The sequence below is a fragment of the Sorex fumeus genome, unplaced genomic scaffold (genome assembly GCF_029834395.1).
Source record: "Sorex fumeus unplaced genomic scaffold, SorFum_2.1 ptg000021l, whole genome shotgun sequence".
Taxonomy (NCBI): domain Eukaryota; kingdom Metazoa; phylum Chordata; class Mammalia; order Eulipotyphla; family Soricidae; genus Sorex; species Sorex fumeus.
The window spans coordinates 10,650,509-10,790,062 of NW_026606078.1; the positions used below are offsets into that span (position 1 = coordinate 10,650,509).

Consider the following 139,554-nt stretch of genomic DNA (forward strand, 5'->3'; position numbering starts at 1 on the left):
GGCGACAATTCCTCCCATGTGGCAGAGCCCATCTTTGGCACAGAGGGCCCAAACCCTGCCGGGTCCGTCCTGCTTCAGGGGTGAGCTGCACCTGCCAGGGCCCCGTGAGTGACGAGTCGCGCCCCGGGCTGGGGTGCAGGTGAGTGAGCGGCCAGGGGGCGTGCAGGAAATCAGAACCCAGGTGTTCGAGCCCGGAGCGCGGAACTCGCGAAGTGCCCCTCGCCTCGTCGATCGAATGGGCCGCGGCCCAGGCCTCAGTTTCCCCGCGCGTGGGTGGGGGGAAGGGCAGGGGCTCGAGGGGGCGGGGCTTCGGGCGCCCCCGCCCGGCGCCCGAGGAAGCGGCCCCTTTAAGAGGCCCGCCCGGCTCCGTCAGCCGCCGCGGCCGCCGCCCCCCGGCCCTCCCCTTCCTGCGGCGCCGGTGCGGGCCGGGCTCCGAGTGAGTGCGGCGGGCGCGAGGCCGGGCGGAGCGCGGAGCCCGAGGAGGCGGCGACTGCGACTGCGACGCGGGGCGGCGCGGGAGCCGGAGGGAAAGGCGCGCGCGGGCCGGGCCGGGCGGAGGGGGCAGCGGCAGCGCCCCGCGCCGCCGCGCAGCCCCGCACACAATAGCGGCGCGCGCAGCCCGCGCCCTTCCCCCCGCCCTCGCGCGCGCCCCGCGCCCCGCGCCCCCGCGGAGCCCGGCCCCGCCGCCTCACCTGCCGCCTGGGAGGGGGCGGGCATTGTTCGCCGGCGCCGCCGCCGCCGCCGCCGCGGGGCCATGGGGGTCGTGGGCCGGCGTCCCGGGCCGCGCGTCGCCAGCCGCCCGCGCCGGCGCTGAGTCCGGGCCCCGTTCGCAGCCGCGCGGCGCAGGTGAGCGAGGAAGCGGCCGCGCCATGGTGGACCCGGTGGGCTTCGCCGAGGCGTGGAAGGCGCAGTTCCCGGACTCGGAGCCGCCGCGCATGGAGCTGCGCTCGGTGGGCGACATCGAGCAGGAGCTGGAGCGCTGCAAGGCCTCCATCCGGCGCCTGGAGCAGGAGGTGAACCAGGAGCGCTTCCGGATGATCTACCTGCAGACGCTGCTGGCCAAGGAGAAGAAGAGCTACGACCGCCAGCGCTGGGGCTTCAGGCGCGCCGCGCCGCCGCCCCCCGACGGCAGCGCCGAGCCCCGCGCGCCCGCGCCGCGCCCGCCGCCCTCGCCCGCCGACGCCGCGGCCGCCGCCGCCGCGGAGCCGCCGGCCGCCGCCGAGGAGCCGGACGCGCGGCCCGACGGAGAGGGCTCCCCGGGCAGGAGCAGGCCCGCGGCCGCCCGCCGCTCGGCGTCCGCGGCGCCCGCCGACCGGGACCGGGACCGGGAGCGGGACGAGCGGGGCGCCCCCACCAGCGTCGCGGCGCTCAGGTCCAACTTCGAGAGGATCCGCAAGGGCCACGGGCAGCCCGCCGCCGGGGCGGCCGAGGGCGAGAAGCCCTTCTACGTGAACGTCGAGTTTCACCACGAACGCGGCCTGGTGAAGGTCAACGACAAAGAGGTGTCGGACCGAATTAGCTCCCTGGGCAGCCAGGCCATGCAGATGGAGCGCAAGAAAGCCCAGCTCGGCGCCGGCTCCGGCCCGGCCGACGCGCCCCGGCCCGCTTACCGGGGCGCGCGGACCTCGGAGAGCGGCGGCGGCGGCGTCGACGGCGACTACGAGGACGCCGAGCTGAACCCTCGCTTCCTGAAGGACAACCTGATCAGCGCCAACGGCGGCGGCAAGCCCCCGTGGCCCCCGCTGGAGTACCATCCCTACCAGAGCATCTACGTGGGGGGCCTGATGGGGGACGGGGAGGGCAAGGGGCCCCCGCTCCTGCGCAGCCAGAGCACGTCGGAGCAGGAGCGGCGCCTCACGTGGCCCCGCAGGTCCTACTCGCCGCGCAGCTTCGAGGACAGCGGAGGGGGCTACACCCCCGATTGCAGCTCCAATGAGAACCTCACGTCCAGCGAGGAGGACTTCTCCTCGGGCCAGTCCAGCCGCGTGTCCCCGAGCCCCACCACCTACCGCATGTTCCGCGACAAGAGTCGCTCCCCCTCGCAGAACTCGCAGCAGTCCTTCGACAGCAGCAGCCCCCCGACGCCCCAGTGCCAGAAGCGGCACCGGCAGGGACAGGTCGTGGTGTCGGAGGCCACCATCGTGGGGGTGCGCAAGACGGGGCAGATCTGGCCGAGCGATGGGGACAGCTTGTCGGGGAGGCAGGACGGCACCTTTCATGGAGATGCAGGTGGGTACCACCACCCCGAGCCCTCCACGCCCCTCCTCGTCCCTCCCCCCGTGGATGGGTAGAAAGTCAGAAAAGGGCTTTTGGAGAGGGAAGACTGTCTGGAGGTAATTTAGAAATGCTGTGGTCCACCGAAGGGTTTTGCTCGGGTTCTGCGCTCCGTCCCTCTCTTCTTCCCGGGTGCAGAACCCTTCCTCGCTCCTGTTTTGGCATGGGATTGCGGTGGTCAGTGACTTGCTTGTTCTGTTGGTTCTAGAACTGTAAGCTTCTGCTGAAAGTACTCTGAGTTGGGAGCAGGGTTCCCTGAGTACCTCAGTGTCACTGTGATCCATGCAGGGGAGGCAGTGATGGTGGCGTTAGCGGGGAATGGGGGCGGCGAATGACCACTTTTGCCAAAAACTCTGTGTAGGAATCGATCTTTCCCATCGCCCCACAGTGCCTGTTCTGGAAGGGTTATGTGACACGTTTGGGGAATCCAGGAGGTGTGAGCTGCTCTCCAGCCATGGAAGTGTCAGGTTTGCTTGCAAGTCAGAGCAGGTGAAAATATGCCTCAGGAGGAAGTTAGGCGGCAGTCAGTTGTGACTCAGTGGACCTCTGAAAATTGATGAGGTGAAGATTGTATCCTGGACTGAAGCAGAGCCACACCCGTTCTCATCTGCCTGGCTCTGATGAGCGACTTCATCGCTCGTTACTCACCCACAGCCTCTGCTGGGCATCCCCCAGCTCCGTTTTTCTGCTCCCAAGGTGCCCATCTGTCGTCTCTTCATCCCAGGCATGATGAGCACCTATTGGTGTTATTTGGGATTTCACGTCTGTACTAGAAATTTGATTCCTGGCTCTCTGGCTATGCCATTGGAGTTACGTCCATAACTGGTGGGGTGAGCTCAGATGTCTTCACATGATGGAATGAAGGGTCTGGGCGCGGAGGACTCTGCACAGTTTGCAGCCGCGGGAAGGACAGGGCGGATGTGAGTCTGCTGAGAATCTCTAGGAGGCCTTTCCTTGCTGGAGGGATCTGATTCCTCGCTCCATTGATTTTTCTTTTTCTGCTGATGGAGCTGTATGTGCTTTGTTGGTCAGAGCCCAGTGGAAACTGTGGAAACACTGGAAACCCAGTGGCTGTTGGTTCCTGGCTTTGTCGAGACTTTTTTTTTTTTTTGTGGTGGGCCCTCCTCATTTGCAGCTGGGGCTGGCTGTGGATGGCTACTGGGACCTGCTGCCTGGCCCAACTGTGTAGGGAAGTACCCGAGGCTGGAAAGTCGTAGCATTCAGAAGCCTGCTTAGCAGGCACATCACTTTGTCCAGGGTATGGAACTATGCCCTGTGGTCACTGGGCACCAGCAGTGGGCTGAGAGTGCCAGCTGGAGTGCCAGGGTCCCCCAAAATGTTATTAATAAAGAAGAAAATGAGAGGGTTCCATGGAAACCTGCAGTCTGAAGCAGTCTCTTGTTTGAGTGGGGGAAGTGGGGCCTGGTTGGAGGGAGTGTTTCAGTGACCCTCTCTGGGGGTCCTCCCACCTCTGCCAGCTCCTCAAGCTTGTCTATTCAGTGGCCCCTGTAGACAGGGCTGTTTGGCCAACCCCATCCTTAGATGGGGACTCTGGCTAGCACAGTGGAGGTGCTCAGCAAAAGACTTGAGTGTTACACACACACACACACACACACACACACACACACACACTATATTTTAAAGAAGGAAATACTAGGGCCTCTTTACATGTGAGGCTTCTCTACCCTCTCCCCCAAGGAGTTAATTTTCCAACTTGGACCTAACTCTTAGGACTTTCTGGAACCTTTTTTCTGAATGTCCTCGAGATCTCAAGTTCTCGTTTCTGTTAGGTATTTAAACTCCGGGGTCTGAGCTCTGGGAGGCTTTGCACTCTGTCCCCAGCGTGGTCCTCTGAGACTTGTGGCTGTCGGCGAAGGAGGGATCCCACACCGACTCAGCCATCTGTCTCTGTCCTGACCGGTTACTAATGTTGTTTAGATGGCTGCCCGGGGCCTGCACGGGAACAATGACGAAAACGACAGTGTGGGAGGGGGTGGAAGTCACCCTCTGCAGCATCGGCGCAGTCCTGGGGCCCTGGATCGCGCAGTTTCAGGACCCCCTTGGAGGAGTGCACAGCATATTTTCTAAATTGTCATACCGCTGTGTGCCAGCCCAGTGATCGTGGGCTTCCGGCGAGGGCTCTGTTGGACTGGGGGTGGCTGCAGTCACCCTGCACTGGGGGGCTGTTCACTTGAGGGATGAACATATTCAGGTTGTGGCAGAGCTGGATTCTGGGCCCCTGTGGGGCTGCAGAGCTATCCTGAGGAAAGAGCACCTTCATCTTAGGGGTTTTTCCCCCAACAGACCATGTGCCTGAAGAAGATAATTGGGTCAGGCCAGGGGGTCCTTCCAGCTGTGCGCTCCCAAGGCCCCCTGGTTGGTTTACTAACTGTGACACCCCACCCCCCAGGCACAGGCCAACCCTTCCCTCTGGACAGACTGCTTAGAAAGACAGTAATCTTTGCCATTTGGAACTTAGAAGTTAGTGGGAGAGAAGAATCCACCTCATTCAGAGATCACGGATGCTTCTGGAGGCGCTAGTAGTGCAGAGAGACCTTGACAAGTCTGCCGTCAGTGCGGGGTGATGGAAGGGGGAGCTGGCTGCCTGAGAAGTTGTGGAGCAAAAGCCTAGGGGCACCCATGTCAGTCCACTCCTTTTTTTTTTTTTTTTTAATTGTGGTAAATCTACCTAACATGAAATGGACCACCCTGACCCATTTTAGCTACAGGTAAAGATATAGTTCAGGAACTTTAGGTACCTTTGCGCCGTTCAGCTGTCACCATCCATCTCTAGCACTCTTCGGAACTTCCCAAACTGAACCGATTCCATTTGACGAGTAGTAACTACCCATTTCCCCTCCTCCGCCCCTGTGAACCATCATTTTCTGATTTCTGTCCCTTTGAATTTTCTACTCTGTGTCTTATGCCAGTGGTAATCATGCAGTATCTGTGTGGCTATTTGTCTGCCTCGTTTCTTCTAGTGTAACTTCCCTAAGATGTACCCATATGGTAACACAGATTGTGTATTGAAGGCAGGTTTTCCTCGTTCATTTTCGGTCTCCTGTGGAGCTTGGCTCAGAGAGATACACATAACATGTACAGCAGGTCCTTGAGTAATGCTGTTTGTTCAGTGTTGTTTCATTGCTATGTTGATGAAAGAAAAAGGGAAAAAATCCTGGGACCATGGTCAGGAATTTGCGAGTTTCTGCCCAGTTCTCCATGGTTTTTCCACCACTGCCCCCCCTCCCTGCCTGAATTCCCTCCCATATCTGAAATATGTGCACTTTTTTTGGGGGGGAGGGGCTTTTTGGGTCACACCTGGTGTTGCACAGGAATTACTCCTGACTCTGCACTTAGGAATCACTCCTGGCGGTACGCAGGGGACCATGTAGGATGCTGGGGATTGAACCTGGGTCGGCCGCATGCAAAGCAAACACCTTCCCTGCTGTACTAAGGCTGCAGCCCCAGAAATATGTGCACTTTAAGGCCGTTGGAGCACATATCTGATGGTCCCACTCTGAGGGCAAGTCCAGGGGGATGTGGCTGAGTGTGCCCTGTGCTGGGAGGATGCCTTGTCCCGGGTTTGGTCAGCCTGCTTTGTACCCTGAGTTGTTGGGACTTTCTGGCCACCCTTAGCTGGTCTGGAATAAACTGACTGGAGAATGATTGAAGATTATTTTTTTAATATTAGCAGTCTTTTGGATCTTTGCTGAAAAGTTCTGTGGTGTTTTTGTGACCAGAAATAAGCTGCAGGAACTTAATTCTTCTGTATATCAATTAGTCCGTGGTGAAATTAGTTACTTGGTAGAAGTCCTTTTGCTTCCAGTCTTAAGTTTCCAGTGAGGAATTCCTCTTAGATTTGAGTTATTGTGTTTGCTTTTTGTTTTGGAGCCACATCCGGCAGTTTTGAGGCTTTACGGTAGCACAGTGGGGAGGGCGTTTGTTTGCCTTGCACACGGCCTACCCGGGTTCAATTTCTCTGCCCCTCTCCAAGAGCCCGGCAAGCTACCAAGAGTATCCCGCCCGCTAGGCAAGCTCCCTGTGGCGTATTCGATATGCCAAAAGCAGTAACAACAAGTCTCACAATGGAGACGTTACTGGTGCCCACAGGAAGCAAATCAATGAACAGCAGGAGGACAATGTGACAGTGCTACCCTGGATTTGTGCTAAGGGATCACTCCTAGCAGTGCCCTGGGAGCCGAGTGTGGTGCTGGGAACTGAACCCGGATTGGTTGTGTGGGAGGCCTTGTTCTATTCACTGTCCTCTCTGTCCAGCCCTTCGATTGGAGAAGCAGTTCAGACCTGAACTTCCAGCCTGTGTTCCTCAGCCCTAGTCCATGGGTCACGTGTGAGATGTGACCCGAGGCTTATGCTTCTTTGTGCATGCTCACTGGAGTTTTCACATTCCCTTAAGCTGCTTAATTTTGCCCTTTGGACTCTGGTGACCTGTTGTTGCCAGAATGATCTCTGCTTTGTTGTTCCCTTGAATGGACCAGTTATGACAGTGTGAGTGAGTAATCAGGGCTCTGCGTGTGGGGGTGCGGCAACGGGTCCCCCAGGCCTCAGGTCGGCTGCATGGCTGGTCTCTTGCCTGGAGACACTATGGGTTCCTTGTCCATCAGCAGACACGCAGTGTACAGATCCCAGGCCGCAGTCAGCAACAGGATGGAAGCAGGGTCTAGATCAAATTTTACAAGGGTTCTCTGGCTTGGAAAGGGTGACTATCTTATTTTGGGAATGGACCAAGACGTTCTGGACCCTGTCATTAAGGAGGGAGCTGGGGCTGCTGCTTTGAGCGGCTCCAGAGGAACATGCCTTCCCCATGACTCTTTTTTTGCCTCATTTGTTGCTTCTGGCTTCAGTAGCCACCTCCTGTCCTGGTCTGAGAGTCTGTGGCCTACAGGGCCTACATGTGTGACTTCTCACCCGGCAGAGAACATGCCAGGGGTCATCCTGGAGGGGCCTCAGGTTGCCAGATAGTAGACCTGCATTTTGGTTGAAGTTGCTTTTCTTAGGTCAGGGTTCAGGGGGTGGTGGTAGATTAACTGTGAACCCCGTGTCGGTTCTTGACCCTCACAATTCCTGTGACTCACGTAGGATTTTTTCCTTTGGGGGAAAAAAAAAGAAGTGATTTTAATTAAAACACTTATGTAACATGTTACAGCTTTATTTTTGTGTAGAAATAAGTACATTGCATACATGAACACAGGGCACCATTTTCAGTACCCATTTTAAGTACCCACTTCACAGAATTAAGTATATTCACATGGTTGCACAATCTCTGGAACTTTTTTTCTTATCACCGCAACTCCTGGACCCATTAAGCAATCACTTCTCTCCTCCCCCAACTTCTGGCAAGGACCAGTCTCTCCTTTCTGTTTTGGAGATTTTGCTTATCACTGCAGGTGTCTCATGTAAATGGAATCATCTGCTCTGCTCTTTGTCTGGCTTCTTTCACTCCAGTAGAATTTTGAAGTTGCCCGGAGCAGCATTCTCATCCTTAACCCTCCCAACCCTGAGAGGTGTGTTCTTTTGAGGAGCAAATCACCTGTAAGTGATGGTGATAGTCCTTTAGCTGGCACAGCCCTGGTTTTGAAGTGGCCCAGTGTTAAGACAACCGTAGCGCAGTTCACGGCTGGATGACTTAAACAGCAGAACTTTGTTCTGGCAGTGGGACGTCCAAATCCAGGGGCCCGCTGGGCTGACTTCCTCAGAGTCTTTTATTCCTTGGCTAGCAGTGGCCGCCTCTTCCTGCCTTTTCACATAGCCATCTCTCTGTGTGCCCATATCCCTGGTGTCTGCTTGTATATCCAAACTTTTCCTCCTTTTATACCGGGTCAACTCACTAGGGCCCGCATTCATTACTGAGTTTTATTCTCGCTTCTTTGTTGTTGTTTTGGGGCTAAACACTGGTCTGCTCAGGGCTTACTCCTGGCTCTGCGCTCAGGGATCACTCCTGGCCAGGCTCAGGAAAATATATGGGGTGCTGAGGATTGAAACCAGACAAGCACCTTACACACTGCACTGTCTTTCCAGCTATCAACAACTCAGTTTTCGCTTAATCACCTCATTTAAGATGCTAACTTCGAATAGTCCTTTTAAGGTAGTGGGGGTTAGGACTTTAGTATATGGATTTGGTAGGGGTGGACAAAGTTCAGCCTACAGTGCTCAGTGAGTCTCCAATTGGGCTGCGTAGAAAAGGGCTGTCACAGCAGAGAGAAATGGCTTGTACTGGCTCCCCCAGGCATATTTTAGGAATAGTTTAAAGCTTGTATGGTGTTTGGCAGCATGGCATAGGAGAGCTGTGATCTAGTAGTTCATATATGGCCTTTATTTCTTCTCATCTATAAAGTTAGGGCCTTAGGCCCTGCCACCGCTAAAATCCTTTCCTATGTGATTTCATTACTTTTTAAATTTTATTTTAACTTCTTTATTTTTATTTTGTTCTTACCTTTATACCAATCTATAGCTACCTTTTCTTAACCAGGACACCCACCTCTACGTCATTCAATCATGCATAGGTGTTCATTGAACGTGTCAGGTGTGGGAATTCTCTTGCCTTTTTCCCCCTTTTTTCTTTTTTTTAGTTTTTGGCTGTACATGGTGATGCTCAGGGGTTACCCCTGGCCCTGCACATAGGAGTAATTACTCCTGGTGATGCTCAGGGGACTATATGGGATGTCAGGAATTGAATTCGGGTTGGCCGCATGCGAGGCAAATGCCCTACCCTACCATTGTACTATTGCTCCAGTCCCCAATTACCTTTATTTCTTATTGGAATTTCCCTCCCATGGTCTTGTCCTTTGAAAATCAAAACACATATACACATACTTACACTTTCATTATATTAGGATGTCTTCCTTAACTTTGTATCTTTAAATGCATATTTGAAATGACTTCCTATTAGTTTTGTGTCTGTCTGGCCTCCTTCTTGGTGGCAAGATCCTTGGGACGAGGAAGGTGTGCCCTTCGTCTCTATTCCATAGCATAGGCCTCACCTTGGGTCCTCAATGGCGTTTGACGTCATGGTAATGATCTCAGCCCACCTGGGTCTGGCTCTGTCTTGGGTGCTGTGGGAATTTGTGGGTTAAAGATGAAATAAAACTCATCTCTGAAGCTTGTTTGTTTGTTTGCTTGTTCTTGTGGCCACAGCCCAGCAGTGCTCATGGCTTACTCCTGGCTCTGTACTTGGGGATCAGTCCTGGGGGTGCTGGGGAGCCATGTGGAGTTCAAGGGACAGAAACCAGGGTCAAGCGCCCCACCTGCTGTCCTCTCTCTCCAGCTCTGGTTTCTCTTTATTTATCTGCCTCCCTGTTCTGATTCAGCCTCCTTGAAAAAGTAGCACTGGACTCAGGGGCTGCAGCAAGGAAAGTGTTTGGCTTTGGATGTGACCTGGTGGGTTATTTTTCCTTCTCTGCTGAGTCCTGCTCGGTTTCCCCCCTCAACCTTGAGAGCTCCCTGAATCCTCACACTGAGGCCTGCTAATTAGCTGTCTAGGATTCTTGTCCTCACCACGGTGACCTTGCAAAATGGCTGTGGACAAGGTGGTGGCTGGGGCTCAAGGGAGACTTGACCGGTGGGTTTCCTAGACACGCCTGCTGAGGGCTGAGCCCCAAAGGCTGTGATGCCTCACTCGCGTGTAAATATGACTTTGGTGAAGGTTGTTTCATGTGTCCTTCAAGCCTTCCTGTGAAGTGGCTGCAGGGTTATTATCATAATTATATGCCCTCAACTGATAGGGTCTGAGGGGGTGGGGCAAATACAAACCTAAAATAACCTGCCCAAGGTCAGGCTGTTGGGGGCTGGGGAGCAGGGCTGGCACTGACCTCCCTCTCTCAGACTATAGCGATGCCAATCATAGGAGAGGAGACATGGGCTGGATTTCCTCACCCCCAGGTGGAGGCCCTCTTGATCAGTCAGGCAGGTTTGGGGACTTGCTGTGCTAGGCACTGAAGGGTGCTGAGTATCACCAGACAGGTCGTTGTCACCCCACACTGGGTCATTTTCAGTCTGGTGGGGACATGGCCACATAAACCTAAGTGCCAAGATAGGAATCGTCTGGTGCCAGCTTACAGACTGGTGGTCTGTGAAGGTACGACCTTCCAAGGGTGTTCTTTCTTCTCTTATTTTGCAACTCACCCAGAGAAAGGAGAGATAGCACAGTAGCTAGGGCATTTGTCTTGCATGTTGATCCACGGCACCCCATATCGTACCCCCCTGCCCCCCCCCCCCCCACACCCACACCCTCCAGGAATGATCCCTGAGTGCAGAGTCAGGTGTTAGCCCTGAGCGCCACCAGGTGTGACTTCAGAACAAAACAAAGCACATCACCCGGGAAAGAGATGCATCTCTCTCCAGTCCCTGGGGGCCCCTTCACGGTGCCTCCTCCTTCAGGTGAGTGTGTCCAAAAAGACAGAGATGTCAGAGAAATGTTGTTCGACCATCCACCTTCTCCCTTCAGTAGTGGCTGGGAGGAGGAGGACATGGTGTCTACTATGAGCAGGTGCCCAAGGACAAGCGCACCTCGGATGGGAAGGTGTGACAGGTGGCTGGCCACTAGAAAGAAGCTGTCTCTGGCCGGGGACAGTGAGGCGACACTGGAAGGAGAGGAGACCAACTGCAGCAGCCGTGGTGGGAACAGCTCGACAGAGCCGAGGGCAGCGAAGCCCCAGGGGATGGATCTTCTACTCCTCAAGCTTGTCGTTTATAACTCGGTTTGGGATTGGGAGATAGCCCAGGGGTCAGTGTTGAGGGACCCTGGTTGGATCCCTGCACTGCCAGGTGTACCCTTCAGAAGTGCCCTTTCCGCAGCACAGCCAGGGTGGCTGTTCTTGTGGCCCTTGGCACCACAAGGCCTGAGCAGTGCTGGTAAGCGGAGTGTTGCTGGGCATGACCTCCAGGCCCCCTGAGTACTACTTGGGAGCAGCGGTCCCCCCCACTACACACACACAAACACAAAATAAATGATTAGCTTTTGAGGATTCACTTCCCTGTAAAGGCCTGATATGATATCTTTCAAAAAAGAAAATGCTGGTGTGCAGGAAGTGTTTTTCTGCATATGACATGTATGGTTGTATCCTTGTAGTGAACATTCTAGAAAAGGCAACATATGTCGATCAAGTCCCGGGAAAGAACACACCACTTTGGGACTTTGGGAGAGACGGTACAGGAGTTTAGGTGCTTGCCTTGCATGTGACCGAATTCCAGTTTGATCCCTGGCACTGCATATGGCCCCCCCCAGCACTGACAGGACTAATCCCTGAGCACAGAGCAAGGAGTAAACACTGAGCATAGCTGAGCGTTTCCAAAAGAACTCAGACTTTGAAAGTAAAAGAGCTGGACTCGAAGTGGCCTGGTGCAGGAACGTGATGCTGTTGTTGCCAGGAGCTGACTGCCTCCTTGGGAGACCATGTGGCCACAGGGGTGAGGTCTGGGCCCCTGGCTTGTCTTGCAGAGTCGCCTCCTTGGGCATCCAGTGTGAGTTGATTGCACACCACTTAGAGGTTTTAAAGGAGAAATGCATAATTCAATAGGTGCCGGCCATTTCACCCACTCAGAGAAAGCATGGCCAGTAAGCTCTGCAGTGCCCAAGGGTCAGACTTGACCTTTGTTCCCCTCCTGTTCATTGTTGCAGGGTGTTCTGCTGGGCCTTTTGGAGTTCTTAAAGGTGCAGTGTGTATTTTTCTGTATCATGTCTTCAAATAAAAGCCAGCTACGTGTGTTTGTCCTGAGTTCCATCAGCCCCAGGTAACACCAGTGTCATGTGAACCCTCCACGTTGGGACCACAGCCACCCCTTGTGGGATAGAATGGAATCTGCTTGGCATCATTTCTGTGCCGCTTAGCCATGTGGCTTGAAAGCAAGGAGCTAGTGTAAGAAAGAGACCTCTTGATTTTTCTCATAGTGTCCCCCAGGTTTGTAGACACAAGACTTGGAACCATTTTGCTTGTGTTTTCAGGGATGTAAAGCCTTAGAAGAAGGAGGAACCACAGGCTTTGGGAAACGCAGGAGGAAGATGGGAAGGTCTGAACATTTACTAGTGCTCTGGCATGTCTAGACTCTGTGTAGAATCTAGGGATGTTGCCCTATAATTGGCATGTAGAGGACAGAAGTTGGGCATAGCTCTGGTCAGATGCCCTTGGGATGCTGCGGTATCTGTAGGATATGGGGCAGACTCTGAATTGTGAAAGGATGTGGGCTTCCTCTGTGAGCTGCCTCCTTGGGCATTCAGTGTGAGTTGATTGCTCACTACTTAGTTTTAAAGGAGAAATGCATAGGTGAGGAATGTGGCATCCCCAGGATGAACCAGTGACTGTGAGGGCTGGAGGGCATTTTGGTTGCCGCCCAAAGCCACCTCTGCCATTGACTGCACCAATGCCATTGGCCGGTGATCCCTGGCCCAATCCTACCCCCTACTTCCTGAGGAGCTGCAACAGCAAACTGCAGCTAGCCTGCATGGGGGTGGATAGGTGGAGTGGGAACTTTATTTTTTCTTCCCTATTCTCTTTGAGAGCTCCAGAAAGCTTACTTGGGAACATACAGGGGGAAGGGTGGTTTCCATCCTTCCTAGTGACCAGGATGCTGAGGACAGGTGAGTCTCTGGTTTTCCTGATAATACACACACAGACATACGTACACACACACACACACACACACAGACACACACATAGACACACACACACACACACACACACCCTTAGTAAGGAACTGTGGTCCTGGGAGTGGTGGTAGTGGTTTTTAAACAGTTCTGTAATTCATACCACAGAAGTCACTCATTTAGAGCATCTAGTTGCAGTGGGTTTTTTTTTGTTGTTTCATTTTTTGGTTTGTTTTTGTATATTTATAATTATATAAAATGTCTCTAATTTTAGAACAGTTTATCATCCCAAAAGGCAACTCTGCTCCTTGAGCCCTGATCCTCTCTCTGCCCCCAACTCCTGACTGGCACCTCTTGTCAAGGTGTTGTTTCTGGGCATTTCACCTGAAGAGCTTCGTGTAACAAGTGACCCTTTGTATCTCGCTTCTTTCACTTAAAATAAGGTTTTGAGGCTAACCCATCCAGGTGGTAGTATATATTAGTGCTTTGTTCTTTCCTGCTTTTTTTGAGGGTATGTTTATTTCATGTGTGGTGTGGTTTTCGCCTGGACACTCTGCCTGCCCACCATGAGTGCTGGTCAGACCTGTCTGTGGGTCTTGGGAACTAAGAGGACCTCTTGTCAGAGAGCTGCTCTGGCCATTGCATGTTGGAGGCCCAAAGGTAACTGGGAGTGTGTGGGACTCACAGGATGAGATGGTAAGGTGGTTGAGCATGTGTTTTTGTTTGGTTGGTTTTTGTGCCACACCTGGCTGTGCTCAGGGCTGGCTTCTGGTTCTGAGTTCAGGGATCACTCCTGGCAGTGCTCAGGGGACTGTATAGGATGCCAGGGATTGAACCCTGGTCAGCCATATACAGGGCAAGTACCCTACCCTCTGTACTATCTTTCTGGCCCCAAGGTTGAGTTAGTCATCAACTTTGGTGGTTCCCACCTTGTGGGCTGATCCCACTTTCGGATCTTGTTTGTTAAGAACTTTCCCATCAGAGTGTACCAGGGATTAAACCTAGGGCCTCATGCATGCAAGCATGAGTTTTATCACTGGGCCACAACCCTAGCCCATCTGACCTTGTAAAATTGTGATGAAATCAACAAAGGCTAGAGATCAGATTAAGAGGGTGCCGGCTAGCAAATCCCCAAGAGACTGAGTTGACCAAGGCCTCTGCTGTAGGACGGATGGCCGACAAGAGCTTTAGGGAAGTCAGCTGCATTCAGCACAGTGCCTACCCTCAGAAGGGTCCTCGTGGAGGAGGGGACCCTGCTCCCCCTTAGCTGGAGTGTTGTTGGAGGCTTCAGGGGAGGCGCTCACAGAGCTGGTCTGGACACTCACAGTTGAATAGGGAGGGTGGTCTTTGTCCCGTGGCGACTGACTGACAAGTGATGTGAGGGGGTGAGCTAGGCTGAAGACCACCTTTCCTCTTTGTTCCAATGGGGGCCATTGTGCTGGGATTGTGCTGGGTGCAGTTACGGTCCCATCTTTTTTTTTTTCATTTTGGGTTACACCCAGCAATGCTCAGGGTTTACTCCTGGCTTTGTATACTCAGTAATCACTCCTGGTGGTGCTCAGGGTCCATATGGGATGCTGGGAATTGATCCCGGGTTTGCCGTGTGCAAGGCAAATGCCCTAACCGCTGTGCTATCGCTCCAGCCCCCTGTCCTATTATCCCGAGTTCCTCCTGACATGGCTTCATGAAGGAGTTGGATGTTCAGCACCTCGTCTCCATCCCCTGGCTGTGTTTGTGTGTGAGCTAGTGTGTGCGAGCACACTTTGGGGGCTGGTGAGGCAGGACAGCAGTGCTTGCCCTGACGCAGCGGCCCTGGCTTTGCTTTTTGCTCCCTGGCACCACATGGGCTTGATCCTCCATCCCCTGAGCAGTTCTGGGTGTGGAACCAACAAACAAAGGGCATTTTAATTTTTTGCCCATAACTTAGCTCTGAGACCAGAAAGTGTGACTCCTGTAGGGATGTTGACCTTTTTCGCCTTCTTTTCCATAAGAACCTGGGTGAAAAGGGTCTGTATTTGTGCTTGTAATTCAGTTTTCTGTTTGAAGGGGCAGGATTCTTTCCTGGACTGGACACTGAGCAGTTAGTTGCTCTCTGTATTGGAAGAGTTGCCTTTTTCCAGCACACGTGAGTCACAGGAACAGAACCATGAGACCGCACGAACTGACGTCTGTTCCAGGATTGGGCTGAGCCCGCTTCACTAGTCCCTCTTCTCTCCTTCTTTCTTTCTTTCTTGTAGAATATGGGGGAAATTGCACATAATATGAAATGTACTGTTGCCATCATTCTAAGTGTAGAGTTGGGAAGTGTGAAATATTCAGCGTTTTTTAAGAGGCAGAGTTGAAAGGAAAACACGGACCTGTTCTTTGGGAGGCTTTCTTCCACTTTGATGTCCTGGCAAGCAGGAAGCTGGCTCAGTATCAGCCCTTAACTGGGGTGCAAGGGGCCCGCGGTCAAGGATGGGCGCTGGGATGAGTGGGTACCTGAAAGAACCCTAATGTGGAGCAGAGCACGAGTCTCCAGGGAGGGGCAGATGGCATCCCCGTCTCTGGGGAAGAGGGCGTGGGGTGGGGGAAGGTGTGCCAAGCGCAATTGAGAGTGGACAGAGCCCAGAGGCTGGAATGTATTTAGCACACTCAGGAAATGGCAGGACTTGTTTTGTTGGAACATTGGTGAAAAAAAATGTGGGCAGCGGGGGAGGGACCGCTTGGTGGTCAGACTGAGGACATAGCGCTTTCTCTGAGGGTGTGAGGGAGCCGCTGAAGGTCGGTTGGTGAGCAGCGGGAATGGTGCCCCTAGAGCTTTGCCTCTGGAAGGTGCATTTGGCTTTCAGTCTGTGCGCTGGTCTTGTGGGGGTGGAGTGGGAGGGCACTGGCCGATGCTGCCTTGAGGAGAGGTGGGGAAGGGGAGACTGGAAAGGGGCTGACAGGAAGGGGTGAGACCGGGGAGGAAGGAGGCCAGGCCCTGTGCACCCCGGGGTGGGAGGACGGTGAGCACCAGTGCCCAAGCCCAGGGCAGGCGGCATGATGCGGGCCTGGCAGATAAGGAAGTGGGCAGAGAGGAAGCGAAAGACCAGAGCAGGTCGGGGGCCCTTGTGGGGGCCACATGGAGGAGGGGAGAGAGAAGGAGCCCAGGACAGGTTTCCCCTCGCGTGGTAATGAGAGAGATCTCAAGAGTGTGTGGGAGGGGCACGAAGGAGAGAGGAGAGGGGGAGAGAGGGAGAGAGCAGCACATGGGAAAGTGAGGGGGAGGGACAGAGAAAGAATGAGGGGAAGGAAGGGAGGGGGAGGGGGAGGGGAGAGAGAATGAGGAGGGAGGGGTGAGAGCCAGAGAGAGAGTTGGAGGCTGGTCCAGCAGGTCTTTGTCATCTCCAGTCGCCTTTGCTTATTTATTTCCTTCCCTCTAAGACTTCAGCTTCAGGTTCCCGAAACTTAAGGAAGTCAGGAGGGTTAATGGGCCGAGACCTGGCCAGTGGCTAGTCTGGGAGAAGCACTTTGTTCTGGTAGAAATGCCCACGGCTGGACCGGGCAGTGAGGTCTTCGGCGTGCCAGCCCAGGGCCGCGGCCCACTTTCTGTGCTGTGAATCTGTCACAGTGGACTGTGGGGTGTGGCAGGCAGGGGCACGGCCTCCAGAATGGAGTGTCCGATCCAGTCACCCTGTGATCGCGGGGAGACTTCTAGGAGGAGAACAGAATGTGGGTGTATCATTTCTCTTTCCTGTCTCCTTTCCCCTGCACCCAGCATCCTGAGGTCCCTCGAGTATGTCACTGAGTTCTTCTTAGGTGAAGAGGCCACTCTGTAAGTTCAGTGGATTCTCAGAGGCGGCATGGCTGATAAGACCCGGGCTTCCTCACAGAGCTTACCCTAGTTCTGCAGGCACAGGATGGGGCCTTCAGCACCCAGACCAGTCCTGCCCTCATCTGGAGCAGGAGGTCTGGACCGCGAACTGTCTTTAGTTGGCCGTCCATTTCAGGGCTGTGTTGTTTTCAGGCTTTTGGGTAGGGGGTGGGATAGCAGAGGAGATGAGAGGAAAGAAGCAGTGGATTAAAGTCTGGGCTGTGGGTTTACTTGGGAACGCTCTGAGGGTTTTCATTTGACTGGGACCTCATAGCGGTCAACAGGAGTCCATGCTTTTGCCATATCGGAGTCCAAATCTTTGTTTTGGGACACAGCTGGTGGTGCTCAGGGCTTACTTCTGTGTCTGTGCTGAGGTGTCACTCCTGATGGAGCTCAGGAGACAATATGGGGCACTGAGGATCTAACCCAGGTCAACTGCATGCAAAGCAAGTCCTGGCTGTACTATCTTTCTGGCTCCATTATTATTATTTGTGTGTGTGTGTGTGTGTGTGTGTGTGTGTGTGTGTGTGGGACTTCGCTGAAACATTCCTTCAGGTGTAAAAATGGAAGACTCGATCAGGTCTCACCTCCTAAAATATGAAACTATGACTCAGGGTTTTCCCCCCAGAGAAGCAGGATATGAGGTTCAGGTTTGCTTGAGGATGGGTTGACCTTATCCTAGGTCCTGCCGTAATCCCCAGTTCCTTGATGTTCCTTGCAAATGGTAGTGCCCTGAGCTGGGGCTTGCAAGTTCAGACTCTAGGAAAATCCCGGAGGCTACTGGTTATGTGATTTCATCAGCACTTTTGCTTTTGTTAGAGAAATAACTTCTGTGTCTCTTCTCTCTCTCTCTCTCTCTCTCTCTCTCTCTCTCTCTCTCTCTTTCACACATACACATAAACACACACACAGATACAGAAACACACACACACCACTTGCTATTTTATTGCTCTTCTGGACTGCGTGTAACTAAATTTGAAAAGCGATAGCGCAGTCGGTAGTTGTTTGTGTTGCATGCCCCGACTCTGGTTCAATTCCCAGCATCCCATATGTTCCACTGAGCCAGGAGTAAGCCCTGAGCACTGCCTCTAGAGGCCCCAAAACAAACAGATAAGCGAACACAAAAGAAAAGAAAGAGAAGAAAAAGCACTTTGGCTTCTCTTCTGTTCCTCCTAGCCATGAATTAGATTAGCTCGATAACATGGGCCAGTTAGTTCTGGCTCTAGTAGACGCTCCGAGCAAACTGAAGGCAGAGGCGCTTGCCTGGCTGAGTACAGCTGCTCTCAGCCACTGGAAGCTGGCAGGAGCTGGGCCAGGGCAGCAGGATGCTTCTGGTTTTGTGAGGCCTGAGTTTTGTGGCTTGTGTGGTTGTGTAGAGCTTTGGTGGGAGGTGTGAAGATACAGCAAGACCATATTTGGAGCGAGGGCAGTGTACCTGATGGGCTTGGAGAGGAAAAGTGAGCAATGGCCAAGAGCCTGGGTCTAACTTCAGTCTTGCTGCAGCTGAGTGTCAGCAGCCGGGCGTTGGGCTGTTGTGGCTCGTAGACTATAAAGCAGGGAGTAGCTGCACACTTGCTCCTCCTGTTCTCAGTTACCCATCTTATCTGTGCAGTCAGCTGCTGCTTCGGAAATATCTCTCTCTCTCTCTCTCTCTCTCTCTCTCTCTCTCTCTCTCTCTCTGTGTCTCTCTCACTGGTGTGAGGATTGAATTAGGGGCTTCACGTATGTGGAGCATGACTTCTCATCTCATGCTCTAGTGTTCTCTCTTCACTCGCCCCCGCCCCCATCAAACCTCTGTCTGTGGAAGACATTTTCTCTACTCCGGAGCCTCTCCTCAGCTCCCTTGTGCCCCCCTGGTGCTGGGTAAATTATTGTCACTCTCTTTGGCCTCTGTAAGTGAGGAAGCCACACAGTAGTGTTTTGATGACTCTTTTAGTTCTCCCATATTACACAGAGTGAAACGACGAAGTCATGTCACTCTGAATTCCCGACTCAGAAAACCTCTTTGGCAGATGGCCCAGTAGTTCTTCTGTGGAACTCCGATGGCATCTGGCAGCCTGAGGTGAATGGGGTCCCGGGGTTGGTTTAAGGGCTCATGGGAGCCAGGATGGATGATCCTGGGCTGCTTGGTTTGCTCTGTTCCCTCACTACCTAGAGCTGGCTTCTTGGGTGCCCAGAGGCAGTACACGTGTCCCCTGGGCAGTGGGTAGCTTAGCAGCAGGGAGAGCTGCAGGCAGGGTGGAGCTGATGATGTCCAGGCAAATGTTTGCCAGTGGGGGACCTGGTGATGCCTTGCCAGCTGGTATCTTTCCAGCTCGAGGGCAGCCCGGTGTGTCAGCAACATTGCCAAGGCCAGCACCAAGATGAGCAGGTTTGGATATGTGTTTTTTTTCTTTTTTCTTTTTGGGTCACATCTGGCAATGCACAGGGGTTACTCCTGGCTCTGCACTCAGGAATTACTCCTGGCAGTGCTCAGGGGATGATATGGGATGCAGGCAATTGAACCTGGGTTGGCCGTGTGCAAGGCAAACACCCTGCCCGCTGTGCTATTGCTCCAGACCCAGGTTTGGATATGTGACTCTCATCTCTAGGCTGTGTTACTGGGGGATGTCTGGGGCCTGAGAACCCTCCTTCACCTTCCTCCAAGAACGCATAGCCTCTGGTGGCCTGCCTGGTGGCCCCAGCTGGGGTCTGAGTCTGAGACTCGTTTCCTGCAAGGAATATACTTTCCTGAGGATTCTCAGGGCCACTTGGATCGGGAGCTGTCTTGTGTCTGAGCTGGCCAGTCTTGGGGAGTGGTTGGTCCGTCTGGGAGGCCTAAGGGCAGGAAGGAGACTGTTGACGGTTCTGTGGGCTACTCATGCCGCAGTGGTAACTCACATTTTCCTTCAGAGTTTTCTGTCTGGTGGACTCCACTTACAGTGCACCTGGCTCCTACTTCCATAGTTCCCTCCTTGGTGGCCTTGCAGAGAAGTCAGAGACCACCTTCCTTTCCTTGGAATTTTTCTCTTGAGTTTGGCTTTGCACTTTTGTAATGGGATCTGAACCGACTCCACCCTGCTGGGAGCTAGGTGTTCCCTGCCATGCGGATTCTCAGACTGGAAGAGCTTAGAAATGGTAAGCTTGGACGTGAACCAACAGAGGTTATTTGAGTCTCTTTGCTTTGCTCTGCAGTTCAGTGGTTGTCAGGCTTTTTTTTTTTTTTTTTAGGCCATCTGCTAACTAATTTAGACAGTGGCTCAGAGGTAAAACCAGTGCTATTAAGTAGGTACTTAATCATTTTAAATCATTAAAAAAATGTTCAGATCCTAAGTGACACAAAAATGTGAGTTAGTTTGCTGACCCTGGTTCTACAGTGATCTGCCTCTTAATTGCTGGTGATTATGAAATATGGTGACAGAACTGTGTGTGGGTGGCATGTTCATGTTCAGGAAGTTGCTGGAGCTTTTCTCTGGAACCTGTGAGGCAGGTAGGATCAGTTTCCCTTTCCCCAAGAAGGCTCTTTCCTCTAGGAAGTTTCTGGAGGTGGCAGAGCTGGGCTGGGAGGTAGTTAGCTTATTAATACATCCCTGTTCCCTTCTGGCAACCTGCCACTTCTTGGGGCTGAATGTTCATCCCTTGAAACACAGTTTGCCACAGTTACTAATTGTTGAAGCTATGTGATGGGACACGCACAGTCACGTTACTGTGATGTTTTTTAAAACGTGTTTGAAGGCCAGAGCTGTATTACAGCTGATAAGATACTTATTTTACACATATCTGACCCAGGTTCAATCCCAGGTTCGATTCCCGGCATCCCATACGGTCCCTTGAGCACTGCCAGGAGTAATTCCTGAGTACAGTCAGGAGTAACCCCTGAGCATTGCGTCCCCACCCCTAACCCCCCAAAAAAAAGAGAAAATGTGTTAAATTTACTTTATAACAAAACATTTTAAAAAGTTAATTTTTGAGATATGTGGATAAACTCCCACCTTAAGAAAACTGGTATTGAACTCGCTCGGGATGTGATACGCGTGCTGAAAGTAAACTATAGACCGAACACGATGGCCACTCAAATTTCTATTGCAAACTACAATACCTTAAAGGAAAGAGTGAGCAAAAGGGAATGCCCTACCACAGAGGCAAGGTGGGGTGGGGAGGATGGGAGGTGGGGGTGGGAGGGCTACTGGGATCATTGGTGGTGAAGAATGGACACTGGTGGAGGGATGGGTACTTGATCATTGTATGACTGAAACCCAAGCATGAAAGTTTGTAAGTCTACAGCTGTACCTCATGGTGTTTCACTAATTTAAAAAAAAGAAAAGAAAACTGGTGTTGAAATCCTGAGTCCACAAGCCCAGAGGTATTGAATAGAATCTTGCTTCCTGGTAGCAGATATTCCTGAGAAAGCACTTGTCGTGCCTGAGCTGTTTACTCTATCCATTTGTCAATCAATGCATTTGGCCATCCATCATCTATCAATGCAGTCATCCATCATCCAGCCATATGCCTTAGCCCATTCAACTGCTGTATGCATCAGGGGAAGACACAGTAATTTGTGCATAAATAACAGACATTTATTCCTCACAGTTCTGAGGGCTTGCATCCCAAGATCATGATGCCAGCAGATTAAAAGTTGAGTTACAGCCCGTATCCTGGTTTATTGAGGGTTTTCTTCTCACTGTGTTCTAACATGGCAAAAGGGACAAGGAAGTTCTATGGTGTTTTGTCTGCTTTTTTTTTTTTTTTGCAGTTGCAGAAACTTAGGTCTCCTGCATGTAGGGCTTGTGCTTTACTACTGAGCTACATCTCTATCCCACTCCGTGATTTCTTTTATATGAAAGTATTATAGTGCTCACCCACAAAGGCCCCACGCTCATTAATTAGCCAGTCACCTCCCCAAGTTCCTTCCTCCTAAAACCAACCCATTAGGATATAGGTTTCAACATACATACTTGAAGGGCATTCTGACATCGGTTTGATAGCATCAGCCATCATCCCTTTACCATTTAAACATTCATGCAGCCCTCTGTCATTCAGCCTTCTGTCCATCTGTCTGTTCACATGGCTTCTGCTGGTGCCCAAGCCCAGTGACTTGGCCTTTACACAGTTCTTGAGCCCCAGGATCCCATAGCCACCTAGTATCTGATCAGCAGGACATCAGAACTAGGTGAGCACCAAGGAAGGACTAATTGTTGGCTTAGTTAGCTCAAACATGGGTCATCGAGAGTGGTTCCTTAGTTGGTCTTGCATGAACCCACCTGAAAAGAAGAGCCTGATCATTGTGGTAATGGAGATAGGGCGGAGTCATCCAGACAGAGGCACAACCTGTCCGCAGAAGCTGGAGAGGCAGGACAACAGGCTTGCTGCAGTGTTCCGTGAAACTTGGGTCAGGGGCTGGTTGGAAGTGAGGTGAGGCAACCAGGTGAGCACCCATGGTCCCCTTGTGGTATCTCTATGTGGTAAGTGTGGGGTGTGAAATCCCACACTGGCATTCATGGGCCTGACTCAGTGCCCCACCCTAGTGCTCAGGCCTTTGTGGCCTTCTGGGTCTTTTTGAACACAGTGGCAGGTGGCAGCCGACAGCTTTGCTCTTGCTGCAGCAGGTGCCACCAACCTTTGTGTATTACCTATATTTTTGCCATGTTGGCTGACTGCTGCCAGGTGGTAGGTCACACAGTGCTCCATTTTGAATCTGCATGCGGAATAGATTCGCCGGAAATTCAGTGTCTGACACATTACCCTTGGACGTGGTGCCTGACAAGGCTGGTGTGGAAGAGTTGTCAGAAAACCTCCCTCAGGCCTCTGTCATTGAGCGAACCTCAGAATGGAACCTCAAAGAGAAGCCACAGTTGCTCGTCCGGCATCCATCCGAGCCCGTCTGCATGACATCGCAGGCTGTGGCCAGGGTGGCATCATTTGAATTAGGGCCCCGTCATGTTAAGGCCAAGGTGCAGTCACTAAGGGCTGCTGCAAGGAGTCAGCCAGGTTTGCACACTGTTAGGGAACTCTGGAGAAGTGCTCAAGTGACCTGGGCACCATTGTTGGCAGTGCTCGGCCTGGCTGCACAGACCAGATGGCTCAGTGCTGGGTGAGGCTGCCCTGCTCAGTCCCAGTGGTTCTGGGGCCACCACGGCCATTCCTCGCCCGTCCCACCTGCCACAGAACCGGGGCACCACTAGGACCACACATAGGGGGACCGTGTAGTAGCAGTGATCAAACTCAGGACGTCTTGCGTGTTACAAAGGCATTCTAGGCCACCCTGCGTTTTTGAATTCTAAAAGTCACATAATCCAGATAACAAAATTTACCATCATATTCTACCCTGTCCCTCTTATTTTATCTATTTACTTATTTTTGGGTGCCACGTCTTGACCCGTAGATATAAAGTAGGTTCTCTGTCGCTGCATTACATTCCTAACTCTCATTTCCGGAACATTTTCATCTTACAGAGCTGAAACTCTACCTATTAAGCAACGCCCCCTCCCTCATTCTCCCCTCAGCTCCCATCACCATTTTACTTTCTGTCTCTACGAATTTGGCTATTCTAGGAATCTCGTACTTGGTTGAATCATACAATGTTTGACCCCCCCCCCTTTGTTTTTGTCTCATTTGGGGACCATACCTACTGGTGCTCAGGGCACAGGGGTCACTCATGAAGAGCTCAGGAGGCCATATTGGGTGTGTGGAATTCAACTTGGGTTGGCCGCCTGCAAAGCAAACTAAACTTCTCACCATACTATGGCTTCTTTCATTGATTCTCAAGGTTCTTTCACTGATTCTCAGGGTCTTCAAGGTTCATTCACATTGTAGCATGTTAGACCATTCCCCCTTTTAAGGTTATACTATTCTTATCTGGTCTTCTGACAATAAATACTGTGCTTCTACCATGGCTTTCATGAATAGTGCCTCTGTGGACCTGTCATAGACTAGTTTCAGTGATCAAGTTTTTATATTAATGTGCCTCTGAGTAGTTTGATCTATTTATTTACCTTTATTGCAGTATAATTGACAGGTAACATTATATTTGGTTTAGGTATACAACATAATGATTATATAGTATATACATAATACATTGTATATATTGCAAGCAGGATTTCCCCCTGAGTTAACATCTATCACTACAAATAGTTACACGTTTTCTTATTGTTATCATTATTATTGTTGGGGTGGGGGCTATGGGGGTTCCAGGTCCATATGATGCCTGATATTCAATGCAGGCCTCCCAGTACATATCACAGGCTTGTGCGCTGCCACTGGAGCCTCATACCTGGCCCCATGGTTGCGTTTCTCCCTCCGCGTTCCCCACCAGTTATTTTTCAATTAGAAAAATTTTTGGTCCATGTTAGGAAAAAGTAGTTTTGAGTTGAGGGTTGAAAAATATCATGAGGCCAGAGAGATAGTATATTGGTCGGTTTCTTGCCTTGCACATGGCTGACTCCAGTTCAATCCCTGGCACCCCAGGTGGTCCCTGAGCCCCTCCGGAAGTGATCCCTGAACACAGAGCCAGTTGTAAGCCCTGAGCACCACTAAGTGTGCCCTGAAAAGCTTGAAAATTTCCTGCCTTAAAAAAATAGTAGAGATTCAAAAGATACTATGATGACCTTTGAGGTAGACTCTGTGTGTGTGTGTGTGTTCACCCAAACATTAGGATGTCCTTTACACACAGTATAATTCATTGCTTTGGTGCTTTGGGTCTTACGACAGTGTGGAACTAGTCCACATGTAAAATATACAAGTCTGTCCTCCCAAACAGTCTATCACTCGGGTCCCCTATAGATTGCTCTCATATATATATATATAGATATATATATATCTATATATATATATATATATATCTCACTGCAGCTCTTGTGCTTTGAGACAAAGCTGGCCTTTTTGTTACTGGGGTGCTTCATCCCTGGGTGGGTCCACACTGCCCTTTCCTGCCTGTTCCATTCAGGCAGCTTTATTGAGACAAAACTTACCTGCCACATATTTCACCACTTCCAGGTGTGCAGTCAGTGAATTTCATGGGATTCAGAGTTGAGTGGTGCCATCACCGTTGTCTGGTCCTTAAACATTTTCACCCCCCCCCCCCCCCCCCACAACCACCCAAAAACCCTGTACCCATCAGCAGTCTCGCCATGCCCTGCTGATGTCATCCCCGTTCTGTGTGAATTTACCTTTTCTGGACATTTTATACAACTGATGTTAGATGGTATGTAGCTTGGGATATTCAGTTCTTTATTCCATACTTCTTCCTTTCTTTGGTTAATTTTTTAGGGTTGTGGTGCCACACCCTGCAATGCTCAGGACCTACTCCCAGCTCTACTTAAAGGGGATTGAACCAGGGTGGGCCGCATGCATGGCAAGTGCCTTAACACCTGCACTGTCCCTCCTACTCTTCTTTTTTCACAGCACAGAGTACTAATCACTATACTACCACAGCATGCCAACTAGGAGACACTTCCCCCTTTTTTTTTTTTCAAAAATGTTTTGGGCCATCCCTGATGGTGCTGAGGGTCACTCCTGGTAGTATTACTTAGGGGTCTACAATGAGCCAGAGGTCAGTCCCAGGACTCCAGCATGCAGAGCCTGTGCTCTGGCCCTTTGAGCCAGCTCTCCTGCCCCCTTGTAATTTCTTACAAAAGGCCTCCCTCTGCCACAACTCTGCATCGGGGCACTTGGGAGATTTGGCGCTGCTCCTACCTCTGTTGGCCCCCCGAGTCAGGCCTTTCACCCCATGTTTGGGATAGTTCCTCTCAGGATCCCAGGCAACAAATCCTTGCTTCTTAGGTCCTTGACTGGGGTCCTGTCCGTTCCCCTGGGCTTCCCCCAAAGGCTTGGATATGCGTGGCCTTGGGGTGCATCTCTTCTGCCCCCCATAGAGGGCCCTGTGGTCTTCCCGTGTGCCTGTCCTCGCCCGTGAGCCCAGCAGCCGAGTTCCCTCTGTTGTTTTTACTGCTGGTTTGGCGAGGCCCTGGGAGCTGCCGTGGCAGCAGGCCAGGAGGGTGCTGCAGCCTGGAATTCCATCTGTGGCTTATCAGACTCGCTGCAGTCAGGGCCGGCAGGGGCTCTTGCTCCGCAGGAAGAAGAACCTGCAGGATGGCTTGTGAGCACAGTCGGGTCCCTCTGCTGCCTGCAGTTCCCTGGTGCCAGGTCCCTTAAGGGCCATTGTGGGATTTTGGAGTCTACTGGGACACACCTCGCCCGGGCTTCAGCAGGGAGTACACTGGCTTCCTAAGCTGGGAGGTGTAGCATGCAGGTCTGCACTCCAGGTCCTGAGGACGGCCAGGGCTTTGAACAGGCCCTTTGGGGCTCTATGGCGCCAGCTTTGTCGGGTGGGAGCCCATCCTCAGGGGGAGTGGAGAGACTTTGAGAACAGGGTAGTTAGTGGTAGTAGTCTTGGTGCACGGTGCCCACCCGTGCATGCTTTTCCACACAGGACAGGTCCCTCCGGTCGCCCACTTGGATCCTGATGTTAGGGCGTTTATAACTCAGCGTTGTGGTTTATTTCCTTCTTTGAAGAGGAAATAGATGTACCTGCTGTCTGGCAAGTAATAAAGGAATATATTGTTCAGCTATTTAAAACATCAGAATTCAGATGAATTTGTTTCCGGGGTGGTAGTTGTGGCGGTGGAGAAAGGGTGTCAGGGATGGACCCAGCCAGCCTCATTCACTGGGTAGACTCTTTGGCTCCCTGGATAAATCGTAAAGATCTTCCTGGCTTTATTCACTGATTCATGAGCCAAGCATCCTGCAGGTAGAAAGGCATCCTGTGGAACTGGACAAAAAAAATTAAAGAGGTTTTTACAGCCACAAGGGAGTGGTGACAAAGAAGTTATGCTATCAGAGGTGCCCTGATTATGGTCAGATCTCCTTTGAGCATGATGGGGTCTGTCTGTCGCATCACTTCCCTAGTGCTGATAAGGTGATTCCTGATCTGCCAATTGCAGGTTTCATTTCAGGGAAAGGCTGAGACAACTGAAGTCTCGGTTTGGTGACGGGGGGGTGGAGAGGGGATGCAGGGGAAAGGGGGGATGAAGTATAAGTGACTCTACTCGGGGCTTACAGTTTCGTTTTTAATATCCATAAGCTAGTGCAGAGGCTGTGAGGGATGATCACTTCTGCTGTCATTGAGCGACGAGAGTGGGCAGTCGGATGAGTACAGGCATTCTGTTTTGCTCTTTATTGTGTAACGACACTTGTGAGTAGGCACCATAGAACCTCCATTGTCCCCCCTGCCTGGCTGCCCCTTACTCATCCGGGTCCCAGACAGACGGACAGACCACATACTCTCTGCACGCATATGCCTCTGGCTAAGCTGAAGTTCCACGGTGGTGTCCAGGACTCGGCCTGGCAGCCTGGCTATGGGCTGGCAGGTTGACTGAGGGTGCGGGGACTCCATGTGCAAGTCAGAGCTGCCAGAGAGGTGTGGCAGGATAGGCAGACTCGTCTCCCGAGGGCCATGTTGCTGAGCCCAGCCTGATTCCTGGTGGACACGGGGTTGCTGCTTTCGCTCTCCTCCCTCTGCCCGTGCCCTCAATGTATGCAGAGAAAAGAGACTCCCATGCCAGGGGTCACTGTACGAGGCAGAGATGATTGTACAGGCTTACCTCCAGTTATTTTCACTTTTCAATTTTGGGGTTTTTTTTTGGTTTGGGGCGACACGTACCGGTGCTCACGGCTTACTTTTGTCTCTGCGCTCAGGGATCACTCCTGTTGGTACTTGGGGGACCTTATGGGGTGTCAGAAATTGAACCCGGATCGGCTTCAGTAAGGCAATTGTTCTACCGGCTATCATAATCCCTCTGGCCCCCTAACTGTTATTTTGAAATTAAGGCATGTCTCTACTGGGATCCGTGGTGGTGGGAAATGGGCACTGGTGGAGGGATGGGTATTTGATCATTGTATAATTGAAACCCAAGCACAAAAATTTATAAGTCTACAACTGTACCTCATGGTATCTCACTAATAAAAATTAAAAAAATAAAAAAATAATAAAAAAAAGAAAAGGCATGTCTGAAGGACAGCTAAGTTTCCTCATCTGTGAAAACCAAAATCAGAGTAGAAAAAAAAAGAGTCAATGAAATGATGCAAAAAGAAAAAAAAATACTTACTAGGTTCCTGCCACACCTCCCATGCTTACTAAACACTTGTTATTCTCCTTCTATTGTTATCGGCATGCCTGTTATGACAGACGGCCAGAGAGGATGTTGGCTGCCCCGTCAGCTGACTGGACGTGGGGTTTGTTTTGATTGAAGGGGTCAGGGTGGAAGAGCCGAAGCTGCCTTTTTCCATCGGGGCTGGAAAAGCCCAGCGTGTCCATTTCCAAGCAGCGATTTTTTCAGATGTTTGGTTTTAGGAACAGAGCCATTTTTCTCAAATGACGTTGTAGGTGACACTTGAGGACACGGAACAGACAGGAATGGAGCCATGATTGCCAGACCCAACGGGGTTCAGCCAAGGCACTACACCCCAGCCTGCCCAGCAGCCTCTACCTGACCTCAGGGACCCCGCCAATAGGTGTGCCTTCCCACGGAGTCTTGGGGCTCGCCCTTGCTGCGTCCCAGGGCCTGTGGGGATGCTGTATGTGGGGGTTGTCTTTTTTTAGGGTGGAGATGGAGATGGCCAGATGGGGATTTGGAACGACACTCTTCTCCAGCAAAAGAACCAAATCAGTCCCAGAACAACGAGCTGTTTGGGGGCAGTGGGTGTCCGGTGAGGTGGGGGGATTCCATAGTTGGAGCCAGCGCTTCAGTGTGTATTGTCCAGACCTGAATGAAAGGCAAAGTTTGGGGCTATTACATTCTTTGCTGTTTCCCGCCACCCCCTTTCTCTCTCGATGGTGATAAAATATACACAAAAGATACTATTTCAGCCTTAAGCACTTAAGCAGCCACTTAGTTCGGGGGTGTTAAGTGTTAACTGAAATTGTGTTGCTGCGCAACCACCATCTCTTGCCAGGACGTTCCCACCTTTTTTGAACTGAAATTCTCTTTCCATTAAAGAGCGACTCTTTGTTTCCCTTCCCACAGCCTCTGCTAACCACTGTTCTACTGTGTTCTGTGAACTTGACTACTCTCCCTTCGTCATTTTGGGGGAATCATACAGTATTTGTTCTTTTTGTGTCTGACTTTTTTCATTTAGATAATGTCTTCCGTGTTCATTCACATTGAAGCATGTCAGAGTTTCCTTTTAAGGACAGTATTTTCTCATCTTATGTTAATGGGCTCTTGGAGATTACAACTCAGAGCGAAATGCTGAAGGCAAGTACCAAACATCATTTTGTTCAGTGTATCTGGATTCCGTGGGATTCCCCCTCCACCCCCCGCCCCCCCGCATTGTGACAATGAAATGGCATGGAATAATACAACATTATTTGAGGATCTGCTGTGCATGCTGTATGATTTACCTGTTCTTCTGGGTTGTTGCCACCTTCTCTGCTAGGAGTGTGGGCTTGCATGCTTTTGCTCTTGACATCTTGGAAGCAGGTCCTTTCTGCATGAGAGCCCGGGCACCACTTAGCCCCATTGATAGGAGAGGGCAGGCGTCCCCTGGCATTAATGGTGGTGAGCAGTGAGCACAGTCTTCCGGAATGTAGCAGGTGGCTGATAAAGAGGACTGTCATTATTGGAAAGGGGTATTTCTGGCAATGAGTGCCACCTCCCCTGCCAGGGGAATGTGAGTTAACTGCTGCAGGGAGGTGGTGAGTCTCCTGTGAGGCATAGTGGAAGTGGGGGAGTGTCACTGTGTGATTCTCAGGGCTCCCACGCAAGATAGTATCAAAATAAGAATCGAGGTAGGACTTGCTTTTGACACGTTGCTTCTCATGTAGGACACGGTGGACAGGTGGGCATCTTCCTTCAGGTCATTGTCACATGGTATCAGGCTGGGTTCTAGGATGGGACCGTGATTCTGCACCTGGTTTGCGAGTCAGGAATTTCAGATTGGAGCCTGACAGAGATAAGGATGAGGAACACAGGGCCAGTGTGGAGCACGGAGTTGGTGACTGAGACTCCAGGAGTTGCCTATTTCTGGAAACCTGGGTCATTTTCCACAAGAGCCAGATTCCCTTTAATTGTGGCCTGTTCAGGAAATCTAGCTGGTCTGGTAATTACGAAATCTAACCGAGAAACATCCGTCCACAACCTTCTTCCGTGTCACATGAGTGGGAGGAAGCGGTGGGTGTGTTCCATGGACAGGTGCTCCTGGCATCTTCCTCTGGCTGGGCTGGGGGAAGCGTTGGCAGAACAGTTTCTATCTGCGTGGGACCCAGCTCTAGAACACCCATGCCTGTGTTTCTGCAAGGCTGAGTTTACTCCTAGACCCTTTCTCTCATCATACGTCAAGGCTGTCTTTCTCTTTGAATTCTCAGTGTCTACATTGTTCAAGAGTTGGTCACCTGTTTATAAGCTCAACTCCAGTAATTCCACCCTGGGGTATTTTCCTAAGGAAATAGACCTCCCCCACCCCCTTTCCTTTGTGGTATTATTATATGAAGCTTTTCTTTGTATTCATAACAGTGGAAAACTAGAAACAAAGGGGTCACCTTCACTGGCTGGACTGTCATGAAATCATCAAAAAGGATGGTGAAAATTATGCAGAAGCACAAAACCTTCTTATGAGGGAAAATGTCCTCTTACAGAGTTGCATGTGTTAGGATTTGTATCTGTCAGCTCCTGCTGTGTAACAAACCATTCCCAGCCTTAGTGACTTGATCTTTTGGCTGAATTTCTTGTGACTCTGTGGATTAGTGGGTGGGTTCTTTATTGCTGTCACTTGGTGGGGACACTAGGAGGTGGGGACCTAGGTGCTTTCCCTGTGATTTATCAACTTTCCTTTGTCTAACCTGCGTGTCTTTACATGGAAGCTGGATTCCAAGCTCAGAGGTGGAAACTGCAAAATCTTTTCAAATTGGCTTGCAAAAGCCACCTTCCGGTTGCTGTTCGCCAGACTGGGAGAGTGGGTTCTGAGGCCAGCCCATTTTCAGTACGGAGAACATAAAATTTCGGGCTTTGCTTCTTGGTGATTTCTGAGTCAAAAGAAATGACCCAGCTTAGATAAATGGAGAAATTGTTCATTACTTGTGACAAGTAATGCAGTTTGGTTTGGGAAGCCCATGTTTCAAAATGCTGCCTCCCCCAGTCTTTGTTAGGGTAATGGCATTTATAGGGGTTTTGGGTACATGCACATGAGAATGCATACAAGTGATTGATGCAGTCCAGGTTTAAAATCCACGTATTGAAAGGGTGCGTTTTGCCTGTGTCACATGACAGACATGCTAAGACATGTGTTACCTGTTTGGAAATGCCAGGTGATTCCTCCCTGAGGAAGGTCCTGCTTGCTAGTGAGGTTGAATTGACTTGCTGGTCACTCTGAGGGCTTGTTTAGTGGTTCGATGCAGCTCTTACATACTCTGGATCTGAGGACAAATCCATCTCTCGAGAAGCCTGACCTCTGATGGACATACATGAAGTGATAAGGGAGGAATGGGGGTCAACCCTGATGATCAGTGGGGTGACAGATGTCACAGCCAAACTGTCCTCACATCTACTCACTGGTCATCTTAAAGGCTCAACCTCAGGTGCTGGTGTTTTCAGGTTGCTCGTGATGCCTGGTTGGCATCATTGCAAAAGTTCCTGGAAAAGGGGGAAAGCCACACAATAGATTGTGTCATACATTTAAAAATTCTTTACTGGTATCGTCATGGATCGGGTTAATCGGTAACTTTAAAATGTGAATGGTTAGTTGTTAGCTGCCCCCACTCTCTCCCAGGACCCTGGGATGCTCTTACGCTAGCACGCAACTCTGACTTTGGGTGTGAAGAACGGCTGCATCACATTATCATTGGATGTGGACATATACTGGTATAATGCTGGGGTCCTGGTTATTCAGGTCTCATAGGGTTTCAGTTATGTAGTTTCAGGGCAGTGAGTGGAAGGAATTATGTGGGAGAGCCCTTAGATAATTGCACATGGAGGTGAGGTTGTGACTGATCTCTTCCTTTAGGTTTTGGATTTTCCTATTAATGTAGTAGGTTTGCAGGCTCTTGGGTACTTAGCTCAAGGCCAGTGGACTAGGCAGCCAGCTCTTCCGTCCTATAGACCTGCAGCTTTTGGGTAAGATGATGCCCAGAGAATGACAGACAGACAGGATAGCCAGAGTATGCTATCCTGCTCCATGGGAAAAAGCATCCCTCTGACCTCTGTCAGGAGTGCTGCTCAAGGAGGGTATCCTCAGGCCACTGGAGATACTGGTCGCCCACCTCTATAAGGCAGGGCCGGGTCTGTTCTGTACAAGCTGATGGTGTTTCTGTAGGATTAAAGGGTATCCTGGAACCCTCATGTCCAACAACGTGCTCTCTGGTTAATTTGAGTAGGGATTGAAAGGTTTATCTATTTCCCCAACTTCCTTTTTTTTTTTTTTTTTGTCATTTGCTGGTATCCTCAGAAAATGGTTCTTTGTTCTCTTAAGTTTTCTTTAAGTTTGAGAGTATGTCAGAAAAACAAGTTAGTAGCTGGGAATTCCTGTCTCATGCCTCATGTGGAGGTAGTGAGACCTGAGAGCAGTCCTTCCCACACAGACTGAGGTCAGGGCCGTGTGGGTGGTCTCGAGTTACAGCTCAGTCCCGGGTGGGGGCTATCTGCTGGGCAGGAGAGAGTGATGGGCGAGTCTCTGAACCTACCTAGCGCAGAAAAGTCAGGTCTTCCATGACTGTAACTGGGAGAACAGGGAAGAGGTTTGAACCTGCCCTGAGTAAACGGATCTTGTTCTCGGGTGGTGGAGTAACCTGCCTCTCCTCCTTCGCGCGACACCTGCCCTCGCTGGGCATTGCTCCTCTTTTCCTCTCCCTGGAAGCCCAAGCCTTTGGGACCCTGTGTAGGGAACCCCCCGTGCTGTGGGTTCAGGGCAGTGGGGAGCTAGGAAGCCTCAGAGTTTCCATCCCCGTGATCACCTCCTGCCATTTCCTGAGGCCATAGAAGGATTCTGGGAAGTGACCCAAGACAGTGCCCAGTGCCCAGGGCAACCAGAAATTGAGTTTCCTTTCCTGGCCTGCTGGCTTCCAACTTTTCCCTTAACAGTTACAGAGCTGTTGTCTCTGAAAGGAAGAGGGTTATGTTGAGTTTTTAAGAATGATTTTTTTTTTAACTTTTGAAAAATTTTTTTCTCCTTTATTATTGTTGCCGATGATGCAGTTGTTACTGCAGTGACGAAGGACTGCACCCATACTTGATGTACTCCTTGCACATTTGTAGCTGTTGTGCTTCAGGGAAACTAGGCTCAGTGCCCGCACATTTGGCTGCTCTCTGAGGCTCGCACTCCTTTCATTATGGTGCTTGCGCATGTGCTCTCTGTGGGATGAGCTCTGGGCTGAGTGCACACATGCATGGATGTGGTGCTCACACAGGCTCACTGGGGTTGCAGTGCTTGGCTGTGGCTCTCACCGAGGAGACTGCATTTCTTTTAAGCTGTTTATAGACACCTGGTTGTAGTATGATAGTATGACCAGAAACCACTTGTGGTGCCAGGATTGCAGATCGCAGAGCCACCAGGCTCCAGCATCAGAGCTGCCGGGATAATGTACAGCTCATATGAATACCTGGGATTTGGACTGGCAAGGCAGGTACTCTGAGCCACTGTGCTTGTCCTTCAGGCCCTGGGGAGGGGAAGTGATAGCCCTCTGTGGGTTCTGGCTATGTGTGTGGGTGGGGGACTGACTTCCCTGGAGCAGTGGGTTACAGATGATACTAGATGGGGATGGCTTTGCTGTTCCCATTAGCCTGGTCACCATTAGCCTGGTCACCTTCCCCCCCCCCCCCCCCCCCAGCCCCACACAAGGTATTTAACTCCAACTGTCTTTGGGGCAGTGCTTGTTTTGGGAGTCAGTTCAGGTGTGAAGTGATGTGGACAAGGGAATCCCTGGGTCTAAGGCCCCCAAGATTGCCAGAGGGAGGTGCTTGAGCTCTACCCATTGGACAGCTCAGCCCACATCCAGTCACTCTCTGCTCAGTGCCTTATTCATACACTTTGTGATGGGAGTAGTGTCCCACACTCGCTGCTCCTAGGTTTGCGCTTGGAGGAGAGGACCAGGCTTGTGCTGTGCGCTTCCAGTGAGCTTAATTTCATACTGTGTCTCTGCATCACTTTGGATAGGGGGGAGATTTGCTGTTTACCAGAATCCTAGCCTCTTCTCCCCCCTCCCCCCAACATTTGGATCTTGTCTAATCAAACCATGCACCGATCGTGGGGCAGAATCTGCACAGACGTGGTTTCCTTGGGTTGAGCGTATCACTGTTAATAGCCTCATGGCCAGATAATTCTCCCGGTTCCAGTGTCCTTGACATTGAAGTAGAATTGAAGTGTGGACTCATGGCCAGCTAATGAGTAACTCATATCCATAATGTGTTTCCTCTTTGGCAAATTGGAGATTCGTGATAAGATGGAAAATGGCCCTTCTTTGCTGTTGATCCGGGCTCCATTTGGCAGCTGCTCCCATCTGAGGACAGCCCCTCCACAGGAAGATCACAGGCACCGTCACTGTGCAGGGCAAGTGTGGGCCGCTGTCTCCTGGTCACTCCGCAACCCTGAGGGTCCTCATCCTGCCCCATCCTACAGCAGCACGTTGCTTCCGGTTCTTCTGTGTCTGCGCTTCCCTAGAACCAGGCTGTGGGTGGGGAGTATATGTGTTGGGAGAGGGGGTCCGGATGATGGGTTAGGCCAAGGGACTGGGGGGTTCTATAGGATCTGGAGGGAAAGAAACCCCTCTCCCCTCTTCTCAGGGAAAGCTTCTGGCTCTGATTGGGTCTTTGGGGGCTGGTTTCCATCCATGGTGAAGGGAACTCTATTTCCCAGGACTCTGACCAATTGGCAACAGATGTAATTTTGATTTCCTCCCTTAGGTTCACTTCTTTTTCTTCTTCTTTCTTCAGCAGGCAGCTCTGGGGGTAGGAGAGGTTTTCTTTGTTACTAAAAAAAAGGTAAAAGTAAGTCCTTTGTCCTCTGCTGCTCATCAAGAGTGCCCATCCCCCCTCCTACCTGTTGGTCACCCTGCAGACTCTGTTCATGATCAGGCCCTCAGCACCCAGAACAGCGCCGGGCCTGCCGATTAATATTTCTAGAGTGAAGGTTGGTACTTGTTTAAGCTCCTTGTGGGCCCCCTCCCGGGTGCCATAAGCTCGAGTTTCCAGTGTGAAAGAGCGAATTGGAACATCAATATATGAAACTTAAAACAAGAAGTGATAGCTCACAGCATGTTGGTGAAGTCACTATGCTTGGTAAATTGATTATAACTAGTGGTGAGTGCTGTGAAAGTTCAGTAGGAGACATTGTTTCAGAGCAGGGATGCGGGTACGTGAAGGGCAAAGGGCAGGCCGCCCGTGGCACATTGCCCAAGATGTGTTCTGGAATCCAAAAGCAGAGAGGCCCAGCAAGTGTGGGGGCTGCTGCTGCCTGGCGTCCCTATTAACAAACCAGAAAGGCCAAAGCCATGTGGCCAGAGCTGGGCCACCGAATTCAAGAGTGAGCCGTCGTCCCCCTAGGCAGCTGGGACCCCAGTGGGACAGCAGCTGGATTCTTGTCCCTATGTTGGGCCCTGGGTGTTACCTCGGCTAGGAGACAGGGTGGCACTCTGCAGGGGCTACTGTCACAGGGTCAGCTCAGGGAGCCCAGTGTGTGCCCAGAGGCACGTGGATGGATGGATGTGCGCTGCATCTTTGAGCGCGTGGAGCATGTGAGTGTGCATGCATGGGCCTGTGCCTGCGCAGGGCACCGGGCTCTGAGACGTGGTGGTGGTGTGCGCTCTGTCATGCACTCTGTCATGTCTGTGTCTTCACGGCCGGGGAAGGAGCCGCCCTTTGAGCCGGCCCCCGAGGGCAGAGCGAGAGCACGTGCCAAGACCTGCCCTTGGCCATGGGCCCATGACAGGCCTGGACTCACGTGCGTGTGGCTGCAGAAGATCCTCTCCCTGCCTCCTGCCTTCCCCCCTCAGAGCATCAGCCCTCCTGGGTTGCGGGATCCTCAGACTGGAGCTGGCAGGAGGGGGAGGCCCCCGCAGGAAAGTCTCACCCTTTCTAATGCGCCTGGGAGCTGCGGCAACTTCGGGTTTGGTAGCTGGGCCCAATGGTTAATTTTCCTAGGGGCCCCATGGGGTGGGGGTGAGGGGGGACTGTGCTCACTCCTGGCTGTGCTCTGCAGGTGACGCGGGCCGTAGGATGGTTCGGAGCTTGGGGACCGTGCGACTGTCGGGGATGGAACCCTGCTAGGCGTGCGTTCTATTGCTGTACCCTGGCACGCTCTGCCCCGTCCGGCGGCCTCCCCGCACAGATGGCCTGGAGCTCGGACCCCCTTCCTCCCTGGAGCCTGGCTGGGGCTCGCCTCCCCAGAGGAAGCGCCTCTTCCTGCCTTTGCCTCGGTCAGAGGCTCTGGGGCCTGGGACCCCATTGCGACTCAGGGAGTGACAGGAGTGCTCTTATCTCAGCTGACAGCCCGAAGAGCCTGTTTTATCTCTTCTTTCCACATGGTCTAAAGGAAGTTGGTGCCAAAATGGCAAACGCGGGGCCTGACTCCACAACAGGAAGGTGGATGTGGGCGCAGGCCCTAGCTCAGCTGTGGCCACCGCACGGTCCCCGGTCCCCGTTCCGCTGCTGCCACTGCTCTTGTCCCCAGGGCCCTCCTGCCCTGAGTGGCAGAGGGAGCTTCTCAGGCTGGCATTTGTATTTCCGATTGGGTTTAGCCATTCTTACAGCCTTTGGTCGACTGCGCCAGGAAGTTGGGGGTGACCTGCCCGAGGCACCCTGGTTAAGGGGAGTGCCGGCCCGAGGCGGTGCACGGGGTGGAGGCTCTTCCTTCTCTAGCTCAGGTCCTGCCTCTGAGGGGGCTCAGGTGTCGCCTCTCTCAGGCCTGTTAGTGAGGGAGCTGCATTTTCCCTGTGCGGGGCGGAGGCACGAGGAGAACCCACCCGCGGCCACCCTGCTGCTTGCTCTGCTGCCTTCAGAGACCCTTTGCTTGCGAGAGGGAGTCTCCCTCTAACACCTGGGCAGAGCTGCCTCAGGGAGCCGGAGCTTGTGCAGGCTGGAGTTGTGTGGCTCATTTCATTTCTGGTCAGCTTGGCCACATAGTGTGGGGATGGTGTTTGTGCTTTGCGAACAGAGACTGGGCCCGTTGGGGGGATGGGGATGGGGTGGGCATGGCGGGGACAGTTGGCAAAGGCTGCTCCCTGAGGACGTGCCCCGAGGAGGTGGCCATGCCTGCTTGAGTAGTTCTGAATCCCTCGGCACCCCTCTTAGGTATGTGAGTGTTTAAGGAAAGGATGGTGTGCCTTGCTCAGTCCCAGTCTCCTCTTCCATTTAAATGCCCCCTGGCCCGAGCAGCCCGGCCTGCAGATGTCACTTGAGTCCACAGCAGCTCAGGTGTGGTTATTGGTGGGCTTCCCCTGGGAACACCAGGCCCTCTCACTCTGTGTGTCTCAAGCATCTTTGCACACACTCCACTGAAGGCTGGCGCAGGGCACCAGGAGGCTGTGGGCTCTGCGACAGTCACCCCAGGAGCCTCCTGCCTGGCGATGCTCACTGCCACTCCAAACAGGCTCCCAGGGCCTGGCTGAGCTGCTTCTGGCATAGTCAGTGCTGGCCACTGTCAGGAGACCAGTGCTGCCTTTTCGCTTTCCGTCCTGTTGATGCCATGGCAGTCACTCTGCGGTGCTCTCCAGCAAGTAGAATTACAGCTCTAGAGAATCCACGGAAAGGCCACATTCCCTTCCCCCTTCTATTCCAGGCATCACCTGCCAAGACTAAAACCCCTCTTCTGGGCACTTCGGGGGGCCAAATTCAGGGTTCATTGGGTATGGTAAAGAGGCCTCAAATGGTCTTTCAGTTCTGTTTCCTTCCTGAGGGTTTCTCTTTCACACTGTTTAGTTTCTTAAGGCTGCCTCGAGTCCTTTTGGAAATGGGCCGACAAAAACCTACACAAACAGTCTCCCCACCCAGCCTGGCCTGCGCCCTTGCCCACATCCCGCTTTCCTTCCTTGGGACCCTGCTGAAGCCTAGGTCCCTCCTTGGGCAGGGCGGGGAGGGGTGGTGTTGCCTGAGAAACGATGCCAACCTCCTCCGTGGGCTTCGTGGATGATTCATTTCCTTCAAGTGTCCTGTGCCGTTTCCAGCAGCAGAATCTGTTATATATGAATCAAAATCCTGGCTCATATTTTTTTTCTCTCATGACTGACATGAGCCTTCCTTTGAAAAATTATTCTTCCCACAGGGCCCAGAGTCACGCTTTTTATACTTGTGTGTGTTTATCAGCTGTTGTACACGAAGAGAGACATTTTTTGTCCCAAGCAACCCACTGTGCTGGTGGGTTCTTGGCAGCGTTTAAATGCCTGGGCAGGGATGGAGAGAGGTTCCTAAGCCGCGGAACAGATTTTGTGCTCTAAGGTGACAATAAGAAACAGCTAAGTTCGGAAACTGGGGGTGCATGGGGATTGGGTTCTCTCAGTGTCATTAGGCCCAGGGCTGGCAAACTGTTCCATCTATCTTGTCACCTAACTTTTCTCCATAAAGTGTGATTGGAACACGGCACATGCATTGAGGCTGGAGACGTGATCAGTGGTCAAAGCTCATGCCTTGCATGCGTGCCACCGTGTGTGTATTCAATTCCCAGTACTGCAAAAGTAATAATTTTCTTTCAACTTGTTCCACTTTTTATAGCTCAGTCGTGGAGCACTTGCTTTGCACGTGTGAGGCCCTGCAGGTGATCGCCAGCACTCCAAAACAAACAAACAAGCAAAAACTTCAGAAAGAAATGACACACACTCATTGGTCTGTGTATGATACATGGCTGCTCTCTTGCATTAATGGCATGGTAGAGTGGTTGTAACAGGTACCACATGGCTTGCACAGCTTAAAAACATTGATGAGCTGGCTCAGTGGAAAACTGGGAGAGAGACCCCAGTTAGCCATTCCAGGTAAGTGTTGCCTCTTCTCCTGCAGTTTGTCTTCCGGCTAGATTGAATAGGTTGATGGCAGGCCCCCTCCATTCCTGCTGGAAGGAGGCACAAGGGCCAGGACCTTGGGATTTAGGCTGGGGCTCAGACTCAAGTTAGATCTTGGCTAGATACCAGGTTCAGGGGGGGCGTCGGGGTGACCTGTGGGTGGCTGTGTATCTGCATTGTGTCGGGATCCTTTTAAACAGGTGACATGCCTGCTGTGAACACAGCCTCACTTTATGCCTGAAACTCAACTATGAATAGCTGTGTAAATCACAGTGCCTTAAAAACCACGGAGAGCCGCCTAAATAAGTTGATCTTATGAAAAAGTAGAAAAGGGCCCTTTCAGAAAATATCAAAATATATGGATTCTTTTTTTAGCCTGGAGGAAGCAGGTTTATAGGTGCCACTTGCCGTTGGCAGCCACCTGTGACATGTCAGGCACTGCTGAGGGGCTGTCATCATGAACAGCCTCCAGACAACCCTGTAGGGTAGCTCCCGGCTCCCCGCCCCCCATTGCCAGAGGAGGTCCCCAGGGTGTGTCTGTTGAATGACCTCAAGCAGCTCAGAAGTAGGCAGGGATTGCTCAGGCGCCAGCTACTGCTGTGGTCCAGCTCTCCCGGAGAGCAGGAATCAGTAGCATCGCGGCTGCCCGGCGGGACAGAAGGAAGAACATCTTGACAGTAAGCATGGTTAAACACTGGGGTAAGCTGTCAGGGAAGTGTGAGAAATTTCCATCTGGGGAGAGCTTTGGAAAGGACAAACCATTTGCAAGTCTCTTCTCAGTGCCTGGGGTTTCTTTTCTTTCATTTTTTTTAGCTCTTGGTGTTAGGCCCTGCCTTCCACACCCCCTGGAAGACCACTTTGTGACCTTTGTCATTCAGCCGTTCTTTCCTCTGTCACTGCTGACTTGTTGCTGGTCACCTCACAACAGTACTGAACCCCTTTAGAACTTCTGCATTACTGGACTTGTGCTTCCTGGGCCAGCGTCCCTGAAGGGAGAAGCTCAAGCAAGCTGCATCCTCTCTTGGGGTCCTTTAGCCTGTTGTAGTATTGAAATTCTGTCACTCTCAGTGTTCATTTCTCTGCAGCCTTTGTCAACCCTGCAGGCACTTAATTGATACCAGAGTGGGAGCCCAGTAGGTTCCATTGAGAGCAGACAGGACAGAAGTCACAGGAAGTTTCCAGGCCAGAGTGAATGGGTTGGACAGATCCCATTTCCCATCCCGATGGGCAGAACAGTGTCACCGGGCTGGATCTGAGGTACCCCTTGGAGCACTGGGCATGGAGCAGGTGGGGAGGGTGGCAGGGCAGTTGGCCTGGTGAGTGAGGGGCCGACTCCTCGAGGCCCCTGTTGACCCAGCCAGAGCCCTCCACACGGGTGGGGCGTGCCGAGGAGATCCCCCTCACCCCCAACTCAGTGTGGTGCACAGGAATTCCCTCCTGGCATGAATTCAGAAAGGTTCTTCCCGAGAAACAGGCCGATACCTGGGTGAGTGTCATGTGTATTGTGTCTTCTGCCTTGATCGCGGAGGAAATCATCCTAGGAAAGCTGTGGCAGTGGCTACGATGGCTCTGGTGGTCACCTTCAGGTCAAGTGCCGCTTCTCCCTCTGCTGAGAGGATCATGTGCTTTTGCTTCTTAAGTCTGCTAGGAAGCTTGAGTACTTTCAAGTGTTGAACCAGTCTTCGGTTCCAGGGGATAAACTCCTGCTAGGTTGTGATATTTTACTCATCTCATGCGTGGCTGCATTTTATTTTTATTTTGAGGGAAGGGCAGTGTAGCAGTTTATTTACTAGTATTTTGTTTCGCATTTTTGCATCTAAGGATCATAGTTGATGCTTTCCTATATATGTATGTACATATTTTTTTCATCTTGGTGTCAGTGTGAGAGTAATAATTGTCTCATAAAGTGAGTATGCAAGTATTTCCTTACCTTCGTTTCCTGGGAGAGATTGTGATAAATGGGTAGCAATTCTTTTTTAAACATTTGGTAGTGAAGTTGGGCCCCAAGTTTTGTTTTTATATTATTGTTGTCTTAAGTAGATATGGAGTAGTTCAGGTTATAGTATTTTTCTTGAGTGAATTTTGGTCTTTTGTACCTGTCAAGGAATTGACCTGCTTCAGCTCTTGTTGTTAGGTTTATGTGTATTGGGTTGTTTGTAATAGCTCCTTCTATGTTCTTCTGGCTGAGGTTGGCGCGTGTGAGATGTGGTGCCCATACATGTTTTCTTTGCTCCAAGGGTTCACGTACTTGGTAGTGCTTTACCAGAGATTCTGCCCTTCATTATGGCTCTAGGATGACACCCGGGCATCTGGGGCTGTTCTAGAAATCAAACGAGAGGCATCACACACCTCATGCTAGCAGGGTAGGCCTTTAACTGCTGAGCTATCTTCAGAGGTAACAAAACAGTTGTTTTCAGTGATAATTCTCTGACTTTGTGTTTTATTTTCCCCTGCCCGTTAGTATTTCCTTTTTCCAAGTTTATTTTTCTCTTTTTCATTCATTCTTTAAGATGAAAACTTAAATTGTTGACTTGAAATTTTTCTTACAGGAACATTTGCTGCCATGAATGTACCTCTAAGCAATGCTTTACTGTATACTACACATTTTTTAGGCCTTTTATTTTTATTTCAGTTCAGATAGTTTTCTAATTTTTAAAGATTCCCTGTTTGGCCTTATATATCATTTAGTAGTATTACTTATTCCAGTCGTCGCATGATGTTCTCGAGGGTGGCACTGAAGAGTTTCGGTGAAATGGTATCACCCTGCCGCACCCCTCTCTTGACATCAACGATCACTTCTTTGTAGAATGGTGAGATCCTGGTAGTGAATCCACAATACAGCTCACGGAGGATCCTGATGTATTGGGCTTGAATGCCCTGATTGGCTAGGGCTTCAATGACCGCTTCCGTCTCAACAGAATCAAAGGCCTTCTTTAAATCAATGAACGTTAAGCAGAGCGGCATCTTGAACTCCCGAGAAACCTCAATGAGCTTGGTTACCGTGTGGATATGGTCGATGGTGCTGAATCCTTTGCGGAACCCTGCTTGCTCGCATGGTTGTCCTTCATCTAGTGTTCTGCCAATCCTATTCAGGATGACTCGAGTGAACAGCTTGTAGATGACAGACAATAGGCAGATCGGGCGATAGTTGCCAATGTCATGGATGTCTCCCTTCTTGAACAGTAGTACGGTCAAACATCTAAAACATCTTTCCATCTGTCATTATTGTTGTTAGTTTGATTCAGTTATTTTGCTGCTGTAAAAAATTACAAATTCGGTATCTTAATACAAATGAGCTTCCCACCTCAGCATCATGACGGCAACCCTCCTGGGTCATCACTAGCAGGCTTACCCACTGCACTCATCGCACTGGCGGAGGATCAGCTGGAGTGCTCTTGAACCTCCTGAGATGGATGAGGGCAGCTTTACACCGTCACTACCTCCACCCCTTCATCCTCCTCACCCCCATCCCCTTTCTTCTTATGACTCTCCTCCCTCATACCCTCCCTCGTCTGCCCCCAACCCCAGCCCCAACCCGAGTCTCTTAGAACCAAGGCTCAGTTTTCCTTCTGAGATGGTTTGTATTTTGCCTTCATTGCTAAAAGATATTTTCCCTGGGTAGACTTGCGTTCTGGATTGACAGTTCTTTCGTAGAGCTTGAAAGTATTTCTGATCCTTTTCTGGCCTCTGCAGTGCCTTACAAGAAATCTTTAGTCATTTGGATGTTTACTCTCCAGTATGTGAAATGTTCTTTTTGTTTGGTTTCTTACAAGATTTTTTCTTTATCTTTGATTTTCAGCACATTGGTTTTGAGGTATCTGACCGAGGTTTTCCTATTTCACTGCATTTCTCAGATCTGTAAATTTATGTCCTTCACCAAGTTTGGCAAGTTGGTTAGTTATTATTTCTTCAAATATATTTTTCTGTTCTAGTCTCTTTCCTCTCTCTGGGATTCCTGTGACATGTATACAAGTCCTTTTGCTGTACCACAAATCCTTGAGGTTCAGATTCAATTTTCCCTGCTCCTCTTTGGATTGCTAGATTGGTTAATATCTATTGATCTGTTTTTAAGTTTTATTGTTTCCACTGCCCTCTATACTGCTATTGAACTATTTCAAATAAAATTTTATATTTATTTTTTGGTTCTAAATTTTCTGTTTGTTTCTATATATATGTTTCATTGGTGGGAATACTTTTCTTTGATTTATTTTTAGTGTCCCCCCCCCAGGAACGTAGTTACGAATAGTTGCTTTTAAGCTCCTTATTTTTTTTAATATTTGGACCTTCTGGGGTTGATGGTTTTTACTTGCCTTTTCCCTTGACAGTTGTTTAGATTTTCTTGTTTTTTGTCAAGAGATTTTGTATAATCTTCGGGATTTGGAATATCATATTGAGACTAAATTCTGATTAAGTTCTTGGGAATCTTGATCAAGTTGTTGAAGGAGACAGCCAGTCCAGATTCAGACTTGATATGCTGGCCCATTTACACACACACACACACACACACACACACACACACACACACACACACACTGTCCACCACCCAGTGGTCAGTATGAAAGTGGGATGGAGTCTCAGTTATTCCTGATAGTTTCCAAAGCTTTCTGTGCTGCTTTCAAAGTGGTTCAGCCTTGGGGTTTGCGAGTGCTCTCAGGGCTTCACGCCATTGAAGAAGCCTCTCTCCAGCTCCGTTCTCTCTGTAGTCTTTCCCATATTCTCTGAATTCCTCCTTCCAAGTGTTCTGCCCCAGTGGGCCTCTGTCACGGCTGTGATACGGTAGGTCTCCCCATTTTGGTCTTACTCTCCTAGAGTAGAAAGGGGACACCCCATGGCTCCACTCCAAGTAGCCTACTGCTTCCACATCCATTGGAGGGAATCTGGAGCACTGTCCTCCCATTGTTCGTCGATTTGCTCTAGTGGGCCCAGTAACATCTCCATTGTGAGACTTTTTGTTACTGTGTTTGGCATACTGCATACGTCACGGGGAGCTTGCCAGGCTCTGCCGTGCGGGCAAGATACTCTCGGTAGCTTGCCCGGCTCTCTGTGAGGGACGGAGGAATCGAACTCGGGCCGGCCTGCCTCGTGCAAGGCAAATGCCCTACCGCTGTGCTCTAGGCCCGCACATTCACTAGGGTATACTTGGAATAGGTCAGTAAGTTCAAGAGTTTAGTTCTCAGTCTTCCTCCTTCCCGGTCTGTTTTCTGGAGAGAGCAGACTTCTCTGTTTTTCTTTCTTTCTGCCCCTTTTTTGGGTTGATGGTTTCCCACTACTTTAATGTCCAGTAGGGACAGATACTGGAGGCAAACATCCCACACTACTCAGTGCAAACTCTTATGGTGACCATGCATGTCTTGATATGCATGTCTTGATATTCTCGGTCAGGCCCATAAACTGTACACCAAGAATGGATCCTCGTGCACGTTACGGTCTTAGGGTGATGACAGTGTGTTAATGTAGGTTATTGGTCATAACAAATGCCAGATTCTGGTGAGAGATGTTGGGAGCAGGCGGGATGGGAAATAAAGGAAACCTTTATTTCTTTTCAGTTTTGCTGTGACTTAAAGCCAGTCTAAAGACAGTAAACAAACAATACACACTCACATACATAGTCTGGGAAACTAAAGACGCCACTTCCAGGGCATCCCACATGTCCTGAGGTCTCTGCTCAGGCATGCCTCTCAGAGACCCGGCTCTGAGTTTGTGTGTTTTGGCAAGTGTTTGGTTGTTCCAAGCAGAAAGGCATAGAGCATATTTCTCCATTTTACCTACAACTCCAGGTTCATGCTTCTTTCTACCTTTGGGTTTCCTTACTTCTGTGTATGGTGCTCCCTGGGATTGCCAGCTGTCCTCAGGCATTATTTCGGGGGTTGTGGTCCATCCAGGTCACCTGTATCTTCCCTGACTTTAGAAATGTGGGCCTGGCTTTTGGAGGCTGTCGCTGATTATTAGTCCGAGTGACTTCTGGATTGTGAAACAAAAGCATCTCTCTCTGCCTTCCCTGCTGTTTAGTTAGCGGTACACCCTGGTTTGCCCAATCCCTGCTCTTGGCCCTGCCACTGATTTCCGTCACTGGACTTAGAGGTTCTTACCAGAAAGGAATAGCTCTCTGCACTTCCAGTCGTGTGTCTGGGGATAGAAAGACTTCAAATCCTGAACACGTGGAGGCAATTTCACAGGGTTCCCCAGCTGGAGGACCTGCTAACTTGCTTAATATCTGCTTGTCTAGCATGCCACACTTGTCTTCCCAGCAGCCCATCCCCCAGGCCCACATCCAGCTGTTACTCCGTGGAGCACCATCCGTGCATTTGTTGTCGACACATAGCGATCCTTGGTGGAATGTTTCCCAATGTGGTGTGAGGTTCCAGCCTCTTTCTGGTGGGAGCCACAGGCAAAGTGGGGGAACATTCCACATCGGGAACCATCTGGCTGAGCAGATGGTGTCAGGTGAATAATGTTTTGTTTTTTTTTCTGTATCTATCTTTCCATTTGTCAAATGGGAATGGTTCTAGGAACTTAATGGACTTGTATTGGAATTAGCCTTCACGTCCATAGCAGCTGGCCTGCTGTTGGTACACAGGATTGGGGGAGAAAGGAGAGATTTTGTTGCCGAGATGGCATCCCTGTGGTGCCTCTGCATAGGGGTGAGCAACAAGTGCTTGGAGGAGTTGTGGCCAAGAGGCCCCCGGCTGCTGGACGCCTAGTGAGGCGCAGCTGGCCAGGCTCCTGGCCCCTTTTCCACTCTGGTGCAGGGCAGGCATGGAATCCAGCAGGAATGCACAGTGCATTTTCCCATGGATACTGGGGGGCCACCTGCACCTTCTGGCTGGGCTCATGGAACACATGGGCCTGTCAGCTATGTCCCCACCCATGCCCCCTCCCACAGATATGCTTCATTTTCAGAGGGACAGTCTGGCTGCCGGCTGGTGGCAGGGGAGGAATTCCCAGTGGAGGGAGTAAGTCTTTTGGGTCTTCCAGTTTCTTCCTCAGCCCTTCTGCACTTCCTGGTCGTCCCCCCCCTAGCCCCCCAGTCTCTTTCCCTGTTGCCCTGCTTTGCCTGCCTGCTTCCTGGAGAGTCTTGGCCTGTCCTTAAGGTAACTGATCTCTTAGACCTGCTGTGTAAATATGTTCTTCTATCTCCTACCCCAGAACTTCTTATATATTTTTTCCCACTTGTGATCTCGTTCACCCTGGAAATTTTTTCATGATCCTCGGTGTAGGTAGAACATAGGTAAGCAAATCAAACATTTACTGATACCGAGTCATGTATTTGTTTCAAAACAAATTTTTTTTCTTTTTGGGTCACACCCGGCGATGCACAGGAGTTACTCCTGGTTCATGCACTCAGGAATTACTCCTGGCAGTGCTCGGGGGACCATATGGGATGCTGGGAATTGAACCTAGGTTGGCTGCGTGCAAGGCAAACGCCTTACCCGCTGTGTTATTGCTCCAGCCCCCCCAAAACAAATTTTTGAAATGTCATGTGATATCATACAGGTCAGAACCTAGTTTAAGAAGATCAGTTCTCTTAAGCTTATTTGAATTCTCTTGTTGACCCAGGCTAAATGACTGCTCTTCAGTCCAGTTTCTTGGCCTCGACCCCTGTTATGTCCCCCGTATGCCCAAATCTGCAGTCTCTCTGAGGTCCTATGAGGTAGTCAACTCCACGGTTATTCTTAGCTGTGGCTTCCTCAATTCTTTTTCATCAGTCAGTGCTCATTAATCTATTTTTTCTGGAAATTGTTGAAATTTCTTGCCTATTAAATACCCCTCCCCCCCCACACACTCCTTATATTGTATTATTTTTGTATTTTTATTTCTGAGTGTGTACTTTAAGCCACCTTGAATCAAAATTCTTTAAACAATTTATTGATTTCAAATACTCATGGGAAGCAATTTTGTATATTTGAAGATAGTTCAGCTTTACAATATTCTGTATAGTTATAAGCATTCTTAAATCACTGCAGCACATTGAATTCTCACCCCTTGATAATTTTTGTCATACAAATGATTTAAGCCAAGTTAAATTACTTGATGATTTCATGTCCATTGTCTTCTATAACTTTACTGTCTAGGTTTAGACTTGCTAAGACCAAACCCGGAATTTTCGTTTCCCTATACTTTACTATACTTTAGTAGATCTCACAAGAATAGGGTGACCAACATGTCATCAGTTACCTCTCCCTTCTCCCACTGAGAGCAGATTGCTTTAGCTATCTGCTCCAACTGGACGCTCATTCATTGACCAGAGACCTTTGATTGATGTAATTTAACTAGAACAGGTGGGCTGGACCAAACATATTTACTTCATTGGAATTCAAACTATAAAACACAGAGATGTGACTACATGTAGAATGAGAACTGTCAATGCCCATGTCAGCTCCATGGTTGAAGTGGCCATTAGCAAGTGAAGCAGATGAGTAAGCAAATGAAATTGATCTTCAGAAAGATAAAAATGATGTCATTATGGAAAAGAAGCTGAACTTGTGAGAGAGAAATAGAGAACTTACTATGGCTATCAACTGCTTTCTAGTTTGTGTGAGGCCCAGTGGTACAGAAATCTGTGACAGATCTGTAACACTAAAATCTGTCTTCCTTTCTAACATACACACTCACACAGTACCATGGCAGCTTGGTCCTAACGGACGACTTATTAACTCAGAGACTAATTAACATATAAACTCAGACCTCCACATTTTTTTTCCTGAACTTTCTGCTGCTTTCTAGGCCCTCTCCTCCCCCAGTAGTTGAATTCCTTGAGATCCAGGGAGTTTGCCAAGGACAAGGCCTGCTGATAAGAAGCCCAGGACCAAATGGAATAATGAAACCCAGGACCCTGGAGTGCCTCTGGCCAGGTGCCATCCTGAGTGCCACGCTGTACCAGGCTTAGTGCCTAGCACCTCTTCCTCAGGCAGGGCATGCCAGCTGGCTGGCTGGCGGGTGGACTCTCCCTTTTTGGATTAAACCTGGTACCTAAAGAAGTGAGGTAACTCACCAAGGTTACCCAGCTGGGCAGTGGTGGGGCTAGTCTGAACCAGGGTCTGCCCTGGCCAGAATGTGAGTCTTTCGGGACCCAGTAGTTACAGCTCGCGTGGGGTGGCCAGAGGCCTGGCAGAGGGAGGGAGTGCCCAGCCCAGCATCTGGAAAGGCAGGTGCCTGGGGCCGACTGCAATGGAGGTGCCAGCCCAGCTCAGCCCTCCCCAGGTCTGTGCTCCCGTGGCTCATTGTGAGCACACCTGCTGCACCTGTGGGCCCTGTGGTCTCACTCCGCCATGGCCAGGGCACCGTGGCCAGTTAGAAGGGCAGTAAGTGTGACAGCATCACACAGGCACAGTGGGGAAGGCTGGACAGCCTCTGTTTGGAGTTCGGTAAAGATGTGCCTGAGAAGCAGGGAGCTTCCCTTCCATGGATGGCCACACGTGCCAACCCCCACATGCCAACACACAGACCATCTACGCTCTCATCACTCACCTTACACGTGCTAATACGTGTGTATATGTGCTGTCTCCCCCAGAGGTTCCTGTTGGCTGAGAGAAAAATGATAAGGACAGAAAGCCACTCAGGTGGTTTCAGCGTGGATTTGGGTCCAGAACCCTATAATTCTTTCCTTTTTTCTTTTTTTGGCACATGGGGCCAACACCTGACCAAAACTGACTCTGCATTCAGGATTCACTACTCGCTGGGCTCTGGGGACTATGTAGGGTGCCAGGCATTGAACCCAGGTTGGCCGAGTGCCAGACAAACGCCCTCCCTGCTGGTATTATCATCCGCCCCCAAGAAGAATCTTTAGACTATTCGGAATCTTGGGGCAGTCTTCCTGTGGGCCGCTGCTGGGACCTTTGGTGTCTTCAGGTGGAGTCGGGCCTGGAGCAGAGCCGCTGTGACCTCTGGTGGGCTCAGCGCCTGCATCTGCCTCCAGCTCTGTCTCCTCACTTGGATCCCCAGTTCCGGGAGTGTGCTGCTGAGCAGCCTGTGTGGGCTCCAGGCTCTGGCAGCCTCTCTCTGTGGCTCCCACCGGCCTTTCCCTTGGCGGCGGCGCCTGTGGCAGTTTTTCACCCAGCGCTAACAGACTGTTTCTGTTTGCAAACAGAGGGCTCCAGCACTTGCTTCCCCCAGCCCTTTCCCAGCACATGAAGCTCAAGTTCACCGCTGTGTATAAACGTTCCAGCTCTGTGTGTGCGCATCACAGGTGCCTAGCTCCACTCCCCTCTCTGTCCTGTGTCCTTCCCGTCCTCAGAGGAGCATGGTGGCGTCACCTGCTGCAGGCAGTGCACACGCCAGGGCCTTGGCTATGTGGAGTCATCAGGCAGGCCCTGGTGGTGATTTCTTGGTTGTTACACGGTAGAGCCTGGCAAGCTCCCCGTGACATATTCGACATGCCAAACACAGTAACAACAAGTTTCACAATGGAGACGTTACTGGATCTGCTCGAGCAAATCGATGAACAACAGGAGGATAGTGCTACAGTGCAGTGCTACTGAACCGAAAAAATCACTTTCAGTTTTTGTGACTCAGAAAAGAGCTCTGCCCGTACACACCCTTCAGATGTGCTGAAAGGCCGGCCAGATCCCCTGGATGGCTGTCAGCTGGGGAGTGACTGAGTGATTTTGCAGAGACCCATACACAGCTGGCCTCTTGATGGGGAGTGGATATTGCATGATGTCCAGCTAAAGAAGGAAGAGGAGTTGCCTTTGGTCTCATGTTTCTTGGTTTCACTCATTATCAGTGGTTATGTGCCTGTGTGGTTGTTCATTTTGTTTTTGTTTCACATTTTGCTTTGTTTTGTTTTGTTTTGTTTTGTTTGGCGGGGGGAGTAGGCATCAGGCATCACTCCTGACTACTGGTCAGGGGATCATATGCAGTGCTGGGGATTGAACCCAGGTAGGCCACATACAAGGCATGCACCTTAACTCCTATGCTATCTTTCTGGGCCCTGGCTGTCCACTTTCAACTGGGACTGTGCCACGCATTAAATAAGTAGGTGGGAGGAGGACTGGGATTCAGGGCTGTGAACTTCGGAATAGTTTGGGCCTCTGAATGTGGTTGGTGAAGCAGGTGGGAAGTGGACGAGGCTCCCCCAGATGGCAAGCAGGAGAAAGATCAGCGGGGATCAGGGATAGCAGTGAGAGAAGGAGCTCAGATGGATTATTTTGGAGAAGTGGTGGTTGCAGTGACTGAAGGTCTAGGGGAGTTATCTGGGTAGAGAAGGTATGAAGCAGGGCCCAGAATGGAGTATAGAGGGGTCCATTGTGGTCAGACAGCACGGTTCGCTAGGAGAGTGGGGGAGCTCATTCTGCAAAGGTGGCAGGAGGCTGATGACTGCAGGTGAGATTCCTGGGCCCCCTGTGAGCAGAGCAGGGGACCAGGTCTGTGCCTGAGTGCTGGAAGGGCTGGAGAGACCAGGAACACAGAGCAGCCCGAAGCCTGCACCAGGAGTACAGGACATAACCCTGTGATGCAGCCTGACCTCAGCTCAGGGCGGCTTGACAAAGTTCATTTGCACCTTTCCTGTTCTGTAGCATGTTACACCCAGTGCTTTGGATTTCTCAGCCAAGTGAGTGTGATAACCAGAGAGCTCTTGAGAATAGAAGCTTGAGAATAAAGGTCCAGGACCCATTTTTGTCACCTGCCTCCTCTGCTCTGGATTCCCTGAAATTCTGCTGCTCTGGGAAGGAGGTCTAGGTGTAAGTTGCAGGTAGAAGTTTCTCTGCTCCGACTGGAGATAGAGTACAGCGGGTAGGGCTGTACATGGGCCGATTCAGGTCAATCTCCAGCATCCCAGGTGGTACCCCAAGCACCACCAGGACTGATCCCTGATCTCAGAGCCAGGAGAAAGGCCTGAGTACTGGCTCGGTGTGGTCCATAAACAAAAAAGTTTATTTGCCTGATGGAGGGAGCCTTTCCCGAGAGCAGTTAAGATTTAAATATTCAGACCCTCTTGTTCTAAGGCACACCTGGGGCTGCAGGAAACAAGGAAGGCATGTGCTATGTCGCTGGTGAGTCTGGAAATGTCAGAATAATGGTATGTGGGGCAGCATTTTCAAAACAGTAGATCTTGTCTTAGGGTACCTGGCAGGGAAGGGTAGGGGCTGACTTCCAGACTAGGTGGGATGGTGGCAGGAGACCTGGGCTACCCCAACTGTCCTCCCATCCCTTGGCCTCTGTGTTCGTCCATTCTGGGTTCCAGTGAAGCGAAGTTCTGCCGGGTGCTCCCAGGGCCTGCAGGGAAGCCTCGCCTCTCCAGGCAGGTTCCTTGTGCTCCTGCCATCCCACTCCATGTGACTCCAGGCTCCCTGGGCTCTGTCCTCTTTTCTATGCTCTGTAGCACCAGGGCACCCTGTGTCTGAGCGGCAGGGTGCTGGGGGGAACGTTTGTGTTCCTGCCGCTCTGTGGCTCTTTCCTTTTAGGAAAGCCTGGGAGAGAGCCAGTGGGGCTCAGATGGTCCACAGCGGGAGCAGAGCAGCCCGGCCCTCGAATCACCCCAGCTTCCTCGAGGTCTTCCCCACCCTCCAGCCACCAGCCCATCCCAGCTCAGACGGGGGAACTGGGAGACACTCGCACAGCCGGGTCAGATTTTAAGAAGAAAGGAAGCGCTTGGTGCAGGGGGAGGATTCCCCCATAGAGCTGGGAGCACCGAGTGTCAATGCTCAGGGCTGCATTTTCTAGGATCGAAGTCTTGGTCCTGAGGGGGGAGCTGCAGGGTCTTCACTGCCCTCTGCGGCATGGCCTCAGGGCCTTGCCTTTGTGGAGAGAAAGACATGTCAGGACAAGACTTGGACAGCCGACTCCGGTCAAGGTTGTGAGGAGCAGGAATTGATTTTCTGCTCTCCTGGCCCGCCTGGGAAGTCTGAGCTCAGAGTCGGCGCCTTTAATAGTACCCAAGTGAGGTGCCAGCCGGGTGGCGGGAGAGCCGGGCAGGGTGACCCAGTTGAGTCAAGCTGTTGTTGGACTATGTGGGTTATTTCTGGGAGAAACGCCAGGCCCCGTGCCAGTCTCAGATAACGCTGGGGGCCTTTCTGGATGCTTCGTCTCCCCTGGGACCACAGGCTTCTTCAGCACTAAGGGCCTGCGCCTCTAAGTCTGCACCACGGGGAGCCGCTGTGCGGGGTGGGCCCACGCAGCTCCAGTCCTGGGCTCAGCCCCTCTCTGGAGGACCTGCTCTCCCTCCCAGGAGCTCTCAGAGCAGAGAACGTTCTGTCCCTCACCAGCAGCCACTGCCTTACCTGGGCCTTCAGCTGGAGCCCGAGGTGGGGGGGTCTGGCTGCTGGGTTGGTTGGTGCTGGCGGGCAGCTGGGCTGTACGAATCTCTCGCCCCCCATGGGTCTGGCAGCACATGGACATCTGGGCCTGGTTTCCAAGCCCAGGAGAAGTCTTGGTCCTGAGAGTCTTTCACCAGGAGAGAGCCCTGGGGCCTGGCGGGACTGTCATTCCACCACTGGGATTATCACCCTAGGTGGTAATTCCCCTGTGCTGGTTTCGGATTTCAGGTCTAGGGTTGAGGCCAGTCTTTGCATCTGGATGGAACTCCTTGCCAGTTTGTTTTCTGGCTGTTTCCTCAGCTGTGTTAGAGACTCTGCTGCACAGAAACAAAGCACCCCGCCCCCTGCCCCTTGCCCTGGCCCACAGACTGTGGGGAAAGTTCTGTTCCTGCTGATCCTTCGCTTCCTGTCTGGGATGATGCGGGGCTGTGATGTTCCCAGTGGACCAGCTCTGTGCTGCAGAGGACAGCGGCACCGGTATTCAGGGCCCCAGTGGGCCTTACACAGGCTAAGTGAGTTGGATCACCATGCCAGGGTGGCCCACGTGCCAATCTGACCCCACAGCATCTCTCAAGCAGGTGCCACGGGGCCCGCCGACACTCACTCACTCCTGGCCCCGCGGGCCTCTCCCAGAGCCCCCAGCCTGAGAACCCCACCACTTTTCCCAGAACTGAACCCGTGACCTCACGGCACACGCGGAGAGCAATGGCGAGTCCACCTGACGCCAGGCAGAGGAAATCAGGTGGTTTTCTGGAAAGGAGCACAGAGCGCTGATAAGTATCACAGGCTAAGGCTTCCGATAATTACGATAAATGATGCCTGTGCTTCTGGACGCTTCCAGCCTCCAGTGGGGGAATGGTGGCCTGCCCGTCACCCCCTCAGGGTGTGTGGGTGGAGTGTCATTATCCCCGTTTCACTGGTGGGAACTTGGAGAGATGAAACGAGTCTCCTCCGCCGGCCTCCGTCCTGCAGGCCTGTTTGTTGTCTCTCTTTTTGGCCCTGACGTAGATTGAGAGAGGCCCGGAGTGGGGGTGGGTGGAACCTGGGAACAGATCATGGTTATTTTCTTTCCCAAATCTGTAATGCGGGCATGGGGGAGACTGCAGCCTCTTCATTTGTGTGCACACGTGGTCTTCCAGGAGAATTTTGGCCTGGACAGCAGCATCCTGTTGCCTCCTGGTCTGTTCTTTGGCTTTGGCCCTGCGCTCGCATCCTGGGGCAAAATCATTGATCATAATCACCTCCCACCCACAGCCCGCACAGTTCTGCCCCCTGTTCAGCTCTGGGATGTTTGAAGTTGTGAATCCGGATCTGGGAGAACTGAGCCTTCTGGGACGCTGGAGGTGGCCCTGCCTCGGGGGTGCTGGGTGGATCCCGGCTTTGCTTCCGGACCCGACCAGCAGACCTGCAAGTGGTGCCCCAAGCATGTTTCTTCCCCTCCAAACTTTTAGCTTTTATCTATAAAAGAAGCCCCCTGTGGCTCCCTGGATGGGGGGGCACATGGAGGGAGAGGGGGCAAAGAGAGAGATGGAGAGATTAGGGTGAGCAGGGAGGGGGATGGGGAGTCTTCATGCTGTTACCCATCCCTTTTTATATTCATCTGAGTGAAACCGGCTATTAGTGTCAGTCCAGAACTGAACAGCCAGTGCCGAACTGCCAGTGACAGTCTCCCAGGCTGCAGGGTGACGTGCCTGAGAGCACTGATTTGGTCCTGCTCAGGACCTTTGTCTTTGCCCGTCTCTGCCTTCTCCCTGTCCTTACCTTAGCAGAGGAGGAGAAGGAAGCAGAGCTCTGGTGTTTCTTCTCCTCTGCTTGGTTTTTGGGCTCTGTGGCTGTGCCCATGGGACCCTGTGGTACCCGGCAGGCCTCCAGCAGGCACACTAGCCCTCTGTGTTATTTCCCTGGCCCCTTTCTTCATTTAAACATTATCACCTACCAAGAACCCACCTGCAAACACCAGCACACTGGCATACAGGAGATTAACATGTGAATAGGGGCACACTCTATCCATAATTCTTCATTTGTTTATTCATTATTCATTCCAAACATAGCAAATCTTGTGTGTGTGTGTGGGGGGGGGGGTAAGGGGGTGTGTATGTTGAAATGTCCAAAATATTAAATTTACCTTTCTTTGTTTTACGACAGCTCAGGGCATATTCTCAGCTCAGTGCTAGGGGTTTGCTTGTGGTGCCAGGGATCAGACCTGGACATCTAGCCTGCAGAGGATACATACTTGCCCTTGGAGTCAGCTGCCCAGACCCTTCCTCTCTTATTTTTTTAAATGTAACAGTACTGCTATTTATTCAGCCATTGATTAAGCTGATTGAAGTGGGCATGAACTCCACATTACTTAAAAAAATTTTTTTAATTGAATATCCGTGAGATAGAACATTACAAAACTGTTCATAATTGAGTTTCGGTCATACAATGATCCAGCACCCATCCCTCCACCAGTGTACATGTTCCACCATCTCTGTGCCCTGTTTCCCTTCCACCATCCCCCAAATACTCTAATCCCCACTTCCAGCCTCCCTCTATGGGAGGCACTTTCCTTGCTCTCTCTCTCTCCTTTTCCTTTTGTGCATTATGGTTTGCAATACAAATACTAAAAGGTCATGGTGTTTGTTCAGGGCATTCAGTATTTTTATCGGGATGATAAGGCTAGAGTAGCTTTTTAACTGGGTGGCAGCTTTGGGGTGTAGATGTGACTGCCGAGGCTTCTGGAAGTACAGGGAGGTGGGGGGGAGGTAGCGATCCCAACCCCAAGAAAGCTGGAGATTTCAGTCACAAACCCCTTGGCTGTCACCATTCTGCCCTTCTCTCTGCATTTGCCCAGCTGGGGAATTCCTATGTCTTGGGCCCAAATTCCTATGTTGAAACCCTAATACACAATGTGATATTTGTACATGGCACCTTTGCGAGATAACTAGGGTTAGGTTAGGCTAGGCTATAAAAGTGAGACCTAGTTGATGGAATTAGTGCCTTTCTAATAAGCGGCACCAGCGAAATTGCTTGCATTCCCTCTGTAGCCAAGTGACACACACAGAAGACTTTAGTCTCAAATTAGGGCCCTTTCACCAGAACTGTACCAGGTTCCCCTTCTTCCTGAACTGTGAGAGAACTGTTATTATTGCTTTTTAAGTCTGGTTTTGAATCATTTTACGCCTGGAGGTGTAGACCAGTCTACTTCTCTGCAGTGGAAAAACCACTAGTTTAGGCTACTCAGTCTATGATATTTTGTTAAAGCAAACTAATATGCTCATATGCATCATGTCGCATTCTAGTTGTCTTTTATAACTGGCATGTTGCACTTGGCCTCATTAGATTTCCAAATTAGATCCCATCAGGATTTATCCATGTCATTACAAAATTTCCTTTTTTTCCCCCCATTAATTCTTGGGTGGGCGGGGTTGGGATACACTGGAGGTACTTGGGGGGATGCTCTGTGCTCAGGGTTGAGGGTTGTGCCCAGGTGTCCCCGGGATGGAACCTGGTCCTCACACTTGTGAAGCCTGCATGCCAGCCCAGAACTTACTTCTTTTAAAGTCAGAGTGCCATGCCATTTCTGTAGGTCCCACAATTTGTTTATCTGCCAGTACTCTTTTCATATGTTCCCTCCTGCTAAATCTCCATCTTGGGTGCAGGAACCACACCATCCTTTGTTTTTCCTCCTCTGCCCGTGTTCCTCTTAGTCTTTTCTGCCTCACTGTGTCCCAGGTCATGATGTTCACTCCCAGCATCCCCGCCAGGCCTTCCTGCAGTCATCTGCAGTGATCCTTGGAAACTGCTCACACCTGCAGCACCGCCCCTGGGTAGAACAGTGTCTCCTGCGCCCCCACCCCCTTCTTGTTTTAGGCCTCTGTGGCTCCTCACGTCTTCCAAACCAACTGTGAGTCTTGGCATAGCATTCCAGCTTTCTCCCTCCCATCTTTATTCCCAGCGAACCACCTTCCTCTGTAACGCTGGAGATCCTACAGCTGCGTTGAATCCAACCACCTGTGGGGGCGAGAGAACTCTGCAGCCCCTCTGAGGACAAAGAGGAAGGCTCAGTCTTCCTCCTTGGGTCACACAGACCTCACTCCACAAAGCCCTTTCTGCCCTTCTGGGCTGTCCCTCTTCCAACTCCACGGCCCCGCTTGCTGGCCATGGGCTACATCTGTCTGAGGCTCCTGTGGCTGCTAGCACCAGTGACCATAAAAACTACCTGCAAAGGAAAGCAACACCTCTGTATTCTCGAGGACAGAAGTCCAAGTCAAGGTCTGGTTAGGAACAAGCTCTCTGTGGAGTCTCCAGGGAAGAATCTGCCACGTTAGCCTCTGGCGGCCGCAAATACTCCTTGACTGCATCATCCATTCTCAGCCCCATTTACACAGCTGTGCCACCTTCTTGCAGTGTGGATACTTGGATTATGGACCAGTCATGGGTTATTTGATAAACCAGGTTGGTCTTGTCTTAAGAGTCTGAATTATGTATATCTGCAGCATTGCTTTTTCCAAATTAGATCCTATTCACAGGTTTTCCCCAGTTAGGATATAGATAGATCTTTGGACTCCCTGCAGCGCCCTCTCCCCTCTGCCGTGTGCTGTTCTGGAAGGGGCCTGCCTCCTTCCTGCACCCAGTAGGTCTCAGCTCTGTGCTCACATCCTTGGGGGGAGGAGGATTTCACACTCACCCTCCTTGGTGACCTGCTGTGTACCCGTGCCTCGTAACTCCCGGAATCTGCGTGCAGGGACTTGGTCTGTGGCACTTGCACTCATAGTACTAGGCCCTCCTCCATAGTACCTGGCATGAGTTAGGGGCCTCCTGCAACCGGATTAAATCTCAGGTACTCAGTAAACACCTCCGATTGTTGTCAGGGACTCTTAAGAAGTGTTTCTGAACCGCATTGTTCTAGAGTCAGGATGGAGCTGAAGCCTAACGATGACGTCACCCTGTGGCCTAGGGCTGCACCTCTTCCCTGCTGCAGTCCCAGCCTTTGCTTGCCCCACCCTGGCACCAGGCTGTCCCAGCCCCAGGCTCGGAGTGTAAATTATCTTTCCCTCTGAGGATCCTAGAACCTGTAGGCATAGGTGGGTCCTTGGAGATACTGGAAGATCCTTCTGGAATTTCAACAGCCTTCTGCAAGGGTCCTTTTTCGCTCACACTGGTACTCTGTCTTTAGTGCTCAAAGCCACAGGAGGGTTGGCTCCTAGTGAGTCACTGCCCACCCAGGTAGAATTCGAAGCCCAGGCGGATTGTGGTTGATGCAGTTTAACCCGTCTCCTGGGGAGCTTGGCCTCTTGTTTGACATAAGTACATCCAGCCAGGGGGGCAGAGATGGCAGGTCATGAGTCAGGCAGACTCAGACCTTTCCTGGCGTGCATGGTGGGGCAGGGACTGGTGTGGGGGATGCGCGTACCCTCAAAGCTCCCATTGTGGAATGTGCTGGTAGAGACTGTTGTGTCCCCTCCACCTGACCCACCGGGGCTTTCCCCTCAGAGGGCCTGGGGCCTGGTGATGTCATTGGAGGGCTGCAGCCTGAGGACTGTGAAGTCCGGGAACCTGGCGTGTTCTCTGGGCTCCTTCTACCCTACATCCCCGGCTTCTGACCAGGACCAAGGTGCAGTGACTAGCTGGATGGCAGTGGGGGTATCTTGTTTATAATAATGGGAAGGAAAAAAACAAAAACACCCAAACCTATGAAATCTCTCAGAAGTACAGAGCTGAGTTATGGACAATACTGATTGGAATGGTGGGGTTTTCTGTGTTTTTTGTTTTGTTTTGTTTTGTTTTGCCAGTAGACTTAGAGCTTACACCTAGCTCTTTGCTCAGGCATCACTGCTGGTGGGGCTCAGGAGACCATATATATTGTTAGGAATCAAACTCAGGTCAGCTCTGGTTAGGGCAAAAACGCCCTATCCACTGTCCTTTTCTCTAGCCCCAGTGGAAACCTCTGAATCATGCTCCACAATCCCTGTTACCCTGTTTTAAAAGAAGGGCTAGAGACCTTTTTCTTGTTGTTTAATGTACGTACATTCCTGAAATAAACACTAAGAGAGAACAGTTCAGTGGCATTTTGTATATTCACGAAGCCATGCAACTGCCAAATCTATTTGCAGTACATTTTATCCACCCAAGAAAGAAATCCCACAGCCTGGGGAAGCTTGGTGGCAGAGCACCCACCTAACAGCCTGGGGAGGCCGTGAATCAGTCCCTGGCACTGCTCCACCTGCCATTCGGGGCTGTCTGGGACACAGAGGTTTGTGGTCCCTGATGCTACTGTGACATGTGCCATCTCTGTGAACCGTAACTGAGTGTGACCCTCCATCATGACAACAATCACAAAAGGGAAGAAAAGGTGAAAGAAAATGCAAAACCAACAGGAAACAGTATGCTCTGTCTGTTTTCTGTGCAGGTTTGCCCATCTGGATGTTAGATACAGAGGGAATCACACAGTCTGTGGCCTTCTGTGCTTCCTTCCACTTCGTATAATGTTTTGAAGTTCGTCCCTGTTGTGACATGTGCCAGCGCTTCATTCCTTTTTTGTGACCAGATAATATTCCACAGTGTAGATAGGCATCCCTGTTTGTTTATTCACTCAAAAGCCAGTGGGGTCGTTTCCTTTTGGACTGCATTTACCTTTTGTCAATAATACTGCTTGTACATTCCAGTACAAGTTATGGCTTGAATAGCTTTTGGATAATACCTAGGTGGGGAATTGTTAGGTTATATGGTGGGTAACTCACCCTTCTAGAAAGGCCTTTTTGTGGGGCAGGAGAGACAATACAGCGGGTATGGTGTTTGCCTTGCACACGGCCCACCTGGGTTCAATCCCTGGCATCCCATATGGTCCCCTAAGTTCTCCAGGAGTGATCCCTGAGTCCCCTCGCGCCACTCCCCCCCCCCCCCCCCCCCCCCCCGAGTGTCCTCTTTCAGTGGATAGGGCGGTGGAGGGGAAGGCTTGAGGCCATGGATAAGCTTGGGACCCAGAAATACTCAGACATATGGAGTCTGAATCTTTTGGTCAGGCCTGGACCTCTACATTCCAGCTAGTATTCTGAGTCTCTTTTTGGAGGGGAGGGCCTGAGAGAGGAAGGCAGGAGCTGGGGGAGTGGGGCTTCTGCTGATGGAACGGGGAGCTCCTGGTGTCCACCTGCAGAGACCTCCCCGGGCAGCTGGCCAAGGCGCAGGAAGAGGGTGTTTGATCTGCTTCTGTCTTTGTAAATGAGTCCAGATCTAGCATTTGCTGACGTGTAAACAGGGAGGGGAGGCCTGGACAGGATCTTTCTGCATGATTTGAGTTCCTGCCACCCCCACCGTCATTCCTGGTGTCCCCTCTCCCTCTCTCGAGCCTGGTGTGTGTTTATGAGGTATCCCTCCCCGTTCCCCCCCCCCCCCCCCGCCACACCCTTTCCAGCTGTTCTCCTGTTTGTTTTGTGGAGGGGAAGGCAGAGAGCGTAACCTTTATTCTTCCTGAGATCTTTGCTCCGGGCTCCGCCCCTCTGCCTGGTGCCCAGCTCCTCTCCTGGCAAAGGCAGAATCAGCCTCATGTGTGGATCTTCCCAGGAGACGTTGTGGCAGGCAGGCAGTCTGAGCTGTGTCCTTCCATACACCGGCAGTGGCCGTCACAGCTGGACCTGCAGAAACCCCATGGGAGAGAGATGCGCCTTCCCTGACTCGTAGAAGTGATCATGGGGGAGAGGGGGGCGTTGAAGTTCATGGGGACCCCCCTGAGGGACTGGACTGGAACTGAGGCTGTTCTGAGGAGCGCCGGTACTCTTCGAAGGTGGATGCAGCCTGTCTCTCTTGAGAAATAGGGTCGGCCCGGCTGGCCACACAGCTGCAGGCCCATTTTGCCGTTCTCACTGAGGGGTCTGCAGAATGGTGCTGGGGGATGGGTGATGGTCCCGATTGTCCGCGGACCCCAGGAGTCACATCCAGCCTGCACCGGGGAAAGTGCCAGTGGACAGGGAAGCGACCCAGAGGTCGCAGCACAGGGATGGCCCCGGGCCCACAGCGGCTGTGCCAGTTTGACTGGTCTGGTTGTGTGTTGCCCGTGGCTCCTTGTTCAGCTTTTTATGTCGCCTTCCTTGTGTATCATTAAATACACAGGTAGGAGAAGATGATAAAGCTGTGCTGCCCATCCCCCAGCCTCTCCTCGGCACACAGCTTAGAAATTAGGACTCCAGGCATAGATATTTTTCTTCTTTAAAAATTTCAGATGTGGTTGCAAGGGGGGCTGTTTGCGATTAGTGGGTGCTGTCCTTGCCCCCCGCCCAGCCGCTCTCCAGCACTTGCTACTGACTAGGAGAGGCCCTTCCGAGTGTGTGTGTGTGTGTGTGTGTGTGTGTGTGTGTGTGTGTGTGTGTGCTCACATCTGTGGTTAAATTTACATACCACGAAGTGAGCCGTTTTAACTATTTTTAAGTGTGTGCTCGAGTGGCTTTGAGAGCAGCCACATTGTTTGTTCTGCACCATCCCCCCCACCCTCAGTCTCAGAGCGTGTTTGTTTCTGCAGACAGTGGCTCTGTCTCTATCAAACAAGGCTCTCCACCTTCCCTCCTCTTAACTAACCCTCGGAACTGCCATTTGCTTTCTGTGTCCCTGGATTTGACGGTTCTGGGGACTGCATGTAAGTGGACCGTCCAGTGAGTTAGCCTTCTGTTCACTGGGGGGGTGACACTGACCACAGTGCCTTCAAGGTTCGTCTAGCGTGTAGCCTGGCTCATAATTTTTTTCTTCTGCTTTTTTTTTTTTTTTGTCCTCAGGAGTGACCCCTGGCGTGCTTGGGGGACCATATATAGTGTGTATCAGGGATTTGAGCTAGAGTCAACAGCATGCAAGGAAAGAGCCTTAACCTCTGTCCTGTCTCCCCAGCCCCTGTGGAAGTCTTTAAAATATATATATATGTATATATATACGCACACACACATATATGTGTGTGTTCTATATATATGTGTGAGTGTTAGATATGTATATAACATCTATACATATGCCATATATGTATAGACATACACATATATGTGTATGTGTTTTTAAGCCATTATATGCCCGTTGGTACTTGGATTGCTTCTACCATTTATGAATAATGTTGCTATGAACACGGATTTGCTAGTATCTTATCTAAGTCTATATACTTTCAGGGTTTGTTCTTGTTGAGAGGGGATGGGAGCCCCAAGAAATGCTTGGGGCCCAGGTTCTACTACTGGCAGTACTCAGCCAACTAGCCTGGGTAGCAGAGATGTCCCTTATCTCTTTTGCATTCGAGTGCCCTAGTGGAATCAGCAGTAAGAAGTGCCCAGTCTGGGTTAGTTGGGGTAGTGGGCTGAGTCCCCTGGAGTGGAAGGCTTGCAGATGGGGTGCCTTGCTGTTGATTTCGGGAGATGTGTGCAGAGTAGGAAAATAGCTGATTTTCAGTTACCCGGATCCTCACCACTTCTCAGCAGAGCCTGGCTGTGCCATCTCGTCCCCTACCATGTTACCTGGTGAAGGTGAAGTGTTTACATCACAGACCTTCCTTAGCTTTTCTCAATAACCTTGGCAAGTCTTTATCGTAACTGGGAACCCTTGCCACACACTTGAATCTTGAGCCCAGTTTTAACAGGAAATTGCTCAAATTGCAGGTTGTTACTCAAAGGTAAAATCTCTCTATAGTTCCTCTGTAATGAGTCCTGGGGCCTCTGGAGTGACCCGGAAGTTCTTACCGATAGTCACTCTGTATTTCTTAGGCTTTGGATGTGAGCTCAGTGTAGACACTGGCCTGGCAGGTAGTGGTGGTGCCCTATAATGCCTATTTTTCCACATTCGGTTTTTAAAAGATCATAAAAAGCAACAGTTAATTCGAAGATTCATGTAGTATATAGATACTACAAGTTTGAGCTAATGTCAAGTCAGGGCCAGAGGAGGTATGCGGTAGGGAGCTGAGTAAGGGGTGCTTGAAGGAGGTGATGGCAGGAGATAGGGAGGACTTGTTCAGCCCCCTGGAGGAGTGATAGGAATGTTCTAGAGCTGAGTGGGCCTGTATTGACTTTCTAGTTGTAGTCTGATTTTAAAGTCAAGAAAACTGAGACTTGGGCAGTTCAAGGGACCTGCTCTGACTCGTGGTTATGTTCCAATCTGGGCAGACCCAAGCCATCTCTCTGAAAAATAACACTTTGAAACTCCTGAGTATTGACCCACCTGCCCCTGCTGGAGGGTTCATCGCCTGGGTGCTGGACGAGAGAGAGCGCAAGTCCTTTGGGATCCTGCTTCCTTTCAGTGGGGTGGGCTTGGGGTGGGCACAGCTTTCCAGCAGGGGCTGCTGTGTCCCAGAATTCATTTTTATCATGGATGTTGAGTAGACAAAAAAAGCTTCTGTGTTTATTTTTTAAAGTTAATGATTCCCTAAAGGAAGTAGAAGCTGAAGTCTGACATGACACATTCTTTAGGCTGGGGGGCAGAGTTAGAGTTCAGCATTAACAGGGCTTTGTTTCTTTGTTTCTCTCTTTTTTAAAAAAAAAAACAAAATTCACATTTTATTTAGGTTGAAATAAGCTGTACAAAATTGATTTTCTTCACCAAAAATAGCAGTAATATTTTCATATTATTCCTGGGAAACCCATAAAACAATAATTCCTGTGGGTTTTCTAAGTTTTGCTTATAAATCAAGACGAGGCAGTAGATGCAGCCATGGAGAAAAGACAGGAAAGTAACAAATCAGTTGTCGGTATCATGGCCTCTGACCCTATGTTGGCCATGAAACAGAGTGTTCAGGATATACTTGTTAAAAGCTTAGTCCTTTGCTGGGCTTGGTTTCTTAAAACACATTTGCATCCTCCCTCCTCAAGGTTGCTGGGCTATAGCTGGTTGGTGCCTTTTCAGAATCTTGGGAGGGAGAGATAGAGCCATTGACCTCTGGTTGTCCGTGCTAGGCAAGAGCCAACCCAGAGTCCAGCAAGTCTGCGTGCTGGTAACCAGCGTAGTGATCCTGAGTGCTTTCAAGCCCTTCTCTGCTCCCTGCATGAATGAGTCCGAGGGGCTTCTCTATAGCTTGTTTGGGCTGGGGTGGATGACTTATAGGAAACCTAGCTCTAGGGGACACGCCAACCCAGAACTAGTCTCTGCTGGGATCCTCCTGTGGACACACACTGGCAGAACCCGGCCTGGCCTTTGTGATTGGTGCCCTGGTACAGACACTGGGATCATGGCATGCGTCCATGGACCAGTCCAGCGCCGGCGGATGCTCGGTTGGGTCACATGTGTGGGCCCCAGCCCTGCCTGCCTGCGAGGGTTCTCTTAAGAGTCTTTATAGCCAGCAGGCCCCAGGCTTCCCGGGTCAGCCTGATTCCCTTGGTCTGTGTTGGGTTGGCTGTAGTTCAGACCCTCTCCACAGGAAGCTGATGGTTAGCGTAGCAGGGACCAAGGTTCCTGGTTAGCCGGTGTGCATCGTGCCGGAACATGGAATGGAGAGCCTGGGTGTGGCAGGGGTGTGCTTGGAGGTTAGGACTTTGGCCTTCGAGGGTGCTACTGCTTGGAGGAGGAGCTTCTGTAGAGGATCTGGAGCCGATGTATCTGTCACCTGTCACCGCAGCTTCAGCTCCTCCCACTGCCACTGGGAACGAAAGTCACTTCCCCTGGAGATCGTCGAGTCAGTTGCTCTGGCTACCCAGGGTTGATCCTGTACCAAGCACTGTGCCTGCCTGGAGACCCCAAGGAGCTAGAGACCCCGTATCAGGGGATAGAGGTCATAAGCGGGGCACGGAATGTTCCAGATGGCATCTGTGGTGGTAATTTTCAGTCAGGATTGCTTGCAGGTGAACCGTGGTGCAAGTGACGTCACCCAGTCAGGGTGACACTCAGAATAGTGTACACCAAGGAGATGCCCTTGGGCGGAGTTGGAAGTGACTCTAGAGGCTTGCACAGGGCAGGGCTCTTGCGTCCAGGGCAGAGGCTCCTTCCAGTCCAGCAGTTTGGGGCAAAGATATACAGATATGCTGTAGCACGGGGCGTGAGGGTCTGTCTTTCAGGATTGTCAGAGGGAGTAGGTTGGAGGTGTAACTCACTCAGGAGCCTGTGGCGTGTAGGATGAACCATTCTGTTCTCACAGGGACATTGAGGCAGGGGTGAAGGCGCTCTGGGGTTCTTCCAGTCCAGCTGGAGGTGCGCTCCCTGCTGAGGACAGAGTAGGATTAGGGGAGAGGGGTGCAGTGGTCCCCTTTTCCGGGCACCTGCTCAGGGTGGCAGGGGTTGGTGGGCTGGTCCGCCCATCCTTGTGACATCCCCGTCGCTGGTGTGTGACGACCATTCCCGACAGCGAGACTCTCACTTGGGTTTGGCACTCTCGCACAGAGGCACTCGCTCTGCTGAACAAGTACAGGTCTGTCCCGGCATCTGGGGGCTTGGTCTCCCCGAGCCAGTGAGCAAGTTCCTCTTTTATCACCTCGCCCTGTGGTCTTTGCCCAGCCGGTCAGGGTGCCCGAGGTCCCTGTCGACACACCTGCGGGTGCCTGCCAGTGCCAGCCAGATGCCTGCTGGGCCAGGTGGGGTGTGGGCATTCCCGGGCGGGTGGCCCTGGGCTGGGGAGGCCCTTCTTGCCGCTAACACTGGCTGTTCTCCTGCCTCCACAGATGTGTCGTTCGGGACGCCGCCTGGGTACGGCTGTGCCGCGGACCGGGCTGAGGAGCAGCGCCGGCATCAGGACGGGCTCCCCTACATCGATGACTCACCCTCTTCCTCGCCGCACCTCGGCACCAAGGGCAGGGCCAGCCGGGACGCTCTGGCCTCGGGAGCCCTGGAGTCCACAAAAGGGGTGAGTGCCAGGGCCTGGGGCCGGGGGTGGGGGCAGGTACGGGTGACAGAAGAGTTCATGGAAACTCCTCTCTGGGTCCTCCGTTGGAGCCCAGAGACCGCCTGCTGCCTGGAGCAGGGTGGTGGTGACGGTGTTGAGTGTGGCAGCCCTGGAGCCGAGCCCTGAAGAGGCGGAGGCTGATCCGGCAGCGGTGCTGAGCCTGGCGTGTCCTGGCCTTTCCTTTCCTCTCTCTACCCTCACGGTGGCACTGCGGATGACCTCTCGTCCCATTCAACTAGGATTTCTCTGGAAGTCTTACCTGATCCATCATTAATAACCCCTCTGTCGTCTCTAGCTTTTATTTGGTTTGTTTCTTGGGTATTGGGGTAACACGCAGCGGTGCTCAGGGCTTATTCTTGACTCGGTGCTCAGGGATCACTCCTGGTGGGATCAGGGGACAACAATATGGGGTGCCAGGACTCGAACCTGGGTCAGCCTCTTGTAAGGCAAAATGCCTCACCCGCTGTACTTCCACTCTGGCCCCATCTCCAGCTGCCCTCCCCACCCCCGCAGTGCTACAGGACTCCAAGGCCCCTTCCTGTCACTGCTGTCCAGTCATGCAGCGTTTCTCAGGCCCTAAGGTCCAGGGGTCCCCCAAGCCACTCCCGGCACCACTGGGCGGGAATGAGGTCCTGGGCCTTGAACTCTGGACAGGCAAGTCATGTCCTCTAATTCTGTGAGCTGTCTCCCTTCTCCCCGCTCCCCACTCCCCTCCCCCCCAGATGCCTCCACTCTAAAGGCCCGGGTTTGAGGGTGCTTGGCGGGTGCTGAGCTTGCACCTCTCTGGCTATGGGACTATCCTGAGACATTCCTGGAAGTGTCACGGCAGTGAGGAACTCAGTCAACTCTCCTGGACTCCTGAGTGCCGACTGCTCGGGGGCGGGCAGGGCAGTGGGCAGAGCCCAGGTCATTATCGACCCTCCCCTTACCCCCACCTCGATCTCAGCGCAGGGTTCTGTGGGAATATCTGACACTAGGCTGGACCCTTGGGCTCCCAGCAAGTCCTGAGGGTTCCTGACAGACTCCGTGGTGTCAGGGTTGCCTGCTAGTGCGTTTTCTCCTTGCACAGCGTCTGCAATCCCCGACCAGGACAGAAGCCCAGGCAAGGACCAGCTGGCACATAACCCTCCATCCCTGAGGCGGGATGAGGATGTGCAGTAAAAAGGCCTTAGAGGGCTGGGGAGGTAGAGCTGTGGGAAAGGCACTTGCCTTGCAGGCGGCTGAGTGAGGTTTGATCTCTAGGATGCCCCAAGCCCCACCAGGAATGATCCCTGAGCACCACCAGATGTGCACCTCCTTGGCGGAAGGACTTTGGAGACACTACGAAGAGGAGCAGGCTGTGTTTAGAGCTGCAGTGGATGCTGCCCGGCCTCCCTGGCACCACGGGCCCACAGAGAGGGAGGCCCTGCTGTTGGGAAGCTGGGGCAGGGCTGTAAGCTAAAACACAATTCTTTTTTATCAGTGTCTGAGGAAAGGGGCAAGGGTCTGGGTACCACCTCCACCTGGCATCCTGTGGAGAGCGGAAGCAGAGTGGTCAGTCCAAACGGAGGCCCTGAGTGAACTTCCTGCCAGTGACCTGCCCCTTCAGGTATAGTTGGCGAGCAGGAAGCTGACAGAGCTGAGCAGACCCTCGAGTTCTGTATCTGCAATGCGCAGTATGACCTGGACTGATCCCACAGTTACCCTCGCCTGCTGGGCCCACCCCCCACCATGCCAGCGTGGGGCAGGTGTGGGCCTAGTGTGACCCGAAGGGGGAACTCGCCATGCTGTTGTTGTTCCACCATTAGAGAGCGAGACAGCCCTGTGCCAGGAGTCGCCTGCGGGCATGTCGGGGGCCTGGACACAGCTGCTGGGGTGTGACCTTGTCAGTGCACCCAGGAGTGCTCCCATCACTCCCCCAGTGAAGGTCAGCAGGGTGATTGTTGCCTATGACTCAGCTCAGCCAAGGGACATGGTGCTGGGCTTCTGTCCACGCAAGAAGGATTGTGGCTGCCCTCATCGCTCCTTGTGAAGTCAAAAGAACCAGGTGTTTGGGGGCAGACAGGAAGTTCGTGCCCTGCGTGCTGGAGTCTCGTGCTGGCCCCCAGCACCTGGCGCTGGGTAGAATCTAGCTGGCCCCATCCTCTGCTCTCTGGGCTGCAGGGTGGTGCCCAGTCGCGTTGCTGATGGAGTGTAGTCTCTGCCTGAGAGGAGGGAAGCATTCCTTGGTCCCCCACCTGGCTGGCCACTCCCAATCAGGAGTCCTCCGGTCCCCGACTTCATGAGCAGGGGTTTCTGCTCTGGTCCCTGGTGCAAACGGTATCATTCCCCCTACTATTCTCGGCCCCAGGAGGGCACAGGTGTGCCTGCTGCTCACTCTCATGCTAGAGACTCAGTTCTTGCTCCTTTCTGCCTGGCTGACGGCTGGCAGTTCCCTTCCGCTAGGTCCCTCCATCAGCACTTTCTGCCCCGTTCCACCGTATACTCATTGTCACTGAATAATCATCACATCTTGCTTTTGCCAGTATCCTGGCCCGGTTGTTTCTTTAAAAAGTGCCTCATGGCTGAGTCCAGGTTTGCATGTGCGGCTCGGGTTCAGTCTCAGCACCACATGGTCCCCTGAGCACTGAGCTGGGAGAAGCCCCTGAACACCGCCCAGGTTTCCAGAACCCAACCCCAAAAAATCACCCACCCACCCCCAATTCTTTCGATAATGGTTGCATCCACTTGGCGGGGGCAGGGGGAGGGGAAATTTGCCATCGCGAAAAATACCTGTGAAAATTATGCAGTGAAATATCGTTCCCACTTGTTTTTAATCAGCTCTTTCAGCCTCAGCATTTGTGTTGCTTGGCCCCTCCCTGCCCTTCCCTCAAAATGAGTCCCGCTCTGGCCCTCCCTGGCCTGCCTCTCTTCCCGCCTGCCCGGCCCTCACCACCCCGCCCCTCCACGGCCCCCTCCAGGAGCAGCCTGAGGAAGGATAGAGAGAGGCCTTCCTTCCAGATTGCTGCTGCCCTTTTCCAGCTGCCCTTTGCTTCTGGACACCGCCCCCTCCCCCCTTCCCCCCCACCCCACAGGCTCCCGGCCCTCGCAGCTCTGACTGGCTTCACGTGTTCTCTCCAGAACTGGCATTTGCACGAGGCCGGGTTATAAATAGCCCTTCCCTGCCTTGCCCCGTGCCTCCCTCTGCTCTCTCCCCTCCGACGTGGGGCTGGCCAGTGTCTGCGCCTTCCCTGTCGGATGCAGGGACACCACCACCGGCAGTGTCCAGGGCTCGGGAGAATAAGCTTAGTCCAAGTTGCAGTGTCTGCACACCCTCCCCCCCAGTCTTTGCCCTAGCCGGCCCACCGGAGCAGGGAGAGCTGGACTGGGCGCCATCCTGCCGACCTTCCAGCTCGTGGGTGGGATGGAGACACAGTACCACTGCTGCCACTGCCTCTCCGCCCCAGCACGCACAGCAGCGGGATTGTTCTCCAGGCGCGAGCAGGGCTGGGTGGGTGGCTGTCGCGGACACCTCGTCCCTGGCTCGGGGTGGGAGGCTCATGCTGTGTCAGCGGTGAGCCACTTCCGCGTGTCGTCGGAGAGCTGCGCGGAGAGAGGGCAGCTCACTGTGTGCCAAGGGCTACAGCCCAGCTGACCGAAACCTCAGCCTTCCCCCACAGGCCTGCTCATCTCTCAGAGACGGGATCCCCAGCGATGCTGTCAGAACAGGGACCCGGCCGGGACTTCTGCCCCCTCGGCACTTAGTGTCTCTTTGGAGGCCACCCGTGTGTGGGGGATGGGCCGTCTCACAATCAGGCTTCTGCCTGTGACCTTCCCTCCCAGCATGTCTCGGGTCAGGGGTGCCCTCTGGGGTGGGACCCAGCTGTCCTGGGGATGGTTCTCAGCTAAGATCTTGATGACTATGCCCACATGTACATGTGTGTCCATGTGTGTCCACGCCTATAGACACACAGGCCTGCCCCTTGTCAGCAAGACTCATGGCAGGGGGCAGTTGCCTAGGACCAGGGCAAACCTGACTCTAGAACCAGGTAACCCCCCACACAGTGTGTCCTTCCTGCTGGCCTGGGGCCAGCAAGGTTGGAGCCGTAATGGGGTGTCCAGACCGCAGAAATACCGTGAGGCCTGGGCGTTTCTCAGCTCCTCCCTGACCCTCATGGTTCTTACCTGGTTGTGATTTGTCTCCATCTGCAGACATGTGACTGTCACTGCTGGGGGCTGGGGCGTTGACATTGGCATCTGGTGGATGGAGACCCAGAGTGCCACTTGACACCCTCCAAGCAGGGGCTTCCCCATCAACATCCAGCCCTAGAGGTCGCAGTGACGGGGGCCCAGCACATGCTTCCCCTCAGTACTCTCACCAGAGGGCTCCAGTCCCACCACCAGGGGGCCAGGGGCCATGTCACATAAGCCCGTGGGCTGGTGAACATTGTTGGAATGAGCAGGACTGTTCCCTCCACTGCCAGGGACCTGGGGCTTACGGCGCCCGCTGCCTTCCAACCACGATAGTTGGTCCTTTGGTGCAGGGCTCGGCAGAGGAGCACAGCCTGGGTCCTGTGAAGAATTTGGGCCAGGAGTACACTGTGGGGCTAGCCAAGCCCTCATACACGATTGCTGTCCTGTGGCCAGTGGTCCTGGAATGAGGCAGCACACGCCCAAAAGTCACACAGCAGATGGCCTTGGCGATTTCCTGGGTGGCTGTAATATAGTCACTGACTCAGTAGCTTAAACTGCAGCCGTGGAACTCTCACAGTTCCAGAGACTGGACCTCCCTAATCAAGGTGCCAGCAGGGTTGGTTTTTCCGGAGGTTTCTCTGTGACTCAGAGCAGTGTTTCCACAAGTGAGGGACCCCCTGGGAGGTGCTGAAATGATGGGGTGGCAAGAGGGGCAGTTGGAAATGGTAGTAACCTTGGGTGCAAACGAAGGTGCTTTCTGTGTGTTTGTCTTGTTTTCTTTTGGGGGTACACCTATCAGTGTTCAGGACTTGTCTGTGCTCAGGGGTCACTCCTGGTGGGCTGAGGGGATCAACTGGTCTGAGGGGAAGGAACCCCACCCAGGTCAGCTGTGTGCAAGACAAGTGTCCTACCACTGTCCTCCCTCTCCAGCCGCATCCATTTGTTCTTTTAAAGAAGGTAGATTTCCAGAGTGGGAGGGATATGGCTGCACTGAATGATTTTTTGTTTTTCTGAAAAGGGAGAACTAGGCCAGGTAAGTTTGAACCTCTGGCCTAGAGGTGTGCATCTTCTTTTTGAAGCTGTTGAAATAGGCTTGCTCTTCAAGCCATGCTCTCCCTTGAACACAGATTCTGCGTGCTTGTCTCTGTTCCTTTGCTCACTTACTTCCATACACGAGAAGTCTGTGTTCTCTCTTGAACACCTATTTCCCTCTTTCTCTCCTCTTCCAAGCAAATTTCGTTTAATAAAAACTACCTTGAAATAAAAATATTGACATACATTATATTTTAAGTATGTAGCATGGTGGCACTATGCCTACACACACACACACGCACACACACATACACACATATATATTGCAAAATGAATACTATGATAAGTCTAGCTAATACCCATTGCCACGTGGATGCAAATATTTTCTTTTTGTCAGGAGAACTTTTTAGATCTATTCTCTTGGCAACTGTCAGATCTGCAACACAGTGTTATTAATTTTAGCCCAGGTTCTCAAGTTAATGACTTGAAGAAAGAACCCAGCTGACATGGAGTGAAATGAGTCTTTTGAGGGTGTGCTTTTGTTAGATGTAATTTCCCAATTTCCCGGAACTTCTGCGTTAGCAGACTCACCGTGTATCAGAAGGGTCCCCATTACATCTTCAGGACTAAGTTTGTAACTAGTGTGCTCAGGCTTCTAATCTCTACTTACTAAGGACACTGGTCCTATTGGTTTAAGGCCTGCCCTAATGAGGACTTCTTTTTATGTTTTGTATTGTTCTGTGTTTGGGTTTTGGACCATACCTGGTATTGTTCAGGGCTTACTCGTGGCTCTGTGCTCAGGGATCACCCCTGGTAGGACTCAGAGACTGTATAGGGAGTTGGCTGCCTGCAAGGTGCACATTTGACCCTCTACCATCTGCCCTAGGACATTTTAACTTCGTTATCCCTTAGAAGACCCTCTATCCCAGAGGGACTGGAAGGCGGGCACCAGCCATGGAGACTTGACCCCGACCCGTCTCCAGGAGGCTCTGAAAGGACATGGTATCCTAGGATAACATAGTGGTTTGTCCTTTCAAGGCTCCCCCTTCGTCTTTTGGAGGCAGAGGCAATGGTGTCTCACTCAACTTTTAGTGGGGGAATGGATGGGAAGGACCGCTTGCCCACCCAGGAGAGGGTCATCTTTGGCAGGGGTAGGGGCCCTGAGCTTGGGGGCCGGGTTCCCCTGGAACAGGTGGCCGTAGTCCCTATGGCCAGGAACAGGTGTGCAGAGGAAGGCAGTGCCACCTGGCCTGTGCTCTGAAAGTCAGTGGCAGCAGCAGAGGCTGCGGGCAAGGAGTGGGGTGCCATGGAAAGAGTCAGGGTGGTCCCATGGGGGTCCCTGACAGTCCGTCTCCTCCTTTCTGGGAAGCCTCTTCGTGGTTACGGCTTTTCTGGGCAGCATTTCAGATCAGCAGACTGGTGACTGCTGGGTCTTCGGTGCATCCCACACAGGCCTTCTTGGGAGGCCTGTCCTCAGGCTGCCCGGCCAGCCCTCCCCGCCCAACCGACCATCTGTAGCCCCCTTCTCTTCTCCTCCTTTCTCCCGCAGAGTGAGCTGGACTTGGAGAAGGGCCTGGAGATGAGGAAGTGGGTCCTGTCCGGAATCCTGGCCAGTGAGGAGACCTACTTGAGCCACCTAGAGGCGCTGCTGCTGGTGAGGAGGGGGCCAGGGTGGTTGGGGGCGGGAGGCCTGGGGGCACACTTTCCCCTCAGGTTCTGGCTCCTGGGTTAGCTTTTGGATCCCAGTGCCATTGACACGCTTGCAGGAATGTCAGAACACCCCCACCTCTGTAGTAGGGGACCCCTGCAAGAGGCAGTGGACAGCAGCCCAAGCTTTGGGTGCTCTACCAAGGCTGGCTTTACATTGTCTGCGGTTTTTAATTTACTGTTTTTGGTTTTGGTGGTGGCTGGGGAGTGTCACTCCTGGTGGTGCTCAGAGCTTTCTGGGGCTGGGTCTCACGCCCAGAGCTCCTGCATGCATAGCATCACTGCAGCCCTCGCCAGCCCTAAATTTGGGGCGTTTTTTTTTTTTTTTTGGTTTGTTTGTTTTTTTGGTCATATCCAGCGATGCTCACGGGTTACACCTGCGTTGCACTCAGGAATCATTCCTGGAGGTGCTCGGGGGACCTTATGGGGTGCTGGGGATCGAACCTAAGTCAGCTGCATGCCAGACAAACGTTCTACCCATTGTACTATTGCTCTGGCCCCTAAATTTGCATCTTTCATGGAACTTAAACATGAAAGCACTTTGTCCGTATGTCCATGCCTTCCTGCCACGCATCTGGGAAGTGGCGAGCCTCTCGCTCGTGCCCTCTTGCAGCCCATGAAACCTTTGAAGGCCGCCGCCACCACCTCTCAGCCAGTGTTGACCAGCCAGCAGATCGAGACCATCTTCTTCAAAGTGCCTGAGCTCTACGAGATCCACAAGGAGTTCTACGACGGGCTCTTTCCCCGGGTGCAGCAGTGGGGTCACCAGCAGCGCGTGGGTGACCTCTTCCAGAAGCTGGTGAGTAACTCGGGCTGGGAGCTCACCTCCTGGGTGACAGCAGCGCCTGCGGGGACCCTGGGTAGGTCTCAGTGCATCCCACGCCGCAGGGCGGCCCCCTGGCTAGAGGGGACCCCTTCACAGCGCCCTTGCTGGACCCAACACAGTAGTGGTAACACTGACTTCCTTTTCTCCGCCTACTTTTCTGACATGGCTCCATTTTATTCAAGGTTTCCAGTGTTCAGACTGGCCCCTGCCCAACTGCCCTTTGATCAAAGAGATGTGGCATGACTTTTGGGGGAAAGTCATGAAGTTGGGGCAAAGGTGGAGCGAGGGTTACTATACGGTATTTTCTGCAGCTGCCTAGATTAAGAGCTCTTGAACTGCTTGGAGATTTAAAAATTGTGTGGGTGGGGGCTCTAGCTATAGTACAGCGGGTAGGGCATTTGCCTTGCACGTGGCTGACCCGGGTTTGATTCCCAGCATCCCATATGGTCCCCTGAGCACTGCCAGGAGTAATTCCTGAGTGCATGAGCCAGGAGTAACCCCTGAGCATCACTGAGAGTGCCCCAAAAAGGAAAAAAAATTGTGTGGGGGAGTGGAGACTTGTTTGATGAAGACGAAGGTGGTGAGAATTGTGCCTTTGAGCACCCCAGGAAGGCCCTGGAAGGGAAATGGTGACAGTGGGTGAACCCTGAGACCCTTAGCTCCTGCTCACAGCTATTTTAGGCATCTGGAGGCATATGTAAACTGGAGACTGGCATGGGCCAGCAGGAAGATGGAGGGAGAGGTGCCCTGTCAGACTGAGTGTGCGGATGGTGTCACCTTGGGCTGTGTCCCAGGTGGGCTTGCTTTATACAGGTGGCTCATGGGACAGCCTGGCACTGTCATGGGGTCTGGTTCTTGAGTAGCAAGGTCCTGACTTTGATACGGAGTCCCAGTGGATCCAGGGTGCCTCTGTCACCCGGGCTGCTACTGTGCTCACCTTGTGCAGGTAGTTGGTCATTTGTCTGGACCATGCCCTTGAGCTGTCTTCTCTGGGTGGGTGGGGTGGGGGAACGACACTCCAGGCAAGGAGCCTGCTCCCTGCAGCCCTTGCTCTCAGAGCCCAGAGCACATGAGTAGAATAGGATGACAGAATAATGATTCCTGAAAGGGCTCAGTGGGTTCAAACCGGCCAGGTCTGGCAGAGATGGCAGTGGGTCTCACTTTTTGCGAGCCAGAGGCAGGTCTGGGCCTCTCTCTTGACCCCTTACACAGGGCCCAGGGGGAGCCAAGGATTTGCCTTTTAATGGAATCAATAGCATAAGTCTCTGGTATGTGTTTAACTGAGATGTGAGTAAAGGTAAAATGTATCTGAAAGAAAAATACCTATCAGAGGCCTGAGGAGGAAGGAGAAAACTCTCAGATGGGAGCTGTGGGATCGATGTTTTGTTTTCCAGCATTTGGGAGTGTATTGCATGAAAAGGAGAAGGAGATTCTCTTCCGTACCTATGCGAGAGAACAGGCAATCTCTTAGGGCAGACTGTGGGGATGTGGGGGATCAGGTTGTACTCTAAGAGCCTGGTACGTGCTGCTCTGTGTGTGTGTGTGTGTGTGTGTGTGTGTGTGTGTGTGTGTGGTGCTATCAGTGCCCCCCTCCATCCTGTTGTGTGTGTTTGCATGTGCTTGATGCTGTCAGTCATGCTTGGTGCTATCAGTCGTGTGTGTGTGTGTGTGTGTGTGTGAGAGAGAGAGAGAGAGAGAGAGAGAGAGAGAGAGAGACCATCCTCAAAGAGTAACTTGAATACACTTGCAGGGCAGGCCCAAATAATGGTGCTTCTTCTACCTGAGTCCAAGGTGGCCTGGGTCTTGCGATACACAGGCTCTTTCCCTACAGTATCCCCTGTCCCCAGGGGCAAGGCAGGTGGGGGTCCTCCCTCCACCACCAAGCTGTCAGGAACCTGCCAAGAGGAACTTGGCCCCCAGCCCTTCTGGGCCTCCCACACACCCAGCTGGCCCCGGTCAGCTCCAGCCTCGCCCTGGCTCCTGCCTGGACCCGAGCCAAGGTTCCACTCTGAGGTGTGGCTTCCTATTGGCAGCCGCCACCCGGCCCTGTCACGGGCTGTGGACGCACTCGGCTCCCAGATTCCAGGCTGCGGCTGAGATGCAGGGGGCACGGGAAATGCCTGTTTTGTTCAGATTCTCAGCACCTCAGACCCCCTGGCCCAATGGATTCCCGTGCCCCTGTTTCTCCGTGTGTGTCAGGTTGGCCTGGCTTTGAACTCGGTGGATTTGACTCAGCCTGCCATCTCCCTCGGGTCAGAGGATTGTCTTTTGAGGCGCTGCCAGCACTTCTGCCCTGAACAACATTCTGAGCTCCCTCAGAACCCAGGCACTAAAAATGTCTGACTAACACGAGGATTGAGAGATTCCCTGGGTTCTCCGGTCCCTTGGACTCTCCTTCATGCTCGGTCTGGGGTAGCAGGAAGACGGCGGGAGAGGTGGGGCTGCCGTGGGCAGAGGTGCCCCGTCAGACTGAGTGCGCAGGTGGTGTCACCTGGGGCTGGGTCCCCAAGGACAGACATTGTCCCCGCCCCTGTCCCTTTCAGACTAAGCAGAGCATGGTCAGCCAGTGTTGCTGCTCTTTCCCGGAGGTTCCCAAACTTACTTGGCATACTACCCACTATTCAGGAAGGAAAACAATCAAAATGAATCAGCACCCTGGTGGAAGTTCTGCCTTTTTTTTTTCTTTACTTTTTTGCTTTTTGGGTCACACCCATCAATGCACAGGGGTTACTCCTAGCCCTGCACTCAGGAATTACTCCTGGCGGTGCTCGGGGAGCCATATGGGATGCTGGAAATCGAACCCGGGTCAGTGGCGTGCAAGGCAAACACCCTACTTGTGCTATCGCTCCAGCCCTGAGGTCTGCCATCTTTAAGCTGACCAGCAGAAAGCACTCTCATGGCACCTGAGGCTACCGTGTCCACCCCCACCCCCACACACTTAATCAGTCCAGCAGCCCCAGGGGAGTACTGCCCACTCCACTTTGGTCTCTATCAGATTCTTTGTTTTTTGTTTCTGTTTTTTTTTGGGGGGGTGGGTTTCACACTGAGCAGTGTTCAGGGCTTTCTCCTGGCTCTGCACTGAGAGATCACTCCCAGTGGGTCTCAGAGGGCTCAAACGACCATGGGGTTCTGAGGGGCAGACCCAAGTTGGCTGAGTGCAAGGCAAGTGCCCTACCTGCTATACTGTCTCTTCGGCCCCACGGGCTCTGTGGGACTTTACAGCTGAAAGTGTGTAAGGACTCCAGGAACCTGATGTCCTGTCCCAGCTGTGGCACCTCTGCTTGCCCAGGGGACCAGTGAGCTGTGTGTGAGCGCAAGAAAGCCTAGGTCACACCATGCCCTGGCTCCCCTTCCGGTGGCAAATCAAGGGTTAATTGTCACCTCCAGCTCAGGGGGTTGTTTCTGGCTGAAATTTTATCAGCTCAAGTTTTCATTTTTCTGGTCATTTCAAGCTTCCATAAGCTTTACAGCAGTTCCACAAGATTACAAAGAATTTTTGTGTGCAAGATACACCGATGATAATAACATTTTGCCAGATTTGCTCTTACCGTTTGCTTTTATCCCCTTTCATGTGTACACGAGACTTTGTGCATATACACATACACACAACCAGAATAGCTGGAGAAAGTATTGCAGATATCCGCCCTTTTACCCCCAAATACTTCGCTGTGTATTTGGTAAGGACAATGATGTGTCCTGGGCCAGAGAGATAGTAGGGCACTTGCTTTGCACACAGGTTTGTGGCCCAGGTTTGATTCTCCGGCATCCCATGTGAAACACCGCCAGGAGTGATTCCTGAGTACAGAGCCAGGGGTAACCCCTGAGCATTGCTGGGTGTGGCCTCAAAACCGAAACCAAAAATGTTGAAAAATCAGAAGAACAAGGATGTGTCCTTCCAAATCTATAGCATAACTACATATTCAGGACACTTCAGAGTGATATGATATTATTATGTAGTGTATAGTTTACTTACAAATTCCTCCCACGTTAGTCATCGTAGTCTTTACAGTCATTTTCATTGTCCAATTTAAGAGTCAGTTCAGGCCCATCCTGCCCTTGCTTTGTTTTTTTCTCTCTGATCTCTACTGATTCCTTGACCTTTGCTTGTCTTACATGACTTTGACCTTTTTTTTTTTTTAAGACACAAGCAATTTTGGAGTTATCTGATATTTCCGCAGAAATAGGTTTAAACTCTGCACTTTGGGGCAAATAAATGGTGTGGCAAGGATGCAGTGTTCTCACTGCCTCCTAGTGGAGGCAGATGATTTCCATTTTACCATAATCTATGATGCTCCATATTTGTTTGGGGGATTTTTGCTGAAGATGTGGAAATGAATTGCTTGGAGCTTCTCTAAAGCCAGCCAGAGACATGAAATCCATGGAGATGGAGCTGGAGAAGAGGCGGTGATAGAAGGAGGGGCTTTCCTCTTTTGAAACCCATTTCATTTTGTTTATTGAAGCTGCCACAGTCTGGGCTCTTTCTGTATTAATTTTCTTTTAACTTTTTTATTAAAAAAAGTTTAATAAAAACTACTGAGTTTTTATTGAGGTGGTCACTGAGTCAAGTTCTGACGGGTTGTAACTATCGATGAAATGATATGCTGAAGCCCTAACTCCCATCGCCTCAGAATATGGTTGTATTTGGAGACAAGGTTCAAAGAAGTGGCTGGGTTACCATCAGGACTTAGGGGTGGGTCCACATCTAATATGGATTTAGATATTTATGGATTTAAATAGTTTTTTTAAATTAGCGGTAGGGCGTTTGCCTTGCACGCAGCCAAGATGGCCGACCCGAGTTCGATTCCTCCGCCCCTCTTGGAGAGCCCGGCAAGCTACCGAGAGTATCTCGCCCGCACGGCAGAGCCTGGCAAGCTACCCGTGACGTATTCCATATGCCAAACACAGTAACAACAAAGTCTCCAATGGAGATGTTACTGGGCCCTCTGGAGATGATCAACGAGGGCCTTTTACTTTTTTTTACTTATTTAATTGAATCACCGTGAAATACATAGTTACAATGTTGTTCTTGACTGAGTTTCAGAAATACAATGTTAAAACACCCATCCCTTCACCGGTGCACATTTCCCACCACTAATGTTCTCAGTTTCTCTCCTGCCCACTATCCTCCCTGGCCAGCCCTAGCAGCCTGCCTCTATGGCAAGCTACTGAGAGTAGCATACCCGCCTATAGGCCTGACTAGGAACACCTGTAAAGGTGATTAGAGGCTGACCCAAAAGCCTCCATCCCTCTCGGAGAGCCCGGCAAGCTACCGAGAGTATCCCGCCTGCACGGCAGAGCCTGACAAGCTCTTCGTGGTGTACTCGATATGTCAAAAACAGTAACAATGAATGGTCCTCATTCCCCTGACCCTGAAGGAGCCCTCAATATGTCATAAGGCTACACTTGCACTTGACAGGGATGAATGGAGACGTTACTGGGCCCACTCGAGCGAATTGAAGAACAATGGGGTGATAGTGATAGTGATAACTTTTTTATCGAATCACTGTGAGATAGACCCTTAAAAAGCTATTCATGATTAGATTTCAGTTTTACAGTATTCCAATACCTATCCCTCCACCAGTGTACATTTCCCAGCACCAGGGTCCCCAATTTCCCTCCCATCACCCCCACCCCCTGCCTGACTCTGTGTCAGGCACTTTTCTTCTGTCTGTCTGTCTGTCTGTCTGTCTCTCTCTCTCTCTCTCTCTCTCTCTCTGTGTTCTTTAAACAACAGAAATCCAGTTTCTCATAGTCTTCTCTTAAAAGAGGAGGGGAAGGGAGAGTCCACTTAGGACAGAGGAAGGACCACTAGGACAGTGATAGTTGGAAATGGTCACACAAACTGAATGCTGAAAGGTGGTAAAGTGATATGCATGATACCCTTTCAGTAGCAGTATTGCAAACCACAGGAAAATAAGAGAGACACAGACAGAAGAAAAGTGTCTGCCACAGAGGCAGGCTGCTAGGGCTGGCCAGGGAGGATAGTGGGCAGGAGAGAAACTGAGAACATTGGTGGTGGGAAATGTGCACTGGTGAAGGGATGGGTGTTGTAACATTGTATTTCTGAAACTCAGTCATGAACAACTTTGTAACTATGTATTTCACGGCAATTCAATTAAATAATTAAACAGATAGTATTTAAATCCATAAATATCTAAATCCATATTAGATTTGGACCCACCCCTAAGTCCTGATGGTAACCCAGCCACTTCTTTGAACCTTGTCTCCAAATACAACCATATTCTGAGGTGATGGGAGTTAGGGCTTCAGCATATCATTTCATCGATAGTTACAGCCCATCAGAACTTGACTCAGTGACCACCTCCTCAAAGAGACCTTCCTGCCATGGGATGCAAAGCAAGCCTGGTATTCACAGCCCCTGTTTTAGCGATTGTTGTACTGTGTTGTTTGTTCACATGCTTCCCAAGCATCTCTCCTGCTAGGTTACCACACTGAGTGAGTCAAAGCTGGGGTGGCAGTGCTTAAAGCAGGGACCTTTTTGTGTGTGGGAGATGCTCAGTGACCAGGGCGGGGTGACCATTGTACAGTGGTGAAGGTTGCAGAGTCACTTACTGGGATGCTTGTCAAAGAAGGTGCCGGCCAGGCCTTCAGAGGCTGCTGCTGCCTCCCCAGGTAGCTCCAGGCCCTTCCAGCAATGCCCCGAAGGAATGGGACCAGAGACCCGACCGTACTGGGGCTGCCTGGCTGCCTGGCTCACCATTTCTATTTTTTTTAACATCTAACTTATTTTAATTTAATTTTTATAAAGTAGTTTACAATATTGATTACATTTAATATTTGAACACCAATCCTACCACCATTATACCTTCCCACTATAATATTTTGGTTTTTTTTTTTTTTTTGCTCACCATTTCTGAGATTGTCATCTGGAGAAACAAAATTTAGGATAATTTGAATACATTTAAATGAAATTTTGGTTCAACAGAGAATTGCCAGAAGCAATGCAAGCCTTAAGCCTCTAGCTGCAGGAGGCCCAGTCATGGGGTCTCTGGACAACCCCCTTACCTTCCTTGGACCTGAGTTTATTTCTCCCTCCCTGTTTCTCACGTGGTTCCCAGAGCTGGTCGAGGCAGTGCCCCTGCGCCCCATGGACAGCGGTGCTCAGCTGGGCCTCTAAGCATGAGACTAAGTGAGACCATCTATTGATGCCTAACAACAAGCAGAACAGGAACTCTCGCCTTACAGCCAGCAGATCCCTCCCACCAGGTGTGCCTGCAGTGTGACACCTGGGCCCCTTGCCAGGTGTGGGCCAGGCTCAGGGGCGGGCAGCCAGACTGCTGTCGCATGTGTCCCTTAAGGGATGCGCCATGAGTGGACGCCTGTAGCTTCCCCATGTGGTCTCATCTGCCGTGACTGTCCAGTAACCAGGTTGAGAACGTCCCACCGGTACAGAAGTGGATCTCTGCGCTCTCTGGCAGCCCTAAACTTTCACCATCACGAGTGGCACCACGGAAACGAGCGGGGTGGGAGGATTGAGCAGCCTCGGAAGGGAGCGGTACCTGCCTGGGGTCGTGAGTCACTTCTCACTGTCGATTCCGGCCGGGAAGTGTGCTCTTTGTGGGGGAGAGGAAGCCAGTGGGAGGCAGCTGCGCGGGAGAGCTGAGCTCTGCATCTCCGCACTGGCACCTGCACCTGGGCCCCGGCCAGGACTCGCTCGGCTCAGGAGCCCGGGAGCAGCGGCACCTGCCCTGCACCTGTCCCACTCTCCTCTCTTCCCCCCTGCAGGCCAGCCAGCTGGGTGTGTACCGGGCCTTTGTAGACAACTATGGAGTTGCCATGGAAACAGCTGAGAAGTGCTGTCAGGCCAACGCTCAGTTTGCAGAAATCTCTGAGGTACGTGTGACAGGGCTTCGACGAGTGCACCCCTGTACCTCCCACAGGTGGGCTGTGGGCTGGTTGCTGAAAGACCGTGACCTGGAAGAATACAGTGCATCACATTGACATCCCAGTGTAAACCTCACCTCTGGGTTCCAGATCCTTCTGGGTTGGCTCTGTCAACCCCAGGGTGGCAAACTCTGTTGTCAGCAGACGGTAGGAGAACCCTAGGAAGCATGTTACATCCCTGCGGCCAGGACCAGGACCCGGGCCTGTTGGGTCCCCCAGTGTCCCCTGGCACCTGTGTGCATTCTGCCCAGTTAGCGCGATGCCTGCCTCCAGAGTCCTGAGGCTGACTCTGCACCTTGTTACCAGAGTTTGGGGGGTCAGGGGTTAGAGGGGTTTGTTCTGCTCTGTTCCTCCTCTGGTCTGGGAGCTGGGCAAGCCACGCTTGCCTTGAAAGCTGGGCTGGTATTACTCTCTTCTGTAGGCCCAGGTGGGGTGGGGCCCAGGCCGGGGAATAGGGATCAGTCTGGCTTTCACATGAGTTTCTGGGGGGCTGAAAGCCTCAACTGTGGGTGATAGCCAGAGTGGCCTCAGAAGAGACCCCAGGTACAGAGAGAACAAGTGGGTCTTCCCGGCACTGCTGGCTGTAGATGGGTGACAGTCCCTCCCTTCTGGGCCTGTCGTACATACACCTTGATGTGTCTTCACTCCTCATAAAGCTGAGTGCCTTCCCCATCAGGTGAGGATTCTGGGTGGGAAGACCCATGTGCCAAAGCAGAGCAGCATGGGAACAGGGAGGGAGTTGGGGTATCTCCCTGCCGGTGCCATCTGCTTGGCTTCTCCACCGATGCTCTCAGAAGGACCCAAGCTGCCCAGGCAGGCTGGAATGAAGCGGAAGGAAAAGGAAGCAGCCAACTGTACCAAAGTCCTGGGGGTTGTCCTGGGGTGGGGACAGGGGTCAGAATCACTGCCCAGGACAGGAAGAGGGAGACGACTGGTCTTTGATCTTCTCCCAGGACCCGTCCTAAAGAAGGTGTAAGTGGCATGGCTAGTGAGATGGGAGTTGTCCTTGTTAGGTTCTCAGCGCCCTAGTCTAGAGAGAACAAGAGTTACGTAGAAAGGGCCTTTGGAGTGGAGGGAATTTGGGGGAGGTGGAGTCAGACCAAGTTTGTAAGTTTCTTTGAGACAGAACTCCTAGGATGCTCAAATGCATGACTGTGTCCAGAGTCACGTGACCGAGGGGCTACTTCCCAGGCATGAGTGCGCAGGACTCCTGCATTTTAGAGTGCCTCGTGTTCAGCTCTCACACGCCCTCACGCCCTTCGGGAGCTGCTGAGGCAGACGTCTGGAAGAAGAGGAATCGCCATGAGGGCATTCATCTCAGAAAGGTTGATAGTGTGTACCATGAATGTAAAATGACATCGTTTCTTTCCTGTTTTGAAACGAGTTTTTACTGAACAAAATTTACTTGGATGTAGGATGGGGGGGCAAAGCGATAGTACAGTGGGTTGGGCACTTGCCTTGAACGTAGCTGACCTGGGTTTGATCCTTGGCACCACATATGGTCCCCGAGCAATACCAGGAGAAATCCCTGAGCGCAGAGATAGGAGTAAGCCCTGAGCACCACTATGTTTGGCAACAAAACAAAACAAAAAAAAATGTGAGGTAAGACAAAGAAGAAAAGGGAAACGTTCAAGAAAGAACACAGACCTCTCCAGAGTAGAAAGGAAAGAGAGCTACGTGTTCAGGGGGGATCGTGGGCTTGAAAGAACAAGCCGGATGCCATCTTTTTCATCTAAGTTTCCTGCAGCATGAAAGGTTGGGAAGTTAACTGGGAGCCCCCTGTTCTCTCTGCCAGCTTTTGTTCAGAAGCCTGGGGCTGGGCTCTGCTTGATGACTTCAGCCTCATAGAGTCCTTTCCTCCTTGTTTCCCTTTGTGTGACTGAGTGATGCTTTGACCCAGTTGTGTTCATCCACGACTTAACCCATCAGAAATTATTTTCGTTCTAGAAATCCAAGTGCCTAGTTTTTAGCAGTTGCGTTTGCCAAGTTGGGAGAGGGTCGGAAGGGGGTGGAATCTAGGGTGGGTCTCAGGATGGGTGGGCCTGCCTGTGCCATCTCCAGAGGTCATGCTCGTCCTAGCTATCGCCATCTGCATATTGTCTGGTTGCTCCAAAAACCAGTTTATTTTCTATAGGGAGGGCAGTAGGATTTGCTGAATTCTCCATGGCAGAGGTTCTTGGCCAAGGGATAATTATGACCCCCCAATAAGCCTGAGATATCTTTGATAGTCTGACTGGGCAGGAAAGGGAAGACTTGCTACTGAATTTGTGGGCATCGTCCAGGGATGCCGCTGACTGTCCTGTGGCACCAGAGGGCACACTTGTCATGAGACAGGATCCTGTTTTCGACCCCAAATGTTGGTGGTGCTGAGGCCGAGAAACTATCCCGGGTGATCCTGGGCATGCAGGGCTGGCCAGGTGTTCCCTTAGCTCCTCTTTTCACGCTGTGGCCCAGATGCACCCACAGACTTGTTCCTTGTGAGGTTCTTTGCAGTGAGAGAGGGGTGAGTTTTCTGCTGGCGGTGTTGGACTGTGGGACTTTTCTGCCACATCAGAGCATCTTCGGTTGTCCTTACAAAAGCCTGCTTTTCTCTTGCAGAACATGAGAGCCAGGAGCAACAAGGATGCCAAGGACCAAACCACCAAAAACTCTCTGGAAAGTGAGTTCTCAGGGCCGAGGCCTCTGCGTGCTTCTCTCTGGGTGGCCGCCGCAAGCATGGGGGAGAGGCTTAACAAACATGCTGCCCAGTTGGGTCACTCTCCCTACCTTTGCTTCTCCGGAACTTTAGTAGTGAGAGTAGAGAGACACAGGCCTGATGGGGTTGAAAGAACATGGTTGAGACCTGCTTGCCACCACCCAGGAAGAATGACAGGAGATAGCAGGTGCCCACAAACCAGACATTGACGGGTACTTTAGATACGATCGTTTTGTCTCCAAGGGCCCTATAAGGAAGATTTGGTTTTGTTGTGTTTTAGTTGAAAGAACAGGTCTCGAATGAAAGTAAGCCTGGAAACATTAGGTGATGGGCAGAGAGCATGAGGCCGGCCTTGTCTGGCTTTGCGTTCAACCTCCTTGTTCTGAGCAGAAGGTGAGGTGAGAAATGTCATCACTTCCCACTCCCAGGTATTAGCATGGATAGTTACATGCAAACGTGGCCTCGCCATCTTCTGAGCCTCGGTTTCCCTGACTGTACAGTGGGGATTGCAGAGCATGTCCTAGTCATGAGTCACATGGAAAAAAGGCTCCTGACATGTGAGAACATGTATTCAAGCATTTCTGCCTGTGCTGGGTTCGGGCCCACCAACCTCCGGGAGCAGTGGGGCCAGCCAAGAGCAGCTGGAGCTCTTTCTTTGTGGCCAGCTGCCTGCTGGGAGGCTAAGGACTGTGCTGGCTTCTGTGTCTCCTCCAGGGATGGGTGTTGAGAAACTGTCCGTCTGTTCCCGGGGCGCTGTTTGGGCCAGAGAGAAGGTCTCCCACCAGGGCTGTGCCCCCATTCGTCCTCCCCAGGGCCTTGGTGGACTTGACACCTCGGGCAGGAAGACCCTGAGTGATGGTTACCAGCCTTGTGGGCTGATGCCCACCGCACGCTCTGCACCCAGCATGTATTTGGCGTCACAAACTTAAACTTTTCAGGTCCAGCCTTTCAAGGACTCTGGGTTTTAGCCGTGGTGCTGAGTCTGCCCTTGTTACGGAGGAGCTGGGCCTTGTGGGGGTGGGCGGGCAGGTGGCGTGGCTCACCCTGCCTCTCTCTCCACAGCCCTGCTCTACAAGCCCGTGGACCGGGTGACTCGCAGCACGTTGGTCCTGCACGTGAGTCTCTCTGTCCTCAGTGGTCCGGGGCATTGCAGCCGCCCTGTGTGACCATCTGGGCCCTGGCCCTCTCCTCTTCTCTCCCTGGGGCTCTGGCCTTTGCTCTCTGGGGTCTGGCACCCACCACCTGCTTTGGCAGGAGCCATACATCTTTATTGAGGAGCAGAAATGCCACCTCAGAGGCAGGAGCGATAGTGTAGCGGGGAGAGTGTTTGCCTTTCATATGACCAGACCTGGGTTCAATCCCCAGCGTCCCATATGGTCCCCCGAGCTCACCAAGAGCGTTTCTTAAATGTCGAGCCCAGAGTAAGCCCTGAACAACCCCTGATGTATCCCCCTTCCCACCGCCCCTCAGCAGGAGGGAATGTGGCGGCAGGGCAGGTGTCTCCGGGCCTCTCTTCGGGACACCTGCTGGGGAGGCAGTGGCACAGTGGGCATCCCGCCTCACTGCACACGGCTCCATCAGCATCTGGGCTCAGTTTCCAGGAGCACGGACACCGGATCTGGGGGACCACTTCTAAGCCCTGCTGTCCCGGCCTGGGTGGAGGTCCCTCAAGGGGCGGTCTTCATGCTGAGAAGCCCAGCCCTCCCGCCCCATGACCCCATCCATGTGTATATTTAGAACAGGTTGTACATGCGTGTGTTTTTTTTTCAATTGCCACTAATTCACTAGAAGTGTTTGAAGTCTTCGTTTTCTTTCCCACTTCCTCCCCGCAAAGGAACCCCCCACCACGGTATTCTTTATGCATGTGCCAATAGATAAAGGAACTTCTTGAGATCATGTAGTTTCCTCAAGCTGTACCTTGTTCCCACTTTTTGATTTTTGACCTGTTTCTCACTTGGGTCCAAGCAGTTCTGCCTCATTCTCCGCTGAGCTGTGCAGTATTCCAAGTGGAGAGTTCCTGGCTCTCCTGCAGTTAGCAGAGGCAGGATGGTGGAACGGGGACCCTTTTGGGGTCCGTATCGTAGACTGTTCTATTCACTCGTGATTCGCTTCCCGGGAAACTGTGTGACCTCTGACCCCTGAGCCTCTTCCATGCCCGTTTGTGCTGCCCAGGGACTCTCTGCAGACAAAATTTGGGAGCTAAGGGGATTTCTCTTACCAGGCACCAGGGCACTGGTACCAAGCATGACCAGGTGCATTTCTGTTGGAGCAGGAGTCAGTATTCTCACCTTGTTTCCAAGGGGCACTCACCTCTCAAGGAAGGAAAAGCTAGGGAGGCCCTTGCCCAGATCAGTGCTCCTAGACCTGGACCAACTCTGCCCCCTAGGGGAGACTTTGGGTTTTGGCAAATGCCGATGAGGGAGTGCAGTGGGTGTCACTACCCTACTGGTCGTAGGACAGCCCCTGACTCGGAATGTCCCCTGTACCAAGGTGTGGAAGCCCGCCATAGAGCATGCCCCCAGCAAGGGCTCATGAGGGTATACTTAGGGCCTTCTTGTGAAAAGTGCTCCCACGAGCCCAGGCCCCTGGTGAGAGGTAGCAGGGCTTGCCCCGTGCAGGAGGGGGATGCCTGGGACCTCGCGCTCGCTCACTTGGTCTCCCAATCCGCTGCAGGACTTGCTGAAGCACACTCCCTCCAGCCACCCCGACCACCCCCTGCTGCAGGATGCCCTCCGGATCTCACAGAACTTCCTGTCCAGCATCAACGAGGAGATCACCCCCCGCCGGCAGTCCATGACCGTGAAGAAGGGAGAGGTGAGCTTGGGTGTGAACTTCATCTGGATCCACCGGAGTGTTTCTTGAACTGAGAGCAGTCAGTACTGGCTTTAAGGCTTCAGAGGAGGGGCAGGGGAGAGGGGAGAGGAGGTGCACTGTGCATCTGTGAGGTGACACTAGCTGAAGATCCCACCAGGCAGACTCTCCCCTCTGTCCTCCGCATGCCCTCCCACCATGAACAGGGTCCCCAGTGCATGTGTTCCAGCTGTGAGCCTTGAAATTCTCTTCGGGTTGGTGTAGACAGTTGCCCCGGGGGATTGAGACAAATCAGCTGCAGCTCTGATTTGCCCACCGGACCCGCCCCCCCCCCATAGAAATCTCTTTGCTCGTGGTCCCCCTTCCCTGCTGACCGGCCCTGGGAGGGCTCTGCGCGTCTGAGTAGGAATGGTAGTGCCTGGGCGGGGTGGCACGAGAAAGATCTGCTCCCCCTCTCATGTCTGGCTCTGCTGACCTCAGTGACATTTGCTCCATGAGAGTGATGGCTTGGGTACCTCCGCTGTGAGAAGGGGGGATAAGGCCTAGTGACCTCTGAAAGGTCATGGGTGTGACTCACATGTGCCTTCATTATGCCCTTTATTTCTGGCATGTGGTGATACAGATGACTTGGCGGTGGCTAGATCAGATCACGGGCTGATGCCCATCTCCTACCTCCATGCCCAGCTATTCCTGATACAGACCTTGCTCTCCAGTCAGTTCGTGAACCCCCATGCAGTGGAAAGGCCACTAGAGTGGCAGTCCCCCTCTTGAGTTTGAGATTGCCCTCTGTGTCCCGGCTGCGTTGAAGTGGGGTCCGCTTTTCTCTGCTGTGCGCCTGTCCTCTGCGAGAGCAGGACACAACGGCCTGGGAACCGCTGTGGGAAGTTGGGCTTAAAAGGGTCTTGAGACCTGTGAGAGTCACAAGCACAGGTGCAGGGTGAGAAATTTGTTTTGTTTGGGAGCCACACCCATTTTGTTATTGCTCTGGGCTTCCTCCTGACTTTGCGCTCAGGGATTACTCCAGATGGGGCTCGAGAGCCATATAGGGTACCAGGGATCGAACCCCAGGTCTGCGGCATGCAAAGCAGGCGCCCTACCCACTGGACTGTTGCCCTGCCCCAAGGGGTGACGCTTTTTGCCTTGAAGATGCCAGGAGAGAGGGCTGGCCGCTCCATGTTGTGTTACTTTCTATGCGAAATTGTAGCTGGGGAGGCCTTGGGCTTGGGAAATACCTGTTTTCCCCCTCATGCTTCCATTTCCAAATTTGGCATGTGACTTTGATGATGGGGAAAACGGGGAAAAGGCATGACTGCTGTGCCCTCCTGACCTGGGAAGGCAGAGATCCTTTTCTGTTTGCAACGCAGGAGACTGGAGGGCTTGAGCAGCAGCCACTGAGTGATTGGTCCAGGATGAGGTGAGGGCAGGTGTCCCCGGCACAGTGCGTGCCCGCAGCTAGATGGTTCTGTCCTCTCCCTGGCCCCTGTCTCTGGCCCTGGTGCAGAGCTCCGTGGAGGGAGGTCACTGCAGGGAGGAGGAGATGCCATTTCAGTCCAGCACAAGGTGGCTGCCAATTTATTTAGCTTTAGTTTGGGGGCCACCCCCGGTGATGCTCAGGAGTTACTCCCGGCTCTGCACTCAGGAGATACTCCGTCGTACTTGGGGCATCATACAGGAATCAAACCTGGGTCAGTTGCATGCAAAGCAAGTGCCTTATCCACTGTTGTGTTTCTCTGACCCCCCCACCGTTGTTTTAGACATAGGGACAGTCCCCTGCTTCTCCCTCTGGGAGCAGGTGCAGCGGCAGCTCTAGCTGTTTTCCCTTTCCAGGCAAGAAAAAGGTGGACACCCCAACATCCTGGATGTTGGGTGGTGTCCACTGTCTGCTCATCATATTCCCCTCCTGGGCCCTGCTGTGAGCCCAACCTGTCCACCTACCCCCGGCCTCCTCGTGTGGTCCCCTCATTTTTTCTTGCAGTTCTCACTGCTCCAAGGCTGTGTCTCCAGACAGTGGCCAAGGGCAGTTTTGGGTGGCTTTATTCTGTGACACTGAGCTGTGACCAGCAATCGCCCAGGAATGTGCCCTCCTTAAGCTCTCAATGAAGTGTCAGGACTGTGGGGGCCTCTGGCATGTTGTCCTGGCAGGCACCGTCCTGTGGGGTGATGGGCGAGAGCTCCTCCCTCCATGCATTTCACAGTTCACAGCTGTGTGTGTGTGTGTGTAGGCATGTGTCAGGGCAGAGGCAGGACGGGCTTCCCTTTTGTTTGTGGTCTGTCTGTCTGTCTGTCTGCTTCAACTCTGCCTTTGCCGCCCACCATCCCCAGTTCAGAATTGAGGTGAACTGGCCAATGCAATTTGGACATTTCGTTTCTCAAGGGGTGAGACACTTTTTGGAGCCATCTGCTGTTTTGTTTTTGTTTGGGGGGTCACACCCATGGGTGCTCAGGACGTAGTCCTGACTCTGCACTCAGGGATCACTCCTGGTGGGCTTGCGGGACCATATAGGGTGCCAGGAATCAAACCCAGGTCAGCTGTGTGCAAGGCAAGTTCCCTGCTCCTGAACTGTTTCTCCAGCCCCTTGGAGCCATTCTCTGTCTGGACTCCACAAGACCCTCGTGGAAGGAGACTGGCTAATGGACTGCCCTGGGCTGAGGACAGTCACGGGTGAGGCCCTGGAAGAGGTGGTGAGGCTCAGTTGAAAGGAACCTGCGTTTTGTGTTGGAGCTAAACGAGGTAAAGAGGCCGACCATATGGGCAGAGTTTTTCAGGGCTACTACAGAGAAGAAAGTGCCCAGGCCTGGGGCAAAATCCTGGCAGGGGTGGGGACCTCTGGTGCCCCAGGTGGGGGTACCCCAGCAGTGTTTCTCAGATCTAAGTGGGCTCAGCTGTGGAATGGAGGTGTGTCCAGCCCACGTGGCGGCCACGGGTTCAAAGGCTGTCCACCACCCTGCCGTCAGCTCAGCTTGCAAGTCCACAGTAAGAGGTTGAAAGAAGTTCTGACAGGCCGAAGGCAAAAGACTGAGCTCACGGGGAAGATCCTGCCGCTTCTCTCGGGCTTTCTCTAACCTCCACGAAAGCATTGATGGAGTATGACCTCACGTCCTATCTGGCTTTTTGCTCTTCATCTCAGTGGCTCCTTTTCCAGGAAGTGGCAGGGCTGGAACCTGCTGCTGGGACCATTCAGCCAAGTGGCATGAGTTGTTTATTTATTTATTTATTTATTTATTTGCTTTTTTGGGTCACACCCGGCAATGCACAGGGGTTACTCCTGCCTCTCCACTCAGGAATTATTCCTGGCGGTGCTCAGGGGACCATATGGGATGCTGGGAATCGAACCCGGGTTGGCCGTGTGCAGGGCAAATGCCCTACCCGCTGTGCTATTGCTCCAGCCCTGGCTGAGCTATTTTGTGCCATGCTGTGCCCTGGGGCTTGGCTGCGCCGGCCTTACAGTGCTCAGCGGCTCTGAGTCAGCAGCAAGCTCCCCTTGCCCACTCCGCCCTGTCTCTCAGGCTCCTCTGTGCTCCTGTTTCGTTCCCGCCATGGTCCCTCGGCTTTTTGCTGACTGCGTACCTGCACGCTGACCAGGACCCCCATTTCCACACTGACTGAACAGTGGAGCCACTGGCGCACCTCACAGCCAGCGCCTATCTGAGCAGCGCTGGCCTGGCCACTTGGGGTCCCAGGAGTTGGAGGTGGGGCTGCAGACCGCCCCTGGGGACAGAACCCACCCATGGAGCAAAGCCAGGGCCACCCTTAGCTGAAGGGGTGCCTTAGTTCTACCGTAGCTGCCTGTTCCTGCGGTCTTTTGCTCAACCCTCCCTTTGGTGACTCTGGTCTCACCTGGCCAGGCCTTGCTGACGTTTATACTCAGAACCCCCAGCTCTGGGCTGGAGAGATAGTGCACTAGGCCTGGATGCTGCTTTTGCAGGCTCAATCCCAGACATCTCATATAGTCCCCCGCGCCTGCACGGAGTGATTCCTCAGCCCAGAGCACACCACTGGGCATGCGTCCCAAACCCAAAGCCAGGCAAACCAAAATGCACCCCAGCTTCTGTACCTAAGAGATGCATTTCAGCTGCTTCTCCCAGAGCCCGGGACTGTGAATCTCCATTCAGGCTGCTTTCAAAAATACCGTTGACAGGGCTGGGGGCCAGCACATGTGCCTTAGCCATTCCCTCTCGGTTCTGGAGGCTGCCGAGCGTCAGCCTCCCAGCCTTCAGAGGCCGCCTGGCCAGGTACCAGGTGGAGTTTACTCACTACGTGCATGTAGACGAGGGAGGGGCTTCTCTTCTTCCGCTGATCATAAAGGGGCCAGTTCCATCACGGGCTCCTATCCTGAGCACTCCATCTTAACCAAGTGACCCCCAGTCCTTTCTCCAGGTGCCCATCACCAAGGCTTAGTGGGGCTGTATATGGGTTTGGGGCAGTCTCGTGGGGAAGGACCACACACCCACCGTCGCAGGGTTTCTTGCAGATCCCTCTTCGGGGGCGTGTGTGCTTGCAGGCAGGGTGGTGTTGCCTGGGTGGCAGTTGGAGGTGGCAGGCCAACCTCGGGGAGGACCTCTTGGGGAGGAGAGGCAAGAGTCCAGCGCGGATGTTTACGCTCAGATACAGGACAGTGCATACATTTGTCTTGCATGCAGCCGACTCAGGTTCAATCCCCAGCACCCCAGACGGTCCCCCAAGCCCCACCAGGAGTGATTCCTGGGACAGCCAGAGTCTTGCCGTCTCAGCTCAGGGTAACGGGCGACACTACCTTTCAGCCACGACAGGAATACAACTGTGTCTATGGGACCTGCAGGCCCATGGGACTTGACAAGTAGAGCCCATAGCTCAGCACCAGGCCCATTTAGCCCTCCAGAAATATGCCACCAGGCGGGTCTTCTTTATTTCCCATCTTATGGGAATTGACACTGAGAAGTTGAAGTGTGGAGAAGGGCAGGACACGGGCAGTGCAGGTGCGTGACAGCCCAGGTCACCTCCCTCCTGGAGGGTCCCGGAGTGTGGGTGATGCTCTCAGTTGGAGGAGGGCAGTGCTCTCACGGGCTGCCCACTCTGGTGAGTTCCTCCTGGGTGCTGAGTCAGAGGGACAGGCCTCTCCGATCACGTGACCTCCCAGGGTGGGGGTGGAAGGGCATGACTCAGGTGTGGTCCCAACCCTGCCCCAGTCTGTGCCCTGGAGGAAGGAATGAGTGAGCGGGTGGAGAGGCTGGGCTGAAGGCCTGAGCTCAGGGCTGGCGTGTGTTTCAGAGGGAGCCATCCCCTGGGCAGGGCGGCTCTCCACTCAGGGCTGCTTCCAGGGCCTGGCAGGACAAGGTCTGGGGACAGGAGTCCCGCGGCCAGTCCCCAGCCAGAGCAGGGAGCCTGGGCTCCTGAGGAGACCATGTGAGGGATGATGTAGCAACTGATCCCTTGGTGGGGGCTCTCAGTTTCCAGAGAAGGGAGTCTGCTCCGGGGCTGGGGGTGGGGAGGTGGGAGCATGGCAGCAGCCTCAGCCCCCAGGATTGATGAAGGGGCCTGGCTCTTGGATGGAGGCAGGTTTAATGTCACCGCTGGGGGGGCCATGCCTGGGAGCACCCTCCTCTCTGTTCTCTTTCTCTCTTCTCTTCCTCTTTCTCTCCCTCTCTCTTCTCTTCCTTTCTCTCCTCTCTATCCCTCCTTTCTCTTGTCTCTCTTCTCTCCTCCCTCCCTCTCTTTCTCACCTCTCTCTCCCTCTTTATCTCCTGTCTTCTCCCTTCTCTCTCATCTCTCTCCCTCCCTCTCTCTTCCCCTCTCTCTCTCTCTCTCTCTCTCTCTCTCTCTCTCTCTCGTTTTGTTTTGGTGCCACACCCCACAGTGTTCACGGGTTACTCCTGACTCTATGCTCATGAATTACTCCTACTGGTGCTCTGGTGTTTTTCACATCTAAGTTGGCTTAGCTATGGAATGGAGGTGTGTCCAGCCCATGTGGTGGCCACAGTTTCAAAGGCTGTCCACTGGCTGGTCGTTAGCTTTGCTTCCAAGTCCACAATAAGAGGTTGAGAGAAGTCTTGGCAGGCCACAGGCAAAAGACTGAGCCCACAGGGCGAGACCGTGCCTCTTCTCTAGGACTTTCTGAACCTCCGTGAAAGCTTGGAGTGCCAGGGATCGGACCCGGGTCAGCTGCATGCAAGACAAACGCCCTGCCCACTGTCCTCTTGCTCCAGTGCCGGGAACCCCGTTTGTTTGCTCGATGTTATCTACTAGGGTAACTTTCGAGAGCCCAGGGTGGGGCCGGGCCTCCAAAGCAAAGCCGGGCTGCCTGTGGGCAGAACAGCTGTGACATGGATGGGGTGGCCAGAGGCCAGAGGTCAGCCAGCGCCGTCCAGCCCCACACTGTGGTGACAGCTTTCTTGCATGGCTCAGGTGGGATGCCACAAGGCAGTAGGGCTGATGGGGAAGTGGGGGCACTCTGAACACTGCACATCGGCATGGTGAGGAGGGAGGCGAGTGACTTCTGTCTGACAGTTGGTTGCTGTGTTAGCTCAGGAACTGTGCCGGGACTGGGAGGTTTGGGTCCGCCAGCTCAGGGCCTGGAGTCCACTAGGAACTGGACGCGGGGCGCCCTCTGCTGGTGGCCAGCAGACGCTCGGTGCCTTTGTGTGGAGGACTGCTGTCCCCATCGTGTCACCCTCCAACCCCTCACCAAAGCGTCCTTGGCCCCTGCCTCCTGGGCTGGGTGACCCCTTCAGGTCCCCGATGAACGTTTCTCTGGCGCCCCAGGCTCTGGTTCCCCTGGGTGCCAGCACCCATGGGCCGTCTGCTCGCAGCAGGCGGGAGGAGGGTGGTGACGAGGCGTCATGGGCACCCTCAGTGCTGGTGGGGATACCACCTCTTCAGTGTTCGGACCGCGAGTCGGGCTGCCATGACGGCGACCTGTACCTTTAGTCGGGCGAGTCTTGGGGGCCCTGGGCCAGGCTGCATTTTCCTCTGGGGAGGTGGGTGGAGACAGGGAGCGAATTCCTGAGAAGGGTCGGGCTGCAGAGAGCAGCAATGCCAGCCACAGATGTGTCAAGGGCATGGGGGTCCAGGGGCGCTCCTGCGGGGGAAATGTGGGTAGACCCTCACCTGCCGGGCCATCACAGCAAGGGCTGGGAGTGTGGTGGTCTCTCTGAATGGTCTTTGTAACCGGGAACCCCTGAGCATCTGATCTCCCTGCCGTATGCTTAAGGGCTCCCAAGGGAGCGATCACACATGTAGCTGTTGGCTGTGTTGCCTTGGACCGGAGCTGGAGCTCCCTGGGCTCAGGGTTCTCATCTGTGAAATAGACGTGAGGGCCTGCCACAAACACAAACAGCACACATACCTGCAAACACTCTTTCTCTTTCTCTCTCTCTCTCTCTCTCTCTCTTACACACACACAAATACATGCTCACACTCACCACACACACCCACATTCATACACTCGCATTCAAATATACACACCAGCATGCACGCACACACATACACTCACACACACACACACACCTGTGTGCTCTCACAGCACATGCTGCTGGTGCTTGAGGAAGACTTGCACGCCAGCTTCATCATGTCGCTTCTCAGCACAGCAGGGCGGGCACCTATGCAGAGGAGCTTCCGGACTCTGTTGAATGAGTTGCCAGCTTACTTCTGTGGGTCCATTTGGCACCCCCTAAAGTTCTGAGAACCCATGGGACCCGAACATCCAGATGCAGCCAGTGTGGCGCTTGTTTGGGGCTAGCCTCCCATTGCTCTGTCCGCTCTGGGTCTGGTCAGCCCATGCCTCAGGGGCAGCTGGGTGACCTCTGCTGCCGTCCAGTTGCAGGTGTCCCGCAGGCACTGGGGTTTTAGCCCCTCGGTGGCACCCATGGGGGCACTGGCATGTGAGCTGTCGCCCTCCCCTGCGTCACCCTCAGAACAAGCCCAGGTGCTCCTGCCTCACTGTGTCCCCCCTTGATCCCCAGCCACTAGGCTGCTCTCGCCCTGGGCCTGCTGCTGACCGTCCCTCTGGGAGCCTGGGAGCGCCCCTTCTCCCTAGGGCTGGGTCTCTCTTCCCCTGAGCCTCGGCCTCCCCGTCGGAGGTGGGCAGCTGGTCCAGCTGCAGCGCGCTCCTCCCTGGCCTCTGTTGCCATTGCCCGATCTGATCCCCCCTCTTCTGCAGGCCAGGCGGCATGTGGCCCCATGTACGTCCTGATGGGGGAGGCGCTGGGTGTGGGGAGTGGCCCCGTCCTCTCACCTGAGCCCCCGCCCTCACGCCCACAGAACCGGCAGCTGCTCAAGGACAGCTTCATGGTGGAGCTGGTGGAGGGGGCCCGCAAGCTGCGCCACGTCTTCCTCTTCACCGACCTGCTGCTGTGCACCAAGCTCAAGAAGCAGAGTGGAGGGTGAGCACGGGCCCGGGGGTCTATCCCAGAGGTGTCGCTGACCACACGGCCAGACCATTCTCTTTAAGTGACATTTCTATGTCCGGGTCACGGTCTGAGGTCACCGTGAACAGTCTGGAGAGTTCCTGGCTTGGGCTCAGTGACTGAGCTCTTGGCCCATAGCGGGGTGGGGGCTGGTAGAATGGCTGGCAGGGAGGCGTGAGTGATGGGCTGGGGGTTGCAGGGGCAGCTCGAACCAGGGTGCGGGGATTGGCCTCCCAGCCCCGGAGGCAGGCACCACGATTGTCACAGGTGGACACTCCTGCTTTATTCTCTGCACCGATGGGATCTGACACCTGGGGGGTCTGAAGGAAGAAAGCCTAGCAAGGGCGTGGGAGCACTGAGCTCTTCCCTTTATTCTGGCATTGACGTGCTGAGCAGATTTCTTCAGGAGAGCCTCAATTTCCTCATCTGCCAAGGGATTGGTTACCTGGGACAGAGCTGCAGCCCTCCACACTCGGGGTGGAGGTGCTGTGAGCATAGGGTGCCTTGGAGCGGGGCCTGTCACACCCCTCAGGGACAGGGTCATGCATGTAGAGTCCTGTTTGCGTGGGGCATCAGACTGCCAGCGCCCTCATCCTTGCGTGGCGTGGGGATTCGCAGAGGAAGGCAGCGTGCTCACGTGCCCCTTCCCCTCACCCAGCAAAACCCAGCAGTACGACTGTAAGTGGTACATCCCGTTGACGGACCTCAGCTTCCAGACGCTGGACGAGTCGGAGGTGGCGCCCAACATTCCCCTGGTTCTTGACGAGGAGCTGGATGCCATGAAGATCAAGATCTCTCAGATCAAGAATGATATTCAGAGAGAGAAGGTGGGACCGGCTAGGTCGGGCTCTGATACTTGAGCAGGTGGTCGGGCAGGAGCAGGTAGGGGGGCTCTGCCAGGGTCTCACCCCACCTCACCCGTTCCTGCCAGGCAGCAGCTGTACATAGGTGGGCTGGGGGAGGGGGGGCATGGGTGTCCACGGTCCTGCTCAGGATTGCTCCAATAGGGAGTGAGTTCCATGCTGGCCTTAGGTCTTCAGAGGTTCAGAAGTTTGTAAGGAGAGTGAGGCCGAGCCCCTCTTGCGTAGGGTCAGGGGTCAGCCCAGACCAGAGTAGTGCCATTACAGTGGCCACAGATGAAGTGGGTCCCTGAAAGGCTGGAGCCTTGGACCAAGCGATAGTACAGTAGTCAGGGTGGATGCCTAGCTTGTACCCTGCCCCGGCTTCGTTTCTAATGCCATGTGATCCACCGAGCATCTCCAGGTACTGCCCTGGAGGTCCCTGAGCACTGCCCTGTGTGGCCCTACACAGCCTCCACGGCCTCTTGTGTCCAGCCCAATGGGCTGAGAATCACTGTTGTGGTTCCCAGACCTCCTGAGCACTATATCCCCTAGCCCACCCCCCAAAACAGGATTGGGGGGGGTCTGTGAGCAGGGGGATCTGCCTGAGCCCAGCGGGCAGTTCTCCTGCCCGCTAGTCTCCTGCGCCTCAATCCCGGAAGCCGAGCAGAGCACTGAGAGGAAGTCCGACAGTAGCGTGGACAGCCCGTGGACCACTCACCCAGCGGGCCTGCTGCGGCCCTGCCGCCGCTGCTTTCATACGTGGTGCTCTTTGTCCCCTCCCCTGGGATGGGCTTGGACGTGTGCCTGGCCTCCCCAGGGCCCCTTCCAAACTCTTCCTGGGGCTGATGCTCAAATGGGCTTGGATTTGGGATGGAGCAGGGGCCGCCGGGTTGCAGTGTCCCTGTGGACGTTTTCCAAGTTCTGGAGACATGCAGAAGGTTTGTGCAGGTTCGCCCTCTCCGCCGTGGGAGGCGGGGCCAAGCGCCCACGGGAAAGTGGGCTGGCATGTGTCCAGAAGCGTGAGCGTGTCTTAGTCCTCGCGAGACCAGCCGGCCATGGCCGAGTAGCCCCGTCCCCTGCTGTGTAGCAGCTGGAGTGCCCCCGCTCCCAGGGTGGATGTCAGGGTGCTGGGGGCCTGCCGGGAGGAGACCAGCCACACTGACCTCCCCGCTTCCCGTGGCCTCTCCCTACAGAAAGCGAACAAGGGCAGCAAGGCCATCGAGCGGCTGAAGAAGAAGCTCTCGGAGCAGGAGTCGCTGCTTCTGCTCATGTCCCCCAGCATGGCCTTCCGGGTGCACAGTCGCAACGGCAAGGTGAGCGTCTGCCGCACCCCGCTCAGCCTCCAAACCCGTCTCGCGCCCCCAGGCACAGCCACAGGGCCCCGGCCATCACACCTGGCACTGCGCCCGAGACCTGCCTGTGGGGCCTTTGCCATGACAGCACTTGCCTGCTGGAGAGGCGGGTCCAGGTGGCACCCAGAGACACGAGAATCCCTGTCCCTAGTGCTTTGGGCTGTCATCTCTGGGTGGGGCGATGCTAGTGCCACCCTCACCTTTGGGAGTCTGAACAGGACAGTGGGGGCTGTGACGTATGCATTTCTGACCCTCGGGGTGAGATGCTGTCTGGGGACCTCGTGGGAGAAAGAGGCCCCTGTGCCCTGGGTCTAGCTGTGGACTGAGCCTCTCCCTCCAGGGGAAACACACACACACATACACACACACACACACACCCTCCAGGGGAATTTTACGCACATACATAACACACACGCCCTCTGGACCCCCCTTTTGTGCGGCCAGGAGCACAGGCATGCCTCCCCGGAGCTATCCACAAAGCCTGCTGTGTAGGAGGGGGACGGAGAGCTAGCGCCGTGCTGTGTGCGCGCTGGGCACCAGCAGCCCTGTGGCTCGCAAGGGCCTTGCCACAGTGAGGAGGGGCCTTGGCTGCAGGATGTACCGGGGCATGTGCTCCTTTTCACCCTCAGAGTTACACATTCCTGATCTCGTCCGACTATGAGCGCGCCGAGTGGAGGGAGAACATCCGGGAGCAGCAGAAGAAGTGTAAGTGTCTGCAGAGAGCCCGCCTGGCTGTTGATCGGCTTTTGCGGGTTTCATCCTTGGGACTCTTTTTTTCTTTTCCTTCCTTCCTTCCTTCCTTCCTTCCTTCCTTCCTTCCTTCCTTCCTTCCTTCCTTCCTCTCTACCCTCCTTCCTTCCTTCCTTCCTTCCTTCCTTCCTTCCTTCCTCTCTACCCTCCCTCCTTCCTTCCTTCCTTCCTTCCTTCCTTCCTTCCTTCCTTCCTTCTTTCCTTCCTTTTTCTTTTCATTTCTTTCTTCTTTCCCTTTCCCTCCCTCTCTCCCTCCCTCCCTCCCTTTCTCTCTCCCCTCCTCTCCCCTCCCCTCCCTCCCTCTCTCTCTCCCCTCCCTCCCTCCCTCCCTCCCTCCCTCCCTCCCTCCCTCCCTCTCTCTCCCCTCCCTCCCTCCCTCCCTCCCTCCCTCCTTCCTTCCTTCCTTCTTCCTCCCTCCCTCCCTTCCTTCCTTCCTTTCTTCCTTCCTTCCTTCCTTCCTTCCTTTTTCTTTTCATTTCTTTCTTCTTTCCCTTTCCCTCCCTCTCTCCCTCCCTCCCTTCCTTTCTCCCTCCCCTTCACTTCCCACCCTTCACTCCCCACCCTCCACTCCCCCACCTCCCTCCCTCCCTCCCTCCCTTCCTTCCTTCCTGTGGAACTCATCTGCCACCCTGCACTTTGCAGTCCCGTTGTAGCACACTGCTGCCCCCTAGTGCCAGCCTGAGCACTGTATTCTGGGTGACCTGGGCTCATCTGCTGAACAGTTGATGGGTCAGGGAGCTCTGCACACCTCTGCCCTTTTGCCATTTGCGCCAGGGAACTGTGTGCTTCATTTCTCTCTGCGGTTCCCCTGTATCCTTGGGGACCAGATGCAGCTGGCGGCTCTGATGGCTAGTGGCTGTTCCTCTCCAAGGGCTCCCTGCTGTAAGCCAAGATCCTCCTGTTGGCGGTGGGTGTGGTGGTGTCTTCTCCCTGCTCAGCGCTCTGTGCAGACATAAGCCTCTCTCCAGACCCAGCAGGGAGGGGACTGACTTACAGAGGGGAGGATAGAGCTGGGCTGGTCTCTGGGGAACCCTGCAGGAAAGACGGCTTGTGGTGGTACCGAGTGATAGGCAGACCCCGTGTCTGTCGGGTCACGTTACGCTCCCCCCTGCCTTCAAGTCCAGCCTGGGCACTTGGTGGGCACACCGCCCTCTGCCAACTACCAGCCCCTCCCTCAGAGCACAGACCCAGGGCATGTGAAGGCCCAGTAGGTGATACTTGGACTCTTGAGCAAACCTGCTGGGGGTCCTGGGATGCCCGAGTACTTCCATTGTGGCTGGTTGTATACCTGTCTTCCTCCCTTTCAGGTTTCAAAAGCTTCTCCCTGACGTCTGTGGAGCTGCAGATGCTGACCAACTCGTGCGTCAAACTTCAAACTGTTCACAGCATTCCACTGACCATCAACAAAGAAGGTGAGCTGTTGACCCATTCCGCTGTCCATGCTGCTCTGAGGCCACGGAGCTTCAGTCCACAGGGGTGACTGTGGCTGCTGAGGACGCGTTGGCCTCCACCAGACATAGACAGGAGGGGTTAGAAGCGATTGCTCCTGAGATGGCTGCTGTCGAGTAATGCCAGAGACCAGCGGTGACCAGGTCCACCCTGGTCCTGAGACAATCCTTGCAGCCGCTGTTCCACTCCCCTGTCCTCCTATCTCTCCTGTCAGCAAGTGTTGGCGCCGAGTTGTGCTGCCTTGGTTTCAGTGTCACACAGTTGAGCACATTCATACAGGGATAAACTTTTTTTTTCTAGTTGGGGCAGTTGGGGGGTAGGGGGATGGCATACCCGGCTGTGCTCAGGGCTTACTCGGCTCTGCACTCAGAGAGCACTCCTGGTGGGGTTTGGGGAAACCCTGTGGGGTGCCCGGGATCAAACCCAAGTCAGCCACGTGCAGGACAGGCACCGTACCCGCTGTCCGGTCACTCCAGCCCCACACAAGTGTCTCCTTACGGGTGTGTGTGCACATATGCCTCTGTCACTTGCCAGCCTAGTTCTTCTCCTGTCCTGGGAACCTGAGATTTGGTCTTGCTCATAGGTTTGCCTGGATCCTAAGGTTTCCCTGGCTGTGGTTCTATTCCGCAATGCTGCCTTGCCCCAGAGCTGCATAGCCACTCAGTGTCTCCTTTGAGGATTGATTTAATTTAATTTGGTTTGGTTGTGGGGGCCACATTGGCAGTGCTCAGGGCTTACTTTGGGTGATGCTTGGAGGACCGTATGCAGTGCCCAGGATGGAACCAGGGTCAGCTGTGTGCCAATCTATCTCTCTAGCATAAAGGTTGGTTTTTAAAGCAGAGCCTTGCCATGTCCCAGGAAGACTGACTCCTTTCTGCTCTCTCGCACAGACGATGAGTCTCCTGGGCTCTGTGGTTTCCTGAATGTCATTGTTCACTCCGCCACTGGCTTTAAGCAGAGTTCAAGTAAGTGACCGAGGTTAACTATGGCAAAGCTTAGCCAATCCTCCACCCGGAAGGGCTGATTGGACAGGGTGTGGGAAACCAGGAATGTGACTCAAATGACAAACAGCCACCTTTGACCCTCAAGTGGCAGTGCTGGTGCCAACCCATGGATGGAGTTTTCCCAGAGTGGACAGTGCCCTTTCCCAAGCCTGTCTCAAGTGGGCGGGTGAGCGCCCTCTGCTGGCGGGTGTTACCGTGGCCGTCTCACCGTGGGCTTCTGTGCTTCTGGGCCCCTGGCAGCAGAGGGGATTTAGCTGATCTGAGGAGTAGAAAGCGTCCCCTTTCCCTCCTTCCTCTTGATGGGAGGGGCTTCTCCATGCAAGGTCGAAAGGGCTCCGTGTAGCAGGGACATAAAGCAAGAACTGCGTTCTTCTCCCTCTGCTTTACTGTGAAACAGAGCGAGAGATTTCCCCCTGACAAGACACAGATAGAAGCTGTGTTGATAAATACGCATGTGATAAAGGATCTGTGTCCAGGAATGTCATTTTATAAAGTAAAGATGAGCAAAAGATTTATGTAGGTGCTTCCTCAGAGAAATACCCATCACTTACAAATACCCGTCACTTACAAATACTTACAGAAAAGATGCAGATCATGTAGGGAGATGTCAGAGTAGGTCCACTGCGCGATGGTGCTCCACGCCCTTTAAGAAGGCTGCCACCAGCAGGATTCACTGTGGCTAGTGTTGACAGGGTCCTGCTCTCAGCATCCGAGAGCATTCTCAGGGTGGGCCGACTGTCAGTGATGTCGAAGGATCCAGCCACCTGGAACATAGTTCCACCATTCTTAAACAGTTAAATACCTCCCTATTCTGTGTCCCAGGTGCCCACTCTTACATATTTAAACTAAGGAAATCCAGAACTCCACTTGGACTCAGATGCTAGACACATCGTGGTTTGTCCATGCACTGGAGCCCCATTCTGCTATAAAAACGAAGAAATGGTTACAGCCAGCACTGTGGATGAACCTTAAAAAAAAAAAAAAAACCATGGTACCAGACCCAAAAATGCAAATGACCACATGGGGTAGCTCTCTGTGTCTGTGGAATTGCCAGAAAAGGCAGCAGAGGGAGGACTGACCCCAGTGGGCATGAACGGGCTTTTCAGGTGCACACACTGTCCCAGTACCTGCCACAGCCTGACATTTCCTAAAACTCCTTCACTGTGTACTTAGCTTGGATGGGCGAGTTGCATGCTATGCAGGTTCTACCCCCCGAAGCTGGAAGATGCACACGTCATTGTTCCTCTTCCTCTCCGGGTGCTGGTGTTTCTGGGGTGTCGGCTCCCGCCTTCCTCCCTTTCTGCATACGCTCCTCCCTCCCTCTTCCTGGGGACTTTTCTGTGCACAACACAAATAGTACCCACAGCTGCCTTTCCATCCCCCCCTTCCCCTTCCCCCTGTCTTGTTAGTGGTCCATACTTTAAATGTTGTGCCAAACTGAACCGATCCCTCATGACCCGCAAACTTGTTTCTTTTGTCTATACCAGCATGGAATACCACCTTGCAACCAACACCTGTCCGTTTTCCCATCTTTCCAGTGAAGTGCTTTCTCTGTAGCTTCCTTACGTCTCAGATCACCTGTCTTGTCCTTTGTGTCCTCCATCAGTGACCTCCCTGCTCCCTACCACCAGGCTTTGTCCACTCAGACTCCCGTTCCACCCTACATCTCTCCGTGCTGAGCTGCTTTCTGTGCCTCACACTGGGCTACAGCCTCTTTGCCCCGAGTCTTCCTGAAAAAAACTCATAGCAGGATTTTTGCAGACTCACAAGCTGCCCATGTGTGTCCCTTACCAGGTAATGTCCCATTCACCTTTGTCATGATCACATCATGCGGGAGATTTTCTGCCAGGGTGTCATTAGTAACTCAGAGGTGTTGGTTCCCAGCTGTAAGCAACAAGGAGGGTCTGGTCACTGTGTGAGGGACGGGTGCTGCTGCTGGCCACCCGTTGGGGGTCTCATTGATAAAAAGAAGATGAAAATAATGCTGGTCTTCCAGAAAGCAGCACTTGGAAAAGCTGTTAACTGTCTCCCTCCCTCCTACAGATCTGTACTGCACACTGGAGGTAGATTCCTTTGGGTATTTTGTGAATAAAGCCAAGACGCGAGTTTACAGGGACACAACAGAACCAAACTGGAATGAGGTGAGGCTCTGCTTTCTCCTTCCCGGCAAGCTTTGCATGAACCCCTGGCCATTACCAGAAGACCCGTTACTCTACAGAAAGTCTGAATCTGGGGAGAGGCTCCCTCAAGCTTCCCTGGGCATTCCTGGAATCTGCTGGGGGAAGGGGTGACGTGTCAAAGAGTTTTTATTTCTGTGTTTCCGAGGTCCTTCCACTCACCACCTCCCCCCCCCCCCCCCATCCCCATCACAAAGAAATGGCCTATTTTGCTGGAGAAGTGTTCCGAAGAAGAACTTAAAAAGGGCTTTTTGTCCTGCCTTTGTTATTGCTCAAGTGTTTACTTAGGAGGTTTCCATAGCGCTTTTCCTCTGAGGTTGGAATGAGTTGGCGCCTGCCTGACCCTTCCAGTGACCGGACGCGTGAGGCTCTGCCCCGGGGGTGGGTCCGGGGGGCACCCCAGACTCTGCTCCCGGGCCTCCCTGTGTTTGTCCTGGGGTGTTGTGTTGTATTCTTGGCTGTTCTGTTTTCCTCTGCCTCGAAGTGGGACTCGCTTGCCCTGTGCTCTTCAGCCTTTGGGCCTGGTGGCAGGTATTGGAGAAGCCCTCAGGTCCCCGAGAGGCCAGTTCCCAGCTTCTGGCGCAGCTGCAGCCAACACGTTGCTCATGCTCAAGCATGTAGGTGGAGTAGCGTTTCTCAGCCAGGGGTCACAGGACCCCATGGGGCCCCCAGGATATTCTGCTGGGCCACCCCAGTGGACGTTGCACAAAGGGGGCTATAGCATGAGACTAGAGGCTCGCAGGAGAGGTAGGGGCTCAGGAAGGGAACAAGGTCAGCAGGGGAACACGTTCAGAAAAAGTGGATCAGTATTAGGGTGGAGGTTGCCAGGGAGAAAGCTAAGAACCATGGGCTGCCTGGTTCATCCTGGTGTTTCCTGGCGCCTCCTGGCCTCTCCTGATCTCATGTGACCAGCAGGACCATGGTAGGGCCCTAGCCAGCTCTCCTTGGCACCCCCTGCTGGCCCGTTGGACTTGCTGCCTCGGGAGGGCAGAGCCGTGGCTGCCCAGCCTGACTTCCTGTTGTGGCCGCTCTGTGGGAGTAGAGCCTGGACGCATCCATGGGAAGAGGCTTGGGAGAGAGGGCGCGGGCCTGACGCAGCACAGGCAGTGCGAGAGGTTCCGGGTTCTGCCAAGGAGTCAGGAAGGTTGTAGAGTCTTCCCTGGTAGGAAACACATGCTGTTCGTTCTCACCTCCTCTGGGATTCAGAAATATCTACCCCCCACCCCCACCCGCAACCCCCTACTTCCGTTTCACCACCAGAAGCCCATGCAGCAAAAGCATTGGAGTGAAAGGTGGAGTTGACTGAAGAAATACTGAGGGTGACGGGAGGAGAAAGTTAGTGAGTAGCCCACAATCCACTGCTGACTGCCCAAAGTTTTTGTCGGAGCAGTTCTTGCCTCTTAGGTTCTTTCTGCTCCTTCTCTGCCCTGGATTCCTTTTTTTTCTTTTCTTTTTTTGGTTTTGTTTTTTTGTTTTTTGTCCCTTTCCAGATTTTTAAATTTTTCCCCCTTTTAATTGATTCACCATGAGGTACAGTAACAGCTTTCAAGTTTGCGCTTCGAACATAACAATCATCAAACACCCATCCCTTCACCGAGCACATTTTCCACCACCAAGATCCCTAATCCGCCCCCCCGCCCCCCACCCCATTCCATACCTACCCCTGCCTGTATGGCAGACATTGCACAATACTCTCTTCTTCTACTTTGGTTACCTTCAATATTTCAAGATTTTTAATTTTTAGGCCAGCTTTCGAGCTACAACAAACCTGAGTGCCACTACCCCCACCCCCTGCCCCGACAGCCTCCTCTGCTGTCAAAACCAGAGTGAGTGACATGTTGACTACACAGTCCCTAGACTTATCTGCAGTAGAACTGCCCTCCTCACCCCCCGAATCCTGGTAAAGGTGGTGTGGGGACCCATCCAGGTGCTGTCTTCATATGTTTGGTTTGGGTTGTGAGACATCCGGAGTTTCTGGAAGCTCTCGGACTAGGCCGCATTGTGATGCTCGGTGGGGCAGTGGTTTCTGCAGGTCAGCACTCCAGGAGTAAAGGGAGGAGGGCCTTGAGCCTCAGGGGCCCCTGGGGGTGCCAGGAAGCTGCTTCATGCAGAAGATTTCCAGTGTTCCTCTACCCCTTGCTGAGAGCCATTCTTAACCAGGGATTTTCCTTCCTTCTCCGGGATGCAGGAGTTTGAGATTGAGCTGGAAGGCTCCCAGACGCTGAGGATACTGTGCTACGAAAAGTGTTACAACAAGCTGAAGATCCCCAAGGAGGACGGCGAGAACACGGACCGGATCATGGGGAAGGGCCAGGTCCAGGTGGGGCTCACCTCCTCCTCTCCCCACCCCCACCCGTGGACTCCTGCCCTAGCTCGGCCCCCGGGATCCGCCTAAACCCCACCTCTGGATGCTCTGGAAATGGCCAAGGGCGGGGCCCCGGGGAGGGCACCGGGCTGGAGCACCAGCAGCCCTCATTCCGAGGAACGTTTGCCTTGGCACAGCCTGGCTGGCACCTGCACAGGTACTTTCCTGCCCACATTGATCTGTGGCTTTTACCCCCAGCTTGTCCCCAGAGGAATTTGCATTTAGTTTGTTTTTCCAACCGAGACCCTCTTTAACCCCTCAGGAAGGAACTGTTAGGTGGTGCCATGGATGGAACTGGGCAGGCAAGAGGCCATCTTTCTGTGAGAAAGCATTAGCGAGCGAGTCCACTGTTCAATGGCCCCTGTCTGGTCGGGCCCAGGTTGTAGCAAGAGCTGTTGTTCCTTAAACGGTGGGTGCCCCCCAAAGTTGACTTAGACACCCCAGGGTGGGTCCCTGGGCTGTCTGAAACCCATCTGGGGCAGGGGGTGCAGGCGGAGCAATAGTAGAATGGGTAGAGTGTTTGTCTTGCATGCAGCTGACCCAGGTTTGATCCCTGGCACCTCATACAGTCCCCTGAGCACTGGCAGGAGTAACCTGAGCATCACTGCATGAGGCCAAAAGCCAAAACAATAAAAACAAAAAAACAAGTTGTCTGGGGCTCCATCCTTCAGAAATTCACCCGGCCCCTGGAAGCCCACCACCAGCTTCCACATTCTTTGTATATGGGCCTGTCATGGAGCTGGGCCCTCTTGGAGGAGGCTTGAGGGGAGCGGGTTTGGAGTCCCTAATGCCATGGGAGCATGGGGCACTCCAGGAAGCCCCTCTCCCTTCCCTGAGGACCCGAAGTGAGAACAGGTCTGTGTGAGCTGAGCTGCGGAATGCTGGCGAGGAATTGAGGGACTTTGGAAGTCTTTTCTGCCTGTGCTCCATTATCTGTCCGTCAGGCCCTCACTGAGCTCCAGAACCTGCACCAGCTTCTTGACTCAGTCACCCACCTGGTAGTATTAGGAAACCCAGTGGCCAGGCCTGCAGCTGCCCTGTATACCTTGAGACCTGTCCACTGCCATCTACTGTCCAGCAGACCCACCGAGATGTGGTGGGAGGGGAGGTGCCCCCAGCCAAACAAAGATGCAGGGAGAGGAGGACTCTGCGATGCCCTCAGATGCACACCTCTGTGCTTCAGGGAAGGCCGCAGCCCGCGTCCGGCCCCAGGGGGCAGGGGTTGGGGAGAGAGAGGCCTGCCTGCCTCAGTTCCAGAGTCCGTGCAGGTTTGGGGTGTCACTTGGGGAGAAATCTCTAACAAACACAGGAAGGCAGGCTCTGCAGCCCCTTTCTCAGCTGGGGATGGTTTACAGAGGCCCGTAGCGGCTGTTGGTCATCCACCAGAACCCCGTGGCTCAGGTGTAGGGTAGAAGGGCTTCGTTTCTTTGTTCCCAGTGAGCCTTACACTGCCCAGGAAAGTTTCGGTGGACCGAGGCTTCAGGTGGGAGAAACAGGAACGCCAGCCAGTGTGTCAGGACCTGTGTCAGGTTTCAAGACCAGGACTTGGGGTCCTGCTCTGTAACTGGCAGAGTCCCTTCTTTCTCCCAGTGCACCGGTTTTATAGCCTGACTTGCGCCCAGCTGGGCCGGTAGGGGTGTGTGTTGCATCTCCATGTTTTGCTTGTGTTGTGGCCATGTGTTGGGCCCTGGACAACACAGGGTTTCCATTTCCATTTCATGTAAAGAAAAACCACTTATGACACGAGCTCAAGTGTTTTCTACTGAGCATGCTTGTGCTGGGCTCGAAACACCCGGTTAGGGCACCTGTTAGATGAGCTTCCTCACTCGAGGACCTTCCAAATCCACTTCCATGATGACTGGGCTCCCTCTCCCTGATTGCTCTCTGGATTGGCATCTGTCCCCCATCCTGGGCGTTCCTCACCACACACAGGCCCTGGCCTGCATCTTGGAGATTCCTCCTGACCCCCTGAGATGATTGGATGGAACCATCAAACCTGGCCTCTGGCCAGATAAAGCTAGTGGAGGCACAGAACCCTTGGACTCCAATCATTTGAATCTTCCAGCCTAAGTTCCAGTGATGAGAGGATGCGAACTGTTGTGGATTGGTGCTCCTCGTTGTCTCTTATTTGTCTATTCATCTTCAAAAACCTTTCGCCATGGTAACACTGGACATAAGCAGGGTTTATCTTTTTTTTTTTTTTTTTTTTCCCCCCTTTATTTTATTTTATTTTTTTTAAAGTTGTAGATTTACAATTTTTTGTGCTTTGGTTTCAATTATACAATGATCAGATACCCATCCCTCCACCAGTGCCCATTTTCCACCACCATGGATAATATCCCTCCCACCCCCATCCCCCCATCCCCCCGTCTCTGTGGCAGGGCAATCCCCTGTGTCCTCTCTCTCCTTTTGGGTGTTGTGGTCTGCAAAAGAGGCATTGAGTGGCAAACATGTTCAGTCCATAGTCTACTTTCGACATGCATCTCCCCTCCTGGGAGGATCCTCCAAACATCCTTTATTTGGTGCTCCCTTCTCTATCTGAATAGCCCTTTCCTCTAGGATACCCGGCTGGCCTCTAAGTTATGGAGTAATCCTCCTGGTGCTGATCTCAGCTATTCTTGGGTATTAATCTCATACTTTGTTACTTTATATCCCCCAGATGAATGCAATCTTTCTATGTCTATCCCTCTCTTTCTGACTCATTTCGCTTAGCATGATACTTTCCATATTGTACCACTTGTATGTAAATTTCATGACTTCATCTTTTCTAAGAGCTACATAGTACTCCATTGTGTAGATGTACCAAAGTTTCTTTAACCAGTCATCTGTTCTTGGGCATTCAGGTTTCTTCCAGTTTCTGGCTATTGTAAAGAGGGCTGCAATGAACAAACAAGTGCAGATGTCACTTCGACTATACATTTTTGCCTCTCTGGGATATATTCCCAGGAGTGGTATTGCTGGGTCAAACGGGAGCTCAATTTCTAATTTTTTGAGAATCGTCCATACTGTTTTCCAGAAGGGCTGAACCAGTGGACATTCCCACCAACAGTGAAGGAGTGTCCCTTTCTCGCCACATCCACGCCAGCATCGGTTGCTTTTGTTCTTTTGAATTTGGGCCAGTCTCTGAGGTGTGAGATGGTATCTCATTGTGGTTTTGATCTGCATCTCCCTGATGATTAATGATGTAGAGCATTTTCTCATGTGCTTTTTTGCCATTCGGATTTCTTCTTTGAGAAAGTTTCTGTTCATTTCATTGCCCCATTTTTGGATGGGGTTGGATGTTTTCTTCTTGTGGAGTTTAACCAGTATTTTGTATATCCTGGATATCAACCCCTTGTCAGATGTGTATTCGGTGAATATCCTTTCCCATTCTGTAGACTGTCTTTGTATTTTGGTCACTGTTTCTTTGGAGGTGCAGAGGCTTCTTAGTTTAAGATAGTCCCATTTATCTATCTCTGTTTTCACTTGCTCGGCCAGTGGCGTGGCATCTTTGAAGATACCATTAGCTTCAATGTCATGGAGGGTTTTGCCAACTTTATCTTCAATGTACCTTATGGTTTCTGGTCTGATGTTGAGGTCTTTAATCCATTTTGATCTTACTTTTGTACATGGTGTTAGGCAGAGTTCTGAGCCTATTTTTTTGCATGTAGCCGTCCAGTGATGCCAACACAATTTATTAAAGAGGCTTTCCTTACTCCACTTCACATTACTTGCACCTTTATCAAAGATTAGATGAGCATATGATTGAGGAGAGATGTCAGTGTATTCAACCCTGTTCCATTGGTCTGCAGTTCTGCCTTTGTTCCAGTACCATGCTGTTTTAATTATTACTGCTTTGTAGTACAGTTTGAAGTTCGGGAGGTTGATTCCTCCCATTTTCTTTTTCCCAAGAATTGCTTTAGCTATTCGTGGGGGCTTATTGTTCCATATAAATTTCAAGAGTGTTTGCTCCATTTCTTTGAAGAATGTCATGGGTATCCTTATAGGGATTGCATTGAATTTATACAATGCTTTCGGTAGTATTGCCATTTTGACAATGTTAAGTCTCCCGACCCATGAGCAGGGGATATCTTTCCATTTCCTCATGTCCTCTTTTATTTCCTGAAGTAGCGTTTTGTAGTTTTCTTTGTACAGGTCCTTTACTTCCTTAGTTAAGCTGATTCCTAGGTACTTGATTTTCTGGGGCACAATTGTGAATGGGATTGTTTTTTTCATGTTGCTTTCTTCTCTCTCACTGTTTGCGTATAGGAAAGCCATGGACTTTTGGGTATTGATTTTATAACCTGCAACTTTACTATACGAGTCTATTGTTTCTAAGAGTTTTTTGGTGGAAGTTATTGGGTTCTCTAAGTAGAGTATCATATCATCTGCGAATAGTGAGAGCTTGATTTCTTCCTTTCCTACCTGAATGCCCTTAATATCTTTTTCCTGCCTAATCGCTATTGCAAGTACTTCCAGTACTATATTGAACAGCAGTGGAGAGAGTGGGCATCCCTGTCTCGTCCCTGATCTTAGAGGGAAGGCTCTCAGTTTTTCCCCATTGAGGATGATGCTTGCTGTAGGCTTGTGGTAGATGGCTTTAATTATGTTGAGGAAGGTCCCCTCTATACCCATTTTGGCTAGGGTTTTCATCATAAAGGGGTGCTGGATCTTATCAAAAGCAGGGTTTATCTTTTTGCACGTATCTAGTCCACTTCAATAGTCTGAGGGCGCTAAGTGGCCTCCCTGCCCTATCCGAGGAAGGAACAGAGCGATAAGGTGGTGGGGGGCCACCAGGGGGTCTCTTGGAGATGCCTGAGAACTGTCTTCGTTTGCTCTCCAGTTGCAGCTTGCCCCTTTCGGCTGTGCTCTGGGGGTGCTCCTTGAGAGATTTCCCCCTCTCCCCCCTTGCTCTCCCTCTTCTAGAACCCGACATGAGACGGCAGGGAGTGGCGGATATGGCCTCTTAAAAAGTACTAATGACAAAAGAAAAAAAAATTCACTAATGACATTTGTTAAAGGGGGCGGGCAGACTTTCTTCTAAACATAGATTTGATGTATCACCCAAATCCGGGTCTAGAGTGTTTGTATCACTCCAAGACGGTTTCCTCTTTCCCATGTACAGTCACGGCCTATTCCTACCCACAGCCTGCCCTGATCAACTCCTGTTTATAGATCTGCCCACGCTGCACTTTCCACATAATGGAATCTTGCCTCGTGTGTCCTGTTCCCTGAATTCTCCCATTTAGCATGTTTGTGAATGGCAGATGGCGATGTTGCATTCTTCTCTATGGCTGACCCCATCCTTCCATTGTCTGCTTCATGCATGCCTTTAGTTTACTGCTCAGCAGTCGGTCGTCCTGGGGTTGGTTCCAGCTCAGGTCTGGTAGGATTGAGCTGTTTTCAACATGGGCACGCAAGCCTTCATGGGAGCGGATGTTTGCCATCTCCCCGTGTGGGTACTTAGGATGGAAATCCTGGACCGTGTGGCCAGGTTGATTTGGAGAAACTGCTCTGCCTTCCAGAGTGGTTGCACCCCTTGCACCCCCGGTGGCATGCCTGAGACTTCTTATTCCTCCACGTCCCCATCAGCACTTCGGCTTTTGCCTGTGACCCTTTCTAAGCATGACCATCTTGAGGCGGGGGAGGTTTGCCTTATCACTTTCTATCTTTTTGGTTTTTTGGTTGATTTGCTTTGAGGTCACACCTGGTGATTGTCAAGGGTTACTCTTGGCTCTGTACTCAGGAATTACTCCAGGGGATCATCTGGGATGCTGGAGACAGAACCTGGCCCTGACCTATGCAAAGCAAGTGCCTTAATCACTGTGATGCTGGAGCCTGATTTGAGATTTGAAAAGGACATAAAAAGATGAAAGATGAGGGGCCGGAGCGATAGTACAGAGGGTAGGGCGTTTGCCTTACACACGGCCTACCCAGGTTCAGTCCACAGCACCTCATATGGTCCCCCAAGCACCGGCAGGACCAGGAGTGATTCCTGAGTGCAGAGCCAGGAGTAACCCCTGAGCATAGCTGGGTGTGCCTCCACCCCCCCAAAAAAAGACTGAAGATGTGGGCAGTGGCACCCAAGAGAATAGATGGTTGTAATAACGGCTGCAGTGGGAAGCAGGGTTTCTCTCCTGTGATACTTCTTGGTCATCTCTTAGTACCATGTCCTTCAACCTTTCTGCCTCTGCTGACCAGCACTGGCCATGGACCAGTGGTAGAAGATCACTGTCGGCAGCAGGCTGCGTGTTGTTCAGCTGGGTGTGGGCACAGAGGGAGCCGCAGTCCACAGGCTGGCAAGAGAGGAGGGCAAAGGCTCTTTCTGCCCTGGACAGTGTAGTCCTCTCCCTGACCCTCACCCCCGCCGAGGGCAGATAACAGGGTGCCCGGCGGTTGTTTGACAGTCACCAGTGGCTGTGCCACTAGAGAGTGGCCTTGCCCCCACTGTCTGCCTCAATTGGGCATGCAGAGTCGGTCTCCAGACAGAGCGAAGAGCCCATCCCCAACTCAGTTCCTCTAAACCCCACCTGCCTGTCTTGGGGGCAGAGGAGTGGGCACCCAGAGCACCTTCCCCAGAACCCACAGGCCAGCAGCTGCTGGAACCAGGAGTGGTTCTCCAAGGGCGTTCACCCCCCTCTCCTCATCACTCCCCCCCACTTACTCTCCCTGATGCTGGTAGGTTTTCCCTTCACTCTCATTTCCAGTCTTCTCTTCCCAGTCATCTGTTTTTCCAGACCACAGTCCTGCACTTGTTTATTTCTCTGGTGCTTTAAATAGCCACACGAGAGCGCATGCCAGCCCAGAGAGCCGTTTCAGGCTGGATGGAGCCCTCGCCGCTGTGTTATTCTTTTGGGCCGCTTCCGCCCTGCTCGGCACGCTCTGTTCTTTGGAGCCCAGCCAGCCTGCGACTGCCTTTCCCACTGGACAGCCAGCCCAGGACCCCCTGCAGGGCTGCGGGTCCCAGCAAGAGCTGCAGGCGGCGCCGTGACCTGGGGTCTTTACCTCAGGGACCAGCACATGTCATAGCCTCTGGGGTTAGGGGCCAAGTGGGCTGGTTGTTGACCTGGGGATGGGTGATACAGCACAGAGCCCCCTGGTCACTAGTCACTGTGTTCTTGGGGGCAGAAGCTGGGGAATGTTTTCCACCCGGGATCCGTCCACTGAGGCACCGTATGGGATCACCAGCTGGACTGGTACAGGTGCAGCGGGGCGGGGAGGGAATCACTGAGCATGTCCAGCCCGAGATGGACTGGCCAGGGCTGTCTGTGTTACTCAGTGTCTCCAAATGCGCCCACAGGAAACCAGCCACTTGAGGAGGAAGTTTGGTTTTTCTGGACTTTAGGGAAACCCGTGACGTTGCAGTTCTCGTAATCAATCTGCTGCTGGGGAGGCGGGGGTGTGCTCGGCTGGCGGACGGGGGATATTTTCCACACAGCCAAAAGATTGACTCCAGGGCTGATAGGAAGCCGAGCTGCGGGGGTGGGGCTTCCGGCAAAGCCTGCTCAAAAGGCCACCGAGCCGGCCACACTGCAGTGCACACTCGCCGCTGTGGTGCTCTGCTCCCGTCCAACCACCGCAGCCAAGGATGCGAGAGACGCCGTCCACCCCCGCTGCCGTGCGTGGCCTCCTGCGGTACCTCTCCCTGAGCCGGGCAGGCCGGAACCGGGTCACCTCTGCCGAGCAGGCCCTGTGTGCTCACGGCACTGCGCTGTGGGCCCACATCCGAAGCCTCGTGCGCAAGGGCAAGGTGGGTGGGCGGCCAGTGTGCAGGGCTTTCCTGGATGGCATGGAAGGACAGGGCCCATCCCCGCCCGGGCATCTCGGCCCCAGCCCCTCCCCGGCCCACTGCTTTCTGGCTTCATTCTCCAAGTCGGGGGGTTCAGGGGTTCTGCTCTGCGGGGAAGGGGCGTCCTCTCCTGCCGGCCTTGCTCTGCTTCTCTTTCCTGTTTATTTTTGTTTACCAGCACAAAAAGAAACTGGTTAACTCCCTTTCCTTGGGAGCCGGTGGGACCAAGGTGACTCTTTGCTCTTTCCTTCCTGGGACAGCTGGGAGAGAGGATTCGGAGGTGACAGACCCCTCGTGCCCTGGTCAGCCCCAGGATTCACTGTGCTGGGGATGTGCCACTGGCCACTGTCCTTTTCAGCATGGTCTTGATTCCACAGACCCAGCCCCTCCGGGAGGCCCGGGAATGGCCCCCAAGACCCCCATGGGATGTTCAGAATGAGACCCTGAGACTGAACCCCCCCTCCCCCCCAGGAGGGAAACGCTCTCTCCCTTTTTTTTCTCTGTTAGTCTGACTATCTTTCTTGAGAATGTGAGCCCACAGGACTTAACTAGGAGGTGGTGGTGGGGGCGTAGTGCTTTGTGTGTGTGTGTGTGTGTGTGTGTGTGTGTGTGTGTGTGTGTGTGTGTGTTGAATGGCTGAATGTGTGAAACTTCCTGCATGGCCTTATAGATCTGCCATAGTGGTGCGTGCGTGTGTGTGTGTGTGTGTGTGTGTGTGTGTGTGTGTGTATATCTCTGTATGTATCTCTGTTATTGCTTCGTAGGTAGGGGTCACGAGGTGTGAAGTCACAGGCTGCTGAGGAGTGCCACGTCAGGGCGGCTCTCTGGCCTGATCTCTCATCAGAATTCCCTGCAGAGGCCTCTAATGGCACAGAGCTCAGATGCTACGCTGAGCGGCTCATCAGGCCACATGTGGCACCCTTGGGACCTGTTTTTTCTCACAAGACCTCCCTGGAGGCCAATCCATTCAGTCTGACCCACTGGTGTGGGTTGTGTGTTCCCCATGGCAGGGTGACAGTGCCCTGCCAGATGGAATTAGGGGCATGTGGTCTGACCAGGAAGGTTTGGGTGGCGTTCTAGCAGTTCGTGAGGTGACAGCCGTGTGGGCGTGTACAATGCACTCTGTGGGCTGGACATCCGGGGGCTGTCCCCTCACTAGCAATGTGCTTAGGGACAAGGCTCTGGCTTCTGTCCTGACTGCAAACCACAGGGTCGGCTCAGACTGGAAGCTGCCCATGGCACCGTCAGCTTCTCTCCGGCATGACCCTGGGAAGTGTCCATTGACACTGGGCTTCCCGAAATGTCTTATTACCCCCTACTGAGCTGTAGGAAGCATCTGTGATGGGGTGAGCAGGGGACCCCACTAGGAGAGGGACAGAGGGAGGAACAGGAGTCAGGGCCCGAGCTTTGACCCACCCAGCCCAGCCCTGGGGCGAACATCTGCCTCTGGCTGCCGTGGCCCAGCGCTCACAGGCTCTCAACTTCCTCAGTTTTCCCCAGGCTCCTGTCTTAGGCTGAGGAGTGAAGTAGCAAGCCCAGGCTGTTCGCTGCTGTTTGAGTGAACCCCGAGGCCTCCGCTAACCATGATTTCTTGCTTTCAGCTGGACCCTCAGACCCTGCAGGACAGAGACTGGCAGCGGACTGTCATCGCCATGAACGGGGTATGAGCACACATGGGTTCTTTGCTTGTTTTGTTTCTGGGTCACACTCGGCCTTGCTCAGGGGTTACTCCTGGCTCTGTATTCAGGATTAGTTCTGGTAGTGCCCAGGGGACCATATGGGGTGCCGGAGATCAAACCCAGGTCGGCTGCATGCAAGGCAAGCCCCCTCCCACTGTACTATTGCGCAGGGTTCTGTAGGCACCTGTTTCTTTCCCCCAAAGTGGAAGGCCATCCCAGTTCTTTCTTAACAGTCAGAAGGAGGCCTGGGCCCTTGTTTGAGGGGTTATGTCGCCAGGAGAGGGGAGGGCTGGAGGGTAGCCACCCGTTCCCCCAAAAAATGACCCAGTAACACCTCTAGGCCTGGTCAGACCTGAGCTCCTAGATTTGCATGTGGAAACTGAGACCCCTGATTTGTCTTTGGTGCCTTCAAAGACTTTGAGCTATTAAATAAAATACTACCACACACTAAAAATAGTCCAGGCGTATATAGCTAAGTATTATCACTGTATCACTGTCATCCCATTGTTCATCGGTTTCCTCGAGCAGGCACCAGTAAGGCTCCAGTAATATCTCCATTCGTCCTAGTCCTGAGATTTTAGCAGGTGCCACATTGGAGGCTCTTTCAGGGACAGGGAATGAGACCCATCATTGTTACTGGGTTTTGGCATATCGAATACGCCAGAGGGAGCTTGCCAGACTCTGCCATGCGGGCAGGATACTCTCCGTAGCCTGCTGGGTTCTCTGAGAGCGAGAACTAGACAGTAAGGGGTCTTGGTTTTATAGTCTCTGGATCTTGCCTGGCTATTGGAAGATGGGGTATCTGGGTGGAGGAGGCCCAGGCATGATCTGAGATCTTGGAGATCTCAGCCCTGGGACCCGCACACCTGGGTTCCTCTGCCGGTCCCTTCATGCGTGCGGCTCGTCCGAGCATGAACCCCCTGGCTGTGGCTGGGTTCCAGGGGTCTTCAGCTACCAGGGCTCTGCTCAGGGCGGGGAGGAAAACTCCACCCGCCCCCTCCAAAGGGCCCCGGTGAGGACAGCCTGGCATGGGGGCAGGAGACTCTGCAAAGTATGAACATATGATAAATTGTTGCTTTGGGGTATATTTTTTTAACTCATTTCCTTCATTTTTAATTTTTATTTTAAAAAAAGAAGTGCTGGGTGCTGTGGGGGAGGGTTCTGCAGAAGCTGCTCCTTGCACCCTTCCTGCCTCTTTCTGGGTGGGACTCGTGCCTTCCCTGTGCTGGCACCACGGGTAGCTTGCCTGGGGCTGGGGGGTGGGGAGGGGGGAAGATCTTCCAAGGTCTGCCAACGCTCCAGGGCCCCTAGGAGCTGGTAAGAGACCGCGCCCCCTCTCCCTCCCGCAGATTGAAGTGAAACTCTCAGTCAAGTTCACCAGCAGGGAGTTCAGCCTGAAGAGAATGCCTTCCCGAAAACAGACCGGGGTCTTCGGAGTCAAGATTGGCGTGGTCACCAAGTGAGTGACAGGCCTTGGACTCAGGCATCCGGTGCTCCCGCCGGTACTCCCCTCCCTCCCCCCCAGCCCACCCATGGACCTCTTCTTTGTGCTTGGTTTGGTCATGGATTTACCCCAGGATTGGGGGACAGTATGTCCTTAGCCACCGTCCATGGTTCCTGCATTGCTGGTCCCCTGCAGTCCACTCAGTCCAGGCCACAAGTAGTCCCGTCCCTCTCTGTGCGTCCCCACAGCTCCCAGAGCTATACGGAGACAGGGATTTTTTTTTTCTTGCCTCTGCTGGGATGTGTCATGATTGACCATGGCTTCCTGCTGGACTGTGGCGTCCCCTGCCCTTTGGTCACTGGTCAGTTGAGAGGAGAACCCAGTGTATTTCTTAGGGCAATTCTGGATCTCTTGGGCCACCTCCTCCAGGATGTTTTCTTCCTGGGGATGGACTGTGACTGGGCCCTGAGCTTGCTAATCCGAGGGGCTTCTGGGGGCCCATGTCAGTGTTCCCCACACATCTGGTTGTCTACCGCCCGCTCCCTGTCCCCCCAGTTCCTCCAGAAGGCTGGGTGCGAGCAGCTATTCAAATCAGTGCCAGTAAGGAGGGCGGCTTGGGAACGCACTTTGCTGGGCTCCTCGGTCAAGTGGCTGAACAGAACTAAAATTAAGCCCCCAAACAGCAGCATTACTGCAGGGTCTCCTGGGAGATGCGCGAGCATCAGAACTTCCAAAAGTGCATGAAATGAAAGGATTCTGAAGTTAGTTGCTCACCTAGCAGATGTTTGGTTCAGTGGTTGCTGTGTGCGGGGCTCGCCTCTTGCAGGGTCTGCCTGGAGGTATCAGGGACTTCATCTTCTGCATAACCAGTGCAGGACTGGGCCTGGGTCTGATCTCCCAACTCTCAGGGTGCCATTAGGCCATCTTTTGTCCCAGGCACTGGTGTCCTTGAACTGACCTTCCCTCTGAGTCCCTTCAGAAGCTCTCTCCCTGCTTTCTCCCAAAGAGCCTGTGTAACTTGCAGGCCTCCCAGCTGGGGGACGTTAGGGAGGGGCCCTGGTAGGATAGGAGCACCATCATCCTTCACTTGCAGAACAGAGGCTACAAAAGTCCGAGTGCACCCCAAACCTGGGTGCGTTCTCAGTCCCTCTGCAGGTATACGGCTGTGCCACGTGCAATGGGCCGGCCTGGGCCAGATCCAGGACTTGCAGGCCCTGAGCTTTTTTGGCTTCCCTTATAGGCGGGAGCGGTCCAAGGTACCCTACATTGTGCGGCAGTGTGTGGAGGAGATCGAGCGCCGGGGCATGGAGGAGGTGGGCATCTACCGCGTGTCCGGAGTAGCCACGGATATCCAAGCGCTGAAGGCGGCCTTTGATGTCAGTGAGTGTCAGCCCCAGGCGGTGAAGGGTGCAGCCGAGGGGGAGGGGCGGGGCTTACCTGTTTCTTTATGCCCTGCACCTTTTCCTCACTTCCTGTTCTGTACTGATTTCTTTTTCCTTTGTAAACCAAAGTTCATGGATTTGCTGTTGGTTTGGAATACCATGTAGATTTTGCAAGTGTGGCTTTATGTCTCAGAATGCATATATGCCTCACAGCACCTACCACAAAGTTCTAGTGTGATTGTGCTGTCATGTATTCTTTTAATGGGGCAGAGAGGCAGGGCTCCCCAGAAGTACTCGAGGCCCCAAATCCTTATTCCCAGTTTTACTTGGCCTGGCTCTGTGCCCTGAGTTTTGTACTCTGGGACACTCTGGTCATACCTGGCAGTGTTCTAGTCCTTTGAAGTACCTTCCTAGCTCCTGTCTGTATATTTTTTCCCCTTTAGATTCTTTTTATTTAATTTTACTGTGGGGACAACCTGCAAAGCAGTGCTCTGGGGGTGTCAGACTGCACTCAGCCTGGCTGTGTCGACCAGGAAGTTCAGGGCTCGGATCTTGGTACTTGGGACTACTGGGATCACCCCTGGCTGCACTCTGGAGGGGGCGGGGCACGTGGTGCCAGGGATCAAACTTGGAGCTTCATGCACACGAGGCATGCACCGCCACTCCGTGAGCTCTGCCAACAGCTCTGTCTGTGTCCTTGAGTGAGGCCAAGGGAGCTGGGTACGGCGGCGGTGCAGAGGCCACTCCTGAACTGTGGACAGGGAGACCCAGGGTGACCCATCTCCTGCCGTGTGTGGCCGTGCGGCCCTTCTCCCTCCCCTGCCTGCACATGCTGTTGAGGGGACCATGCCCGCTGGCAGACAAGGATGTGAGTGACCAGGGAGCCCACAGAGTGGAGGATGCCAGGAGCAGACCGTGATGCCAGGGGCAGTGCCTCTGGCTGGGCTGGATTGTGCCCGTCCAGTGCCCATGGTCAGTAACCCTGAGCCCAAAGGGAAGGTGCCAGTTGAAGCACCAAATGGAACCCCCCCACCATTGTCTTCCTGGTGACCAGGGAGCCTCATCCTCCACCACCAGCCTCGCTGGGCAGAGTAGGATGAGAAGCCCGGAAGCTGGGAGCTGCACGCGCTCTGCCAAGACAGGGAGAAGACCCGAGCGGGGCTCTGAGGAGGGTCCATGTCTGTGCTCTCTGCAGATAACAAGGACGTGTCCGTGATCATGAGCGAGATGGACGTCAACGCCATAGCCGGGACGCTAAAGCTCTACTTCCGAGAGCTGCCCGAGCCCCTGTTCACCGACGAGTTCTACCCCAACTTCACGGAGGGCATCGGTGAGCGGGGAAGGGGCTGCTGTGTTTCCACATGAGACTCAGTTCCTGGCGGCCTCGGCTGGTCTCCGGAGGGCTGTCTGTCCCCACCCCCCCGGGGACAACTGAGAAAGGAAAGCTGGAGGTTGTGGCCCATCCTAGGACAGGACTGGTGTGGGGTCCTGAAGGCTGCCCCTGTCATGGGACAGCCAGCCTGCCCTGCTCCCCCACCCGTGTCCCATCCCCCAGCCCCTACCATGCATGGCTTCCAGGCCAGTTGTCACTGGGTTCGTCAAGAAGGGTACATCTGGGGCTGGAGAAATAGCACAGTGGGTAGGGCGTTTGCCTTGCACGCGGCCGACCCAGGTTCGATTCCCAGCATCCCATATGGTCCCCTGAGCACCGCCAGGAGTTAATTCCTGAGTGCATGAGCCAGGAGTAACCCCTGTGCATCGCCGGGTGTGACCCAAAAAGAAAAAAAAAGAGGGGAGACATCTGCCCCATTACCCATCCCCATGGTTTCTCAGCCCGGCCGGGACAGAGGACCCCAGAAGCCTCTGCCCCTCGTCTGCCCTCCTCTCTCTCTGGGCCGTGCTCCTGCCTCAGCCTCTCCTGCGCAGGACACGGGAAAGGCCAAGTAAGCCGGAAGGACGGCTCTGCCCCACCCCGCGTGCCCCTCATGACTCCTTTGTTATCTAGAAAAGACACTCAGTGTGCTCCACCAGCAACCCCCCAGCTCTCTGTGCGCCCAGACATGAGAAGTAACAGCCTCGTCTGTAGCTCTTTCAGACCCCGTGGCTAAGGAGAGCTGCATGCTGAACTTGCTGCTGTCGCTCCCAGAGGCCAACCTGCTGACCTTCCTCTTCCTTCTGGACCATCTGAAAAGGTATCCCCCATTCTAGCCCCCGTGAGGCTCCGGGGTCCCCAAGCAGCCAGTGTTCTGTCCCACTGTGCTCTGCTTGCCAGCGCCCAGCTCTGTTCCCCAGCCCTGCCCGCAGTTATCAAGAAAGCAGCCCTCTCTAAGTGAAGAGGGAGGTGCTTCTGCCAGGTTGTGGCCAGGAGTTGACCCAGCCACTAGCTGGCCTCAAGTCCCCTTTGTCCGGGCCTCTGTGGGCCCAGGGCACCCAGAGCACAAAGGGTGGGGTGTGCTTTCAGCATAACCAGGCTCCTGCGTCGCCAAGGGAGAGAGGGATGGCTCCCCGCCGTCACCTCCTTGGAGGGGGAGCTCCCCGGTGCCTCGGCCCCTCCTGAGGGCAGTGTTGAACAGGGGCCCCCCGGTGTTGGCTTTCTGCAGGGTGGCCGAGAAGGAGACGGTGAACAAGATGTCCCTGCACAACCTCGCCACGGTTTTCGGCCCCACGCTGCTCCGGCCTTCAGAGAAGGAGAGCAAGCTCCCCACCAACCCCAGCCAGCCCATCTCCATGACCGACAGCTGGTCCCTGGAGGTCATGTCCCAGGTACCGGGAGACATGGTCCAGCCCATTCAGCCTGCCCCGCCCTGGCTCCTGCTGGCTGCTCCCGGGCATCTGCATTGTGTAGGGGAGATGAACGTGGTTCCACGGGTTTTGCGCAGTGCCGTGTGACAGGACGGACCCAGCTGCTTCTGTCTGTGTCTTACTGGCTCTGCCCCTCCTGGTGATCCTTGAGGGAGCCCAGATCTCTTGCACGTAGAGGCCTGAGAGCCGAGCTGCCCCCGGACTCTGACAGGATGCCTGCCCTGCTGCCCTGCGCACTTCTCTGACTTCTTCTCCCCCTCTCTGCTCTGCCCGGCAGGTCCAGGTGCTACTGTACTTCCTGCAGCTGGAGGCCATCCCCGCCCCGGACAGCAAGAGACAGAGCATCCTTTTCTCCACTGAGGTGTAAAGACCCGTCTCCATCTCCAAGAGGGTGACAGAAGGCCTTCTGCGAAGCGGGAACCAAACTTCTTGAGGAGGAATTTGGACATCCCCAAGGGCCTGGCCATCTGCCAAGAGACAGCTACCCGAGGCAAAAGGCCACGCCACGCAGCCGGGGCAGTTCCAGGGAGTGCCCCTAGGGAACCCCCGGCAGGCCTCTGACTGTGGCTTTCCGCCCTGCCACCGGGGGGCGCCCCAAGCCAGCACATCTTGAAGTGCTCGCCTGATGGAGGCCGGACCGGGGACCGGGCGAAGGGAGCGGTTTTTATGAACCTAACTTATATCTGAGTTTAAACTGTTTCTACTGGATCACTCGTCAAGATGCACCCTTTCTGGGGAGAAGGGAACGCAAGCAGGTCCCCTCACTCTGTGTCTTGAATAAACACTGCTGCTGCTTCATACTGTGGGGCCAGTTCCGATCCTCTGACGCTGGAATCCTGACTCTCCTAGGGACAGGGTTCCAGCGCTGCGGGGCGGGGGGCTCTCCTCCCCCTCCCCTCCCCCCTTCTCCTCCATCCTCCCTCTCCCTCTCCCTGTGTGCAGATACGTGTCGGCTGCCTGTCCTGTCCTCTGCTTTTTTATTCCCCCATGCCCACTGTCACATGCCCTCTCAGAAGGCAGCCCCATCACTCCCGGGTGGGCACCCAGAGGAGGGATTCGGGCCGTTCGCACTTTAGGGGGTTGTCGGAGAGAGCAGCCCCCACCACCATCCTCACCGCTGCTCCCCCGGAGCCCATGCACCCCTCCGGCCTCAGAGGGCCTGTTGACTTCTGTGTTCCCCAGCCCGGCTCTTCTCTGCCCACATCCTCTCCTCCCCCCATCCCCACCACACACACACACACACACACACACACACCACACACACACACACACACGATGCTTCATCCCTTGCCCCCCTCTGCTGAACCAACTTGGTAAACTTTTTTGTACAAGTTCCTTCGCGTGGGCAGCCTGCTGACAGCTTGTTTAAAACTTCGATCCCAGTAACCTTTTGATACTCAAACATTTTAAAGTTTTATATGTAGTTTCTAATTTTCTGTCCTAACAGATGCAGCTAATAAGATATTAGAATGTATTCTGTGGACAATTGGCTTCACAGTAGCATGTGTATCTCCTTCCAAGCCCAGGAGCTCTGTTCTGAAGTTTCCTGAGCTCTGGGGATTGGGGGATGGGATGGGGCGAGGGGCGGGGCGAAGATGGGGTTGGGAGTTAGCAACTGGCTGCCCATCCCAGAGCGGGTGGGAAACAGACCCACCCCTCCCGTGAGCCCCTCTGCCCTCCCACACTGGGCAAAGCCAGGACCTTGCTGGAAACCTTCCTGTCTGCGTTACAGAGCTGGTAAAGCCACTAGAAATGTTTTGAAGAAACAAACCTAGAAAGGACAGCACCATAAAAGGGTTCGGGGTGAGGAAAACAGGAAAATGGACTGCTGCTCACAGAAGAGAGGAGGCCTGAGCAGCCAGAGAAGGGGGCAGAGAGGGGAATCGTGGCTGCCCATGTGCTTATACCAGTGACACTGCCCAGGACTCTCCCAGTGTGTCCTTGAGCGGTTCCTGCCTCAGGTGGCAGCACTCGGGGAGCACCTGCTCTCACCTGCGGAGCCACTGAGGTTCTTTCCCCAGAAGGCGTTACCTCTGCATGCTGTGTTTGGTTTTTCCTTCTCGCAAGGAGGACGCGTCCATCATTTTAAAGCAGTGCCTCTGTGTGGGTGCCGGAGCACGTGTCTGTCGCTAATGCATTTCTGGCCCCTGTGGGTTTCTTTGGCCTCCCGTTCAGGCCTGGCTTCCATCCCTGCCTCTTCCCAAACAGTAGTCCAGCAGAGGCTGTGCTTACCCAAGGGGAGCGCCCAGGCGTGTTGCTGAGAGATGCTCGACTGGGCAGTGCAGAGAAGCCATTAGCAGCACCAGCAGGGAGCCCGAGAAGCAGCCCTGGAGGGGATGGGGGTAGGATATGACACAAGTAGCAAAAGAGGGACTGGAGGTAGGGTATTTGCCTTGCACACAGTGGACCGGTTTCGAGCCCCAGCATCCATATGGTCTCTTGAGCACTGCAAGGAGTAATTCCTGAGTGCAGAACAAGGAGTAACCCCCGAGCATCACCAGGTGTGACCCAAAAAGAAAAAAAGGGGGGGGGGCAGCTACCTGGAAAGGGATTTTTTAAATGAGACTTCGGTTTTGGTTTATTAATTTACAAAAGAACTACCTGTCTATGAATTGCTTAAAATTATTTTAACATGGGTGATATTTTTAAATAACATCATACAATGAACAAAATAACTTCTTATTCATAGCATTTTATGAGTTCTACTGCAAAGCCCTCCTGCTACTTTTGTCAGCCACATCCCTGTAGGGGAAAGAGAATTTTGTTATGGTCATCTTTAGAAACCTTCCAGTTGTCTGGTAGGCAAGGTTATCTGAACTTAAGTAAATCAATTTAACCCAGTAAAATTTTTTTTATATCCAGGGCTGAAGTGATAGGGCACTTGCATTGCACACGTTTGACCCAGGTTCCATTTTGCTAGCACAGGGGCTTGTTGGGTGACATCCTGAAGTACTCGGGCTATTCCTGGCTCTTTGCTCAGGAATCACTCCTGGCATTGCTCAGAGGACCACACATGTGGTGCCAGGGATCGAACCAAGGTTGGTCACATGCAAGGCAAATGCCTTAACCCAAAAAGGGACTTTGTGGCCCGAGGAGAGTTAAAGACTGAGCCCATGGGTTGCATTTGGACCTGGGTTGGAACCCCAGCACCAACATGGTCCCCTAAGCACCACCTTGAGTGACACCCTTAAGCAGTGTGCCAGGATTAGCCCCTAAGCACTGCCAGGTGTGACCAGAAACTGTAAAAAAGGGAAAGGGAACGTTTTGGATGCTGCATAGGAATACATGGGACTGTTCTGAGCTTCTCAGTATTGGGGGCTTATCTCTGGGCAGAGAAGAAAGCAGCCAGAACCTCAGTGGAGAGTCTCCGGTCCATTCCCTCCTCAGACCCAGCTTTTCTGGGGGTGGATGAGCCTCCTGCCTCCCTTCTTACGTGTGGTCTCTTACGTGTTTGGAGGCAGAACTTTGTCTCCTGCAGGAGCTAATGTGAGGGATGATCTTCGGGAATCGGGTAGGAATCGCTGCTGATGAAGTTTAGGGCTCTGGTCAGACCCACAGACCCTGGTGTGAAGTTCTCAGCTACCCACATGGTCCCTGATTTTGTGCTGTAAGGACAGTTTCTGCTCAGACTAACTCATGAGACTCTAGACTCAGGGTCAAGAGTCAAGCTTCTGTGACTCTTGACTGTCTCCCAGATCAAAGACACGAAAGGTCATTCCTATAATCACCGATCTGCTCTTTTAAAATATTTTAATAAAATAATCATCTGACAATTAGTATGATTACCAACAATTGAAATCTCATTCCTTGACACTACTTGACTATAATAAATATAGTACCACTGGTAGGAAAGAAAAAGACATGATTAAACCAGAATCATGATTAAGACACATAAAGGGTAGCAGTTGCCAGAAAAATGTTCTAAGGATTTAAGGTAGAATTTGAATGATAGCATTAGGGAAGGCACTTGCATGCAGTCAATCCTGACTTGATCTCCTGCATCCCATAGGACTGTAGCACTGTCCCCCCCCCCCCCCTTGTTCATCTATTTGCTCAAGCGGGCACCAGTAATGTCTCCATCATGAGATTTGTTGTTACTGTTTTTGGCATATCGAATACACCACAGGGAGCTTGCCAGTCTCTGCTGTGCGGGCGGGATACTCTCAGTAGCTTGCCGGGCTCTCCGAGAGAGACGGAGGAATTGAACTTGGGTCCACTGCATGCAAGGCAATCGCCCTACCCGCTTTGCTATTGCTCCAGCCCATATGGTCCTCTAAACCTGCATCCTGCATCCCAGATGGTCCTTAAACCCTGTCAGGAGTGATCCATGAGCACAGAGCCAAGAATAAACCCTGAGCACCACCAGGTATGGCCCAAAAACAAAAAAAAAATTTGAAGTGGTGGGTTATTACACTTGATCTTAGCCAAAAGGCCGAGAAGCGATGAAGTGGTGGATTATTAAGCAGTTTAATCCTACAGGTAAGTTTGGTAATGGAGTCCTATATTATCATCATTCCTGTACTTTCAGAAAAAAATATTCTATACATGAAGACACAGAGACCTATTCTGGGGAGTGTGGTCTCTGCAAAGTGGAGATGTGTGGTAAGAGAAAAGAATTCATTTATGCCCCACTTCAGTTAAGGGCTCAGTCTCTGGGGTGATGAGTCTCCCTTCTGGAATGGTACACAGCCCAGTCAGGCCACGTCCAGACCCGGGTATACCATAGTCATGTCATGCCATAGTCTCAAGCCTTGACAGTTCATTCTCCATGAGGCAAGCATTGCAGGGAAAACTACATAATATCTGTCATGAGTCCCTGTCATTTGGGCCAAAGTATCCCTAGTAATCATGGTAGTATAAGACCTGAAGAATGTGTAGAAGAAAGTCCAACTAGGAGAAAGTGAGAACATGAGAATATGTAGGAAAATTTAAAAAATCTGATTTGCTTTCTTTTGCGGGGTGGGGGGGCACACCCAGTGATTCTCTGGGGTTACTCATAGCTCTGCACTCAGGAATTATTCCCAGTGATACCTAGGGTACCATATGAGATGCTGAGGATAGAACCCAGGCAAGCACCGTACCTGCTGTACTATCTCTACAGCCCCAAATAGTTTTCTGGTGAGGTGAATCCTATAAAAGTCTATTTGTTACACCTCTCTGCTAACATGCACAGTGATGTGAAATCTTCCCATTGTAGCACCCGGGCAGTAGAGGAGGACTGGGAGAGGAATGAGAGACAGATTCCTTTAGGGGCTGGAGACTAATGGGCACTCGTAAATAGTGGAGTGGCAATCTTTGGGCTGGAGTCTTTCCATTTCCCTTCTGCTTGCCCTGAACCAGCACTGGGCTCTGCAGGGGAGTGGAGCACCCAGCCATGAGCAGCGAACTGGCCTTGGTGGAGCTTTAGAATGACAGTGTCTGATCAGGCTGTCTCGGAACTCTGTCTGGCTTCCTTCCGGTTCACAGAACACGTGACTTTGTGCATCCACTCATAGGCACACCTCCTACTGCTGCACAGACTTTGCCAGGTCAGGGGGCATGACAGCCCAGCAACCTCAGGCTCACGATGGCACAAATAAGAGACACCAAGATTTCCCTTTCTACCTGGCCTTTATGTGTGTCCTTGTGAGTGATCACAGTAGGATCAGCAGTTTATCAAATGCCCAGAAATTTGCTCCTACCGGTGTTCTGTTACAGTTCTCTCCCCTACTCGAGAGATTTTACACGCAGGTTTGGCCTGATTTGGCCTGCCTTGAAGCTTTTAGGTGACCTTAAAGGACTCCCTGGAAAATGGCCAGAGTGAGATTGAGCCAGATGTGCAGTCTTTTTTTTTTTTATGTAGGAGTACTGCTATTTATTCAGCCACTGATTAGCTGATTGAATTGTGCATGAACTCCACCTTACTTTTTTCATTTTTTATAATTTCATTTTTATAATTTTATTTATTGAATCACTGTGAGAGCAGTTACAAAGCTTTCGGGTCTAAGTCTTGGTCATACAATGAAACAACCGTACCTTCACCAGTGCCCATACTCCACCACCAAAAACCCCAGTATACCCCCATCCCACCCCCTCCCCCTACCTGTGGGGCAGATGATTTCCACATTACTCTCTCTCTACTTTGATCGCATTCAATATTTCGACACCAGACCCACCATTATTATTTGAGATTTTACCCCAACACTCAGATCTGCTGAAAAGGCAACAGTAGACAATTTATGTTCTATTGCTGGTTATGAATAACATATGGCTGCAGTAGGGCCATGTGCTTTTGAAATTCCGAAATTTTAAGACTTAAACCTGAAGAGATTTCTGCCAAAAGCCACTGGGTTTCAAGATGAGTCTCTGGGATCATGGCCGTTGAGCAGCTTGATCAGGAGCCAGAGAGGCCGTTTGTGGGCTATGACTTGGGGTCTCGTTGGGATGGGGAGATCAGGACCGGCTCCACCCCCGTCCTGTGAGGCCCAACAAGTTTCGTCACTGCGGGCCCAGACCTGACTTCCAATGGCCTCTGGAGGATGATGGCCACCAAGCCGACAAGGGAGAGCAGGCGGAGGGACAACACCCTTTCCCCTCTGAGGTGGCCCGACGGCAGTAACCTACTGCAGAGTCCAGACGCATTTCTGCCCAAAACCACTGGGTTTTGAGATTTGTTTCTGAGTCTCTGGGATCAAAGCCATTAAGCAGCTTGATCAGGAGCCAGAGAGGCCGTTCGTGGGCAATGACTTGGGGTCTCGTTGGGGAGGGGAGGACAGGCCTGGCTCCGCCCCCATCCCGTTAGGCCCAACAAGTTTCATCACTGCGGGCCCAAGCCTGACTGTCCAATGGCCTCTGGAAGATAATGGCCACCAAGCTGCCAAGGGGGAGCAGGCAGAGTGACAACACCCTTTCCTCCCTGGGGTGGCTCGGCAACAGTAAAGTACTGTGGGGTCCAGACACATTTCTGCCAAAAGCCGCTGGGTTTCAAGATTTGTTTCTGAGTCTCTGGGATCAAGGCCATCAAGCAGCTTGATCAGGAGCCAGAGAGGCCGTTCGTGGGCAATGACTTGGGGTCTCATTGGGGTGGGAAGGACAGGACCGGCTCCACCCCCATCGTGTGAGGCCCTGCGTGTCTCGTTACTGGGGGCCCAAACCTGACTGTCCAGTGGCCTCTGGAGGATGGCGCAAGGGGGAACAGGCCAAGGCACAAAACCTATTCCCACCTGGGTTGGCCCAGCACTGATAACCTACTGCAGGGACCGGAAGCATTTTTGCCAAAAGCCGCTGGGTTTTGAGATTTGTTTCTGAGTCTCTGGGATCATGGCCATTAAGCAGTTCAATAGGAACCAGAGAGGCCATGCCTCTAATTATATAGCTGAGCCAGAGGTGGTTTGTCGGTGTGTTTCCCACATACCTAACTTTTGGCCATTTACTTTCTTGTTAAACTTTGCCCCAAGTTTTTGGGGTCTGGCCAAAGGCACAGCAGCAATTTTAGGGTATCTGGAAGTCTGAAGGCACCATCAGGCTGCTGTTGCACTCACCTCACAGGTACAGATTAACCTACTGGCGGCACATACCCCCTGTGCAATATCTTTAAAAAACAACAAAAAAATCTTTTTTCACTACAGGGACTCAAACCCAGGATCTTCATTTATCTGCATTTTCCTGGTGATAGTGACAATTAGTATCTTTTCATGTAAGGCAAGTGCTCTGGAACTGAGCTTTGTGACTGGCAATATCTATAGGATTTTAAAAGACTTCTCTATTCTCTCTTAAAAGTCATCTTCTGGGGGCTGGAGCAATAATACAGTGGGTAGGGCATTTGCCTTGCATGCGGCCGACCCGGGTTCGATTCCCAGCATCCCATATGACAGTCCCCTGAGCACTATCAGGAGTAATTCCTGAGTGCAGAGCCAGGAGTAACCCCTGAGCATTGCTGGGTGTGATTCAAAAAGAAAAAAGGGGGGGGAACTTCTGGCCAGATGGGCATGGACTGTGACTGACTGGCAGCAGGAAATGACTTCACTTTCTCTTCTCTACGATAACAGGCTAGCCTACTGACTTTTCTGGAGCCATAGCACAGCGAGTAGGGTGTTTGCCTTGCACACAACTGACCCGGGTTTGATTCCTCTGTCCCTCTCGGAGATCCTGGCAAGCTACCAAGAGTATCACGCCCGCACAGCAGAGCCTGGCAAGCTCCCCGTGGCGTATTCGATATGCCAAAAAACAGTAACAACAAGTCTCACAATGAAGATGTTACTGGTGCCCGCTCAAGTAAATCAATGAACAATGGGAGGACAGTGCTACAGTGCTACTAACTTTTCAACCCTATCACCATACAACAGCATATCTGTATACATTTACCCCAACACCATCTTTCCACAACCTCTGCTCCCAAATTTGAGACCTATCCAGTGAATAGAGTCAAGTCCTCATTCTTCCCTGTGCCTAAGTCAATGTGTTTCCCAAGCCATTTCCCTGCCTGCACAGTGGAGGCTAGGGTAAGTGGCACAGATACCCTAGGGTTGTCTCTGTGTCTACATTTTAAAGGTATAATACCTTTGACATTTGAGGAAAACAACCCTAAATAAAGAGGGATGCTGAAGAACCCCACGATCTCCAAAGTGAAAGCCTAGCAGAGGGGCTCAGATTTGACCCTTCACTCTGGATTTTAACCTGTTCTCTGGGCCAGTTCCTGTCTTTCTATTGGCCTCAGTTCCCACTTGTACGAGGTGGGATTAGAACTGCAGAATCATGAGTTAGCACAGAGGTGACCACCTGGGTGAGGTGAGGATCTGAAAGCAATTGTGGATCTAGGACACAAACTTCTCAGACAAAACCTAGTCCAATGAATGTCCAAGCTGCCAAGGGCTCACCCTCATCCATACCACTGGCTTATCTGTTTTCAATCACCAACACATTCTTTCCGCAGTCCCCGAGGAAACCTCAATGAAGCCAGGCCCCAAATTTGAGGTCACAGATCTGGATTCAGAGCTGGGTTCCACCTCTTGTCTATGGGGGAAGATATTAAAACTCTAGGGTAGGGACTAGAGCACAGCAGGTAGGGCGTTTGCCTTGCATGTGGCTGACCCGCGTTTGATTCCCAGCATCCCATATGGTCCCCCGGGCACTGTCAGGAGTAATTCCTGAATGCACAGCCAGGAGTAACCCCTGGGCATCACCGGGTATGACCCAAAAAGCAAAACAAACAAACAAACAAAAAACAACTCCAGGGCATCATCTCTCACTTCATTGGCACCTTACAAGCCGCACCTTTTGTAAGCACATCCTTGAGTCTGGCTGGGTTTATGCTCCATTACACAGATGAAGGAAAGCGGTGCCATGCTGATTACCTAACTTGGTTATAAAGATCAGTTTTAACTGACAGCTACCTGCTTGCTCGCTCTTGATACTGGCATGTCTAGCATGTCTACTTCCCTAAAACTCATCACTCACAGAAGGAATCTTCTTTTTCCCTTCTTTGGTTTATTCTAAATATTCTTTTAAAAATTATTTTAAAAATTGAATTACGTTGAGATGCACAAAGTTGTCCATGATTATGTTTCAATTTTCCAACACCTGTTTCTTCACCAGTGCAAATTTCCCACCACCAATGTCCCCAGTTTCCCTCCTACTACCCTCCCTCTGGGCTGAAGCGATAGCACAATGGGTAGCGCATTTGCTTTGCAAGCGGCCAACATGGCCGACCCGAGTTCGATTCCTCCGCCCCTCTCGGAGAGCCCGGCAAGCTATCGAGAGTATCTCGCCCGTATGGCAAAGCCTGGCAAGCTACCCATGACGTATTCGATATGCCCAACACAGTAACAATTGTCACAATGGAGACATTTCTGGGCCCGCTCGAGCAAATCGATGAACAACAGGAGGACAGTGACAGTGACCCTCCCTCCAGGCTGCCTCTATAGCAGGTACTTTTCTTGAGAGAGACATATAGACAGACATACAGACAGACAGACACAGAGATAGACACAGAGAGAGATACACAGAGAGAAGGCTCTTGTCCTTGATTACATTTTTGATTTGCATTTTCCTGGTGATTAGTGATATTGAGTATCTTTTATGTACATGTGGAGGTACTTCTTATCACATTCATTATTCACAAATTTCCCTTAATTAGTTTTCCACTATGTTGACAGATTTTTTTCTTTTTTTTCTTTTTTTGCTTTCTGGGTCACACTCAGTAGTGTTCGGGGGTTACTCCTGGCTCTTCACTCAGGAATTACTTCTGGTGGTGCTCAGGGATGCTGGAGATCTAACCTGGGTTGGCCGCATGCAAGGCAAACGCCCTACCCGCTGTACTAGAGCTCCAGTCCTGAAAGTTTCTTGTAGTCCCACTTGTTTTTTGGGTTTTTTCCCCCTAGTAACATTTGGTGACAAAAACCAAAACATAACATTAAAAACTGAATTCATTTATTTCTGCTCTGATCTATTGTGTGTGCATATATTATGTTTTCTTCAAACTTGAGCTTAGAGTATATTTTTTCTAAACTTGGAACTTACCTGGTTGGCTACTGATTTGATATTTGTCTTTCTCGCGATGGGCATTTATTGCTCTGACTGATTGCTGATCCTGTAAGATTTTGTATATTTTATTTCCATTTATTTAAGATTTTATTTTTTCTCTTGATTTCTCCTCTCATGCAGAGGCTCTTCAGAAGCATTTTCTTTTCAAACTGTCTTATATTCCAGAACCAGCCACAGCCATGCTGAGACCAATCTCCACACGTCCGGACAAGCCTCCTGCATGAAGGAACCGGCAGAGGAACCCAGACATGCAGGTCTCAGGGCTGAGATCTCCAAGCGTGCTCAGATTGGTACTGGGCCTTCTCCACCCAGATCCCCCATCTTCCAGTAGGTAGGCGTCACACCCACCAGCTGCCACCAATGCCAGATTGGTCCCATCAATGGCCAAGATGCAGAGACTATAAAACCCAGCTCCTGGAAGACATCTTATTATCTCTTTTTTCCTTTGGAGAACCCGGCAGGCTACCGAAAGTATCCTGCCTGCACAGCAGAGTCTGGAAAAGTTCCCGTGTCATACTCAATATGCCAAATACCAGTAACAATGATGGGTCTCATTCTCCTAATGCTGAAAGAGCATTGAATATGGCTCTTTTAAAATCTCAGGACTGGGAAGAAGGAGATGTTACTGGTGCCTGCTAGAGGCAATCGACGAACAACAGGATGATAGTGATCATGATATTCTGTTGTCCCTTTCCTTTTTGTCCCAGTCACTTTCATTTGCTGACTTTCTGTAGTTGTATGCTTCCAACCCTTTCTCTTTTGTGTTTCTACCATAAAAGTTTTGACTTTGGGGCTGGAGTGACAGCACAGTGGGTAGGGCGTTTGCCTTTCACGCGGCGGACCCGGGTTTTATTCCCAGCATCCCATATGGTCCCCCGAGCACCGCCAGAAGTGACTCCTGAGTGCAGAGCCAGGAGTAACTCCTGAGCATCGCCGGGTGTGAGCCAAAAAGCAAATAAATAAATAAATAAAAAGTAGGATGCAAGTGTTGTCAAAGATGTGGAGAAATTAGAACTCCTGTACATTGCGGCTAGGAATGTAGAATGTGCAAAAAGGTATGGTAACGTACAAAACTGATAAACATAAAATTACCATATGATCCAGCAATTCTGCTTCTGGATATATGGCCAAAAGAATTCAAAGGAGAGACTTGAACAGATATTTGTACATGCATATTCACTGAAATATTCTTCACAATATTCACAGTTGAAATCATCCATATTTCCACCAACAGAGAAATACATAAGCAAAATGTAACATATTCAGCCTTTGAAATAAAGGAAATTGTGACACATGCCACAATATGAATGAACCTTGAGGACATCATAGTTAAATATTATATACACCAGTTTATAGTTTATTATTAAATACACCAGTCACAAAAGGATAAATACTTGCTTTTCACCCTCTATGAGTTACCTATAGTAATCAAATTCATATGGACAGAAAGCAGAATAGAGGTCTGGATTGGTGGGTGGTGGTGGTATGGGGTTGGTGTGGGAAGAGAATGGAGTGGGTGTAATAGATACAGATTTTCTAGCTGTTAAGATGAGGAATTCTAGAGGTTATTGGTGGTACTTGTTAATGATGTGAATTTACTTAATGTGATTGAGTAGTATACTTAATAATGACCGGTATTATGATGTTTAATACAAATTTTGAAATTAGGCACTGTGATTTACAAAGCTGTCAATAATAGTGAAGATGTTTAAGCACTTAGCACTTAGAACTTAGAACCATGGAGCGCTGCAGCACTTATGTCATCTTGTTTCCACCAGAGAGCAGCATCTGGCAGTTTTATGTCAGTCACAAGCCTTCACTTGAAAAGTATTAGCCATCGTCGGGATGTTTTATACAAGAATTCTTTAAAATTCTTTCAGCTTCCCATGCTGAAAGTAGAATATAGACCAAACATGATTGCCACTCAATGCCTCTTTTGCAAACCACAACACCCAAAAGGAGAGAGAGAGAGAGAGCAAAAGGGAATGCCCTGCCACAAAGGCAGGGTGGGATGGGGGGGATGGGGGGTGGAAGGGATACTGGGATCTGTGGTGGTGGGAAATGGGCACTGGTAGAGGGATGGGTATTTGATCATTGTATAATTGAAACCCAAGCACAAAAATTTGTAAGTCTACAACTGTACCTCATGGTGTCTCACTAATAAAAATTTAAAAAATTATTTTAAAAAAGTAGTGCTTCTGTGAGACCCTCTCAGGGTGGGAGAAGCATGCTAAAAGTAGTCTATAGACCAGACATGATTGCCACTAAAGGCCTCTCTTGCAAAACACAGTACCCAAAAGAAGAGAGAGAGAACAAGGGGGAATGCCCTGCCACAGAGGCAGGGTGGGATGGGGGGAATGGGGGGTGGGAGGGATGCTGGGACCCGTGGTGGTGGAGGATTGGCACTGGTGGAGGGGTGGGTACTTGATCATTGTATAACTGAAACCCAAGCACAAAAATTTATAAGTCTATAACTGTACCTCAGGTATTTCACTAATAAAAAAATTTTTTTAAAAGTAGTGCTTCCTCTCATTTGTGGAGTATAAAACAATATAACATGAAGCTGACTCCTAAGGATAGTAGATACATGGGACAGGAAGATTGCTCCATAACTGGAAGCCTGCCTCATGAGCAAAGGGGAGAAGGCAGCTGGAATAGAGAAGGGATCACTAAGAAAATGATGGCTGGAGAAATCGGTCGGGATGGGAGATGTGTGCAGAAAGTAGATAAATGACCAAACATGATAACCTCTCAGTGTCTGTATTGCAAACCATAATGCCCAAAAGTAGAGAGAGAGTATGGGGAATATTGTCTGCCATGGAGGCAGGGGGAGGATGGGAAAGGGTGGGTATACCAGAGACACTGGTGGTGGGGAATGTGTACTGGTGGAGCGATGGGTGTTTGATCATTGTGTGATTGTAACCCAAACATGAAAGCTTGTAACTCTCTCACAGTAATTCAATAAAATTAAATTTTAAAAAACCGTGTGACACTGACTCCGCAACAGAAACAAACAAAAATAATACAGCATTCTGTAGGTTTGATCCTTGCCCGCCCCCCACACACACAGTTGTGACCCAATTTCAATTTTTAATAGGCTAAAGTGTCCCAGAATTCCTGTGTTTCCCATTGTGTTGGCCACAGGAGATTCTAGTGCAAAGTCTGGAGGGCATAAGAGATGGGTCTTATAAAAGACTCATTTCACTTTATAGTATAAATGCTTGTAGTCATTTGGTAGTTCACTTGTGCTATTGTTATTTACCCACTGGTCCCAAACAGTACTTGGCTTATGCACCTTGATTTTTTCGCTTCTCCACCGCATGGATCATGGGTGACAGAGCTTACATGTAACTCAGTATTGTCTGTTCCACCAGTCCATACACCAGGATTCACAGCAGCACTTCAGCACTAAATGTTAATAGTTAATACAATATTACCCTACCAATGACATGAATATGCCCACTAACCTACTATAATCCATTATCCTCATTCCTCTGCTTCTCATTCCATAGTTCTGGCTTCGTGAAGAGCTCTCGACAGCCAGCTAACAGCTAAAGGATAAATGGATGTTTGGATTAGATAATTTTGTGTGAGTTGCAGCAACGCAGCTCCACCCTGAAAGTTCATCATCAAAGGAAATTATTCAAGTGGATAGACATCTGAATAGAGTACCTGGTTATTTATATTGTCTGGAAGGAGAGAAAACAAACATTAGCGGTCTACCCTTAGCCCTGCACAGTGGCTAAGTTTGGTTGGAAGGTTAAGGACTTAGAAGTACACTGGAAATTTGTGACAAGGAATTCTGGGGAAGAAGTGCTGTAGAGGCATTTCCAAACATACAATATAAGTACTTGTGCTCTGTAGAAATTCTCATCAAGGGCCAGAATGATAGTGCAGTGGGTAGGGCACTTGTCTTGCATGCGGCCGACTGGAGTTTGATCCCCAGCATCCCATATAGTTCTCAGAGCACTGCTGGGAGTAATTCTTGAGTGCAGAGCCAGGAGTAAGCCCTGAGCACCACTGGGTGTGGCCCAACCAGGCCCCCCACCCAACAAATGCTAACCAAATACTGATATTGTGTGTGTGTGTGTGTGTGTGTGTTAGTAAATGTATTTTTTCAACTTTTTAATTGAATCACTCTGACATGGACCCTTACAAAGCTGTTCATGATTGGATTTCAGTCATACAATATTCCAACACCCATCCCTCCACCAGTGTACATTTCCCAGACCAGTGTCCCCAGTTTTCCTCCCGTCATCCCCCATCCCCCACCCCCTGCCTGCCTCTATGGCAGGCACTTGTATTCTCTCTTCCTCCCTCCCCCCCACCTCTGTCTCTGTCTCTCTCTCTCTCTCTCCCCTTAGACACACATTGTGGATATTAATTGCCTTCAGTCAGTCAGCACTTTCCCCTAGTGGGCTCATAAACAAAGTGTAGCAACAGCAGTTAAGATTAGACTTGGGCTGTGCAGCATTGACTTGCACTCACCCAGGCCGACTTGGCAAAGTCTCTGTTCCAGTTAATGGTCTCATTGTCCAATAGCAAAGACTAACTTGCTACTATTCCCTATATTGATTCATTGGTTGCTTGGCATCTATTAGACAATTGTCATCATGAAAGGAGAAGTGCTTCTTATGTACCCAAAACTACATTTTTTCTGTTCATATATTTTCTTCCTAATATCAGCAGATTACAGAAAGCCTTGTCCAGCAAAATGATATACTCCTTACAGCCTTGTTTCAGACCACAGGAGGGATGAGAGGAGGCCGATGAGCCTTCTGAAGGCATCACACAAATACGTGCTGATTGCACTTGGAATGTTCAAAAGCCTTTTTGTAGAGAGGATCCTTCCCAAAACACTCTAGGCTAACTTGAAAGTAACATCAGTGAGATTAAGCAAAATTTCTAAGTAAGAAATTCCTTTTATCTTTATTTTTTTATCCCTTTCTTCTTTCTTTCTTTCTTTCTTTCTTTCTTTCTTTCTTTCTTTCTTTCTCTCTCACTCTCTCTCACTTTCTTTCTTTCTTGTAACATAACAAACAGCATACTGTGCAGCTAAAACATGATAAACTCATAACTCAGAGGTTGATTGGTACAACACTCCATTGTAGCATTTTGTGTGTGTGCCATGCATGTCTGGTGGTGTTCAGGGCTTACTTCTGGCTCTGCACCCAGGAATTACTCCTGGAAGGGCTTGGGGGACAATATGGGATGTTGGAGATTGAATCAAGGTTAGCTGCATGCAAGGAAATGTTCTACCAACTGTACTATTGCTCTGATCCCTTGGCTTTTAATTTTTATGTCTAGTCAATCACCTATGGGACAGGCCTTCTGAGTCCATCTGTAAGCTTCATAGGTAACTATATCCTCCTTTATGCAATGCCAAATACTCTCCCTGATTTCTGGGGGCACAACATTATGGTTGTTTTGCTAATGACCCTTTATCAAGCTAACCAATCTCCATGATGATAATATTAGTCCTTTGGTGTGTTGGTAACAGCAGTATTAAGACCTAGTATTAAAACCTAATATTAAGACCAGTGTTTTGCATTTGAAGGGGCATTTAAAGGGCAGGTGAACTCGGTGAGCTCTCAACTTTGACAATTTGTAAGGGATTGGTCGTCCCTTTTCTCATTAGCCTCTGGGCCACAGGTCAATGTGCATCTTGATATCTTTGGGCACAAAGAGAATGTGGTGCCCTGGCCTGAAAAACTTATGCAATTGGGGTAATAGCTTCATTCTCTGTGGAGTCTTCCCATACAGATTTCACAATGAGCCATCCACATAGCCTTTCTTATGATGTACTATAGTAATACTATGAAAGCAATTAGGGATAGTCACCAGGCTATCTGCAATAATGAGAGAATTCTAGCTGAAACTTTGGTAGATGGGGTTCAATGCTGATCTGTGAAGAGTACTATCTAGAGTGTTATCACAGTCATAGGAAGATGTCTCAGGAACCTGTCAAAGAGAATAAACCCATTAGCAATTCATACAGGAGTATAACCAATTACCAATCCTCTCAGGGAAAAAAAGTCTAATAAGGTAAGAAGAAACAGTGACATTCAACAAAGTAATGTTATGTCATGCAAGCCAGTGTGCAACCGTGTCAGCAACTGGTGGCTGTGACCAAGAGGTTTAAGTCACAGCACTAGTTAATGCTGCCTAGGTAACCTGGCCTTGGAGGAACAGTACTGGTCACAATTCTACTTGTATTATTTGCCTACTTACTCCCATTGGTGGTCGAGGACCTTCTGCCCTGGGGTTGTGGAATGGCTGACACAAGACACCTGGCACTCCTCAGAAGGTGAAGCCTACACATTTGTTAGTCATACAGAATGGGTAATGAGGATACCAGGGAACACAGGGGACAACTAGAGATTTTGGGAAATGGCTCCGTAATATCAAAAAAAGTGCGGAGACTCGGGGTTCCTGTGGGAGCTGGCTTGAATGATTGTGTAGGCTACTAAGGAAGCCCATTTGTTACCCAAATATAAGCAAGCATTAGCAAATGCCTGGATCCCTTGAAAAAAGATGGTTGACTGACCAAATCTATGGCAGGAGAGTGAGGGAAACACAACTAAACCATTAAACTTCTTCTTGGATGTCAAAGGGCATATTAATTTCAGGTTATGCCTATTTAAAATATCTTGGATACTATAGATAGATACAACACAAACATTTATTGATGATGATTCTAGTTGTAGAGCATGTTTATTAGTTGTACAATTAGCAAACACTTAAGTACATAGGATTTTATAGAGACATTAAGATGTACAGTAATTTAAGCAGGGAGGCTTAAAAACCAGAAAACTCGTCTGGGACTAGAACTCAGAGACCTAGTGTATATTCTTGGCATGTTGAAGGTCTGGGTTTGATTCCGATTCCTGAGTACTGCCAGGAATGATCCCAGAGCACAACCAGAGGTAGCCTCTGTCACGGCCTGATGTGACCCCAAAATAGTCTCCCCAAAAGTATGAAACTAAGTACTGAAAACAAGTCTTAACTAGCAATATATAATTTTGAAGAATGCATTCTCCATGTGAACATGGCAAATTGGTATTCAGTAATGTAGTTAGTGTTGTAAATGTATGAGGAGGCACCCCGACAGACTCGTTTATATTATTATATTCAGGCAGGATTATTTACCTAATGTTACAGGGAAAACTGAACAGAAAGGACACACAGTTCCTACATACCATTTTCCCTCTACCACATCCACACTATTATTTACACCCTATTATTTACACCTTGCATTAATATGCCACATTATAACTGATGATTAAGGATACGCTATTAGCAAAGTCTATAGTTTAATGTTTCCTCTTTATGTTTTGCATTCCATGGATTTTGACAAATATATGTATTCACTATTTCAATATCTAGCAGTTTGCACCAAAAAACCCACTGTACTCCAACAAACCATTCTACTCTCTGCCTGAACCTTTGGTAACCACAGTGATTAATACATCACGTCTATAATTTTTCCTTTATCAGAATGTATTATAAAAATTAAATAGCACAAAACCTTTTTCAGATTGGCTCTTTCAATTCTGCAATATGCCTCTAAGGTAATTTCATGCCTTTGTTACTTAAAAGCTTATTTCCTTTTATTGTCTGTCCATTGTATTCTGTGTAACCTTGCTGTAACAACTTACTAGAGTTAGGGTTGCTTGATTCTTTGTAATTTTTAACGCATAGAATAATATTATCTGTGAGCAGTTTGTTCTCTTCCTTTCAAATCTGTGCATTTCCTTTCCTTTAGTTGTCTTCCCGCATTACCTAAAACTTACAGAAATGCTTTTGAAAGGGGCATGGTAAGAGGGAGCCTCCTTCTCGCTCCTTAATGGGAAAGTTTCTCTCTATTAAGTCTGATTTCAGACGTAGATTTTATTCTTTTTAGATGTTCATTGCTAGATGAAGGCCAATCCACATATTCTGAGTTAGCTATTTTTAAAAATTATTTAAAAAATATTTAAATACCACACCCAGTGGTATTTGGAGACAACTCACAACTAGGTGCTCAAGGATCCCTCCAATTGGTGTTCAGGGGACCTGTGATACTGGGAATAGAACCTGAGGCTATAGCATGCAAAGTACATCCTCGAGTCCTTCTGAGTGTTCATCCCGACCTCAGGACTTTTTAAAAAAAAGGTCATACATGGCAGTTCTGGGATGGGGAAGCTGGATTAACTCCTAAACTGTGCTTAGCCTGGCAGTGTGGGCATGACAGTTCAGTGGGCATGACAGTTCATTGACAGTGCTGGGACCTGATTGTGCTCAAGAGATGCCAGGACTAAGACCCAAGAGTTCTGGAGTGTGGGTTTCTGAGCCAGGGTCCAAACTCTGCACATACCATGTACGTGCACTACCACCTGAACAATCTTTCTGACTCCTGCAGACTTTTTATCATGAGAGTTGTTAAAATTTTATAAAGTGTATTTTTTTCACATCTACTGATATTTCTTCTTTAGTCTGTATGTCAATTAGATCATCAAGTGGTGGGTTAGTACTAACAGCTGTAATGAATTACCTACTTAGGGATGACATAATTATTTGTACATACCACTGGGTTCAGTTTGCTACTATTTTGTTGACTATTTCATCAAGTTTTTAATAGAGATCCTTCTTGTAATTTCTTTACCTGTTTTGCTAGTAGGGTGCTGCTGGCCACACAGAGTGAGCTAGAAATTACCAAGTTAAGAAGATGCTTTTATTTTCTTAAAGGTCACTATCACTTTCACTATCACCCCATTGTTCATTGATTTGCTCGAGCGGGAGCCAGTAACGTCTCCATTCGTCCCTGTCACGTGCTAGTGTAGCCCATGGTATATTGGGGGCTCTTTCAGGGTCAGGGGAATGAGGACCATCATTGTTACTGTTTTTGGCATATCGAGTACGCCACGGGTAGCTTGCCAGGCTCTGCCATGTGGGTGGGATACTCTCGGTAGCTTGCCAGGCTCTCAGAGAGGGATGTAGGCTTTTGGGGCAGCCTCTAATTACCTTTACAGGTGTTCCCAGTCAGGAATATATGCGGGCCAGATACTCTTGGTAGCCTGCCGGGTTCTCTGAGAGTGAGAACTAGACAAAAAGAGGTCACGAGGCCACGAATGTGGTGAGTTTCCCTCTCTGCCCTGAGCAGAGCCCCGGCAGCTGAAGAACTCCGGGACCCAGCCACAGTCATGCTGAGACCACTCTCCACATACTAGGACAAGCCTCACCCATGAAGGAACCTGCAGAGGAACCCAGGTGTGCGGGACCCCGGGCTGAGATCTCCAAGCCTGCTTGGATCAGGACTGGGCCTCTTCCATCCAGATTCTTAAAGGTAGAGAGAACATTCTTTCTCACTTTTTTTTCAATATTTGGAATAATGCACTACTGAATTCTTCTGGGCTTGGTACTTTCTGATTTGGAATATTGAGTATTGATTTGTTTTAATAGATAATAAACTTCAAATTTATGCTTCTGTGAATTTTGGTAAATCGTGTCGTTCAAGTGCTCAGTTTCACCTAGGCAATGGGTCCATTTTGTCTAGGTTAGCAAATCTGGGTGGTGCAGAAACATTCCTTTATAGTTATTTTTACAACCATGGGATCAGTAGTTAAGGTCCCTATTTCATTTCACTCTTAGCAATGTGTGTCTAATCTTTTCCTAGAGGCTTATCAATTTTAGCTGTCCAAATATTAGAGTCCCAAAGTGAAGAAAAGTAGAAAATAAATCAAGCACTGTCTTTTAAATGCTTGGCAAGGTTTTAAGTATATTAAATTTGAAGCATATTCACTGGAGATCTAAG

At 51.9% G+C, this 139,554-nt stretch overlaps 1 protein-coding gene and 1 pseudogene across 1 annotated transcript; one reads left to right on the top strand and one right to left on the bottom strand.

Annotated features, from left to right (window-relative positions):
* The first annotated feature begins 749 nt into the window (after nucleotides 1-749).
* BCR (BCR activator of RhoGEF and GTPase) lies at nucleotides 750-120,038 on the top strand. Its single transcript, XM_056113615.1, has 23 exons — nucleotides 750-2,229; nucleotides 64,496-64,677; nucleotides 71,450-71,554; nucleotides 72,221-72,406; nucleotides 80,180-80,287; nucleotides 82,937-82,997; nucleotides 84,096-84,148; nucleotides 85,707-85,847; nucleotides 94,081-94,202; nucleotides 94,885-95,053; nucleotides 96,262-96,381; nucleotides 97,050-97,125; nucleotides 98,478-98,582; nucleotides 99,510-99,584; nucleotides 101,667-101,764; nucleotides 103,989-104,120; nucleotides 113,535-113,594; nucleotides 114,962-115,071; nucleotides 116,297-116,436; nucleotides 117,634-117,768; nucleotides 118,525-118,630; nucleotides 119,039-119,201; nucleotides 119,518-120,038. Exons 1-23 carry the CDS (start codon nucleotides 870-872, stop codon nucleotides 119,605-119,607), a joined length of 3,897 nt encoding a protein of 1,298 aa, XP_055969590.1. The 5' UTR covers nucleotides 750-869; the 3' UTR covers nucleotides 119,608-120,038.
* Nucleotides 120,039-123,535: 3,497 nt separating this feature from the next.
* On the bottom strand, nucleotides 123,536-123,684 carry LOC130023094 (uncharacterized; annotated as a pseudogene).
* Nucleotides 123,685-139,554: the final 15,870 nt, after the last annotated feature.

What these genes read in the sequence shown, in the direction of transcription:
- BCR (XM_056113615.1), top strand. Translation starts at nt 870, where the DNA reads ATGGTGGACCCGGTGGGCTTCGCCGAGGCGTGGAAGGCGCAGTTCCCG. An exon ending in CAGAACCAAACTGGAATGAG is followed by an intron (nt 101,765 to 103,988) that starts GTGAGGCTCTGC and finishes TCCGGGATGCAG; the next exon opens with GAGTTTGAGATTGAGCTGGA. An exon ending in CAACTTCACGGAGGGCATCG is followed by an intron (nt 117,769 to 118,524) that starts GTGAGCGGGGAA and finishes CCTCGTCTGTAG; the next exon opens with CTCTTTCAGACCCCGTGGCT.